Below are 123677 nucleotides of genomic sequence, written 5' to 3'. Positions count from 1 at the left end.
ACAGTTCCAAAGCAGTAGCACTATGAGTCAGCAACAGAAAGCACGCCAAGATGATCCTTTTTTAAACGACTGGAAATTCTTTACATTTTAATGTTATTATTTAGCTGTAATGAGTGGCTCATGAGTTGGACCAAAAATACAGTCGTTCCGATTTGGGGGCCTGTTCTAAAACTAGTTAATACCCGGCTACTGGGAATGGCCTCATTCCCATCCACCAAGACTATGGGATCAGCCCAGGCCTCTGCAGCTGTTTATAACCCTTAAGTCATGACTCTTCCACCTGTCTGGGTAAATCTATCCCAGCAACAAATGCAGGCACACTTGGAGAACTCAGGAATGACTGTTTACAAGATCATAATAGAAAAGTCTTGAGTAAAGGAGTGCAGGCATTTGATGGAGAGCCCCTTCTCATGTCATGCATATTTCCTCAAGGCAGATGACTTTTCCTAGCCTATTTCCACACAAATTGAACTACATTTCTCTTTGTGTGGCCCTCTTCCAGACAGTTGACAGTCTCTTTCTCAGCAAACTTGGTTAACAAACCCCACCCCCCAGCAGGCTTTCATGAAGAACCAGAGGTTCCCCTTCTCCAGAAAGCATGATCATGCATTTATGGGCTCACCACAACACTATGAAGCACACCACTTGTTTGGGTTAGAATCTTCCCATTCTTAAAGGTTGAGCCTAAATTTCCAAAACCTTAAAAAAAAAAAAAAAACACCCCATCAAACCAATCTGGTAAGTCTGGCCTCCTCAGAATTCACGTTAATTATCCACCAGGTCAAATACTGTATGGTAGTTGACAGTGGGTTGTCATGGGAGAAATCAGTTTGAATCTTTTACCCTTTCCGAGCACTAGTTTCATTTATAAAATAAGGTTAAAATAGTACCTAGGGGATTTTTTTGCATTTGTGTTTTCTTTTTTTGTTGTTGTTTTTTCTTTTGTTGGTGGCACTGGAGGTTGAACGCTGGAGCACTCTATCACCAGTCCTTTTTATTTTTTATTTAGAAACAAGGCCTCACTAAATTGCCCAGGCTGACCCTAAACCTGTAGTCTTCCTGCTTCACCCTCCAGAGTAGCTAGGAATACTGGTCTCCAAAGTGTTTAATTTTGTGGTTTTTGTGGTGCTGGGAATCAAACCCAGGACCTCATGAATGCTGGGCAAGCACTCCATCACTGAGCCACATTGTCACCACCTCCACAGTGTTTGCTTTTTTTGTTGTTGTTGTTTTGGTTTTTTTTTTTTTTTTTTTTTTGAGTACTGGGGATTGAACTTGAGCACTCGACCACTGAGTCATATCCCCAACCCTATTTAGTATTTAATTTAGAGACAGGGTCTCACTAAATTGCTCAGCACCTCGTTTTGCTGAGGCTGACTTTGAACTAGTGATCCTCCTGTCTCAGCCTCCGGACCTCTCCATAGTGTTTTAAATGAGGTACCCTCAGAGAAACAGGATTACCTTTCTTCCCCATTTCAGTCCCAGTTATCTGTCCTTGAGCCCACAGTCACCACAGAAATGGGATGGCAGAAGATCTAAGAAATGATTGTCTCGGGGCTGGGGTTGTGACTCAGTGGTAGAGCACTTGCCTAGCATGTGCGAGGCCCTGGGTTCAATCCTCAACACCACATATAAATAAGTTATTGAAATAAAGATCTATTAACATCTAAAAATATTTAAAAAAAAAAAAATGTCTCCCAAATGAACAAGAAAATTACAACCCACCCTACACGGAACACCTAGAATGTAGACTTTGAATCACCTCTCTAAAAATTTGCTGTTCCCCCGTCATGGGCAAAATCCCAGCCTCTGGAACAGGAGTCCCTCCCTATATTACTCCTTTGCTCAGAAAACAATAAAACTATTTTACCTTTTCTTAAAAAAAAAAATACATATATAAAGTGCTTGTCCCAACATATAAGTCATTAAAACAATAGCCATTTTTATTAGACATATTTGAAAAATAATCATTATTTTTTTGTACTGGTGATTGAACCCACAGGCACTCTAACACTGAATTACATCCTCACCCCTTTTTATTTTTCAAGACATGGTCTCACTACATTGGGGAGTCTGGTCTCTAATTTGTGATCATCCTGAGTCAGCCTCCTGAGTCATTAGGATTACAGGTGTGGTGGTGTAGCCCTTTTTTATGTTAATTGAGCAGTATGAACAAGATTCTTAGGGTTCCTTCTGGCCTAAATTTAGAATTTGTATTTGATTTGTCTTATTTTATAAAAAATACTGGTACAGGGCTGGGGATATAGCTCAGTTGGTAGAGTGCTTTGGTAGAGTGCTTGCCTTGCAAGCACAAGGCCCTGGGTTCAATCCCCAGCACCGCAAAAAAAAAAAAAAAAAAAAAAAAAAAAAATGGTACAAACAATATAATTTGGTCAATTTTGTTCCCCAGTATTGATTTGTCTTTGTTTTTTATAGTCTCGTAGAAGACGTTTAGCACAATACAGCAATACTAGAAGTGAAAGACCTAGGTTCTGGTTTTACCCTTTTCCAATGTAATATACTGTGGGGCACCAGTGCCCTAAAGCCTTGTTATTTAATCTGCAAAATGAAGAGTTACTCTCAATTGTATGGATAGGAATGAGATAAATTTAAGAATGTTGCATTTCCTAGAGTAAAACTTTCTATTAGAGGTACCCCACACTGGCTGCACGTGAGAACTACCCATATGCTTCTAAGGAATACAAATGAATGCCAAGTTCCACCTGAGATCTGCTAAATTCAATCACTGGGACCAGAGACCAGTCACAGATATTTTTTGAGAAATCAAACTGGGGCCAGTGGCACTTGCCTGTAATCCCAGTGGCTCTGGAGCCTGAGACAGGGATAGTAAATTCAAAGCAGCCTCAACAATTTAAAGAGGCCCTGAGCAACTTAGCAAGACCCTGTCTCAAAATTTCTAAAAAGTGGGGCTGGGGAGATAGCTCAGTCGGTAGAGTGCTCAAGCATAAGGCCCTGGGTTTGATCCCCAGCACCGCAAAAAAAAAAAAAAAAATTCTAAAAAGTGAGCTGGGGATATGGCTCAGTGGTTAAGCACCACTGGGTTTAAACCCTGGTAACCAAAAAAAAAAGAAACGGGCCAGAGCCTAGTGCCACATGCCTGTAAATCCAGAGTCTCAAAAGCTGAGGCAGAAAGATCCCAAGTTGGAGGCCAATAAGACCCTAAATAATTTAGCGAGACCCTGTCTCAAAATAAAAAATACAAAAATTTTTAAAAGGGGCTGGGGAAAAAAAAAAAAAAAGGGGGGGCTGGGGAAGTGGTTCAGTGGTTAAGCACCCCCAGTTCAATCACTGGTACAAAAAAAAAAAAAAAAGGAAAAGAGAAAGGGGGGAGAAGAGGAGAGAGAGGAGAGGAGAGAAAGGGAAAGGAAAAGGAAAGGAAAGGAAAGGAAAAATAAAAGAAACAGGTAATTCTCAATTATATCTTGTGAAAACCTTTACTGAAAAGGCAAGAAATCAGTCACAGGAAAACCCTTTCAATCTAATATGATTTATGAATTAGAGCAAATTTATGTAAAACAGGCACTGGATTAAGAATGTGGACTGCAGCCAGGTGTGGTGACACAACCCTGCAATCTCAGTGATTCTGGAGGCTGAGGGAAGAGGATCACAAGTTTTAGGCCAGCATCCACAAATTTAAGGCCAGCCTATGCAACTTAGCAAGTGATTAAGCACCACTGAGGTCATAATCCATACCAAAAAAAAGGGTACCCAGAAAAATGCAGAGAAATTCTTTCCTAGCTATTCCAAATTCTATAAATTGTGACCAAATTAGCTATAAAATATGCCTTTAAAATATGAATTATAGCTGGGCACAGTGGTGCATGCCTGTAATCCCAGCAGTTTGGGAGACTGAGGTAGAATTACAAGTTCAAAGCCAGCCTCAGCTCAGTGGTAGAGCACTTGTCTAGCATGTGCAAGCTCTGGGTTCAATCCAAAATCATCAAAAAAAAAAAAAAATTAAAAAGACCAGTCTTATTATAGCACATGTGTATCTCTTACAGATACAGAACCTTCAAATCATCACCTAGGTAATCAGAACACTTAAAGCATTTTTTGCTTCTTAAGGTATCAGAGAACCATCACAATCCTGACAAACGTTCTTCCTTACCTTAAAGTCTAAGGCATAACTTAGTATTATTAGAAAATGTAACTAAGAAAAATATTTTAAAGAGTGTTTAAAATGAATAGAAAACTCTTGGCCTGGTGTCTGGTTTCTCGTTTGCATGGAGTATAGATCATCAGTTGACTGTGGTGTATAGCTGAAGAACCTTTCTGCCTTAGAGGATTGCTTCATACTGAAAACATTCACAAGGCACCCTGCAAGGCATTTAAAACATACATTACCTCATTTAAGCTCCACAATAAGGTGCTTAACTCAGGGTGGTGAGGATGACTCTCAGGTTGCTTGTCAATTCCTTATGGCTCTGAAGATACATGTCTGGGGGTAAGGTCCAGGTAGTGGCATTTTTAAAAAAGACTGCCAGGGGATTCTGATGCAAAACCACCAACCAGAATCAGTCATATTTAAAAGCAGTATCATCCTAACTCAAAAATAACCCCCAGCTGCACAGCTGGCCCTTTCAAATGCACCAGAGCCTCATAGGGACCTTGAAAAAAAACTTCCCAACAGGCCTTCTCAAATTCTGGGTTTTACTGAGCTCATAGTACCTCAGTCTCCCTCACAACTGCATGCTTTGGCCTAAGCCTTCAACTTCTCCAACAGGATTTGCTCCTTCTTATCTTCTGCTCAATCTCATTTCCTTTAGATAAAATGCAATCTGATCAACAAATTCCCATGCAAACATGAGCAAGAAAAAACGCTGAGCCAAACAACTTGATAATGTCTGAAAAGCTGCTACTGCCTTGTTTTGGCTTCATTCGGCTTGTATGCAACTGTTACCTTCCTGTGGAAAACTGCTTAGATACAACAGGTCATTCCTAGGAAACAACACATAGGATTTTTTTTTTTTTTTGTACTGAAACTGAACCCAGGAGTGCTCAACCACTGAGCCACATTCCACCTCTTTTTAATTTTTATATTGAGGCAGGACCTCACTAAATTGCTTAGTTCTGACTAAATTGCTGATGATGGGCTGGAGTTGTAGCTCAGTGGCAGAGTGCTTGCCTAGCATGTGTGAGGCACTGGGTTCAATTCTCAGCACCACATATAAATAAATAAACAAAATAAAGGTCCTTCAACAACTAAAAAAAAAAAATCATTTTATAAATAAATAAATAGGGGCTGGGGAGATAGCTCAGTTGGTAGAGTGCTTGCCTTGCAAGCACAAGGCCCTGGGTTCGATCCCCAGCACCCAAAAAATAAAAAATAAATAAATAAATAAATTGCTGAGGCTGGCCACCAACTTGTGATCCTTCTGCTGCAGCATCCCATCACTGAGGTAACAGGTGTGTGCCACCAGGCCTGGCCAACATGTAGGACTTAATGAGGGCAGCAGTAAGAGTCTAGCTAAGTAGTAGGAAGTTAGCCAAAAAGGCAGTGTAACTGCCATCATCTCAACCTTTTCTCCTAAGTGAAATAAAAAGGCAAAGATTACTGATTTTCTACAATTTTAATATTCAAGGTTACTATTTTTAGTGTCAAAACGTATTTGTCTTCTCAGTAGCTACTTATATGAAATAAGGAGAGAATAACCCATTACTCCCAGACTGATGAAAACTGGCCTAAAACTTGGAGACCAAAGTCAAGGAAGTAAATGGCCAAGGAAAAACTTGCCAACATTTGGCCCTTGCCCTCTAAGGTCTGCTAGGACCCAGGGAATGACAGGATCTAAGGGTCCTACAAATCTGGTGAGTCACCTCATCTCTTGATCAGGGGGAATCAAGAGATCAGAAAACCAACCACTGCACATTCTTCAAGGAGAGGGAAACATCACTGATGCTTCAAAAGGAAACCATGTGGGCTGGGGCTGGGGCTCAGTAGTACAGCACTTGCCTAGCATGTGTGAGGCACTGGGTTCAATTCTCAGCACCGCATATAAATAAATAAAAGTCCATCAACATCTAAAACAAATATATATACATAAAGATAAAAGGAAACCATGTATGGTCAGCATCCTGGCAGATGGCAAGACCGGTAGAGGAAGGAGAAAAGAACCAAAGCCTCCTCACAGGTTCCCAAAAATGATCTCTGAGGAATCTCAACTGACCCGAAGAGTAGATAAGAATAAGGCCAAATTTGATCAAGTTGGTCTTAAACTCTGGCAGTAGAGTATAACAAAAGCACAATCACACATGGACATTTCAGAGAAAAGACAATGGTTGAGGTTTTTTTAAATACACTTTAAGATATACATTCTGTCAGCCCTACCAAAAGCAAAAGCTAGAGGCAATAAAGGGTTCTTGCATGAGAATGCCTAATAACAACTATCACAAAGGACTCTAGATTCACAAGGTTGTCCTGAGTTTCAGTGGCTGAAACACTGCTTTTGTGCTAATTGTTTACAAAAAAGGATTGCTTTACCATCTTGTTTATTGCTGTCCTAGCATGATTCCCTGCCCCATGTATGCCTGGTCCAGTCAACTGCCAACTGCTACAGACAGCCCTGATGTTAGATACCTTGAACTATGCACACCTCCCCTGATGGAGAACAAGGCCTTTGGTCACTTCCCAACTTTGCCCTCTCTCAGTAAGAAGCAGCTTGGAGATACTGTTGCCCACTTTTCCAAGGAAATGTAATGTAGAAATTGACGGTGGGAAATTTAACAGTGGCTCATTTCCTACTTTTGAATACAACTCTTGCTGTTCTAAAACAGATGTATTTTTCTCTCCTCCCCAATCTTCCCCTCCCTAATTGCAAGGAAAACAGGATTCCTTTGGATCATCTCTTTAAAAACTCTGTTTCCCCTAATGGGGAGAATCGAGACGCTGGGACAGGAATCACCTTGTTTAGTTCTCCTTTGTGGAAAATCAATAAAACGTTTTTCCTTCTAAATAAATAAGAAAGAGAGCAACATTTAATAAATATGCAGAAATAAGGTAAAAAAGTAACAGTCCCAAGTATCATTATCATCAAAAAATGGCTTTTCCATGCATTTCCCTTTACCTTATAATTTTTTTTTTACTTAATTCTCCCAAAAGTTTTTCTATGGAAGAATTTAGATTATCTTCCTTGGGCTGGAGATATAGCTCACTTATAGATCACATGCATTACATGTGCAAGGGCCTGAGTTCTATCCCCAGCACTGCAAAAACATAATAATCATTTCTCAAAAGCTCAGACACAACAATTCGGTAAATTCCAATCTTGTATTATTCTAGTTGTGTTCTGTGGAATATACCTGTAATCCCACCTACTTGGAAGGCAGACAAGATCACCATGCTGTTAGAGGCCAGCCTGGGCAATTTAGTGTCTCAATATAAAACTTAAATAAGGGCAGTAGCTGAAGGTCAGTGGTATATGCTTGCCTCCCATGTACAAGACCCTGGGTTCCATACCCAGCACCATAAAATATACAGACCCATGCAAGGGACTGGGGTTGTAGCTTAATGGTAGAGCCTTGCACGTGTGAGGCACCGGGTTCAATCCTCAGCACCACATAAACATAAATAAAAAAGGCACTGACTGAGTCCATCTACAACTAAAAAAGATCCATGAAAAGGAAAGAAAAAAACTTTCCTTTTTTTGCAGTACTGGGGATTGAACCCAGGAGCAGTGTACCACTCTCCAGTCCTTTTTTTAAAAAAAATTTTAGTTGCAGATGGACATACCTTTTATTTTTATGTGGTGCTGAGGAATGAACCTAGTGACTCATTCATGTGAGGCAAGCACCCTACCACTGAGCCACAACCCTAGTCCCTTTTATTTTTTGAGACAGAATCTCACTAAATTGCCAAAGGTGGCTTGAAATTTTGAGATTCTTCTACCTCATTATCGTAAGTCATACCAATTAGTGGTGTGCCACTATGCCCAGTCATCTAATTTTAAGGACACCACAAATTCCAATATTTAATAGTACTCTAGAGCACCAAGTATAGAAAACTATCCTTACCTGATCTCCTCTAACCAAGAACTTTTTTTTTCAACAGAGTATGGAACCCAGGCAAGTCTCTACCAAGTTACAACTCCAATTTTTTGGGGGACAGGGTCTTACTGAGTTGCCCAAGTTAATCTGGATACTCCTGTCCCACCCACTAGTAGCTGAGATTATGTGTTCAATCATACTAGGTGTCTCAAACTGAGAATTCTTGTGTAAAAGAGTTTCCAACTTTACAGTACAAATTTTGAAAAAACAGGCTGATACCACTATACATGTAAGAAACTAAAGTTCACCAGGCAAGGTGGCACAGGCCTGTAATCCCAGGCTGAGGCAGGAGTTCAAAGCCAGCCTAAGCAAAAGCAAGGTCTTAAGCGAACTCAGTGAGACCCTGTCTCTAAGTAAAAATACAAAAAATAGGGCTGGGGGTGTAGCTTAGTGGTTGAGTACCACCCTCATCCCCTGAAAGAAACACTAAAATTCACTTTGATTCCAGACTCATACATATACAAAGCTAAAAACCCTACTGAATTCCCGTCTCTGGGGAAGGTCATTTACCACATAAATGGGAATGTAAATACCATACTGAAAAACAGAGTGAATTACAAGACATGACAGCACTTGGGGAATTGTCTGAAAAAGGTCTTATGTATAATCATTGAGGAAATGAAGAGAGGAACATCAGGAAACACAATCTCAAGTTCTGGTTTTGCTTTTTTTTTTTTTTTTTAAGCAACACCAAGGATTGGCCCCAGGGTCTACATAAGTTGCTTAGGTCTTGACAAATTGCTGACACTGGTTTTGAACTTGTGATCCTCCTACCTCAGTCTCCTATCAATGGGATTATAGGTGTGCACCACTAGGTCTGGCTCAAATATTTCTTTTTTTTTTTTTTTTTTTTGCGATGCCGGGGATTGAACCCAGGGCCTTATGCTTGCAAGGCAAGCATTCTACCAACTGAGCTATATCCCCAGCCCGCTGGCTCAAATATTTCTAAGACAGGGTCTTGCTAAATTGGCCATGCTGCCTTCCAATTTGCAATCCTCCTGTCTCAGCCTCAGGAGTAACTGGAATACAATAGTGCATTACCATACCCAGCCCCAAGTCCCAGTTTTAATGAATAACCATGTGACAAAAACCCTTCTGGGAATGTGGTGGAGTGTTCCTGTAATCCCAGTGACTCTGAAGGCCAAGGCAGGACTGCCAATCTCCAGGCCAACCTGAACAACTTAGTGAGATCTCTTCTCAAACTTTAAAAAAACAAAACAAAAAAGACCTAAGGATATAACTAAGTGGTGAGTGCTCTTGGATTCAATCCCTAGTATTGGGAATTTAATTGGGGCAGCGGGGGATTTTTTTTCACAAGTTCAGGACCAGCAATTTAGTGGGGATGAAGCAATGTACCAAGACCTTGCCTCAACATAAAACATAAAAAGGGCTGGGGCTGGGGGTCGTTGGTTAAAGCATCCCTGGGATCAATCCCCAGTACCCACTCCCCGCCCCCAAAAAAAGTTAAAATTGGATAAACTATGTTTATAAAGCTATAATCTTTCTCCATACATTCTTAAAAATGAAGTATCCTGCAGTATTTAAGCTCTAAGAGTAGATTTTCTGTCCCTCAGCACCTCTAAATGAGGAACAAAAACTTTGTTACATTAGGGACATTTTACTCAAACTGTGAGGTGACTTACCAGCTGAGAAAGCAAAATTAGAATCTTTTTGTAATACAGGAACTGTCCTATTCTGCCTTGGGTAGTGGTTACAGAAGAGAATATTCTTAGTGAATGTCACAACGTTATGACCCAAATACTTTGCTACTAAAGTTGCATTTGTTGGAACTGGACTTAACAAAGTTTTTTCTTTCTTTTTTGTTTTTGACAGCAGGAATTGAACCCAGAAGGACTGAACACTTTGTCACATCCCCAGCCCTTTCAGAGACAGGGTCTCACTAAGTTGCTAAGGGCCTTTGCTGAGGCTGGCTTTGAACTTGAGATCTGATCCTCCTGCCTCAGCCTCCTGAGCTGCTAGGATAACAGGTGTACCAAGCCTGGCACCAGAGCTTTTTTTGAAGAGGCTGAAAATTCCAATGCTAATCATTTATACAACTTTGCTATTCCTTGTTTTGTATCAAGTCTCTCAGAAATGCTTAGCACCTTCATTTCTTTCCTAAAATGTTACTTCCAACAGGCCCATTCATATCATGTTTTCATTCTAGGCTTCAGCTTTCTATTTAATACTCCTCAATAAAGAAAACAGCTCATTTTAAACAAGAAGTTTATTTAAACAACAAGACGCTTGACTTGAAGGGAAAACTATCTAGGAATCTTTTTTTTTAAGAGTAATTTACCCCTACTTAAAGACAGATTGCCCTACATGTAACAGCTACGTACAAAAAAGTTATAAAATTGTCCTTGGTTTTACAATGATAAATGAAAAACATTAAAATTCTCCAATCGAACAAGGTATGCAAGGATTTTTATGTTGTTCAGGTTTTTTTTTTTTTGTTTTTTGTTTTTTGTTAAAACAGTGAGAGCAAAATAACTTACTGGAATATAAAGATAAGAGCTGAATGAGCATGCCACTAATGGAGAAAGGGGATAATTTCACAGAACCAGTATTTTTCCCCATCCCATCTCCATTTGATGTCAATCAAAACATATCATTGGCCATTTAGTTAAAAAAAAAAAAAAATGCAATATGCTTGTGCACATACACCAGTTACTTTATGTACAATAAAGGAATGGGGAAGGGGAAAATGAAAGAATAGAGAAAACTATACTGTAGTAGTCAGGATGTGGTGGAACCAAATTGCAGTTTTCTAATTAAGAATGTATTCTTGGTCTGTAGGAACAGAGTTCTGAAGTAAAGTAGCAGGTTCCCTTTTTAGTAGACACCTCCTGTCTGCTGCTGGAACACATCAATTGTATCTTCATCCTCCATTTCCAACTAGTATAAAAAAAATAAAAAAAATAAAAAAACAAATTTAAGACCACTGATTATCTTAGATATCATAGCTTAATTAGGCATCGAATTCTAATTAAGTCATTTTTCACTTGGCTTCTTTTTTAAATGAATGCTACAGAAATCTTATTTTTTAAGTTAAAAAGCTAAACATGTCCATGAATATCCATTGGACCTCACTGCAATATTTAGATCAGAAAAAGATGGGGAATAACTTCAAAGTCAATAAAAACCTAAAGAAATAAAATATAATAGTTATATCCCAAAGGTACAGTATTAGGCTAAAAACCAAAAGTAAAAACTAAGCAGATTAATAGCTTATGGTATGATTAGATTTGTTTTTGTTTTTTACAATTCTATGAAAATGTCGACAGGTTGTGTGTGGGTGTGTGTATGTGTGCACAGTATCCACACACACAATCCTTATGCAAAATAGAGGATCAAGGGCATCAAGAATGGAGAGGCATGAAGATGGCATCAAGGGTGGAGATAATTGGCAATAAGAGTTTTGAATTGCTTCATCATGGATATTTATTTATATAAAAAATATTCAAAATTCTAAATGCTATTAAAAAAAATGTAGTTGATAAGATTTACTGTCCACACACTATATGTAAAACAACAATGGTAATAGTAAGGTCTTAGCACACATGGAAACACTATAAAGTCAATCAGCTTCATAATTGTTTCCTATGCTACAAATTAACTTTTAAACCATTCCTTCTAAAAACTGATCACCCTGTCTCTCAGAACAGAGGACTAAAACCAGGGGTGGTCTATCACTGAGCTACATTCCCAGCTCTTTTTAAATTTTTATTTTGAGGGAGGGTCTCACAAAATTGTTCAATTTGGCCTGGAACTTGCAATCCTCCTGCCTCAGCCTTAAGAGTTTCTGGGATTATAGCTAAAAAGTGATTTTTCTGAAGATAAAAATAGTTTCCTTGGATATCTAAGGAAAAGAAAGGAAACTCTAAGGAAGTACAAATATACTTAAAGTAGGGATAATATTAAATACTAAAATATTCTTAACTCTAGCTAATTATAGCAATTTGCCTATAATCCCAAGGATTGTACTGGATAGGCAGAGGCAGGAGGTAAAAGGAAAACAAATTCAAGGACTGCCTTAACAATTTAGGCAGACCTGCCTCAAAAAAAAAAAAAAAAAAAAAAAAAAAAAAGGCTGTGGATGTATTGCTCAGTGATAAAGTACCCCAGGTTCAATTCCCAGAACCTACTAAAATGAATTCATGACTCTCATTCCCCAGTTCTGTAAAATGAACTAAAATGAACTATCACTAAGCCATTAAGCAGAATGCGGGGCACATACTAACTGCTTTTTTTTTTTTTTTAACAGACTGCATTTTGATTCAATGTACACAAATGGGGTAGAACTTTTCATTTCTATGGTTGTACACAATGTAGAGTCACACCATTCATGTAATCATACATGTATATAGGGTAATGATGTCTGTCTCAGTCTATTACTTTCCTTCCCCCACCTCCTCCCACCCCATTTTGCACTACACCATCCAAAGTTCCTCCATTCTTCTCTTGTCACACCCCTAACTGCGCTCTTAAAAAGAATATACATAAAAAAAGCTGTTAAACTCTGATTTACCACAATTATGTAATTTGACAAATACTGTGAGAACTCTAAAATGAACCAAATAATTCCAAGTTGTATTTAAATATTTTATAATCCATCAAGGTCAGTTTTTTTCTCCACCACCAACCCTGTACTGGGGATTGAACTTAGTGGCTTTATCACTAAGCCACATCCCCAGATCTTTATATTTTTTGAGACAGGATCTTGCAAAATTGCAAAGGCTAACCCTAAACTTGCAATCCTGCCTCAGCCTCCCAAATTGCTGGGATTACAGATGTGCACCACCAAGCCCACCTCAAGATCAAATGCTCTTTCATTAAGTTTTACCATTTGCATACTGAAATGTAAGGTGTTATTTATTTATTTATTTATTGCGGTACTGGGGATTGAACTCAGGGCCTTGTGATTGCAAGGCAAGCACTCTACCAGCTGAGCTATCTCCCCAGCCAGAAATGTAACTTTAAATGCCTTCAAAAGAGACCATTTCCCCCTCATTTATAGAGACTACAGCACCTCCTAGCGGCTATAATACATAATTGTTCCATGGAGACTCACCAATGGAAATTTCTTCAAAATATTCTTTGCTGGAGAACTCAAGACATGTCAATTTTTTGAAGATTATCAACAAAACCATATCTGGATGTGCTACTTCACTCATGCCACATTTATCTGTTCCTAGCTTTTATTGGGCAACGAATTTGAAATTCAAAAGTATAAATGATGCAATTTAAATTTCTGCTATGAAGTAAATTATTTGTTTCTAGGACTAAAGCCTTAAATTGAGATGGTAAAGAGGAAGTGTTTCCGGCTGGGGTTGTGGCTCAGTGGAAATAACACTTGCCTAGCATATGTGAGGCACTGGGTTCGATCCACAGCACCATATAAATAAATAAAATAAACATTCATCAGCAACTAAAAAAAATGTGTTAAGGAAGAGTTTCTGCTGTAGGAGATAGAACAGCCAATCCCATACAAGTCACAGAACAAACTGATATGAAAAAAAGATTAAGGGATCAGAGAGACCATCACCTTTCATAGAAAAGTGTTCGTGGAAAAATCTCTTATTACCAAGAGTTCTTCCTGTCAAACTGAGGTATCAAGAGACTTGGCAGTGGGGCTAGGGATATAGCTCAGTTGGTAGAATATTTGCCTAGCATGTGGGTTCAATCCCCAGCACCACCAAAAAAAAAAAAAAAGAGAGAGAGAGAGAAAAGAGAGAGAAACTTGGCACTTAGAGCCATTAGTTCCAGAGAATAGATAAAAGCAAAAATCACTGTAGCAAAAGGAGCTAAATGGGCAGAATCGATAGTTAACCAATTACCTGTGGAGAACCTTGGGCATGATCAAGGGCTGCAGCAAAAAAACCAAATGAAACATATTTTTGAAGAAAGAGACAACAGTTTTAATCCTTTTCTCCAAATACTGCTGACAATAGGGGAAAAATGGGATTTATTAAGTAATTAAATAACCCTTTATTGAGTAGTAACTGAGTAATTAAAAACCACTGGCATTTCCTCAATCTAGTCCAATTTTTTTCCTTTCTGTTCTCCTTTAGACATATTTCACATACCTTTAAACTGTGCAAGAATTACATTCCAAAGTCAAAAATTTCACAAATTAATACACAAAGCTGTTTAAAAAAAAAAAAAAACACACACACAATGTTTCCAAATAGCAGAGGTTTTTTTTACCTGTGCAGGTGTGTCTGTTTCATTAATTGGCTGCCCATCAAATCGGAATCTGATCTGCCTCATCGACAAACCCTGAACAAGAGTTCAAAAGAAGCAGCATGTAAAGAAAAAACTCCACACATATTTAATCATGAATATTAAAAGACACATCTAAATAAATAACCATCAATAAGTTAGCATGTGTGAGGCACTGTGTTCAATACTCAGAACCACATAAAAATAAAATAAAGGTATTGTGTCCATCTACAATTAAAATATATATATATTTTTTAAATAAAAATAAAATGCAGCATGTTTGATTTTTTTGAAAAGAATAAATTGAGCTGGGGAGCCAGGTGCAGTGGCACACACCTGTAATCCTGGCAACTCCAGAGACTGAGACAGGGATCATAAACCCAAGGTCAGCCTCAGCAACTTAGCCAGGCCCTGTCTCAAAATAAAAAGGGTTAGGGATATAGTTCAGTGGTGAAGCACCCCTGGGTTCAAAGCCCAGTATAACCCCCAAAAAGGGGTGGGATGTGGGACTCAGGATATAGTTCAGTGGACAGATGCTCACCCAGTATGTGCAAGGTCTGGGTTCTATATCACAGCACCACCAAAAAAATAAATGGGAAAAAACCAGTACTTCATTTTTTAAAGCTGTTTTATTCTTTTGAGATTACAGCTACTCTAAAGTTGAACACAGCATGCCTTGAGACAAATATTGCATTTGTGAGTCACAAAGACACTGGGAAGGAAATCTGAAGCAACAAACACACATTAAAAGTTCTCTAGGAAGGGCTGGGAATACAGCTTAGTTGGTAGAGTGCTGGCTTTGCATGCACAAGGCCCTGAGTTCAAATCCTGACACCCATCCCCCCAAAAAAAGTTCCCCAGGGCTGAGGATATAACTCAAGGTACAGTGCTTGCCTCGGAAGCACAAGGACCAGGGTTCAGCAACCCCCACCCCCCAAAAAGAAATTCTCCAAAAAGCTGGGTACTATGTCACACAGCAGTAATCCCAGTCATTTAGGAGGCCAAAGCAGGAGAACTGCAAGTCTGAAGCCAGCCTGAGCAACTTAGTGAGACCCTATATCTCAAAATTGAGGGGGAAATTAATTTTTAATAATAATAAAAAGGTGAACAAAGAAAAAAAAAATAATAATAATATAAAGGGCTGGGGATGTGGTTAGTGGTTAAGCACCTCTCGGGTTCAATCTCTGGTACCCCCTGCCCCACCAAAAATTGAGTTTGGCTTCAAGATATATTTAAATTCATGTAAACATGCCCCTTCTACAAAACTGATTCCAAGCTGGGCACAGTGGTGCATGTCTGTAATTCCAGTGACTCCAGATGCTGAGGCAGGAGGATTGTAAGTTCAAATTCAGCCTCAACAATTTAGTGAGGCCCTAGCAACTCAGTGAGACCCTGACATAAAAAAATAATGGGGATGGGACTCAGTGATTAAACACCCCTGGCTTTAATCCCAGGTACCAACACAACAAAAATCAAACAAACAAACAAAAAACAAAAAAAAAAAAAAAAAAAAAAAATTGATCCCAGTGTTTTACTTGAGAAGCATTACTTACCTGGTAAAGAGGTGGCAAGTGGGGGTAGGGGTAGGGAAAAGCAGCGAAGCTGTTGGGAATGACAGCCAAATGACAACATGACAGGAAAATAACTTATAGACACTCCTGTATCATGTTCAATTTCAAACTTATTACAATTTGTTACATAAACTCCCTTAAATATCAATTCCTTCAGAGACAATTAAACCAAGTACTCAAAATATTGAAACAAAGTAACAAAACATATGCTAACACCTGCATTCCCTTATTTAACAAGTCACCAAATCTGTGTGTAAATATATCCATAAATATGAAGATCATAATGATTTCCTTTAAAATCCTAATCAAGTGTTTGATGTCTTGCTTAAGAAAATATAAGTAATCTCCCACCAGGCAGGTGACATCCATACTGTAATTCACATTTCAAAATGACAAACTTATTTTGTATTTACACAAAGGAAGAATTCAAAAATAAAAATAAATTTAAAAAAAGGAAGAATTCAATGTCAAGCCATTAACTGCTCAGTATTTTGTATTTACCAATGCTCCATTGAAGAAATTCCTTGTTTCAATAAAGTATCAATAAAATACTAAGCACCTTCTGTATTCTGGGATCCTTGTTTCACTACATCCACTAGTAAGGTCAATGGTGTGGCCACTCAAAAGAGAGAAAAAAGGGCCAAAACTAGAGAACATAAGCAAATTGCATCCCTTATTTTAGAGCATTAAAAATGTACACAGAATAACTAAAAGAGCTATGCTGAGATTTTGTGTTTATGTTCATGAGAAATACTGGGGGATTAAACAAAAGGGCATTTTAGCACTGTGCTATATCCCTAGACCTTTTTATTTAAGACAAGGTCTCACTAATTTGCTGAGGCTGGCCTCGAAACTGTGATCTTCCTACCTCAGCCTTCTGAGTAGCTGGATTAGGACAAGCACCACCACACATGGCTAAACTGAAAATTTTGGAAGCCCAAACATGAAATATATTTCAATTAAGTTACTTGTAGTCACTGATCTCCTATAGCTATTTTCTTAGATAATTTAACTCCTGCTTTTTATGCTTTTCCTCCTCAATAAAAGTTCTAAGTCCAAAGGAGATGTTCCTTTAAGATTCTGCAAACCAGAATTTGAGTTCCTCTTCTGTATCAACATCATTCCTGAGCTAGTTATGACATGAGAGTTGAGATTTCTTTGGGACCCTGTTTCTTCATTTCACAAAAATGAACTGGACTAAATCAGTGATTCTGTGTTCTCTGAAACCACCAAGACACTCCATGATATAATCAAAATAAATCTATATTAAAATGAAACAGTATGCTTCTCAGATGAAGCCTATGTGGTTGACATACAGTGGGCACATTCTTCATATAATTAAAAAACATACAAACTAACTACTGGAGTTATTAATTTGAATGTACTCTACCATTTCAGAAGCATTTTTTGAGCTTGTTCTAACGATTGAGTACTGATTTAGAACAAGAAGTCACTACTGGGCTGGATGAGGCTCAGTGGTACAGAGCTCGCCTAGTATTCATGAGGCCCTGGGTTTGATACCCAGCACCAGGAGGTGTATTAAAATAAATAAATAAATAAAAGTCTCTATTCTCATAGAGCTTACATCTTAGTGGATACAGTTAAAGCTCTGTGGAAGTAACTAATCAAGACCAAAATAAAATGGCTTCAAGCCATGTGATTGTCTACCTCATCTATTCATTAAAACGTTAGCTACATAGCTGGGTGCAGTGGCACAATCCTGTAATCAGGAGGCTGAAGCCCTAGGTTCAACAAGGCACCAGGGTGAACACCTGCAATCCCAGTCACTTGGGAGGTTGAGGCAGGAGGATTGCAGGTTCCAGGCCAGCCTCAGCAACATAGCCAAGCCCTAACAACTCAGCAAAACACTGTCTCCGAAAGAAAAGAAAAGAGAAAAAAAAGAAAAGAAAAAAGAGCTGGGGATGTTGCTCAGTGGTTAAACCATGGGTTCAATCCTCAGCATCACAAAAAACAAATGTATCAAATAATAAAAAGGGCTAGGGGCATAGCACAGTGATAGACTGCACCTAGGTTCAATCCCAGTACCACAAACATGCACACACACAAAAAAATATCATTTTAACATCAATCAACATTTAAAAATTGAGATATTTCCTTTTTTAATACTAAGGTTTCAAAATTTCATTGTATAACTTCACATTTTAAAGCACATCTTAATACTAGCAATATTCCAAGTGGTCAATAGTGACATGGCTTCTGGCTACTGTAATACACAGCACAGATAAAAGAACAAATTGCTGGAGGATTTCATGAGTTACGATAGCATCATCAAGGATGACTCCAAGGTTTTTTGGGGGGTTTTCTTGGTACAAGGGATTGAACCCAGGGGCACTTCACCACTAAGTTACATCCCCAGACTGTTTTTTAGTTTGAGACAGGGTCTCACTAAGTTGTTGAATTTGTGGTCTTCCTGCCTCAGCCTCCCAAGCCACAGTGATTACAGGCCTGCACCACCACACCTGGTTTACTCCAAGGTCTAGACTTCAACTGAGTGAGGATACCAAAGAAAAAGCTGATTTCTAGGGGTAAAACACAGAATTCCCCATTACATGTCCAGTTGAAGATGCCCATCAGACAAACACTAGAACTCCTCTACAGATAAGATGTAACAGAAGTTCCTTAGATCATAAATACATTCAGAGTGCCCTATTAAGAAATCCTTGGTCAAAGCTGAGTGAGGTGACACATGCCTGTAAACCCAGAGACTCCAGAAGCCGAGGTAGGAGGATTACAAATTTAAGGCCAACTTCAACAACAAAGCAAGATCCTGACTTAAAATTAAAAAAGAAAAGGACCGGGCATATAGCTCAATAGTAGAGTGCCTGGATTCCCCAGTTAAGACAAACACAAATCCTTGGTTAGGAATTCACAACTGCCAAAAAACTTAAGCTATGCAAATTGGATAGGATAAAGTCTTTTGATAGCCTGAACCTACTCTTTAAGAAGCAGGGTAATCAGGTCAATTGAGACATTTTAACTCTTTCTTAGAAAAGGGAAAACAAATTCACAACAGGTAAATTATGGAATCAGCACAGGAGCCCATCAATAGATGAATGGATTAATAAATTGTGCTACATACACAGACACACACAGACACACACACACACACACACACACACACACACACAATGGAGTTCTACTCTGCCATAAAAAATCATAAAATTATGTCATTTGCTGGTAAATTGATGGAAATGGAGAATATCAAGCTTGCTATGTGAAATAAGCCAGGGCTGAGGTTGTGGCTCAGTGGTAGAATGCTTGCCTGGTACCTGTGAGGCACTGAATTAGATCCTCACCACCACATAAAAACAAATATGGTGCATGCCTGTAATCCCAGCGGCTCAGGAGGCTGAGGCAGGAGGATCACAGCCAGCCTCCGCAAATTAGTGAGGCCCTAAAGAGTTCAGTGAGACCCTGTTTCAAAATTTAAAGGAAAAAAAAAAAGGCGGGGCAGGCGGGGCTAGGGATGTGGCTCAGTGGTTAAGTGCCCCTGGGTTCAATCTCAGGTACCCCCCCCCAAAAAAAAAACACCTAAAGATGTCATTCCCAACTTAAGAGGAAATAGGAATAAATATCTTTCAGAGTTCCTTCTGGATCAGATCTTAGCTCCGATCAATGAGCCCAACCCCAGTCCTTTTTATTTTTTGAGAAGGGGTCTCACTAAGTTGCTGAGGTTAGCTTACTTGCAATCCTCCTGTGAGCCTCCAGAACCACTGGGATTATAGTCATGTGCCACACCACACTTAGCTAGAAGTTTATTTTTATGGACAAACAGTGTTTATGTCCTCTACCACAAATGAGTGACTAACAAATTTAGTCAAATATAACCCAACCTTAGCATTAGTCCTAATAACCAGAAAAATTCAAGGAAAACTTTACTTACACTGTGAAATATACTAAAATTGATTTTAAAAGCAGGAAAACAAAAATTATGAATTGACCTAATTAAATCTTGGTCTCAGAACAATCTCCTATGAGAACAATCTTGAGTACACAGGGTATGTTATGCTTTCGTTTTTCTGGCACCTAGTTTGATGTCATTACCACCTAGTAGGTATTTAGTAAATGGCAGATGAGTAAAAAGCACTGCTATAATAAAATGTGAATGGATGAACTAGGTGATGGTGAATCTTCATAAAATTCTTTCGATTTCACTCTCTAAAGTATTAAACAAAGACAATTTAAAACCTAAAACTTTGTAATAATTTTGAAAAATATGAAGACAATATTTCCAAAAGAAATCAAAGCCTAAGTTTATTTTGTATTTCTTTTTTTGCAGTATTTGGGATTGAATCCACTCTACCACTGAGCTACATCCCCAAACTTTTTATTTTTTATTCTGTCAATAAACTGTAGAGGCTGGCCTCAAATTTGCAATCCTCCTGTTTCAGCCTCCAGAGTCACTGGGATTACATTCTGGTGCCACTGAGCCCTTCACTTTCTGAAAGTGTTTTTTATTTGTACTTATCCCTTTTGCATAAGGTTTCAATATTTAAGTTCCACAAAAAGATCACCCTTTAAAATTTCCCCATATCCTAAGAAGCACTAGTGTTCTAATATGGAAGATGACCAGTGCATAAGTATTGCAGCACAAAAAGTACATGTTTGGGCAGGGGGGTAGCTCAGTGGTAGATCCCTAGTACCACCACCACAAAAAAAAAAAAAAAAAAAAAAAAAAAAAAAAAAAAAAAAAAAAGCATATGCTTAATAATTTGGGGGGATTTCACCAAAATTCCTCAAATGAGAATATGTTGAAGATCTTCAAAAAGAACTGCAAATTTATTCTGGGCGTGGTGCTACGCATCTATAATCCCAACAACTCAGGAAGCTGAGGTAGAATGCCAAGTTCGAGGCCCAGCCTCAGCAATTTAGCAGGATCCTGTATTAATAAAGACTGATGATATAGTTCAGTGGTGAAAAGCACTGCTAGGTTCAATTCCCAGTACCAAAAGAAAGTGTAAATTTATATATGAAAACAAAGAATGAGCAAAAAATAGGAAGGGTGGCACAGTATGTAACTCCAGCAATTCTGGATGAGGCAAAAGAATGGCAAATTCCAGGGCAGCCTTGGCAACTGAATGAGACCATTTCAAAATAAAAAATGATGGGAGCTGGGCACGGTGGCACACACCTGTAATCCCAGCGATCCGGGAGGTTGAGGTAGGAGGATCACCAGTTCAAACCCAGGCTCAGCAACTTAGAGAGTCCCTGAGCAACTCAGTAAGACCCTGTCTCTAAGAAAATATAAAAAAGGGCTGGGGATGTGGCTAGGTGGTTAAGCCCCCCTGGGTTCAATCCTTGGTGGTGGTAATGGTGGTAATAATAATAATAATAATAATAATGGGAATATAGTTCAATGGCATAGTATCCTTGGGTTCAATCCCCAGTACCAAAAAGCAAGCAAACAAAAAGCAAAATTATGAACACAGTGCCAGATATGATGGCTCAGCTTGTAATCCTAGTGATTTGGAAGGTTGAAGCAGGAGGATCACAAGTTTGAGGCCAGACTTGGCAATTTAGCATGGCTTTAAACTTAGTAAGACACTGAGTCAAAAGAAAAAAAAAAAAAATTTAAAAAAGGGGCTAGGGATGCAGCTCAGTGGTAAAGCATCCCTGCATTCAATTCTCAGTATAAACAAACAAACATTGAGCAGAGCGTTCTCCTACTACATTATAAATAAAACACTTATAAATTAAAGCTTGGAACTTCACCATTTCCTACAAATATCCTTAGGTGTCACAGATTTAAGCCCAAGCATTAGCTCAAGCTCTATCTGGGGGCTTGTTATTTTTGTTGTTTTAGGATCTCATTATGTAGATAAATTATTCCAGTCTTAAAAAAAAATGATTTTCTCACCTTTTATATATTCAAGAAAACAAAAAACAAACCACTTCTGCTGACAGGTTGAATGAACAAATCTAGGATTCGGAGTTTTGGTTAAACTTGCAAAAGCCACCTTTAAGCCTGGAGGGGTGGCACACTCCTGTAATCCCAGTGGCTAGAGAGGCTGAGGTAGGAGGATCACCAGTTTAAAGCCAGCCTCAGCAAAACTGAGGTGCTAAGCAACTCAGTGTGACCCATGGGGCTGGGGATACAGCTCAGTGGTCGAGTGCCCCTGAGTTCAATAGTTCAAACCACCCCGCCAAAAAAAATCCTATTTACTATCCAGCATATGTTCAAAGATACCACTACTTCCTTTTCTTGGTATCCACATACTGTTTTCCTAAATAAAATGCAAATGTCCCTATAATGAATTTAAGCTTGGTTCAGCAGGATTAAAAATTTCCTGACCTCTAGGGTTAAGGATGTAATTAAGTGGTATATATAGTCTCTATTATTAATGCTTTGTCCTTAAAACCACATTTCTTTCCAGAGCAGTTAAAATATTTAAAATGTCCCAACAAAAAAAAATTTTTAATGGATTTAAAACGAGAACCTGATAAGAAATTTTACCAAGTTCACTCATTTTCTTATTAAAAATTACATTCCCTCAGGAATTAGCCAAGTGAATATAATTTGATGTATTTCTGGTTTAATATTAGAATCATAACACTAACCAAAGCATCTTAAGGGTTTTCATGAGTAATCAATATACCAAGGGCATAATAAAACTGATATGCCAAATATATACATGTATATTCATCCTACAAAAGTCTTGTAATAGTATGCCAGTCTACATTCTAGTCTCCAGAAACGTTTATTTTTCAAGAAAAATGCATTAAGGGTAAGTGCGAATATCAATTCCTCACCTGTCGTTCACAATAGGCTTTCATTAGTTTACTAAGTGGTGTATGCCTCTTAATCTTAAACTGCACCACAGAACCATCCTGCCCCGCCACCTTCAAGTTAATATGATCGTTGTTCTCAGTCTTGACTCCTTCCTGTTGAAAAAATAATAAAGTATTATTTGGAAAATGTGAAAAACAGTAGCAACAACAGCAGCACAAGTTGCTTCAAAAAATCAACAGGTTTCTCATTAGGTATGATCAAGCAGCATACTGCTACTTTCAGACCCCAAAATTAATATGAAATACTCGAAATTCTGCAGCTTCAGATAGCTGTCTGGGAAACAAAAACCTACATGAAACGCTATCAGTGACAACAATACATTTTAAAAATTGGGTCCCGTTCAATTTAGTACAACGTTCTCTTCGGGATGAATTGTCTAAAACGGCATATTCTGTCACTGCCAAAATATCCCCCCACACACACACACCAAAAAAAAAAAGATAAAAATTAGTGTCCTTTCTCTTCGCAAAGTGCTTTAAGTATAATTGCTGAAACAGTGCAGGGAGAGAAATCGCAATTCAAAACTCCATTCTCTTGTTAAAAAGTTACCAAACTCTAATAACTTAGATCCAACGTCTACGTTGGGACACGGGGTGAGGCCAGCCCTCCGCTCCCTCCGAGCATCCGCACTAGCTCGGCCGCGCAACCTGGGGCACCAGCAGCATCACTCTGTTTGTTTTCTGTTAGGGGCTTTTCCTCCCTCCCCTTTGTTGTCATGGGCCACACACACAGTTTCCTGCCCCGTCTTCCGTGCAGACGTCGCCCCAACCCCAAGTCCACCAGGATCAAGTGTGGAAAGAACTCTGCAGCCCCCAAATCACTCCAAAAGCAGTGCCGAGGGAGGGGAGCGTGTCAAACCACCCCAAGTGGCAGGTCCCCTGTGGCCCGGAGAAGCGCGTCCCTGGTCCTCAAGGGAAGCCTCCGGGGCCTCCGCGCCGCGCTCCTCTCCGAAGTTCAGCCCCACTCGGACCTCGGCCTCCAACTTCGAGAAGCCACATGGCCCCCGCGGCTCGGGGGCAGCTGGCACCGGACCGGGCCGCCGCCCCTCCCCCTCGGGCCCCGAGGCCATGGAGGTGGGAGCCTCTCCCCGGGAACCCCCGGCCGCCGGCATCCGGCTCTCGGCGCGCCCGCGCTCCATTGATTCTCCCGAGTCGCCGGCCGCCGCGGCCCCGGGCAAGGGTCCCGCACGGCCGCCGCCCCCACCCCGAGTGGCGGGCCGGGAGTCTCGCCGCCGGCGGGCGGCACGGCACGGTCGCGGGGTCCGCGGAGGCTGAGCACCGCGCGCCCAACGTCCTCCTCACGCGCAGGCGGCCGGCCGAGCAGCCCGCGCGGGGCCGGGACCCGCGGGCGCCCGCGATTCGTCGCCCGCCTCGCGCCGCGCGCGCGCGGAGGCCCCGGGGGCGGGGGAGGGCGGCGGGCCTCCTCCGGCGCGGGAGGGAGGAAGGGAGGGAGGAAGGGAGGGAGGGAGGAAAATGGCGCGGAGCGCCCGGGCCTGAGCCGCGGCCGGCCTTGTGGGGGGCCCGGGAGGCGCTGGGAGCCCGCCGCGGGCTCGGGCCGGCCCCGGGCCGCCGGCGTCCCCCGGCCGCGCGACGAGGCGAGGCGGCCGGCGCCAAGCTCACCTTGGGCTTTTCGTCGGCCATGGCGAGCGCCGGAGTCTCCTCACTGCCGCTTCACAAAAGAGGTACCAGGTCCGCACCGAACGAGCACACAAGCAGCTCCAGGAGCGGCAGAAGAAGGAGGCGGCAGCGGTGGACGAGGGAGAGGGCGCGCGCACGTCGTGCGCTCCCTCCCCCCACCCTGCGTGCGCGAGCACGAGCCGCCGGGGTCTCCTATTGGCTGCAGCCTCACGGGAGCGCGCAACGCTTACATAACCACCCCCCCCCCCCGCCCTGCGCCGCCGCCGCCTGGGCCCGGCGCCCGCCAGGCCGTCGGGAAGAGGCGCGGACACGCGCACCCGGGCCGCCGCGGGGGCGCGCCTGGCTCTGGGCGGGGCTGTATTGTCCTCCTTCTGTGGTGGAGCATAATCAAAATGGCTTCCAGCTGGTCCTCGGCGAGGACGGGAGAGGCTCGAGGCCTTCGACGTGAACCTGGGGCCGGGGAAGGCGGCCCGACTAGACGTGGAAGGGGGAGCCTAAATCAAGCCCAGCATGAGGCTCCGAGATACACTCTTGTTCCGCGGGGCAGGCGCAGCCTCCGCGGCTTGGGGCGGCATCACACTTCCTCTCGGCCAACCCCAAGGGTGTTGAAGCTGCACCCTCAACAGGCTGCCACCGGCTCTCGCCTCGACTGCGAAGACCGCCTCCGCGCCGCTGGGAGCCCTGGGCTTGGCCTCCCTGTCACTCACGGACCTCCTGGCCTGGCCCGGCGTCCGGCCCCGCAGGAACCTCCATCGGGAGGACACCCAGACGAAGCTCGCGCGACGCGCGTGCCCGGTGGCCCGCGGCCTCGCAGCCGCCCTCTCTGTTTCTGAGACCTGTGTGTGTTTTCCTCTCAGAACAGGGGGAACTGACTCGACGCTGTCACTTTATCGCCGGAGCGCTCTTCGTTCTTGATCACACAGCTTGAAAGGCTGTCCATGCCAGCCGTCGCCACCCCCTCACTCCCACTCACTCCTCGGTCCTCTGCAATCTGGTGCTGTCCGCATAGCGCCACTAAAAGTCACCTTTGCCGAATCCACTCTGCGTCCCATTCAGTCCCATTCGTCATCCCTTCTGTTGAATTCCTTGAAACTTTGCAGGAAGTAGGTTTTCCTCTCATCTCTGGCCTGTCCTTTAACACTCTTCGCAATTTATTTTTCTTCCTCAACCCTTCCCTTAACTTCCTTGGGTTTTGTTCCAATCCCTTTTCTCTTACTGTATTCCCTCTCCTGGGACAGTTCTACCCACTTCCAATACCATGTATTTCCTAGTGAGTCTCAAACGGAAGTGGGTAGAACTGTATTTCTAGTCCAGATCTTTCTTTAAACTTCATACTTCTGAACATCTCCACTTGGATGTCTCAAACAAACTCAGCAGATATCAACTAAAACTCATTTTACCTTTAGGGACCCGTCCTCTTCCATACCCACGCCCTAAGACCAAATTGCATATCATTACAACAGCTTCACATCAAAGAGCCTGAGGTCATTCTTATCTTCCCTTGTCCTTCCATATAAACTCCCCATCCAAGCAATCTCTGATTCTTTCTTAGTCCACCTTCTAAATATTTACCAAATCTGTCTACTTCCTTTTAGCCTTTGGCTTAGGATGAAACTGCATTTGATGGGCCCTTTCTACTCCTTGGGAAGGAAGAGGATGAAGGACCTAGATGTGAGATAAGCCAAGGCAGGCAGGTTGATCAGAGAAGGCAGGGAACTCAGATTCCCCTGGTCCAGAGTCCCTCTCCCCAGAGCTACTGCACTGCCCTCCTAAGTGGTATTCTTGGTTTTTTGTTTGTTTGTTTTAAACTGGTCTTGTTTTATTCAACTCCCATGGTACCTGGATATTTAAATGAGTCATAATCGCTTACAGTGTTGGTTTAAATAAGAATCTCGAGGTCCTTTGCAGTGCAGCTCTGAAATATGCCTTTTAATAGGCTTCTCTGATGATTCTTCTTCTTCTTCTTCTTCTTCTTTTTTTAAGCTTAAAACAAAGAAATTCTCTCATTTCCAGAGGCCAGAAGTCTAAACTGAAGGTACCAGCAGGTTCCTGTAAGGCTCCAACTTCGGATGGTTCTAGGCCTTCTTAACTTGTTGGCTTCATCACTTCAGTCTCTGCCTCCACCATCCTGTGGTCTCCTCTGTATGTCTCTGGAGATTGTTAAGCACACTAAAATTTGAAAACCACAAACCCTTTTAAAATAAAAATGAAGAAGTCTCTGACACTCTCTGGTTCTGTGGCAATTCTCTGCCTTACAAGATAAACTCCAAAATTCATGTAAGATGTACAAAACCCTTTGAGAGTTAATCCAAACCAACCACTCTAGCCTCTTTTCTCATCATTTCCTCCTTGAATTCTGCTTTGGTCATAATCAATTATTTGGGGTTCTTGAATGTGCCTGTACTTTCTCAATGCTAAGCTTTTGTCCATTGTAGATGCTCAAAGAATGAGTCAATAAATTAAAACTATGACTGTGTGTAACGTCCTGTAGCACTGGGGATACAAAAAAGGGCAAAGTCTGATTCTGCTGGGCATGGTAGCACACGCCTGCAAGCACAGTGACTGAGGCAGGAGGATCACAAATTCACAACCTGCCCCAGCGATTTAGTGAGGACCTAAGCAACTTGGTGAGAACATGTCTCAAAAAAGGGGGTGGGGGCTGGGGATGTACTCAGTGGTAAAGTGCCCCTGGGTTCAATCCCAGAACTAAAAAAAAAAAGAAAAATCTTTGATTGGAATAACATAATTGAGGAGGAAGAGGAAATACCCAAGAAATGAAAAGAAAAGAGAACTAACAATTCTCGGACACCTGTGCCAAGCAGGGCTTTACTAATGTTAGCTCGTTTTCTCCTCATGCAAACACCAGAGCATGTCCTATTTATTTGCTAACAGATCTTGAAAGAGTTAAATACTTTGCCCAATATCACACAGCTCAAAAATAGTGTTGATTGAGCTCCTGCTGTATGCCAAGGAAGGAACATCCTGGGTGCCCTGACAGGTCCTGGGGAAAGAGAGAAAGAGATGCTATCCCTGTCCAGAAGGCTATCCTGAGTCGAGGTTTTCTGTTGCCACAATACATCTTCCAACCTTGTAGAACTGTAGAACCTATCAAAGAGTAGTATGTTACATAAAACTTACTCTCATTAACACGTGGGGCCTCCAATAATGGAATGATCATTCAGTCATTGACTCCTGGGTGTCCTGTGGGCCTTTGCAATACCCCCTCCAAAGTTATGTAACAGAATCACCTTTACACAAAGGAGGGTTCTGTATACAATGTATATTTAAATGTGTGTGCAATATGTATTCCAATGGCAGACTGGAATGATGTAACCTGGGCCTGAGAAATCTACTGATGTCATATACTGAAGATCTTTTTCCAATCTCCAGGAAACGTATTACTGTGAAAATATGAAATTTTCCCAACAGTGGCACATATTTATAATCCCAACTACTTGGGAGTCTGAGGCAGAAGGATCACATATTCAAGACCAGTCTGAACAACTTAGTAAACCCTGTCTCAAAATAAAAATAAATAAATAAAAAGGGCTGAGTAAATGAGGATGTAGCTCAGTGGCATGTAGAAAGTCTTAGGTTCAACCAGTACTACAGGGGCAGGGGGAAGAAAAAGAAGAAGAAGAAAACAAGAAAATTAATTTTCCAATATTAATTTTCTTCATCATTTTCTTTGGGGTGGGAAAGGCAGGTAGTTGTGCACTGAAAAAAGATGTTTTAGAAAAAGAAACGGCTGCTGGGGATAGTGGTGCATACCTGTAAAACAGCTACTGGGGAGACTGAGGCAGAGGGATGACAAATTTGAGATCAGGCTCATCAATTTAGTGAGACCCTGTCTCCAAATTTAAAGAGTGCAAGAAGTCTACACAGAAAAGAATAGCAATAGCATACATTAACTCATTAACTGAGTATTATGTGAAGAGTCTGTGCTCACAAGGCCTCTAATAACTACCTTCTCTTTTTTTTCTTTAATATTTTTGTGATATTCCAGATTGAATCCAGGGTCTTACACATCCTAGACAAGTGTGCTACACTTGAGCTACATCCCTAGCCCTGTAAAAATACTCTATTTGAGATAGGGTCGAGCTAAGTTGCCTAGCCTGGCTTCGAGCCTTCAATCGTCCTGCCTCAGCTTCCCAAATAGCTTCCCAATTATCTTCATTTTACAGAAGAAGAAAATGAGACAGGGAGGTTGGACCAATAGGTCACCCAGCTAGAAGTATATGAGCCACTATGAATCTCAGGACTTTGACTCAGAACCCAGAGCTTAATTAACACAGAGGCTATAGCAGAAGGTCACAGACAGGCTATATATATATATGGCAGAAGCTCACAGACTCTCTCTCTCTCTCTCTCTCTCTATATATATATATACATATTATATATATATATAATTATATATATATAATTATATATATATATACGTATATATACATATACATATACATATATATATATATACATATTATATATATATATATATATATATATAATTTTTTTTTTAAGAGGAAAGGGAAAAACGTCCTAGAACATCCTGGTGAACACCATTTTGACCTGAATTTTTATTTATGTTTCCCAGTAAGATGGAAATTCCATGAAAGCAAAATATATGTCATGTTCACAGATTTTTGGGTCTTTGGGGTTTTTGTTGTTGTTGTTGTTTGTTTGTTTGTTTGTTTTTAGTACTGGGGATTAAACTTTACCTCTGAGCTATACCTCCAGCTCTTCTTATTTCTTGAGACAGGGTCTTGCTAAACTTCCCAGCCTGGCTTCAGACTTGTAATCCCCTCACATCAGCCTCTGGAGTAGCTGAGATTATAGACTTGCATCACTGCACCCAGCTGGTTCACAGTTTTATTCCCAAAACTTAGTACAGTTCTTGGATTATATAAAGGAATGAATAAGGAATGAGTGGGTAATGAAAACTTTTCACCATTAAGGACTTCGCTAGAGACTTGTATAAGAAAAGTCTAATTCTCTTGGAATCTAATTAAATATTAACAATTGGCATTATTGATATCAGAAATAGAAGTAAAAGTAGTGAATCAGCCAGAACATACAACCCAAATCCAGATGCCAAGAAAAAAAAAATCATATCCAAAAGGAGCAGGGGAACAAGAATTATACGATCTGTTTATAGAGTTTTAAATCCTTGCCAAACTAGGCGCGATAACACATGCCCGTAATCCCAGCTACTTGGGAGTCTGAGGTGGGAGTATCGCAAACTCAAGGCCAACCTCAACAGTTTATTGTGATTGTGTCTCAAAATGAGAAATAAAAGGGTTGAAATGTAGCACCAGAGTTGGAGTGCTTGCCTAATGTGCACAGTTGTAGGATCAAACCCTAGCACCACACACACACAAAAAAAAAAATTTAATAAAATAAATCCTTGCTGAAATGCATTAGAAGCATGTAAGTGAATTTATGATATAGTTGACTAAACTGTGCATACTTAAACATCATTTCCTTCTTGCTCTAACAGTTTAGTTAAGTCCTTGTTGTCTCTGTGAATACTGCAGAATACAGAATACTGAATTCCTCAAATCTACAGGAAGTCTGGAGACAGAATGGTAAAATTATAGAAACCTTTCAACTTTCTAGCTTGGATCACAGAAAGGAGACTGGACCCACAATTCGATCAGCAGTTAATGCCAGGAACCTAGATATACCTCTTTAAATGGACCACCTGAAAAGCCAGGTATGGTGGCACATGCCTGTAATCTCAGCTCCATGGCAGGCTGAGGCAGGTGGATTGAAAGTTCAAAGTCAGTCTGAGCAATTTAGGGAGACTCTCCTCTCAAAATAAAAAAATGAAAGTGCTGGGGATATAGCTGAGTGGTAGAGTATCCCAGATTCAATCCCCAGTACTGCCTAAATAAATAAATGGATCAATTGGAATATAGAATACAGGAAAATATTGTCCCGGTTCACAATATCATACATTCACTGATTTTGTGTGTGTTTGTGGTGTTGGGGGTTGAATTCAGGGCCTCACACGTGCTAGTTCTACCACTGAGCTAGATCCCCAGTCCCCATTCACTGAATATTAATATATACATTGGTAATATATTTAATATTACCTGACCATTGCTATATATATTGAACAAACATAACTTAAGAAAATAGTATCCCAGTGGCTCAGCAGGGCTGAGCTAGTGCTTTTTTTTTTTTTTTTTGCGGTACTGGGGAATCGAACCCAGGGTCTTGTGCTTGCAAGGCAAGCACTCTACCAACTGAGCTATCTCCCCAGCCCTCTTTTAGTACTTTTAATGAAAATATCAAAAAAGTCTAAGTAAGGGTTCCCAAATGCCTTTCAGTTATGCAGCTTCTCCATTGGTATGACAATTTCAAGCTATTCTTACTCTATTAATGTCCCAGTCCTACTTTTCTGTCCTCTACTGGATTCTAGCAGGGCACTGGGACTGAGCTAAGCGACTTGAAACAGTTTGTTTCATAAAATGAACAGAAACAGTCAGGTTTGTATCACATGCCTGAAATCCCCACTACTAAGGAGTCTGAGGCAAGAGGACAGTAAGTTCAAGGCCAACCTGTAAATTTACTGAAAACTCTATCCCAAAATAAAATAGAAAGGAACCAGGCATGGTGGCACATTGCTGTAATCCCAGAAGTTCGGGAAGCTGGGACAGGAGAATCCCAAGTTTAAAGCCAGTCTTAGCAATTTAGCAAGGCACTTGTCAACTCGATGAGACCCTGTCTCTAATAAAATATAAAAAAGGGGCTGAGGATATGACTCAGTGGTTAAGCGCCCTTGGGTTCAATCCCTGGTACCAAACAAACAAACAAACAATAAATAAATAAATAGGGCTAGGATGTAACTTAGTGGTAAACTATGTATATATGTGAAATCCGGCTTCGATCCCCAGCATCTCAAACAAAACAAGCCCCCCCCCAAAACACCCAGAAACAAAATGGACACTGCTATAGTTTGTATTATAGATATTATCTGTACTCTCAAGTTCCTCTTTGTTATTGATTATTTTCACTCTGAGTTGGGGAAGATGGAATTGAAAAGATGGTTCTCAAAGGGTGGTCCCCCAAAGGACAAAGATTTCACTTAGGGACTTAAGAGAATTGCAAATACAAGGCCCCACCCAGACCTACTGAATGAGAAGCCCTAGGGACTGGGCTCAGGAATCAGTGGTATAAAAAGCTCTCTAGATAATTCAGAAGTTGACAAAGGTTTGAAAACCACAGGGTTTGCCTGGAGCCATGGCACACACCCATAATCCCAGTGACTCAGGAGGAGGGCAACTTCAGGACCAGTCTCCACAGTTTAGTGAAAACCCATCTCAAAGTAAAGTAAAGTAAATGGCTGGGGGTGTAGCTTGGTAGCTTTGGGTTCAATCCCCTGTACTATATTAAATAGTAAAAAAAAAAAAAAAAAAAAAAATCCTCAGGTGGTGGTGTAACTTTTGTCACTAAAATAATAAATTTGTCACATTTATTAATTTAAAACATTTTGGTACTGAGGATTGAACCATGAGTGCTTTGCCACTGAGCTACATCCCAAGTCCTTTTGCTTTTTCATTTTGAGATAAGGTTTCACTACATTGCCTAGACTGGTCTCGAACTTGGCTATCCTGCCTCAGTCTCCTAAGTCCCTGGGAGTTGCTGTAATTATGAGTGTGTACCACAATGCCCAGCGTTGTTGTGTTTTTTTATTATTATTACTTTTAATATTTTTAGTTGTAGATGGACACGATACCCTTATTTTATTTATTTATTTTATGTGGTGCTGAGGATCGAATCCAGGGCCTCACAGGTATTAGGCCAGTGCTCTACCACTGAGCTATAACTCCTACCCATTTTTTGTGTTTTTTAAATTATTGGAGATAACTTTTTAAGACAGGACTTTCTGGATCAAAGTATATAAATATTTGCATGCCTCCTGTTAATAGATTTCTACCTTGTTTTCCAAAATAATTATCATTTTTTCCTTTTTTCTATTTAAAGTTTTTTTTTTTTTTTTTTTTTTTTGGTACTGGAGATTTAACTCAGGGGTGCTTTACCACTGAACTACATCCCTAGTGGGGGGCCCCCCATTTTAAAAAATTTTTTTAGTTGTAGATAGATACAATACCTTTATTTTAATTATTTCTTTATTTTGAGGGAGGGTACCAGGAATTTAATCTGGGGCATTCAACTATTGAGCCATACCCCAAGGCCTATTTTGTATTTTACTTAGAGACAGGGTCTCATTGAGTTGCTTAGTGCTTCACTAAATTGCTGAGGCTGGCTTTTTTTTTTTTTTTTTTTTTTTTTCTTTTTTTTGGGTGCTGGGGATCGAACCCAGGGCTTTGTGCTTACAAGGCAAGCACTCTACTGACTGAGCTACCTCCCCAGCCCCTGAGGCTGGCTTTTGTGATTACAGGTGTGAGCTACTGCGCCTGGCTATTTATTAATTTTTAATATTTATAGTTGTAGATGGACACAATACCTTTAATTAATTAATTAATTAATTAATTAATTTTTATGTGGTGCTGAGGATCAAACCCAGTGCCTCACACATGCTAGGCAACTGCTCTACCACTGAGCTACAACCATAGCCCATAATTTTTATTGCAACAGGGTCTCACTAAATTGCTTAGGGCCTTTCTGAGTTGTCAAGGCTGGCCTTGAACTTGAGATCCTCCTGTCTAAGTCTTCCAAGAAGATGAGATTACAGGCCTGCATCACCACACCCAGCTTAAATTATCTCTTGAAATGGTTATGTATTTATTACCTTTTTTTTTTTTTTTTTTGGTGCTAGGGATTGAACCCAGGGCCTTTTGCTTGGAAGGCAAGCACTCTACCAACTGAGCTATGTCCCTAGCCCTATGTATTTCTTTCTATGCAAATTAGGAAACATTACTTTTATTAGGATTTATTAAAATATATACCTATTTAGCACTTTATACAGGCTACATCTTGCACAGTTAATATGGTTTGATCTGAGGCAGATTCTAAGCTTGGAATGACTTAAAAATGATTTCTGGTTTGATGCTTGTGCAATTTATAGTGTTTTAAATTATTTTTATTTGGCTCCAGAAATATTTTTCTCTTTTTGTGCTACTAAGATTCTATATACCTCAATTGGCATGTTGCCTGCATAAATGAAGACTGTTCCAAATAAGATATAATCCAAGAATTAAACCAACCATTCCAGAGAGAGAAGGGGGAAAGGAGAGGGAAAAGAGTCACTGGTAGAGTAAAAGAAGAGAAAACTGATTTTTGTAGTAATTGTTTATTATCTCAATGGTATTCCTTTAGGATTATCTAAAAAAGTATACATAAACTACTTCATGAAACCCCATTCTTGCTGGGCATGCACCTATAATCCAAGCTACTGTGGAAGCTGAGGCAGGAGAATCTCAAATTCGAGGTCAGCATCCAAAAAGGGAGACCCTGTCTCAAAAGCAAAAAAAAGAAAAACAAAGAAAACCACACACACACAGAAAAACAAATAAGCACACACGAAAAACCCCAAAGGGCTGGGGATGTAGTTCAATGGTAGAGAGCAGCCCTGGGTTCAGTCCCCATTCCTACAAAATAAGAAAAAGAAACCCCATTCCATTCTTGAAACCCTATAGAGAGGGTAGAGCAGAGAAAGGTCTACATATAAAGCAGTATATATAGTCAATTAGTCAATACACAGAACCAGCCTGGAAGGTGTGGTGGTGGGTATCTGTAAGCTTGCTACCAGGGAGTCTGAGTCAGGAGGCTCACAAGTTACATGCCACTTAATGAAACACTGTCTGAAAATAAAATAAAAGTGCAGGGCTGGGATGGTGGTACACACCTGTAATCCCAGCAACTGGGGAGTCTGAGGCAAGAAGATAGTTCAGGGCCGGCCTCAGCAACTTAGTGAAAATTAAAATAATGTCTCAAAATACAAAATAAAAAGGGCTGGGAATGTGGCTCGGGGGTTAAACACTCTGGCTTCAATCTCCCTATCCTAAACAGACAAAAAACAAATGTTGGGGTATAGCTCAGTAGTAGAGCATTTATCTAGCATGTGTGAGGTTCAGGCCCCAATAAAAGACACACACACACACACACACACACACACACACACCAAGGAATGGAAGCAACAAGACTTTCCAAGTTCTTTTTCAGTGTGTGGTGCTGGGGTTGATCCCAGGGCCTCACACATTAGGCAAGCACTCTACCACTGAGTGCCATAGCCAGTCTACTCTTGTTTTCATTTGTGTAGAATTATTTTTTATCAAGTTGTTTTGGGAAGAGTAGTTTTCTTTTTTGGTTTTTCATCCTGTTATCTTTCCACTCTCAACCTGTTCTAGAACATAGTATTCTCTAAGAGAAATTAGTAATGATTTCTTTCTTTTCTGTTTTCTTTGATACTGGGGATTCAATGCAGGGGCACTCTACAACTGAGGCAAATCCTCACCCCTTTTCATTTTTTTATTTTTAGGCAGGGTCTCTTAACTCCTTTAAGTGTTTTGGAACTTTTGAATTTTCCACAATTAGTCAGGGATTCCCTGATTTGATGGCTTTGTTCTGCTTTTCTAAATTGCCTTGGTTGTCCTCAATCTCCTGATTGTCCTGCCTTAGGCCCCTGAGTGGTTGGGATTACAGGCGTGAGAAGTTGTGCCTGGCTTTATTTATTTATGTAGTGGGTACTGGGGATTGAACCCCAAGGGCATAAGCAAGCTTGGCAAGTGCTCGGTCACTGAGGTATAGCCCTGACAATTTTTTTTTTTTTTTTTTTTTTTTTTTTTGCGGTGCTGGGGATTGAACCCAGGGCCTTGTGCTTGCAAGGCAAGCACTCTACCGACTGAGCTATATCCCCAGCCCACCTGACAATTTGTTTTAAAAGAACAAATTCTTGACGGGAAGGGTCACGCATGCCTGTAATCCCAGGAGCTCAGGAGGCTGAAGCAGGAGGATCTCCAGTTCAAAGAGAGCCTCAGCAATTTAAAGAGACACTAAGCAACTAGGTGAGACCGTCTCTAACTAAAATACAAAATAGGGCTTGGGGTATGGCTCAGTGTTTGAATGCCCTGGAGTTCAATCCTGGGTACCAAATTATTTTATTTTAAATTTTTGCTACTGGGGATTGAACCAACAAACCACATCCCCAGCCCTTTTTATTTTGAAACAGTGTCTCACTAAATTGTTGAGGCTGGCCTCAAACTTGTAATCCTTGTCTCAGCCTCCCAAATCTTTGGGATTACAGGTGTGAGCCACTGTAAACAACTAAAAGAACAAATTCTTTTTTTTTTTTTTTGCGGTACTGGGGATCAAACTCAGGGCCTTGAGCTTGTGAGGCAAGCACTTTTACCATCTGAGCTATCTCCCCAGCCCAACAAATTCTTTATAGAATGACAGGATTTTCCTAATCCATTCCGAGTCATTTCCGACTCATTTCATTTTCATCGATTCATACAGGTTATTTAGACAAATCTCAGGGAAAGACAAGGTTACCACAGGTAAAACATTGATACATTTGTCTTGTTTTCAGGTCAAATTTTGTTCCGAAATAAAAGCTGTTACATTTTCTGGTATTGTTTCTTTAGAATCACTTTTAAATTACTTTAAAAAGTGATTCTAAACTAAAAATTACTTTTAAATTAGTTGGTCCTTTGGAAATGTAGAATCAGAACTACTCTTACTGGATGTGTTATATGCTTTTCAAAAAATACTCTAACTCCTTGCAGTTTTTCGGAACTTCTGACTTTTCCATACTGTCAGGGATTCCCTGATGTGACGGCTCTGTCCTGCTTTCCTCGGAGACTACAAAGCCGGTATTGGTGTGTAATTAAGCAAGCCGGCTGTCTCGACTGCACGGTGTCCCAGCTGCGGCGACCTGGCCGCCTGCGTCGCGCCCTGGGCTGGGAGTGGCGGCGGCCGCTTTCGAACACACACACGTTCCACGACCCGAGCCTGGAGGGGCGGCTGCGACGAGACGAAAGCCCTGAGCGGGACCGAGCGAGAACAGGCAGCCGCGGGCCCACCGCGGACCCCGGCCAGCCGCGCCCGCAGCCCGGCGGCACCTGCGCCCGCACGCGCGGCCGCGCCCCGCCGCCCCGCCGCCCCGCCGCCCCGCCGCCCCGGGGCCTTCCCCCTGCTCGGCGCGGGGCTGCCCGCGGCGCCGCCTGATCTGCCGAGAACGCTCCCGTGAGGACGGGCTGTCCCTGGCGTTGCTTTCCTGGGCGAGCTGTCGAGACGAGGGACGAAGGGCGTATGGAGAGCCGCTGAGGACTGGGTCGTGGCTGAGACGAAGGGCCTCTGCGGCTCTGGCGCGTTGGGCCTGCAGGCGCCGCGGGAAGCGCCCGGGCGGGGTCCTCTGTCGCGGCGGGCTCTGAGCGGGAGTCCTGAGCGGGAGCGCTGGCCGCTCGGCGAGGTCCAGGTGGCACCATGGAGGAGCTGGACGGCGAGCCGACAGTCACTGTAAGGACGCGCGGCCCGGGCTCGCTTGCCTCGCGGCCCGAGGACTGCGTCTGCGTCGTCACTTCAGGATCGCCTACCTTCCTGCCAGGCGCTTGCCCCCTCCCTGGACTCCCTTGTCCTGGTCGGAGGTGGCTTGCGTTGATCCGGGAATGGGGTCGGGTGGTAGTGGTCACTGCCTTTCTGCGCCTTTGTATACTCACGAGCCTCGACCTGGAGGCCTCGCTCTTCCCGGTTCCTTTCCTTGTCTTTCCGACCTGTTGCCCTCGTGTCCTCTTGGGCTTTACAGTGGGCTTTACAGATCAAGCAGAGGAACTGGGGCTTTTAAATTTCCATCCAAACAAAGCTCCGCATCACAGCACCATGAACTTGTCTTCTACCTGTCGTGCTGTGCGGGCTCTGCGGTTCTGAAACGTATTTATTCTCTCGCAAGACTGTTTTTATTAAATTCTGTTTGAACTCTCAAGAGAATATATCAAGTGTGTATGATCTGTAGTAAAGAAATTCCTGAGCTTTAGGTAGGAGATGCCTTCCATTTCCGACGCCAGCAGTGCTAGTCTCTTCCCTGCTTTATTTGCTGCTCATTTTTCAAATGTAAATTCTGGCCGCCTTCCTCAACCTCCATGCCTAGGAACAAATATCTGCCCTTTGTAGTCGCTCTTTTTTTATTTTTTGGTACCAGCCATTGAACCCAGGGGCGCTAAACTTCTGAGCCACCTCCCCAGCTCTTTTTTAATATTTTATTTTAAGACAGGGTCTCGCTGAGTTGCATAGGGCCTGGCTGAATTGCAGAGGCTGGTCTTGAACTTGTGATCGTCCTGCAGCCTCAGAGGCCACTGGGATTACAGGCATGCGCCACCACACCCACAATCTTTCAGAGTTCTGCATCTTTTAGCTCTTGGTAATTCCTAAGACTCACTAAATTGTAAGTTACCTGACTTTGTATTTTGGATTTTAGAAAATTGACTTTCAGTTTGCAGTTAGAGTTATCCAATTGTAAACCACTCAATGACAAAACCAAAAATTGAAAATAGGAGTCATTTCAGCCATCAGCACTGGGTGTATTCCTGTAATCCCAGTGACTCAGGAGACTGAGGCAGGAGTATCAACAGTTTAAAGCCAGTCTCAGCAAAAGCAAGGTGCTAAAGCAATTCAGTGAGACTCTATCTCTAAATAAAATACAAAACAAATCTGGGATATGGCTCAGTGGTCAAGTACCCCTGAGTTCAATCCCTGGTACCCCCCCCCCAAAAAAAAAAAAAAAAAAAAGGACTGTGTATGCTTAACAAGGGATCTACTACTCAGCTACATCTCCAACCCTTGTAACAAATCATTTTATTTATTATTTGCAATGCAGGGAATTGAACCCAGTGGTTCTGTACTCCTGAGCTACATCCCAAACACTTTTTATTTTTTATTATGTTTATTTTTTTTGGTACTGGGGATTGAACCTAAGGACACTTAACTACTGAGCCATATTCCCAGCCCTTTTTATTCATTTTTATTAATTAATTTATTTTTTGGTACTGGGGAGTGAATCCATGGGCACTTGGCCACTGAGCCACATTCCTGGCCCTGTTTTTTTGTATTTTATTTAGAGACAGTGTCTCACTGAGTATTTAAGGCCTTACTAAGTTGCTGAGGCTGGCTTTGAACTCATGATCCTCCTGCCTCAACCTCCCAAGCTGCTGGGATGCCACCTTGCCTGGGCATTTTTTATTGAGACAAGGATTTCACTAAGTTGTCCAAATAGGCCTCAGAATTGAAATTCTGCCTCAATCTCCTGAGTGACTGGGTTTACATGCGTGTACCACTGTGCTCAATTGTATCAATTGTGTGTTTGTGTTTTTGAGAAAAATAATTAGAATTTTTACTAAATTACTGGAACTTTATTGAATAGTTTTATCTTGCCTTTTTCTCCACCACTTGTGTTAGAACTTTGGATGGGAAAACTTTTTATTATCCTGTCCAATGCCAAAGATCCCTACTTTGATACTGAGCCATGTTTACCAAGGGGATAAGGGTGCTCTAAGCTGCTGCTTCCGCCCAGTGTGATGTGCTGTGATAACACAGCTCTACATTCTTCTTAGGGAGACCACCTAGCAAACTGGTTGCCATTTTGAGCAGACCCTCATAGAAGAGCATTATCTTGGAAAACCTCCATAGTCAAGAATCTCAACTCTGCAGGTTCAAACTTAGTTTTGTGCTGGATGCAGTGGTGCATGTCTGTAATCACAGCAACTTGGGACACTGAGGCAGGCAGATTACAAGTTTGAGGCCAGCCTCAGCAATTTACTGAAGCCATGAGCAATTTAGGAAGACCCTGTCTCAAAAAGAGATGGGGCTGTAGCTTAGTGGTAAAGCATCCTTGGGTTCAGTCCCCAGTACCATAATAATAATAATAATAATCCCCCCAAAACAAACTCAGTCTTATCTGAGTTTGGGTCTACTCAGTGGGTTTACTCTAATCATCTCCAGAAACTGATGAATAATCCTGGATACTATTACTTTATCCTTTTTAATATATATTTTTTGTTGTTGATGGACCTTTATTCATTTACTTATGTGGTGCTGAGAATCAAATCCAGTGTCTCACACCTGCTTGGCAAGTGCTCTAACACTGAGCCACAACCCAAGCCCTGTTTTGTATTTTATTTAAAGACAGGGTCTCACTGAGTTGCTTAGTACCTCTCTTTTGCTGAGGCTGGCTTTGAACTTGTCCTTCTGACTCAGCTTCCTGAGCTGCTGGGATTATAGGTGTGTGACACCTTGCCGGACCTAATTTGTCCTTTAAAATTTTTTTTTTGTGGTACCGGAGATTGAACCCAGGGGTACTCTTATCACTGAGCCACATCCCCAGGCTTTTTTGATTTTGAGACAGGATTTCACTAAGTTGCTGAGTCTGGCCTGGAGCTTAACCTTCTATCTCCTTTGTTGCTAGGATTATAGGCCTGTGCCATTGTGCCTGGCTTTATATATTTTTATTTTTTGAGACAGGGTCTTGCGAAGTTGCCAAGTGGTCTTGAACTTTAATTCTCCTGCCTCAGCCTCTCAAGTAGCTGGAATTATAAGAGTGTGCTCCTGTGCCTGGCCTTTAAGTTTTTTAGATATTGCTGTACATTGTGCCTAAAATTAATTTTTTGTTAATTTCTATTTTGGTGCTGGGGAATTGAACCCAGGACCTTGTGCATACAAAGCAAGCATTCTGTCACGGAGCTAGACCCCCAGGCTTTAGGCCTTAGTTCATTTTTGTGTATATTTTGAATATATTGTGAAGTTCTTTTTTTTTTTTTTTTTTTTGGCACTGGGGATTAAACCCAGCTATGCTTTACCCCACTGAGCCATATTTTTATTTTGATTTGGTCTTGCCAAGTCACTGATGGTCTCATTAGGCTACTGAGACTAAGCAACTCAAACTTGTGATCCTCTTGCCTCAGCCTCCCAAGTTGGGCTGCGCCACTGCTCCCAGCCTCTTTTGCTTCATGTTTGGCTGCATTAGGCCTTCCTGAGAACTGAATATATTTGTGTCAAGACCAGACTATTGGCAGTCAAGATCACTGTCAAAAATATTCATGATGTGCCAGCTGTACCAGAGTGTCTTTTAGGCTGTGAATGAGAATCCTAGAGTCCCCCACTCTTGTGAGCTTTTGTCTACTTCAGGACAGATAATAATCATGTAAGAGAGTCATTTGGGTGATGAGAGAGATTGCAGCAGTTCATAGGAGAGTTCTCGAGATCTTGGGTTACACAGGTAGAGGTGGTAAGTGGTTAGAGTTAGGGTTCTTAGTAGAACAGGAGTCACTGGTGAATTGGATTAAAGTGCTGAGGGAAAGAGAACAATCAGATTCTAACTACAAGGAAGGCTTTGTTCATGTGTGAGTATGGAATGAGGTTCTGGGATAAGGATGGGCATTAAGGGATCCTTTTTGATCTGGGCATGGTGGCACATACCTGTGATTCCAGCTGTTTGAGAGACTGAGGTTGAAGAATAGCTTGAGTCCAGGAGTTTGAGACTAGTCTGGGCAACAGTGAGACTCCCATCTCAGAAATATTTACTTTTGGGACTGGGGTTGTAGCTCAGTGGTAGAGCGCTTGTCTAGCATGTGTGAGGCACTGGGTTTGTTCCTCAGCACCATGTAGAAATAAATAAATAAAATAAACGTATTGTGTCCATCTATAATTTTAAAAATATTTTAAAATATTTGCTTTTTAGTTCTTGGTTATGGATATAACTCTATAGATCAATCTATGAATTAGGAAGCTGGATGTGTGAAGCTGACACTCAAAGGGATTGACCTGAGTCAGAAAAATTCATAATCCCCATTAGAGAGATGGCACAGAAGCTATGGGATTGGAAGTTTCTGTCTTTTTTAATAGTTTATTTTTCATTTTTGATATTTTTGTACTATTAGGGATTGAAACCAGGGCCTTGCACATGCTAGGTAAGTGCTGTACCACTGATGTATACCCCTGGCCCCATCCAACCCTTCAAATAATTTTTATTTGAGGACTGAGGATATAGCTTAATGGTTAAGTGCTTGCCTAGCATGTATGAGGCTCTGGGTTCAATTCCTAGTACCCCCCCCCAAACCCTTCATTTTTAAAACATTTGAGACAGGGTCTCACTGAGTTGCCCAGGGCCTCTGACTTTCCATCCTCCTACCTCAGCCTCCTGAGTACATGGGATTATAGGCATTTGCCACAGCTTCTAATCTTTTTTAAGTTTTTTTTTTTTTTTTCTCTCTTTTTTTTTTTTTGGGGGGTGCTGGGGATTGAACCCAGGGCTTTGTGCTTACAAGGCAAGCACTCTACCGACTGAGCTATCTCCCCAGCCCCTTTTTTAAATTTTTTGAACTCCCTTTTTCCAAACTACAGATTGCTAAATTACAGTGTAAGAGTTGATTAGGGTGAGCTGGACACTGGTGCAGGCCTGTATTCCCAGCTACTGAAGAGGCTGAGTGAGGCAGGAGAATGGCAGGTTTGAGGTCAGTCTGGGCAACTTCTTGTCTCAAATTAAAAAGAGCAGGTGATATAGTTTAGTGGTAGCACAAACATCACTGGATTGGATCTCCAGTACTGAGGAAAAAAAAAAAGAAAGTTAGTGTGTAGCTTGGCAGGCAGAGTTGAGGTGTCCAGCGAGGTTGACTTAGTGGTCCCTGAAGTTGGGCATGTGGATTAGCACTTCATAATTTTCATGACTGCTGACTTCTGGGATTGTACTTACAAGTCAATTGAAAAGCAAAGCCTTCAGTGAGAATAACATTTCCTGTCCTTATTTTTCACTAGTTAATTCCAGGTGTGAATTCCAAGAAGAAGCAAATGTGTTTTGACTGGGGACCTGGGGAGATGCTGGTGTGTGAAACTTCCTTCAACAAAAAAGGTAGTCATTTTTTTCCCCATATATATATATATATATATATATATATATATATATTTTTTTTTTTTTTTTTTTTTTTTTTTTTTTCCAGTATTGGGTGCACATAATACCTTTATTTTGTTTTTATGTGGTGCTGAGGATTGAACCCAGGGCCTCACACGTGCCAGGCAAGCACAGTGCCACTGAGCCACAACCCCAGCCCGGTAGCCATTTTTTTCTTTCACATTATCTTGGCACATTTGGTTGCTTTTCTTTCATATTTGACTAGCAGAGACATGAAAATGATTGCACTCTTTTTGCACCATTTTCAGTTTTTAAACTAATTTTTTAAAAATTGGGAATCTAATTGTTTTAGATTTGCATTGTTTTATGAGACCTGGAAGATGTTAAGTCCAGGAAAAAGTCTTCTGTTTTAGGAAAGGATTTCTTTATGTTTTAATACCTCAAGTGTTCTTTCCCCTTTTTTCTTTTCTTTTTTCTCTATCTTGTGCTGGGGGTCAAACCCAGGCCTTCCATATACTAGAGTCGGCCCCCTTGTTGTGAAACTTAGATCCTGTGGCCATCACTTTTGCATTCACAGTGTGACTTGAATGATGGTTTTGTAGACTCAGTTGATCCACAGCAGAAGGGGTGCAGATGGCTTGTCCTTGGCTTGGATTTCCTAATTTCCATCAGTGACTAGACATGGATTTTTTTCTGATAGGCTTTTCTTTTTTTTTTCTTTTTGCGATGCTGAGAATTGAACCCAGGTCCTTCCACACGCTAGGCAAGCACTCTACCACTGAGCTATATCCCCAGCCCTTCTGATAGACATTTTTGTGGTACTGGGATTTGAACCCAGGGCCTTATGCATGGTAGACAAGCGCTGTACCACTGAGCTATATCCCAACCCTATATATGATTGTATGTGTGAATGATTGATAAATGGTAATCCATATTACTTTATTCATTTGTTTATTTTGCTTGATTTGGTTGTTCTGCAATGTTGGTGGTTGAACCCACCTTCTCACACATACTAGGCAAGCATTCTACCACTGAGCTACACACCAAGTCTCACTTTTTTTTTTTTTTTTAATATTTTTTGGTTGTAGATGGACACAATATCTCTATTTTATTTATTTATTTTTATGTGGTGCTGAGGATTGAACCCAGTGCCTCACACGTGCCAGGCAAGCGCTCTACCACTGAGCCAGAATCCCAGCCCCTCACTTTAGTTTTCATAAATGAAATCAGTAACACAGAAGCTATAGCTTTTATAATTAAATACTCAATTCAAATTTTTAGGATGGATTCTCCTTTAGAGGTGGTAACAATGTTAATTTTTTTTCCTGTTTTGTTTCAGAAAAATCAGAGACAGCCCCAAACTGTCCCTTTATCTATATCATCTGGAAAGATGTAGATGTTTACTCTCACATTTTGAGAAAACTCTTTAATGAATCCCATGGAATCTTTGTGGGCCTCCAGAGAATTGAAGAAGAATTGACTGGAAAGTCCAGAAAAGCTCAGTAAGTAGGCTGCTGGTAGATGCTGAGTTTATAATGTAATTGTGAAAAGCCATGTGAAATGCATACTTGTCCTGAGTGATGAAAGGGATACCTGGATACCTGGAAAAAGGATGGACTCCTGATTCTGGTGTGTGGTATCCCCAGGGATTAGAGGTCTTAGAGGAAATGTTCATATGCTGTTTATTGAATCTCTGACTTGCTACACTTTTGCTGTTTGTGTTCCTACTTCATTTACCCTCCAAAGAAGGCAGCTGGGCCAAACAGGCACTTGAGAATTATTGAATGAGGTCCCATTATTGGGAGATTTGTCATCCAAATGACAGGGTTGGTTTTTTCTGCATTACTGGGGGTTGAACCAAGGGTTACATGTGATAGGTTACATGTGATAGGCAAGTACTCTACCACTGAGCTATGTCCCCAGCCATTTTTCTTTTGAGACAGGGTCTCACTAAGTTTTCCAGACTGACCTTGTAATCCTCCTGCCTCAGCCTTCCAAGCGATGCTGGAATTATAGGTGTGTACCATCCATCATACCCACCTTGTTTTGACTTTAAAGAATTACTTTTGAGACTTTTTTTTTTTTTTTTTTTTTTGGTACTGGGGATTGAGCCCAGGGCCTTGTGCTTACAAGGCAAGCCCTCTACCGACTGAGCTATCTCCCCAGCCCTTGAGACTTCTTAAGAGAGAAGAAAACTGTTGTTTTCTAAGATTAAGAATTTTTGAACATATTGCAAGGCTTAGCTCTATTTTTTTTTTTTTTTTTTGGGGTGTTGGGGATCGAACCCAGGGCCTTGTGCTTGCAAGGCAAGCACTCTACCGACTGAGCTATCTCCCAGTCCCAAGGCTTAGCTCTATTAATATCAGGGTATAACTTGTTAACTGCAAACCTCTGGGTCCCACAAAGATCATCAAAATAAAAGTCTTTAGGGTTGGGTCCTAAAATCTCCAGGTGATTCTTAAGCACACTGGAGTTGGAGAACTCCTATGTTAGATTTTTATTATATCTGGTCATATGCTTAGGGCATGGGCAATGTTGGTCTATTTCTTCCATGGTAAACTTTTCACAAGTCATTCTGGGCAATACCCTTATCTGTTCTGTATGTGTATGTGTGAGAGAGAGAAAAAATATCACTGATTTTAAAAGGCTCTGGTACAGAATATGATGACTCACAGAAATCTGTTAACCACTTCTAGGAAGGCAGGGGACCCTGTTTTGAACTCTTATTCCCTCATCTACCAGGGTATCAGTACAGTAGGTGCTTTGTGTAGTATGTTGAATAAATGCGTATACATGTGAATGTTCTAAAAGTGAGAAGCTAGTTTTGTTCACAGGGTTTTGCCCATTACCTTGTTGTGTGGCTAGGTAAGTTAGTCTTATCTGAGCCTTTAATGAGTCTTTCTGCCCTCCCTCCTTGCCCCTCTCTCTCTCTGCCTACCCCCCACTCCACGCCTCTCTTTCTCTTTCTTTCCTGGAGATGAAACCCAGTGCCTTGTGTATGCTAAGCAAGCTCTGTACCGCAAGCTCCATCCCCTGAGTCTTTTTTTATTTATTTTAAAAATATTTTTAAAATTGTAGATGGACACAGTGCCTTTATTTTATTTGTTTATTTTTATGTGGTGCTGGGATCAAACCCAGGGCCTCACTTGTGCTAGGCAAGTGCTCTACCACTGAGCCACAACCCCATCCACCCTGAGTCTTATACTCTTGACTATAACATGAGCAATAGTGAGGCTTGGGAAAATAATTAGGAAATTGTTTTACTCTGTATTAGATTATTTGCAGAATATAGATTCTAAATTTATTTTTTGTGTGGGTGGTACTGATTATTGAACCCAGGACCTCACACATGTTAGGCTAGTACTCTAACACTGAGTTACATACCCAACCCTTTTAAAAGTTTTATTCTTTTTTTTTTTTTTTTTTCCGGTGCTGGGGATTTGAACCCAGGGCCTTGTGCTTGTGAGGTAAGCACTCTATCTACCAACTGAGTTATATCCCCAGCCCCCAAGTTTTATTCTTTATTATTATTTCTTGGGGACACTGGGGATTGAACGGTAGGGTGTTTTACCACTGAGGTGTATCCTTAGACCTTTTATTTGTTTTTTTATTTTACTTTTTAAATTTTTTATAATTGTTGGTGAACCTTTATTTTATTGATTGATTGATTTATATGTGGTGCTGAGAATTGAACCCAGGGCCTCACATATGCTAGGCAAGTACTCTACCACTGAGCCACAACCCCAACCCCTTAGACCTTTTAAAAACAAACTTTTAAAATTTTGAGACAGAGTCTTGCTAAGTTGCTGAGGTCTGCCTTAGCCTCTTGAGTTCTGACATTACAGGCATGTGTCACTGTACCTGACTCCCCAGCCCTTTTTTCTCGAGTCTAGTCATATATCCAGCGTAGACAAGGGAAAAGGTTTCTATTGGAGGGATGGGCCAGCTGTAAGTTAATCCCTAAGAAACTTATTTAATAGAAAAACTGTAGGAGACAATTATATCTTCTGAATCAGGGGGCGTGACAGATTGAGCCATGCTAAGATCTGGCTTTAACAAAGATGAAAGAGCCCACCTTTCCTTTAGTTATAGTGATACAGGTAAAAAGGGGGACCAAAGAGGAGCTTATTCTGTGAGAAACAGGATGGGGTGGAGTTAAGGAAGCCATTTGCTCTAGTGGAACATCCCAGCAGGACCTGCAAATTCCAGTGGTGAGCTACTGCAGGGATACCACATACTCCAGGCGATCTGGAACAATTTCTTAATGATTGCCAGTTCTGGGAGTCAGATTTCTGTGTCTGACAACTCACTAAGCCTGGTTTTACTTGCTGGCCAAGGATGACTCCCCACACTTTTAAAATTTTGTTTTGAGATAGGGTCCCACTAAGTTACCCAGGCTGGCCTGCAAATTGTGATCCTCATGCCTTGGCGTCCTCATTAGCTAGAATTACAGACTTGTACCATCATGCACCATGCCAGGGTTGCAACTGTTCATTTTAAAATAGAGTTGGTGGCCTTCAGGTTTTTTCCTCTAGAAAAAAAGATTTTCTTGCTCTAACATCTTGGCAAATGACAAGTAGTTGTTTTCTTGTGAATGTATGTTTTGTTCTTTTCCTTTCTTTTAAACTTTTTATTTTGAATGAGTTTTACACTTTAAAAAAGTTATAAAATTAGAGTTTTCATGTATTCTTCATCCAGCTTGCCCAATGTTAAGATCTTATATAACTACCTGGTTATTTAAAATCAGGAAACAAACTTTGATACAGTATAATTAACTAAAGACCTATTTACCGATTTTCTCCCTAATGACCTATTTTGAATTTTACATATTTTCTCCCTAATGACCTTTCTCTCTTTTGGAATTAAATGAGGTTATAATTTTGCCTCTGTGTGTGTGTATTTCTCTTAGTCTGTTTCTTGACCTTTGTACTTCTTCTTTTTTTTTTTTTTTTTTTTTTTTTTTTTTTTTTTTAAAAATTTTTTAGTTGTGGATGGACACAATACCTTTATTTTTTTTGTGGTGCTGAGGTTCGAACCCAGTGCCTTACACATGCTAGGCGAGCATGCTACTACTGAGCCACAACCGGAGCCCCGACCTTTGTACTTCTGAAGAATGTTGATGACTGTTTTGTAGAATACCTCTCAGTTTGGGTTTATCAGATGTTTTCTCCTAATTGGACAAAGCATGTGTATAACATTCGTTACCAAGACAATCACGGAAGTGGAGATGTGTGTTCAGTGCATCATATCACACACAGGCTCATGATACTGATATTCATTACTGAGGATGCTGACCTTGATTATGTGGTTTCTGTTGGGCTTCTCTGCTGTCATTTTTCCCTGACTGCTCACCTATATATTAAGGGGGAAATTTTGGGACTGTACAAATCCTATTTCTCCTCAGATTTTTCACCCACTAATTTTAGTGTCCACCAGCCTGTCTCAGCTGTAGTAGTAATACAGCCAGGCGCAGTGGTGCACTCCTGTAACCCCAGCAACTTGGAGGCTGAGGCAGGAGAATTCCAGTTCCAGGTCAACCTCAGTAATTTAAGGAGACCCTAAGAAACTTAGCAAGACTGTCTCAAAATAAAAGAACAAAAGGGCTGAGGATGAGGCTTAGTGGTAAAGCACCCCTGTGTTTAATCCCTAGTACAAAAACAAAAACAAGGGCTGGGGCTGTAGCTCAGTGGTAGAGCACTTGCCTTGCATGTGTATTCAATCCTCAGCACCATATAAAAAAATATTATTGTGTCCATTTACAAACTAAAAAAAAAAAAAAACAAACAAACCCCAAAACAACCCCCCTCCAAATCATCTGGGATGATAAACATTAGTGTAAACTCATGTTTCTTTTATCCTATGATTATATCACAATTATTTATTTTGTCGTTCAGATTGCTCCAGCTTTGGAGTATGTGAATCTTTTTCAGGTTGGCTGCTGCTTTTTTTTTTGACGGGGGTGGGGGGTCGGGGGGCAGGGGTACCGGGGATTGAACTCAGGAACACTCAACCACTGAGCCACAACCCCAGTCCTGTTTTATTTAGAGTCAGGATCTCATGGAATTGTTTAGTGCCTCGCCATTGCTGAGGCTGGCTTTGAACTCAAGCTCCTCCTGCCTCTGCCCCCCAAACCGCTGGGATTATAGGCGTGGGCCACCATGCCTGGCTGCCTTTTTTTCTTTTTTTTCCAGTAAACTCCTTTGTGATTTGAGTGCTCCCTTGCTTTCTGGTACTGCAAGATGTTCCAAGCTCATCTTGTATATGTCATTTTATTTTTTGTAGATTGGTTCGAGTGAGTAAAAACTATCGATCAGTCATAAGAGCCTGTATGGAGGAAATGCACCAGTTTGCAAGTAAGAATTTTGTTGTGTGTGTGTGTGGTCATATTCACAGTACTAACTGGCTGTAAATACTACAAATTAAAGTCTGACATTCCAGTTTTTTTTTTTTTTTTTTTTTTTTAGTACCAGGGATCAAACCCAGGGGCACTTAACCACTGAACCACATCCCTAACCCTTTTTTGTGTTCTGTTTATCTCACTGAATTGCTTAAGACCTTGCTAAATTGTTGAGACTGCTTTGAATGTGGGATCCTTCTGCCTCAGTCTCCTGACAATCCCTAATATTTTGATAACAGTCTAAAGGATGTTTTTCAAATTAAAACATATTGAGAGTTGAATGACTTATTGGCAGGTGGAAGGCTAATGAGCTAAATTAACCTCTCTGAAAATTACACTCCCATTCTCTGACCTTGTTGAATTTTTTTTTCTTCTTTCCTGGCGGTGCTGGGGATTGAACCGAGGGCCTTGTGCTTGCAAAGCAAGCACTCTACCTACTAAGCTATATCCCCAGCCCGACCTTGTTGATTTAAGGTCACCATAGCCATGATAGTTACCTGATTTGTTAGTACCCAGATGAGCCTTTTTTTTTTTTTTTTGGGTGCTGGGGGTCGAACCCAGGGCCTTGTGCTTATAAGGCAAGCACTCTACCGACTGAGCTATCTCCCCAGCCCCAGATGAGTCTTTATTTATTCATTTATTTTGGTACTTGGATTGAACCCAGAGGTGCCTAACCACTGAGCCACATCCCCAGGCCTCTTTAAAAATTTAATTATTTATTTATTTATTTTTCCCTCTTCAAGAAACACAATGTTGTCACACAAGTTGGTAGCACAACTTTCATGGTAATACTCAAGGAAAAATGTTTGAGACCGAACATCTCTGTCTTATCACGGAATGGACTAGACAGAGATAGTAATAGTTCAAATGTTTTAAGCAGGAGGAACTACTATAAAACACTTGAGTTATATTGTAACGTTACCTGCATTTTAGTTTTTATTTTGAGACAGGGTCTTGCTAAATTGCTGCGGCTGGCCTGGAACTTGCAGTCCTCCTCCATCATACTCCCAAGATGCTGAGATTATAGTCTTTAGAGCTTTATGTAACATGAAGTCTCTTTAGTCAACTTTTCACTGCTGTGACTAAAAGACCCAAACAGAACATTTGTAAAGGAGGAAAGGTTTGAGGGCTCATGGTTTCAGAGGTCTGTTTGTTTGTTTATTGTTTGGGTGCTGGGGATTGAACTCAGGGGCATTCAACCACTGAGCCACACCCCCAGCCCTATTTAGTATATTATTTAGAGACAGGGTCTCACTGAGTTGCTTAGTGCCTTGCTTTTGCCGAGGCTGGCTCTGAACTTGCGATCCTCCTGCCTCAGCCTCCAGAGCCTCTGGGATTACAGGCGTGCTCCACCGTGATAACCAGAGGTCTAAGTTTATTGATAGTTGGCTCTATTCCTCAGGACTTGAGGTGAGGCAGAACAACATGGTGTAAGAGTGTGGTGGAGGGAAACAACTCAAATGATGATCAGGAAGCTGAGAGACATCTCCACTTGCCAGATACTAATATATATCCAAAAGACACACCCCCAATGCCCTACCTCCTCCAGCCACATCCCATCTGCCTCCAGGTACCATTCAATTAATCCCATAAGGTGATTAGTTCACTGACTGGGTTAAGGGTTAAGGCTGTGGTAACCCAGTCATTTCTCCTCTTAACCTTCTTGCATTGTCTCACATGTGAGCTTTGGGGGACACCTCACATCCAAATGGTATCATAGAGGTTTTTTTTTTTTGGTTTTTTGTTTTTGTTTTTTTTTGGTGGTGCCAGGGATGGAACCCAGGGCCTCGTACATGCTAGGCAAGTACTCTGTCACTGAGCTATATCCCCAGCCCTTTTTTATTTTGGACATAGGGTCTGCCTCAGCCTCCTAAGTAGCTGGGATTATAGTGTGTGCCACCAAACCTGGAATCAGAAGCATTTAAGGTGGCTGCATTATAGTTGAAAATACTGTTTATAGCCTGAGGGGTTTTGTTTGAGAGTCAGTGAAGTATAACAAAGGGATACGGGGCCTCAAAAAACATGTAGAGAGCTGGGGATGTAGCTCAGTTGAACTTGCCTTGCAAGTATAAGCACAAGACCCTGGGGGGTTCAATGCCCAGTACCACACACACACACAAAAAAAAACAACAAAAAAAAACCAGATAGAGCAGGGCACAGTGGCATACACTTATAATCCCAGCCACCTGGAAGACCGAGGCAAGAGAATCCTAGGTTCCAGGCCAGCCTCATTAATTTAGCAGGGCCCTAAGCAACTTAGTGAGATCCTCTCTCAAAATAAAAGATAAACAAGAGCTGGGGATGTAGCTCAGTTGTAAAGCACCCCTGGGTTCAATTTCTAGTACCAAACAATATCTAGAAAATGGTGGACATTAAAAGAAACACAGGCACAAGCTATAGAACCTGATGGATGAAGTTAGAACAGTGGGAATAAGAGTTTCATTTCCATCGCTCACTTAAAATGTTTTGTGTTTTATTAGTTGCTGCCAAAGATCCAGCCAGTGGTCGCCAGTTCAGCAGCCAGGTAAGGGGGAACTGCCTATCATATTGGTACCACTGTGTCTGTCCTCAGGACCCATGTATGATTGTTCTGTAGTCACTGTTACGGCAGAAGCCTTTCTTTTTTCCAGGTCTGTGGGCAACCACTTGGGGTGACAGGGATCCTGCTAGACATCCTTCAGGGTCTAGCACATTGGAACACAAGGATTTCCTTGATAAATACTGTATGAGTTTTCAGTTCTTAGGAAAAATATAAATCCTAACCACACGGTATTGATGAGTTGTCACTTGAGACGGAGAGTTGTGCTTTCAGAACCAGTGCTTATTATAAACACAATTCATGAACTCAGAACTTTTGCTGAGTGGCAAATGGTTATGCTTTAGTTAGAGCTGGAAGATGACTTGTAGAAATTTTCTTTCTTTGGTAGACTCTTAATGTTTTTCATACTCATTAGGGAATAGTGTCCTGTCTCTGGTCTGTGAAGTGTTTATTTTCCCCTTAAGAAAAAGGGATCATGGTGTCTGAATAGAAGAGTGGTAGAGAAGAGGAGCCTGTGTATATTTTTGGGTGGAGTAACGAGGGATTGAACTCAGGGGCATTCAACCTCTAGGCCACATCCCCCCAGCCCTATTTTGTATTTTTTTATTTAGAGACAGGGTCTCACTGAGTTGCTTATTAGCACCTTGTTTTCACTTAGGTTGGCTTTGAACTCAGGATCCCCCTACCTTAGGCCTCCTGAGCTGCTGGGATTACTGGGGAGCCTGTGTATTCTTTTTTTTTTTTTTTTTAATATATATATTTTTAGTTGCAGATAGACATGATATCTTTATTTTATTTGTTTTTTATGTGGTGCTGAGTATTGAACCCAGTGCCTCACATATGCTAGGCAAGTGCTCTACCACTGAGCCACAACCCCAGTCCCAAATCTGTGTTTTGTTTTGTTTTGTTTTGTTTTTGTTTTTGTTTTGCGGTGCTGGGGATCGAACCCAGGGCCTTGTGCTTGTGAGGCGAGCACTCTACCAACTGAGCTATCTCCCCAGCCCTCAAATCTGTGTGTTCTTAAGGGCATGGTCCAGGTCTGGTTTATTTTTAGGTATTATATGGGGCTTTGCCTTTTTTAAATTCAAAAATTTTTTTTTTTTTTTTTTTTTTTTTTGGTACTAGGGTGCTTTACCACTGATCTGCAAGCTACATCACCTACTCTTATTTTTTGTTCTGAGACAGGGTTTCACTGAGCTGCCCATTTTAGCCTCCAACTTTTGATCCTCCTGTCTTAGCTTCCAAGTAGCTGGGATTACAGGTGTGCACCACCACACCCCACTGCCCTTTCTGTGTGTGTGTGGTTTTGGGGATTCAACTCAGAGCCTTGTACATGCTCAGCACATGCTATACTTCTGAGCTGTACCCTAGCCTAAGCTTTGCCTTTAGTACACTATTTCTTAAACTTGAGTCCTTGAAATACCAGTTTCACAGTTTTTGCTTTATGTATGTTTTTATCATTTATTCAGTCTTTATCTAAATATCGTCTCTTCCTTTTACTCAAATAATGCCACTTCCTAAGCCACAATTCAATAGTATCAGTATGATGTGCTGGTTCTATTTTTCTAATGAACATTAAAATAAAAATAACAACCATTAAAATAGTGCTTGTCTCCAACTCACCACCTAAAATTTTTATATGGAATGCCCTGTGGAAATACTGCCATAGGCATGCCAGTTAGTTGTTAAGTAGTGAGTGACTGTCGTGGGATTCAAGCCCTTCTTTGTTCTAAGAACAAACCTCAGAAATATCATCAGTTAAAACCTGTTTCTCTTTCTTCCTAAGGTCTCCATTTTGTCAGCGATGGAGCTTATTTGGAACCTGTGTGAGATTCTTTTTATTGAAGTGGCCCCAGGTGAGCCTGGAATAATCCTGTCACATCAGAGAGCTCCCTACCCTCCAGCTCATCTGTCCTGTGCATCATTGTGTTTTGCTGCTAGGAATATTTTTTCCAGTTTTTCATAATAGCTGTTATAAATCATTATAAGACACTTCAAGAAATGTGACATTTTGTTAGATGTACAAAAAAAATCATATGGAGTGCCTTCCCTAAAATAGGACACAGTGGTGTACACCTGTGATCCCAGCCACTTCAGAGGCTGAGGCAGCAGGACTGCAATTTTGAGGCCAGCCTAGGTATCTTAGTGAGACCTGGACTCAAAATAAAAGCAAAAAGGACTGGAGATGTAGTTCAGTGGTAGAGCATCCCTGGGTTCAGTCCCTGGTGCACCCCCCCATGTACTTTATAAACAGATTTTCAAATTGTGCATTAAAGGGGTGGTTAGTATTTGTTATGGACAGGTCAAGCTTAGTTTTAAAGATATGAAGAGGGGTTAAGTGGTGACAGTCAAAGTTGCTTTGAGAATTTGACAACTAACGATAGGGTCAGGGCAACCCCGTATCTGATCCATCTCTATTTGGGATTATTCTTTTTTCTTTTTTGTGTGCTAGAAGTTGAACCCAGAGCCTCACATGATAGACAAGTGTTCTACCACTAAGCTATGCCCCTAGCCCTATTGTGTTGATCTTGAATTATGTTGTGTAGTGTCCTGGCTTGAATGTGCACTCTGGAGGTGTGGCAGGCTGGTTTCATTTCTTGTAATGGTTTCTGTTTGCTAGATTCATATATGAGTATTAACCTCTGTGCAGTGTAGCATTTCATTCATTCTGCTGCTGACACACTGAGCAACCTGAAATTTAAATCAGTTGTTCAGATACCTACTTTCTAGTAGGTTTTGAGGAAACTATGGTTTTACAACATTGCAGGTAACATCTAGTCAGTACTGGTCCCTAAATGGCCATTAACTAGGTAGCCATTAGATTTTTTTTTTTTTTTTTTTTTTTTTTTTGGTGGTGCTGGGGATTGAACCCAGGGCCTTGTGCATGTTAGGCAAGCACTCTACCAACTGAGCCATATCCCCAGCCCTCGCCATTAGATTTTTGTGAAGAATCTGGCTGTGCGGTGATGAGGTCTGTATCCCAGCTTCAACCCTTTCCAGGATTCAGTGAAGGATGAAGCTGCCTGGCACAGGGAGGATTTTGTAAAAGTCTCACTTAATTTTTCTGAGCACAGCACTTGATGTGGGGCCACGTGTGCCTGCTTAGGAAGGATAAGTCCCTCCTAGAACATCATCTTGTCCGCTTTCATATTCTCCCTACTTCGGGTAAAATAGAACTTGCTGCAGACAACTGAGGTTTTTGTGTGTGATGAGACTCTCTCCTCCCAGCTGGCCCTCTCCTCCTCCATCTCCTCGACTGGGTTCGACTCCACGTGTGCGAGGTGGACAGTTTGTCAGCAGATGTTCTGGGCAGTGAGAACCCAAGTAAACACGAGAGCTTCTGGAACTTGGTAAGGACCTTGTACGGGTCTCCCCTTCCTCTCTGCTTGCATGCTGCTGCCCCAGGGTTAGGGTTAGTGATTCTGAGGTTACCCCCAGGCTCCGGGAGCCTGGTTCCTCAGGTCTGATCATGGAGACACATATCTTTTCTTCCCTACTCTAAGACAACACTTAAAACAAAACTTTATAGACATTTTAGTGGAAAAGGCCTTATATTTCTTTGTGGATCTAAGGTAGAGAAGACAGGAAGATCAGACAAAACCAGCTGATATCCCCAGCTCCTTTTATTTTTTGTTTTGAGACAGGGTCTTATTAAGTTGCTGAGGCTAGCTTTGAACTTATGATCCTTGTGCCTCAGCCTCGTGAGTCACTGGGATTATAGGCGTGCGCCACTGTGCTCAACCGCACTTGGGTTTTGAATGGTGGGGAAAGTGCCTGAGTATTGATTTGGGGGCTGTAAGTAAATTTTAATGAGACGGTAAATTCACAAGTAGGGAATCTGGATAATGAGGACCTGCTATATTTATTCCAAGTATGTGTATGTACATAAATGTACTTGAATTGAAATTTCTTTCTTTTTTTGGTGGTGCTAGGGACTGAACCTGTAGTCTTGCACATGCTAGTTAAGTGCTATACCACTGAGCTACCTCCCCAGCCCTATTTTTTATTCTGGTTTGCCCAGGTTGGCCTTGAACCTGAGATCCTCCTGCCTCAGACTCCAGGGTAGCTGGGATTATAGGTGTGCACCACCAAGCCTGGCTTTGAGGTGAAATTTTTATAAATCAATATTTTATTTGATTTACATTTTCTGTTATTTTTTAAATGTTGCTCAGAACCTATAATGGGCTATAACTGGCAGTTTGATAAACATGGTCAGGCGTAAAACTATGAGACTGGTGTGATAAATGGCTTCTGAAGAGCCATCCATGGAACTGGGTGCAGTGACGCACACCTGTAATCTCAGCAGCTCAGGAAGCTGAGATAGGCGGATCCCATGTTTGAGGCCAACCTCAGTAACTTAGGGATAGCCTGTCTCAAAATTAAAAAAAAAAAAGGGGCGGGGATGTGGCTCAGGGGTGGAGCATCCCTGAGATTAGTCTCCTTAATACCCTGCCCCTCCACCCCCCAATCTCCCCAAAAGGAATAAAGAAAAGGAAAAGAAAGAAGTCATCTGTGGAGCAGAGAACTGCCTGAGGAGTCATAAAACCTCACAGGATCAGACCTGGGCCATTACTCATGGTCCTGCATCTCCTTGCAGGTGACCGTCTTGGTGCTGCAGGGGCGGCTAGATGAGGCCCGACAGATGCTGTCCAAGGAGGCGGATGCCAGCCCCTCCTCTGCAGGCATGTGTCGCATCCTGGGGGACCTGATGAGGACAATGCCTATTCTCAGTGTATGTGGACTCACCTCGCTTGCTGGGTCACAGGAGCTCTGGGTGGTTCTCGAAACAAAGGGTCGGTGGCTTAGCGTCTCATGCTGGTCTTCCCCTTAGCCCGGCAACAGCCAGACGCTGGCTGAGCTGGAGCTGAAGTGGCAGCGCTGGCGCGAGGAGTGTGAGCGGCACCTGCAGGATGGCACGTTTGCCTCCAGCCCCCGCCTGGAGTCGCTCTGCAAGGTCTGGGGGAAGCAGTTGGGTTGGGTCCTGATGGCCTTCCCTGGGGCTTGGCATCCCTTAGAGCCACAGCAGAAGCTGGCTTCTTGGACAGGGCTGTTGCTCGCTGTGCTGGGAGAGAAGGAACTTTTGGCTTCTAGTTGAAAGCTTGGGGCCCAGCTGAGATGAGCAAATCCATTGAGAAGCTGCCTCAAGGGAGGCTGAGCTCAGGGGATTTTTCTCCTCAGATCATGTTGGGGGATGAGGCCGCCTTGTTAGAGCAGAAGGAACTTCTGAGTAACTGGTACCATTTCCTAGTGACTCGGCTTCTGTACTCTCATCCCACAGTAAAACCCATTGACCTGCACTTCTATGCCCAGGTGAGTGAGCTTTTCATGGAGAGGCAGCAGTCCTGGGGTCTCCTTGTGCATCTTTGTGTTGAACTTCCCCAGGAATAGGAAGGCTCTTTCAGTCTTTTTGAAGGAACCCATCATCCCCCTCCAGGGGTCTCTCTGTATAGCAGTTCTGACTGTTCCCCTAAATCTCTGCTTCCATGCGGGGATTGAGTGGGTCATCACCTTTCCACAGTCCAGCCTAGACATGTTTCTGGGAGGTGAGAGCAGCCCAGAGCCCCTGGACAACATCTTGATGGCAGCCTTTGAGTTTGACATCCACCAAGTGATCAAGGAATGCAGGTAGGACCCTCCACTCCCGCCACTTTAACTTTGTTTTTCTTTTTTTGGGGTGGCACTGGGACTTGGACTCAGGAGTGCTGTACCACAAGGTACATGCCCAGCACTTTTATTGTTTTGTATTGGGGATTGTATTTTTGTATTGGGGGTTAGGAGAGCCTAACTGCCGAGTCTCACATCCCCAGCCCTTTTTTTTTTTTTTTTCCTTTGAGACAGGGTCTCACTGAGTTGCTTATGGCCTTGCTAAGTTGTTAAGGCTGACCTTGAACTTGTGATCCTCCTGCCTCTGCCTCCTGAGTTGCTGGGATTACAGGCATGCCCCACCACATGCAGCTTTTTCTTTAAATTTTATTTTGAGAGATGATCTAGCTAAGTTGCTGAGACTGTCCTCAAACTTGGGCTCCCACTGCCTCATCTTCTGTTGCTAGGATTACAGGTGTGTGCCACCACAGGGCTTAAACTTGAGATCCTCCTGCCTCAGCCTTCCAAGTAGCTAGGATTTGAGGCATGCACCACCACAGACGGTCATTTTAACCATTTTTAGGTATGCAATTCAGTGGTATTATGTGTATTAATAGTACTGTATTCTGTCGCCACCAGCCATCTCTAGAGCATTCTGTTTCTTCTTTACTCTTCCTTCTAGAGAACAGCTGCCTTAGTTTGTGCTGCTATAACAGAATACCTGAGAGTGGGTAATTTATACAGAAGAGAAATTATTTTCTCACAATTTTGGAGACTGGGAAGTCTAAAATAAAGATACTGGCAGATTTGATGTCTTATGAGGCTTGCTCTCTGCGCAGTGGCACCTTGAATGCTGTGGACAGAGAAGCATTGTGTTCCCACATGGTAGAAAGTGGAAGGGAATAAACCTCCTTCAGCAAGCCCCTTTGTAAGCTCATGGCCTAACCACCTATTGAGGCCCCACCATTTTTTTTTTGATACTGGGGATTGAATTTAGAAGTACCCTCTGAACTATGTATCCTTTTTTTTTTTTTTTTGAGACAAGGTCTTTTTGAGTTGCCCCAATTGGCCTCAAACCTGTGATCCTCCTGCCTTAGCCTCCAGAGTTGTTGGGATTACAGGTGTGTGCCTTAATAAGACTCTTACATTAGCAGTGCCTGAAATTTGGAAGAGACACATGTCTCAGCTCCCTTTTTTGACCAAATGCAGGTAGATAATAGCTTCTCTCTGGATGAATTTGGGGACTTCCCTAAGGCTTGAGGGCTATAGTGTTTGTTACTATTTCCATTTCTGGAATGTTAATTTAAAATAACATTATAGGTAATGATTTTGATATTTAAAATCTAGATAAAACAAGCCTGGTTCTTGGCATCTACTGAGCATACAACCCCATTGCAGGAGAGCATTTTCCAACAGTCTCATTCTAGTTAGGGGTATTAAACTAATAGGGCTCAGGGCTGAGATTTCCAGTCTTTTCCCCAAAATAGTGTCCCATCACCATTTTGCCTCTAGTGAGACAGAAAAGAGAGGGTCAAACATAATGAATTGAAGGAAGACTTTCCAGAAGTCTCATATATAGTAAGTCAGTAAGATTCTACCCTTCCTGGAGGGTGGGTGTTGCACTGAAGCTTTCTGGGAAGGGAAGAAGCTGGAAGTGGTATCAGTAGGCCTTGTTCAGTACCAAGCTCACTGACCTCAACTGATTTGTTTTAGTAGATGTGGACAGTGGGAAGGGTTTCCCTCTGCCACATGCTTTTCTTGTTTTGGCCAAAAAAAAGCCAGGGCTTCACAAAAATGATACGAGATTTGAGAAAAGAGTTTTGTGTCAGTATTGTTTTCATAGGTGATGCTGGTGTGGGGAGTGTGTATGCAGTCATTTTAACTTCAGAAGACACACATGTATTCACACAGGCACACACCTCCTTATCTGTCCTCACTGGTGTCTGTTCCAGCAGTTCTAAGCCATAGGTCTTACCACATCTGCTCTCTCTTTCAGCAGTGAGTCCCACCAGGGCTTCCTTCATAAGCCAGATCTGGAATTTTAGGAACAAAACAGATTTGAGCAGACCAAGGGTCTTAGATGCAGGGACTGTAGATAGGGAGAACACCCTACTTCCTAGTGACAGAAGAAAGAGGGAAGTGGAAGGGAGAGCAGTGGATTTTCTGAATCACCTAGTCATGGCAGTTGGTGGTGTTAAGCTTGCAGCCCTATCAGGGTGCCTCTGCCTCACAAGTGCCACAGGATCCAAGGTCTCTGGCCGTACATCTCAGTGTTTGCCTGTGTCCGAGCAGGAAGCTAACTCGTGTTCACTATTCTTGGCACAAGAACAGTGAATTGAAAAGAACTCCTCAGACCTTGCAGGACGTAGTGTCTTCAGACAGGTGGAGTTTTAGAAAGACGCCTCCTGGATGGGCAATGATTGAGTTAGGTCCTGTGAACACTCAGTTTCCCATGGGCTCACTTGGTCAGACCCAGGAGCAGTTTCGCAGAAAGTGTCTTTATGGAATGGGTTGGTGGTCTGGGAAGCCTTGCTGCTTGGGGTACTATGTCAGCTGGTTCATGACTGCTCCATGATAGGCAGATGAGGGGAATCCTTTTTAAAAGTGCTAGAAGGGAGGTTTCCTAATGGGCATCTGGTTACCCCATGTCAACTGCTAGACCCTCGGGGACAGAATGGGTAGTGAGAGGTCCTGAATCAGAGGCCTTGGTTTCTCAGGCCCTGCTGAGGGCCATGGGTTTGTTATCAGCACCTGTGTAGCCGCGCTTGCCTGTTAACCCAGAGGCGGAAGGCCATGTCAGGTGACCTCTGAAGTTTAGCTTCCTCCCTGCCTGCCTACAGCCTGGGGAGATGTGCCAGTTCCGTGCTTTCTGGTAAAAGGAAGTGGAACTGGCACACACTTAAATGAGTTAGCCCAGATGTTTGTAGCTTCTTGCTGCCCTTCAGGTTCTCCAGAAATATTCAACCAAGAGGCAATGGGACTTCTTTCAAAAAGCAAGATGTGCAGCAAAAAACCAATGTCTGCTGAATCTGGATTCTGGATTTGTTTTGGCACAGCTTGTAACCTTGGATGTAGGGTGCATCAGTAATTCAGACCTCACACCCATTTCCAGAAGAGCAGGTCTGCAGGGCTGGGTCAGGCAGAGGGAGTGACAGCCATGGATATTATACAGCCACCAGAAAGCAAGACGAGTTAGAGCCAGGTGGCAGTGGCCTCATTGTGGGTCACACTGTCCACTGAGGTTACAGTTGCCTCCTCAGGATCCTCATCTTCACTGCAGGTGTTCTTCCTGCCTCTGTTCTGTTTCCAGCAGGTGTTCTGGTGCTTTTCCTTAAGTATCGCCCATCTGGACACTAGGCCATCCACCTGCCCTGCACAGAAGCTGCTGTCTTAAGAGATATCCAGTATGTGTGTGCGGAGGTCTCAGCTGTAGCTGTGTCACTGTCTGGCTCTTCATGGAGATGGGATGGCCTCAGTGAACACTTTGTTTGGAATTGGTTACTTTAGCCCTGCTGTTAGTTTGCCTGAGGCCTTCAGTAGTTGCTGACCTGCCGTGGTGGCTGCTGTGAAACTTAAAGGAAATATCATGTAGCCTTTTGTTCTGTTTTTAGGTGGCATTTGAGCAGACTGGAGCATGTCTTGGCTTCTCAGCTCTGTGGTCTCCCATAGCCTCCTGCTGGCCTCTGGACGTAATTGTCAACTAGCAGTCTGGGAGGCAGCTGCTGTTCCCGGAGGCTAGGGGATCTTTCCCCTTGCTGCCCAGTTACCTCCACTCCCCTCCCCACTTTTTAAAATTTGGTGTTGGGGGAACCCAGGACCACTAAATCGACCACTGAACTACACCCGCAACCTGCTTTTTTTTTTTTTTTTTTTTTTGGTTTGCTTTTTTGAGAACAGGTCTTGCTGTGTTGCCCAAGCTGGTCTCAAATTCATAGTCTTCCTGCCTCAGCCTCCTGAGCTTGCATCTGCATTTTAACAAACATGCAATCCCCAGTATATCCAAGTGTGAGAAATACTGGTTGAACATATCTTTAGAATTAAGATTATTATGCTGGGCATGGTGGCATACAGGGAGGCTGAGGCAGGAATATCGCCAAGTTTGAGGCCCTAAACAACTTAGTGAGACCTTGTCTCAAAATATCAATTGGGCTAGGGATGTGGCTCAGTAGTTAAGTGCCCCTGGGTTAAATCCACAGTACAAAAAAAAAAAAAAAAAAAAAGGAATTTGTGTATGTGTGGTGCTGGGGATGAACCCAGTGCCTCACACATGCTAGGTAAGTGCTCTACTGCCAGGCTACATTGTTAGTCCTTTTGATTTTGAGGCAGGTTCTTGCTAAGTTGCCCAGAGTAGTCTTGGACTGAAGATCCTGCCTCCGCCTGCCAAGCAGCTGGGATTATAGGTTTGCCCTACCACCACAAAAGGCCAAACATGGTTTTTGTTTTGTTTTTTTATAATGCTGTGGATCCAACCTAAGGCCTTTCACACGCTAGGCCAGTGCTCTACCACTGGGTTACATCCCCAGGCTTGAGACATGATGTTTTGATCTTCATGGACATTTGTAATGTGCAGTGTTTATGGCAGTCAAATTAATTAGCATATCTATCACCTCATATAGTTGCCCTTTAGGTATGTGTGTGTGATAAGACAACTTGAGATCTCTCAACAGATTTTATATTTATTTATTTATTTACTTACTTACCTATTTATTTATTTATTTATTTGGGGGTACTGAGGATTGAACCCAGGGGTGCTTTACCATTGAGCCACATCCATAGCCCGTTAATATTTTAATCTCAAGACAGGGTCTCACTAAGTTGTTGAGGCTGTCTTTGAACTTGCTATCCTCCTGCCTCAGGTTCCTGAGCTGCTGTGATTATAGGCATTGCCATGTGCCTGATCAACAGCTTATTTGTGGGGGTTGGGTACCAGAGATTGAACTCGGGCACTCAACCACTGAGCCACATCTCCAGCCCTATTTTGTATTTTATTTAGAGACAGGGTCTCACTGAGTTGCTTAGTGCTTCGCCTTTGATGAGGCTGGCTTTGAACTCACAATTCTCCTGCCTCAGCCTTCTGAGTTGCTGGGATTACAGGCGTGCACCACTATTGGTATTTTAACAAAGTTAAAATATTCATCTTTTTTTTTTTTTTTTTTTTTTTTGGGTGTTGGGGATCGAACCCAGGGCCTTGTGCTTACAAGGCAAGCACTCTACCGACTGAGCTATCTCCCCAGCCCCAAAATATTCATCTTTTAACAAAATAAAATATTCATCTTTTAACAAAGTTTGACCAACATCTCCACATTTCCCACATCCTCTAGAACCCTTGGCAGTCCATTCTATTCTGTCTTTCTGTGATGTTTTTAGATTGTACATATAAGTGAAATCATGCAGTGTTTGTCTTTCTATGTCTGGCTTATTTCACTTAGCTCAATGTCCTTCAGGTTCATCCATGTTGTCACAAGTGACAGAAGTTCCTTCTTTTTTTAAGGCTAAATAATATTTGTATGTACATATGTGGAAACCTGTCTATCAGTCAAACTCTTTCTTATATCTCCTTTATCCATTCATCCATCAGTGGATGTGTTTGTGTGTCTTGACTATTGAGAATAAGGCCAAAATGTGGATGGGAGTGCAAATACCTGTTTTGAGGTAGTGAGTTTCTTTGGATATATTTCCAGAAATGGAATTTGGTAGTTTATTTTTGTTTTGTTACCAGGGATTGAACCCAGGGGTGCTTAACCACTGAGCCATGTCATCTGGTCGTTTTATTAATTTTTTGAGGAACCTCTGTAATGTCTTTCATAAAGGCTGTACCAATTTCCACTTCTAGCAGTAATGTGCAAGGATTCCCTTTTCTCAGTTCCTACTGGGGATGAGCTCAGGTTGCTCTACCATTGAGCTACATACCCAGTTCTTTTTATTTTGAGATGTTTCCCTAAGTTGCTGAAACTGGCCTCAAATTCATGATCCTCCTGCCTCAGCCTCTACAATTGCTGGGATAAGAGGCTGGTGCCATTGCACCCGCTCTATCTTTTGCCTTTTTTTTTTTTTTTTTGCAGTGCTGGGGATTGAACCCAGGGCCTTGTGCATGCGAGGCAAATATTCTACCAACTGAGCTACATCCCCAGCCCTCTTCTGACTTTTTGATAATAGCCATCCCAACAGATGGGAGGTGACATCCCCTCATCCTTTTGAAGCACAGGATGTGTGGGGCTCCTGCTCACACTCAACTCATGTGGGTCGTGGCCTCTCCCTGACATCTTGCCTTGGTGTCTAAATCTGCAGCATTGCCTTGAGCAACTGGTGGTTTGTGGCCCACCTGACAGACCTGCTGGATCACTGCAGGCTTCTCCAGGCGCATAACCTCTAGTAAGTAAGCTTAACACTGCAAACCTTTTCTTGCCACAACCAGGTTTTCAAGGGTAGTACAGACTGAATGCCTGGAAGGGAGGTTGGGGTCCAAGTGGAGCAGGCTTGGAGTATGGTCTTGTGTTATGTCTTATTCCAGTTTTGGCTCCAACATGAGAGAATTCCTCCTGCTAGAATATGCCTCGGGACTGTTTGCTCATCACAGGTAAGGCCTCGCAGGGATGTGCTGTCCAGCACGTCAGTGACAGTGGCTCTCGGATTCTTCTTTGACTCCCTGGGGGTTGCAGAGGACTGGGGAGATGAGCCTTCACCTCCAGACACCAGATCTACAGGGCAGCCCCTGGACTCACCAGATTCTCTCCTTGGGCCTTTGCAGTCTTTGGCAGCTAGGGGTGGATTACTTTGACTATTGCCCTGAACTGGGCCGAGTTTCCTTGGAGCTGCACATTGAGCGAATCCCTCTCAACACAGAGCAGAAAGCCCTCAAGGTACTGCGGATTTGTGAGCAGAGGCAGATGACCGAACAGGGTGAGTTGGCCATGCTCCCAACTTAACCCTCGGGGATGTTTGGCACCCTGAGGCCAAACTCTGCTGATGTCACACCAGCTTCCTCATCAGTCACATGGGAGAGAGGTAGGGGGGCAGTAGGTGGCAAGACACAGTACTATTATTAGGGAGAGACAGAAGGGCTAGGGGGGCCCCTGGGACCTGAAGAAAGCTAGCACTTAGCCTTTAATAAAGACCCTGGCCCACTTCTCAGACTCTAGGAGCTCAGACCTAGGGTCAGCACTATCTCCTGTCCAGGCTGCTTCCAGCTAGGCCAGGGTCAGCTGGAAAAGGGCCCAGTGGGGAAGTGGTAGTGGTACAGAAGCCTTTCACAGCTCAGCAGGAGCACAGGGAGAGGGTTGAATGTGAGCATATCTGCCCTCTTCCCCCACCTGAGTGATAAAAACCTGCCTTACTCCTCTTCCCAGAGGAACCTGTACATTTATGACCATCTCTGAAAGCACATGTTGTTCAAGACCCAAAGGAAGATAGGTTTTTAGGCATCTGGATAGATAATGGAGGGGCTGGCATGTGGCAAGGAACAAATATCTTTTTGCCACCCCTGTAAACATGGCCACACATAAAGCAAATCCCATAGTGTGTCTGTTAACAAAGCAAGGACATCACTAATAAACACAAGAGCATTTTGTTGTTATGACCTGCCTATGTTTGGGACTCAGAGGCTTTGGGTTGCAGTGATGCTGTGGGAAAACCTGGTGCTGTAGAGCTCCAGAATGGATAACGGGGTGCAAGTCTTCACTTTTGTCTTCCCCTGCAAAGTCCGCAGCATCTGTAAGATCTTAGCTATGAAGGCTGTCCGCAACAACCGCCTAGGCTCTGCCCTCTCTTGGAGCATCCGTGCCAAAGATGCTGCCTTTGCCACCCTTGTGTCAGACAGGTGGGTGCAGCTGGTGCTGGCTCCCAGGAATTGTTTGGGAGGCTGAAGTTTGAGCGGGGGCGGGACTGGAACTGCTGCTCTGATCTCTGGTTGGTGTTGCAGGTTCCTCAGGGACTACTGTGAGCGAGGTTGCTTTTCTGACTTGGACCTCATTGACAATCTGGGGCCAGCTATGATGCTCAGTGATCGACTGACATTTCTGGGTGAGTCTCTTGGGTTCTGTCCCCTGGGTAAAAGTGGACATCTGTGCAGATTGGAGGGATTATTTCAGATTACTCCAGGGGTTTCTCTCTTGGTAAGCCCATACAGCAAACCACACAGACCTCTATGTGCTAGATTCTGCAGAGTTTTTAGTTATTTTATTTTCTAGCAATTTCAAACAAGTTTTAAAAGTTGCAAAAGTAGTATGAGGAATGAGGCCCTTCCATGTACACATCTTCTAGATTCAGCAATTATCTTTTTATCATTCTTTCTTGCTTGATCAATTCTTTCAGGACCAGTTCGAGAGTAAGCTGGAAATACTGTTCCCCTTTCTCCATAAATACTTCAGTGTGTAAGAATAATAGTTATCAAAAACAGGAAACCTGGGGCATGGTGATATGTGCCTGTAATCTAGCTCCTTAAGATGCTGAGGCAGGAAGATGGCAAGTTTGAGGCCAGCTTGGGCAGTTTAGTCACAGCCTATCTCAAAATAAAAAATAAAAAGGGATGTGGCTCAGTGGTAAAGCACCCCTGTACTCCAGTACCATTAAAGGCGGGGCAGGTAGGCTGGAGATATAGCTCAGTTTGTAGAGTTCTTGCCTCACATGCACAAGGCCCTGAGTTCAATCCCCAGCACCACAAAAAGGGGTTGGGGAGGAGATCCATTCTTGATACAGTATTCTGATCTAATCAACAATCCACATTCTGATTGCATTCAGTTGTCCCATTAATGTGCTTAGTTGTATTCAGGTTCATGAAATTTAACTGCCATGTTTCTTTAGTGCCCCCCCTTTTTTTTAAGCAGAGGGGATTGAACCTCGAGTGACATGCATACTGAGCAGGCACTTTAACACCAAATAACACTCCAAACCCTTAGTGCTTCTCTCTTTTTTGGTAAGATACGGGTCTTGCTATTTTGTTCAGGCTGGCCCAAAAACTCCTGGGCTCAAGTGACTCTTCTGTCTTAGCCTGAGTAGCTGGGATTACAGGTGTGCTCCGTCATGCCCCATCTCTATGTGCTTTTATGTGTGTGGTATTTGGGGATTGAACTCAGGTCCTTGCACATGCTAGACCAGTGCTATATCACTGAGCTATATCCCCATATTTTTTTGGTACTCGGGATTGAACCCAGAGGCACTTAACCACTAAGCCACATCCTGATCCCTTTTAATTTTTTGAGACAGGGTCTCACTAAGCTGCCCAGGCCAGCCTTGAACTTCTGATCTGCGTCCCAAGTCTCTGGGATTACAGACATGTGCCACCCAGCTTCTTTGTGCTTCTTCATCTTCATCTTTTTTTTTTTGGTGTGTGGGGGGCCACTGGGTATTGAATCCAGGAGCACTTAACACTGAACTACATTCCCAGTCCTTTAAAAAATTTCTTTTTGTGATAGGGTCTTGCTGGGTTGCTGGGGCTGACCTCTGACTTATGATTCTGCTGTGTCAACCTTCTGAGTTACTGGGACTACAGGAGTGCCTCACTATGCCCAGCTTCATCTTAATAGTTTTGAAGGCTCAGGCCCACCCCTTGTATAATGTCCTCAGTTTGGGTTTATCAGATTTTTCCTCATGATTAGATTCAATGGTGTTTGAGGCAGGAATGCCACTGAGATATTGTAAATGGTGTCAGTTCCCTTACTGTTGGTGGTGTTCTGAGCATGTGGCTAAAGTAGAGTTGGCTGGGTGGCTCCTGTGACACACACTTCCCCTTTTGAGTTAGTGATTGGTGGGGAGATGCTTTGGGTGATTTGAATATCCTTCTCCTCACCACGCTCTGTCTTCAGAGATTGTTGCTCCTGTGAATTAGCTGGTGTCTTACTGTAAGGAAGTGTTCCCTCCTGTTTATTCTTTAACCTGTAGGACTGCGGATTTGTGGAGTGTTTATCTGTTGTAATCCAGGACTCTTGACTTATTTTGATACCTGACAGTTTCCCACATTTGGCTCTTGGAAACTCTTCAAAGCCTGTGTTTTAGAACTTCTGGGTTTATCATTGGTCTGTGAGCTTAGAGACAGCTCTGGAAACTTCTCCCTACTCTGTGGAGTGGTCCCTCTCCTTTGAGGCCAGGGTGATCTACATATGTGTCACCTGGGTGCTAACTAGGGGAGCTTGCTGGTGACCTGGTGCTCCCTCCTCCCTACAGGAAAATACCGAGAGTTCCACCGACTATATGGGGAGAAGCGCTTTGGAGATGCCGCATCTCTCCTGCTGTCTCTGATGACTTCCCAGATCGCGCCCCGATCTTTCTGGATGACTCTGCTCACAGATGCCCTCCCACTTTTGGAACAGAAACAGGTAAGGCTTGAGCTCCTGGGGATTTTTCTCTTCTGCCTTTTGTAATTCCTGACAGCTTAGTTCTGTAGTCATTGCCCATACTCATGCTTCTCCAAAGTAGTTGTTTGCCTGTGTATTCTCCCCAAGCACCCATGCTACAAATACAATATTCACTCCAGAAAAAACTATTTTGAGATGACTACAGCTGTTCACTAACAGTCCTCTGCCCAGGGCTTGACTAGAGGGCTTAGAGGGCTGAAAATCTGACTCGGAAGCTGCTGCGTCCTCCCAGGCTCCACATCCAAAGCACTTCTCTCAAAGTCATGGAGGGTGAACTTCCTCTGGCCTTGGCTGGAGAGCAGCTAAGTGAAGCATCTTCTCTCTCCCAGGTGATTTTCTCAGCTGAACAAACATATGAGCTGATGCGATGCCTAGAGGACTTGACCTCAGGGAAGCCAGAGCGTGCAGACCCTGATGCCCAGCGACTACAGGTCAGTTTAGCTTCCAGGTTGATGGTTCCACAGTGAAGATGGGAAATAGCTGCCTGGCTTTCCCCACCCTGCCCTCCCAAAACACTGGTCTAATGCATGTGCCTCTTGGTTTTTGCTTAACTTATAACTGGTGTGCCAATTTTTAGGAGGTAATGGTCCGTGTGTTTTCCCTGTTGATCAACTGCATTGTGGCCCTCTGCACACTGCTCTTACTCTGTGCATCTCTGGGACGATTGAGAAAGGCATTCTGTGCCTCATAGTGCCTCTCTGCTTTTCAGGACGACGATATAGAGACCACTAAGGTGGAAATGCTGAGACTTGCTCTGGCACGGAATCTTGCTCGGGCGATTATAAGAGAAGGCTCGCTGGAAGGTTCTTGAGGTCAGCTGAGACCAGCAGCATGGTTAACTTTATATGGCAATGTATATAGATTTTAAGAAATAATTAAATGTTCTCTTTTGCAAATATAAGGCATGTTCTTATGATGCAGCCAGGGAATTTCTGTCTATTCTGAACCTGAGGTAACAAATATGAAGAAAATGCTTGTTTTATGTTCTTTCATTCTTGAGGTTGGTCTTGCTATGTTGCTCAGACTGGCCCTAAATTCCTTGGCTCAAAGGATTCCTGCCTTACCCTCCCAAGTAGTTGGGACCAGGTGCATGCCATTGTGCCTGGCTTGTGTTCTCTGTGACACAGAACTGTCTTCCCTCATTTCCTTCAAGAGGCCACCCCAGGTTAGGAACAGTGAGTGTGGTGTCCTTCTGCCTGTAACTGGAAATTCAAACAAGATCCCTTGGTGTTTCACTTGTGCTTCTGAGATTTTGCCTTACTTCAGATCATCTGGAAAACTCCATCATCCAACTTTGTGGGTTTTTTTTTTAACACAGACAATTCCAACATAGCCTATGCACCTACCTATGTTTGGGATTCATTATTGGGACTTTCCCGTCAGGGTTTTGGTGTCTGTATTAGAAGGATTCCAGGTAGGGTGAAAATGGTTTTATTCAACATGCAGCAAAACAAGGGCAGTGGAGTTGGTACATCCAGTAGAGCTTTTTTGCCATGAAGTAGTGACCTCAATAGTAATGAGTAACACTCATAATTTTAATGTCTAAAGCATATTATAAATGTACATGTCCACAGAATGATCCCATGGACATTCCCAGGGCTGTAGCAGCCAGTCTTTGAAAAGCTCTTGGATTTATTCCTTAAGTGGTGAAAAGGAATTATTTTGACCTGTCCTGAAGAAGCAGTGGAACCTGCCTGCTACAGTCAGGGGAGGAACAGGTGAGATGACCTCTGGATACACAGCAAGGAAGCTTGGTGCGCGGGGCAAAGGGACCAGGGATGCAGCTCCTGCCACCTTCCATTCCCCACAGATGCTGGATAGCTGAGCCTGTCCAACTGAGCTGTTTGACCTTTCCCAGCTTCTGTGGCAGCTGGTGGCAGTTTCCTGTTGCCTTGTGAGGCTTAATGTCCCTGGCCCAGGAGCAGCTGGGACTGAGCACTGTTGAAGCAATAGGGTCTGGTGACTTGGTTCAAGCATGGCTCTCATCTCATCACCTCCAGACCCAACATTTTGCTGACAGTATCCCTTCACAGCTGGGGGACATTGGGGGCTTCTGTGCAGCACACAAGGACATAAATCTAGTGCAATGTGCCTGACCCTGAGGCCTCTTGGGTCCACCCATGGGTGCCACACCACACACCATCTAGTGGAAAGAGGGGAAGGCCAAAGCAGGACAACGCAGAGGGTGTGTGTGTGGGGGAGTTGTCCTCCCCTTCAGAGATTCTAAGGGAAGGACAGCAGTTTATTTCATGCCAAGCAAGAGGTAGTGAGTAGGATGGCCTGTCTGCATGGCAGGAGATACACTCTTCCCAGAAAGCTCCAGTACCTGCTTTTGAAGGGGAAACACTGGTTCTCTTCAATTTTCCTTCCTATCCCTAGTTGAGGCTGTGACGAGGCCAAGTTGTTTCTGCTAGGCTGGGTTCCACGTCCTGCTGAGATGTTCACAGGACAATCTGCCACTGCCAGGGATGAGCATACAACTCATTCAGTGGCCACTGCAGGTTCCTGCTGCCCACCTGGAGTGCTATAGCTCCTCACTGGGCCACTGGCCTTGCCCACCTCATTGAGGGTGGCAACAGAGCCTGCCAGCAGGGGAAGCAGAAGTTAGCAGCCTCTCAAATCATCCTCTGCAGAGTGAGGACCTGATTCTTGAGGCGGCCCAGACACCTCTCTTTAGAACCCACCCCCAGGCATCAGGGAATGCCAGTAAAAACAGGGAAAACCTACTCCAGGCCTGGAGCCCATGTTCCCAGGATAGCAGTGAAGCCAGGGGCCACTCCCCACCCCTGACAGTATATGGCCACTTCAAGTCACACAGGTATATAAAAACAGGTCCTTTTAGGGGCCCAAGAAGGAGATTATCACAGCTGCAGCTTGGGTCCCAGCAGAATCGCCCCTGTTCCATGTCAAAGCTACAAGCATTGCCGTCAGTAAGTGGACTGGAGCCCTCTCCGTCTCAGAGCAGCCTGCCTGGCTTCATAGTAGAGATCACAGCGTCCTCTGGGGTCATAGGCTCCCCCACTGCTCCACAGGAGGGAACTGGTCCACCTCGCCCACCTCTGTGCTGAGCTGCTCCCCCAGGGCGAAGGTCAGCCTATACCGAAGCCGCACCTTCTCCTGTGACAGAGGGCAGCAGGTGAGATCCAGGCCAGGGAGCCCCTTGGCAGGATGCCTTCTTCCCTGCTACCCTCTCATGGTCCTCTATGCTAGAGGGTTAGTTCCTGTTCCCACCATGTCCACCCATACTCAGACACTTATCCTGCAGCAAAGGGAGGGGTTAATGCTGTAGGTGACACGCTGCAGGTTGGGAGGTTGCCTCAAGGTCCTAATTTGGGGCAGCTGAGACCCTTGGGTTCTCCCCTACTCACCTTCATTGGATTGGCTAGCAGCATGACCTGGGTGATGGCTGCAGGTGGTTGGATGGGACTAAATGGAGAGAGTTCTGTCCCAGAGGGTGGCTGCAACTTCACTTTCATTGACTGAAAATGAAGAGAAGCTTCTCTGAAGAAAGTTCACAGGAGCCCAAGACAGAACCCAGTTTGGTCCCCGTGGATACACACATACTGCCATCTACTGGCTACCAAGAGGCCCTCAAGGTACAGCTGAGTTCAAGACAAGCGATTTTGACCTCTGAAGACACAAGGGTCCAGGTGTACCTTGGGTACTGCAGCCTGCAACACAATGCTCTTGACTGGCAAGGGAGCTGTATTCAGCATGGACACCACCACCACCAGCACATCAGGTCGTCCAGGCGGGCACTCCTTGGCAAAGTGGAAGAGGATGCGGAAGCCATTTTTATCATAGGCTGTTACAGGAAGGGCACTGCCTGCAAGAAGATGGCATGTGAGTGTGATGAGAGAAAGGCCCTGTTGAGTGGGGCCTGGGGTCACACAGTTGCAACAAACAAGCCAAGAAATAGGAGGAAAGCAGACACTTGGCTCCAAGGAGTTTTGAGCGAGCGCGCGCGCACACACACACACACACACACACACACACACCCACCACGCTCTCTAGCACCATGGCTGTGAGCCCCACCTCCCATTTCCAACACCTACTAGGCTTGATGGATTCCAGGGGCACGTGGACACTGGTCAGGGAGAGCTCAGGCCCTTTCATGGGGCTGCCCTGGGACTGGAAGGCTGGTGGCTGGAAGAGAGGGCTGCCTGGCCCAGGTGAGAAGGTCAGAAGAGGCTTGGCTGGGGTGGAGGTGGGGAGCAGTGGAGAAACAGTGTTTCCAGAGGAAAAGCAGGAGGAGGCAGGTTTCACTAAGCCTGAGGTCCTGGGAAGCAGGAAAGAAAGTAAATCAGCATGGGCCAGAGCTGCTGGGCCAACCCCTCACTAAGGACCTCCAGGACAGCAATGGCTAGCCACCTGACACCTAAGTATCCAGCCCTGACTGATGGAACCCAAAAGGACCCCAGTCCCTCTGAGGTTACTACTGGCTGTGTACACTAGGCCCAACCCTCAGCCATCCCACCTCTTTTCCCACTCATTACACTTTGGCCTCTTCCAGAAGCTGATCGAGGGCATCCAGGTGGTGCAGGGTGCTGTCACCCAGTGCTGAGCCATGGCTTTCGGGGGCCACAGGTTCAGCCTTTGGAGTCAAAGCGAGGGTGAGTCCAGAAGAGAACATGAAGGAGCCTGCACTGGGGGCAGGTACACTGGCAGGGACCATGGGAGATGGGAAGGGAGGTGGCAGTGGAGCTTGGGAGGTGCTCGAGGCAGGGGCTGAGGACAGGAGCAGGGTCCCATCTGAGGAGCAACAGACAGCAGGCCCCGGTCTGGGGCAGAAGAAGTCCAGGTTGGGTTGTTCATTCTGTGCAAAAGAAATGATGGGTGAGCAAAGGGCTGGGAGGGCCTGCTGCTAGTGGCAGGGACACCTTACCCCACACCCTATCACAGCCTGCTGGACCTGGTGCCCTCCAAGGACAGGGTCAGAGGTAAGTACTTGGAAAAAACATGTTTCCAGCTGCAGAGGGCAGTGCTCTGGAGGGTTAGGACAGCCAGGCTCCAGCTAAGTACAACAGAGCACAGGTTGGGATAGAGAATACTGATAAGGGAGTGTCCCTTAGCACTTCAGTGATGTCACCAGGAATATGCCCCTACCTGGAACAAATGCCACTGGCTGTTTCCAGTTGATTCTTTGAGGGGAGCCGTAGGGGCTGGGTCAGTGAGGCCTGAGAATATAAAGAACAGGGGATGAGAAGAGGCTCTGGGCCCAAGTACCAGCTCTAGAGGAAAGATGAGAGGAAGGGATCCCTTTCCTTTCTTGCGTGTAGATATGAAAGGTCTCCTAGGAAGAGAATAGAAGAGCAAGATCCAAGTGCGCCATGTCCACTCCAGAATTCACTGGGGAGATAGCCCTGGTGGCCTCCAGGGACACTGAACTCAACTGATACACACCAGAGACTCTGGGCCTCTTGATTGCATATGCCTTTTTTTAAGGGTCCACCAGGCAAAGTCTCATATAGCAGCCATCCAGAACATACCCAAGCAAAGCAGCTCCTCATCTAGCAAGGAAAGGGTGTTGCTTGTGCTGTTGGGCCCTGGGGGAGCTTCGGCCTGGCTAGCTGAGCGACTTCGAGAAGTTCCAGAGGTCTGAGGGGGTGGAGGAAGGACAGGAATGCCTGAGGGTGGCGGGGCAGGTGCTGGGGCCAACACTGGGGATGAATTGTTGGGTGTATCCAACTCAGCTAGGTCGATGAGAGTGCCTTGGTTACTGCAGTGGCTGTTTCCTGGATGGGTCAACAGGAGGGAAATAAGAATAATCAAATCCTCTAATGGCTGTGCAGCAGGAGCAGGACCCTGGGTGTAACAGCTGACACTCTAGCCTCTGGTCTAAGTCAATGGCACTTCTTCCAGGGAACACACTGGTAAGGTAGATAGGGAATCCCCACTCAACTCCCCAGACCTCTGGGAGGCCCACTTGGAGGGGCTTAGAATCCCCTCAAGTGCTGTGGGTTGCATGTGGTCAACCTGTACCCAAGGGTTCCCTGGGATTATCAGGAGAGTGCCCAGAATGGGGAACCATAACATTTTACCTTCAGAGTCAGGCATCGTTGAGGTGGTCACCTCACCATTGATGACCTGCCCTTCGATAATTGTTTTATAAGAGTTGATAACTCGGGAGAGGTTGTCACTGGCCTGCAGGATGTCCCCTAGAGCAGAAGAGAGAAACTCTTCACTCCTGGTTAGTTACTCAAATTCCTGGTTCATCATTGCTAAATTACTTTCCTTTTCACTCACCCAAACTATTGTCGTTGTCCTCTGTCTCACTGGCTAGTTTAAATAATGTCCGTCTCTTGTTCTCACACCGATCAAACAGCTCCTAGAGAGATTTGGACAAAGTTACAACGATAGTAGCCCTTAGGAATCCTCTGCTTCAGAGGCTGTACCCAGAATATAGGGTTCCCCAAAGTGCTAGGGACAGTTACGAGCAGGGACCAAAATGCACGTCCTTCTGCAGCTAGCCTCCACTGGCTACTGAAACAAGCCCTTCCTGCCTTCCAGCCTGAGATATGTCCTCAGAATTCACAATGTCTACCCAGCCTCAACTTGGGCCACAACATTAGCATTAGCATCCCAAGCATCCTCTATCCAAATGTCCCCAAGACAGTAAGGAAAAAAGAGTGCAGGGCTGAGCACCCAGGCTGCTGTCTCCAGAGGTAGACTCAGGTCACTTCCAGCTTTTCCACCTAGTGCACATTAGCTGATGTCATGTGTAAAGCAGGGACTCCACCCTCCACTTCCCTGCTGTCACACAGATAAACAGGCCCATGAATGGCAAGTGTGCCCTTGACAGGACAGCCCCAGGGGATGGTGGCCTACCTTCATGAGTTCTCTGTCTGCCTCCGATGAGTGCTCCTGGCTATAGTGCAGCAGCATCTCATGGAGCAGCTTCACGCTGTTGTGGACCTCCTCCAGGGTGTGCAGGCGCTTGGTCACCTTCTGGATGCGAGCCTCATCCTGCCTCAACCAAGAGGGTCCAGGAGAGAACAGGCTCACACAGCCCGTCTTCCCACTGTCAAGAGGACAGCCTAACAGTCTACCCCATGGCGCATAGAGGCCATGCCCAGTGCATGGTTCCTGGGACCACAAGCCTCAGAACCCACCCCATAGTCACACTTTTACAGTGACAAACCCACTCCCAGCATCCCCACCCACTTGTCTTTCTTCTCTACTCCTTCTAGTCGCTCCAGGTGAGGGCTGCTGGCAGAGGGAAAATGGCCTAATTGTCCCAGGGAAGATTTCTGCTCTGTGGCCACCGCTCCTCCACCCCACACCCAGAGGACCAGGGACCACTCACTTCCTTCACCATGGATTTGATGAGCTTATTGGCCTCCTGCAGGTCATCTGGGTTTTTGCTTTTCAGCAGTTTAGCTAAAAGCTGGAAGAGAAGGATAATGAACATGAAGGCAAAATCAGCACTGTATCCGCTGTGGATCAGGGAGAACCCAGAGCTCCCCACAGCACCAAGGCAAAAGTTTCCACCTGCTACCACTGCTGAGAGCCCAACGTCCAGAATGTTCATTACCTTGGATTTCTCCTCATCATCAAAAACGGGATTTTTGGGACGAGGTGGTGGAGAAGGGATCAGCGTCCTGTCCATGGGGATTGATGGGTCAGACTGTACAATGCCTGAAAGGGGACACAAGCAGCAGAGCATGTACTAAGATGCAGTCACATTATCCCCACCGCTCCTCACATATCAAGGCCACATCAAAATGATTAAGACCTATAAGGTGAGCAGGAGATAGGGCGGCTTCTCACACCTTAGCTCACCATAACCCCAGATGACCCCTGCTCTGGCAACAAATGCCCCACTCTCTTTGGAAGGGGGAAGACAATGAGTTTGGGGACCTCAAACATTCCTTTCTCGTCGTCGTCATCTTCCCAGTCTTCCAGGGTCACCTTGAGTCTGAGGGAAGGTAGATACATACCCTGTCTCTTCAACATATGGTAGGCATCTTTGATCTTTGCTTCTTCCGGCAGGGCCATTGTCCAGCTGTAAAGCAACTCGATGACCTTGGTCTTCACTTTTTCAGACACCCTGTCCCCCAGGTACTAGGAGGCAAAAGGAAATGGGAGAACCTAGTAATTACAATTTGGAGGCAAAGAGTTAGGCTCTCTTCACAGCAACAACATGGTCACTCATTAGTTATAGTCCCCAAGCCTACTCAAACCCAGCAGGTGTGAAAATGTGTGACAAAACAGGGAAGGGGAGGGACCTCCCTATGGCATGGCTCTGTCCATCTGGGCAATCTGTAGCTAGTTGGGGAGCCAGGAGCTTGTCACTGTAGTCCCACATACAAGCTACCTGAAACACTGCATTTTATCTTTTTTTCTGCAGTACTGGGGATTGAACCCAGGGTTGTTTTACCACTGAGTTCTACCCCTAGCCCCTTCTATTTTTAATTTTGAGACAGGATCTCTCTAAGCTGCTGAGGTTGGCCTGGAAATTGCAATTCTCCTGCCTCAGCCTCCCTAGTTACTGGGATTGTAGGCATGCACCACCATACCTAGCAAATTGCACTTCATCTTGAAGGACTTCACAAGAATGTTATTGCATGAAAAATCATTCCCTCTGCTTTTTACCTCGAAGGACTTCACAAGAATGCCATTGTATGAAAAATCATTCCCTCTGCTCTTTTATCTCAAAGGACTTCACAAGAATGCCATTGCATGAAAAACCATTCCCTCTGCTTTAAGTGGGAGGTAGGCAATCGAATCTGGTCAGTTGAGCAATGAGGGCAGTCAGCTCCTCATACCCCTATAAGACAAGAGGAGCCACAACTGTTGTGTGTTCAGAATATGCAGTTCCTCAATGCCAGGGCCATCTTCTTGGGCATACGCACAACTGCTGCCACACCACCTGCTGCATTTAGACTGGGAGCATGTCAGAAGAGGCTGTCAGCCATGTGCCTGTTGGATCATCCTGATAACTACAGGGCCTACCTCTACAAGGACAGGACATGGAGGATTAGCCCCATGGAGATGTTTGCTGAGCAGAGAAAGTAAGATGGAAGATGGGGAGAAAGAGAAAAGAAGTCCTGAGAAGGGAGGAAACTACCATCAACTGACCTTTGGAGAGACGACTTTGATTAACTCATTTAAAAACCGGAACTTTCCTACTTCGTTATGAAATCTCCTCCCACAGTTCTTCATACACGCCTCCAATACCTGTAGCCACAAAGAGGAGAGGCACTTGGTGATGGTGGCTCTGGGCTCAGGCACCACCTGGACTGCTGTCACCCAAATGGTGCTGAGGAAATACTCCCAGGTGAAGGAGCTCTTCTTAAGAAGTGGGCACTCTGCCCTGGGGAACAGTGCAGGTCAAGCCCCAGGATCACTTACCAGCAATGCGGCCCTCAAATAGCAGCTGTGCTCGGGCAGCTACACAGGGGCTACAGTAAGAAACACTGAGCCCCAGACACCAAGACAGCCTGGCTGCCAGACCTGGAAGGTGCCTTCCTCAAACACACTCCTTGTGGGTTAAAGACGAGGAAAACAGGTTCAGGGACATTTAAGTTTAGCTCAGTGTCCAAAATCCTTTCCACAAGCTAACATTTTTTGGGGGGGTCAAAGATAATGTTTAAATCCTGCTATCTCCAATTAAGATGACAAAATGTTTTCCCTTCCCCCACCTTCCATTTATGAATTCCTGTGCTGCCCATGGCCACCAGTACTTGCTGTTACATGGAGGAGTGTACCCCTGCAGCCTGGGGCTTCTTTTTTTGGCTGTTTCTTGAAAGCAGGATTTCTCAAGTGTAGTCTGGTTGACATTTTGGACTGGTCACTGCTGTACAGACTGTCCTGTGCATTCTAGGATGTTTAGCAGCACTCCTTACCTGCTAGATGCCAGCAGCATCCCCAAACCCCTAACAACTAAAAACATCTCTAGATCCTGCCAAAGGTTTCTTTGGCTGGGGGGAGGGGGTGGGGGTGGGGGGAGTACCCACCTTGCAAATCACTTTTTTTTTTTTGGTACTGAATATTGAACCTGGGGGCAATTAACCACTGAGCCACAGGGTCTTGCTTGGTTGCTTAGGATCTCACTAAGTTGGTGATGCTGGCCTCAAATTTGCAATCCTTCTGCTTCAGCCTCCTGAATTGCTAGGACTATAGGCATGTGTACAGTACAGGATGTGTACCACATCCAGCAAAAAATCACTATTTTAAGTGACTATGATAGACAGGTGTACGTGGGCCTCCAAGCATCCTCTGAAGCATCTGCCTCTTCAGGATCTGAATGAAGTTGGGGGGGGATCCTGGGTTCCTCTGAATTCACTGCTTTCTGGTTTAGGGAGTGAGAGGTACTGGAGTGATATGCAGTGCACCTTGTCCTAAATTTCTCCATAGTCTCAATAAACACTGAGATCAGCTAGAGGCTGCACCTGCCAAGGTGACACCTCCAAAGGTACAGGCATAATTTTCAGCTGCAGAACACACTATGCTCACCTCATTTTTCTTCAGCTGGGCAACTCTTAACTGTCAAGACTTCCAGAAGACTTTCTGAGTCCCGTGCTGGATTCAAGGCCCTGGCTCTGGGTTCCCTCCCTTGGTAGCTCTACCTCTCACACTAACTGTGTGGCTATGCTGCTAGGGGTGGCACCTCAGTCATCTTTAAAGCCACAGGGCTTGGTCCAGTGGCATGCACACTTGTGGACTGGCTGCCTGAACATGTTCTAGATATATCTAGTCTGTATCAACGATTTTCTGCTGGCCTTTGGGCATGAGCCCTGAGGACAACCAGAGAGGGCCCAATGGGTACATCAGGAAAGAAAGGTTCATGCAGTGCAGGCCATGTAGCCCATCTCTTAGAATGCCTGACTCTCATGCTGGAGGCCCGGGTTCGAGTCCCTGGCAGTCTGGGATTATGGAAATAACAAGCAAATGAAACCAAGAAAGGTTCATGCAAGTGAGGAGCCTCTGCTGTCAACTCGGAGTGAAGACCTACCGTCAGGGCCTGCACAGCCTCCCATTCCTGTGGAGACTGGATCTTGTGGGCTAGCAGTCGGACAGCAATCTGGGGCCTGGGGAACAAGCAGACCATAGTCAGTGCACTAACACAGGCACACCTGGCCAGCTTTTCCTGTCAGCTTTCTCACCTGTCCCTAACAGTGCTGAGACTCACCCTTCAAGCTCTTTGTTGATCTGATCACAGAAGCCAATTATGTATTCCCAGTCTTCCTGGCGGTTAGAAGGATTAGTAGCTTTATCTTGGGACAGAACAAAAGGTAACAGTTAAGAGGAGCAAGGAGGAAATGACAGATTTTCTTCACAATTTTTAGGCACCAAGAAGAGTTTGCTTCCAAATTTATTGTCTCATAGAGAAGCCTCAATAGTTCAGTCAAGCAGCAAATACAAATCCTGTTCTCTGCCCAGTATTTTGGAAGTCACACTTGAAAGAGAAAAAAAATCCTCAAGGGCTGGGGAGATAGCTCAGCTGGTAGAGTGCTTGCCTTGCAAGCACAAGGCCCTGAGTTCGATCCCCAGTACCGCAAAAAAAAAAAAAAAAAATCCTCAACTGAATGGAGCTTATTGGGATCCAAAGGATAAACACAAATGATTAAAATATTCAAAAATAAATAATACCTTTACAAAATAGGCAAATATAACACATACAGACAAGTCCAGCTACATAAAAATGAACTAAGTGTTCAGTAAGTAGGGATGCCAATAAGTGTTTCCTGGAGAAACTAAAGTCGGACTGGACTAGACTAAAAAAAATGTGAGTTTTTTGTTTTTGGTACTGGGAATTGAACCCAAGGGCACTTTACCACTTTACCCTGGCCTTTTTAAATTTTGAAGCAGGGTCTCTCTAAGTTGCTTATAGTCTTGTTAAACTGATGAGGCTGGCTTCAAACTTGACTTGTAATCTTCCTGCCTCAGCCTCCCCAGCTACTGAGATTACAGGCACGCGCAACTGCACCCCACTTAAAATATATTTTCTACAGATCCTTCAAAAACACTTTTGAAGCCACATCTCAGACTTCAATCCCTGGTACTACCCACCCGCACCCCACCGCCCAGAGGGAAAAAAAAAATTTTTTTTTTCAAAACTAACCTTACTTAATACTTTAAACTTTTGGGTAGGAGGCAGTACTGAGGATCAAACCCAGAGCCTCAAGCATGCTAGGCAAACACTTTACCACTGAGCTACATCCCTAGCCCAGTTTAAATGTTTTTTACATTGCACACAATATTCATTACTGTCAGGCCAACAATACTTAATGAGCCTCTAGTAAGTACCAGCCACTGTGTAGTCTCTCCCTGGGACCACACAAACAGAATCTTAGCTTGAGTATTCAGCGCACTCAGGTTTAAATGGCCTGTCAGGATAATATGCAAAGACAAATGCTAGAGAGTTATCTGAGGCGAGGTCATTGAGGGTTGAAAATCCCAGTGCTAAGTACAAAATTCAGTAATATTTGGTTTGGGTCCTCCTCCTTAGCCTTGGGATCCATGCTTATAGAGGATGGCCCAGTTGAGGGTGCTTAAATGGATTCCTATCTCTGACTCAGATCTGGAGTCTGCCTTTTACAGAAAGAATTCTCAAGCTGTTTGCTAAATTTAGGACTCCAGGCTCAGAAGACAAATGTAAGACTGAGAGGTACAAGCTCTTAGAACATCCTTATTCCTCCTGTACCAAGTGACACTCCTCCCAATAAGGGATGCTATTAAAAATGTCTGCATTCTGATTTCTCATGACTACAGTCTTCATTGTTTTTATTTGTTTTGTTTTTTCCATATTAGGGACTGGACCACAGAGGTGCATCCCTGCCCTTGCTAAATTATGTAGGCTGGCCACAATTTTGTGATCCTCCTGCCTCCTCTCCTCAGTAGCTGGGATTACCATGCCAGTTTGTGGGTGTTTTCTTAGTTTGAAAATCCCCAGCTGAGTCAAGAGGATTCCCAAGTTGGAGGTCAGCTTGGGCAACTTATTGGGTCCTGTCTCAAAGTTTTTTAAAAAAAAGAAAGAAAGAAAAGGGGGTGGGAAAAGACTAGAGGCCCTGGATTCAAACTTCAGTACTATAAATTAATAAAATAAAGTTTGTGTTTAGAGGAAAAGAAGGTGGTTTGCTCTCGAAAGAAAAGTAGAAGCCCTTCAAAATGTCAAGGAAAGGAATTTTTTTTTTGGGGGGGGTACTGGGATTGAACCTAGGGGTGCGCTCCACTGAGCCACATCCCTAGTCCTTTTTATTTTTTGGTACCAGCTATTAAACCCAAAGACTTAATCATGGAGTCACATCGCCAGCCCTTTATTTTGAGACAGGGTCTCAGTAAGTTGCTAAGGCTGGCTTTGAACTGGCAATCCTCCTGCTTCAGCCTCTGGAGCCGCTGGATTACAGGTATGCACCACCTCGCCTGGCCAGTCCTTTTTATTTTGAGACAGGGTCTGGCTAAATTGCTTAGGGCCTTACTAAGTTGCTGAGGCTGACCTGGATCTTGCCATCCTCTTGCCTCAGCCTCCAGAGTCACTGAATTACAGGCATACACCAAGGATCACATCCAGCTGAAGGAATATTAATTTAATCGAGGGTAGTCATTTGGAAAGAAAAGCCTAGCAATCCTGCACAGGCTGCCACAGCCAACCTCTAGCTATCACCTTCCCAAGAAAGCCTGACTCCCCGCCTCTTGTCTGACATCTTCTCAAGTGTTAGTGTGACTTGCTTCTTAATCCCTACATCTCAGATCCTTTCAAGTTTTCGCATAACACCAAGAAGCTGGAGGATTTAAAAATAAGATGGTCTGAGGAGTCGACTCCCCTCCCCCCCACACTTTTATCATTTTGATAAGAGTCACAAACCTGATGGTAAAAGATCAGCCCACCTGCTTGCACTGTTCACAAAGGGAAAAGTGTCTTCCAAACAGTAAAATGTGGTCTCCATCCCATAAACAATGGGTAATCACCAAAGGACCACACACTTTCCAGGCCTGCTCCATTCCCTAGAGCCTTGCTGCCTCCTGAAACACTCCTGCCTACTTTTCACTGTGTTCACTCCTCTAAGAATCTCCCTTCCCTTAAGACATTCCTACTGGGAATCTTCAGGGAACACTCTGCCTGCACATGCTGCAAAAACCCCTGGTTGGAGCCATGGTCAGTGCCACTTTCCAGTGTCTGCTACAGCTCCCCAGTACCTCAGATGGTACACCTGTCACCACAGAAGCTGGGAGAAACAGCTGGGGATGACGCTGGGTGACTCCAGCTCTCCATGTTCCCACTGCTCCTCCAGCAGAGGGACAAGCCCTTCCACCCATTTAGCATTTTCTTTCATCTGGCAAGGGTGACAGTGAAGACTTCGATGCAGACCCTGCCTTCCAGAGCCGCCCTTCTGAGGCTCTGTTCTGACTCATGGTTTCTATTTTCAGGTCTCTGGTGAAGGCCTGTCTCATTCTCTTTTGTCTCTGTGCCTTTAGATTTCCTGCTCTCATTTTCACCTTAATTCCATTGTTAGTCTTGACTCTCTTGGGAATTCAAAAGGTCACTTAAGGATGGAGACAGGAGCGCAGAGTACCCCATCCCAACATGGCTCAGATAATCCAGGAAAGCCAAGTTCCATACAGCAATGACTTAGAAATAAGTGAGACTGGAAAGGGATCAAGAATGAACTGCAGGGTTAGGGTTGTGGCTCAGTGGTGGAACGCTCGCCTAGCATGTGTGAGACACTGGGTTTGAATCTCAGCATCACATAAAAATAAATAAATAAGATAAAGGCATTCTGTCCATCTACAACTACAAAAGTTAAAAAAAAAAAAAAAAAAGATGAACTGCAGTGTTGGGTCTTGAAACATAGCAGAAACTCTTGTGTTTTAGATACCCAAAGAAAATGAATAAATAGTATAGTAGACACGGAAGGACTACAGAAGTACAAGACACAGAGCTACGCTTGAGGAAGTTGTGCTCTTTGGACTTAATATATGAGAAAAAGGAAAATCTGACAAGACAGTAAATAATTACAAGTGCCAATTTGGTACAAAGATGAGTCGAAAAGCAAACTCATTCCTTCTGACTTATTTTTTCTAACTGGTGCCACTATTCAAAAGCTTGTTTGTTGACATATGCCTATACTCTCAGCTACTCAGGGGACAGATGGGAGAATAGAATGTTCCAGGCCAGTCTTGGCAATTTAGTCACAACCTGTCTCAAAATTAAAAAAAAAAAAAACTTTTAAAATAAGGACTGGGAATGTAGCTCAGTGATAGAGCACCCCCCTGGGTTCAATCCCCAGTTCCATCATTAGGGGGAAAAAAAAAAAAAAAAAAAAAAAAAAAAGCAGCAGGGAGCCCAGGGGCATAGCTCAGTAGTAGACTGCTTGACTAGCATGTGAGGCCCTGGGTTCAAACATCAGTACTGGGGGTGGGGATAAGTTTGGCCCCTACTCCCTCACACCCAGGCTTCAAACCCTATTGTTGATTCCTTGCCTTTCCTCATCCATCCCCACCAGTCTTGGGGTCCTTTCTTTCTCAACATCATTTTTTTGTGGTACTGGGGATTGAATCCAGGTGCTCTACCACTGAGCTACATCCACAGTCCTTTTTATTTTTTGAGACAGGTCCAGCTAAATTGCTGAGTCTGCCCTCAAACTTGCAACCCACCTGCCTCAGTCTTCCGAGTTGCTGGGATTTCAGGTGGCACCACCATACGTGGCCTAATGTCTTTTAAAACTTTATTCTTATCCCTGACACTAGCCTACCTTCTTAATTCTTACTTGTTTTTTGAACTTCTGTTCTAACACATCCTATGTAAAGCTCCTATATCAATTGTCCTAACACACTGATGTCATTAGGTACCAGAGGAGTAAGGGACCTGATAACTTCTTGGTCTGAAATGCCCAATCTCCCAGAATCTGGTCCTAATTTCCCAGCTTGATCTCTCACCATATCCCTCTAACAGCTTATTGCCTGAGCCAGTCAAACACCTACACTACTAAGTCCCCCAAACAGGCTGGCTCCCTCTATCACCATGCCGTTCCACCCCCCACTTTTTCTTTTTTTGGTACTGGAGATAGAACCTAGAAATGCTCTACCACTGAGCTACATCTCCAGTTTTGTTTTGTTAATTTTTTATATACAGACAGGGTCTAAGTTGCTTAGGGGCTTCTCACAAAGTTGCTGAAGCTAGTCTCAGACTTGCAATTCTCCTGCCTAAGCGTCCTAAATTGCTGGGATTAAAAGCATGTGCCACCATACCCAGTTTTTTTGAGACAGGGTCTTCCTAAGTAGTTCAGGTTGGCTTCAAACTTGTGATCCTCCTGCCTCAGCCTCCTGAATTACTGAGGTTATAGATGTGCACCATGCACCCAGAATCATTCAGTGCTTTCTTAGCCAATTTTTTCCATTCTTTAAGGCTTAGCTTAAATTCCGTCTCCTTGTTGGATCATTTTTCCATTCAAATTCCCAGTATCCCTCCTCTCCAAATCTGAATCAAACCAATTCCACTGTGAAATCCTGTAGTATGATTCTAGGCAGGTAGTTTGGAGTCAGGGTGTTCTCTTTTTGAGAAACTCTGACAGCAGAATCTGTTTTGCTGGGATACCTGTAAACAATTTCAATGAATATCTATACAGCACTTTGAGCTCCATCGAGTTCCACATATACTGAAGGCTTTGTGACCTGCCTTCAACAGCAGGCTTTGCAAATGTAATTTTACTTTTCTCCCTTTTGGAATGTGCTTCTGTTAAAGCCTAGGTTCTACCTCTTGAAATGGGTTTCTTAATAAGGGTCAGGCAGGGGCTGGGGTTGTGGCTCAGTGGTAGAGCACTTGCCTGGCATGTGTGAGGCCCTGGGTTCTATTGTCAGCACCGCATACAAATAAATATATAAATAAAACTAAAGGCACATCAACAACAACAAAAAATATTTTTTAAAAAAGAAGAAAGGTCAGGCAATTCGAGGCAACAGCCATCACCCTCAAGGATTTAGAGACTACTCAGTAAGGCACACTGCACAGGCAGTATATCAGCATGTTCCTGTCTTATCCTGTTCGATATCTGTTCTACTCAGAGACCCCCAGAGGGTCTAGCTCTTAGGAAAGTTCACTTGTTAACCCTTCAGCAGAACACTGCCTGCTAAGAAGGTTAACCCTGATTCCTTCAGAGCAATATGAATTAGCAATTACAGCAATTCATCACTTTGGCTACATGCTTCTCCGCTTTACTCAAGAGTGTGTTAAGATCAAGCGTGTGCGTGTAAGGGGATCCCAACGTCGGTTTAACAAACCATGCTGTCTATCGTCGCTCTCTTTGGAAAATCACTCCCACTTCAAGCATTCTGCCTGAGCCAAGCTGTCAGTTCTCCACGGTCAAGATTTTGAGGTTGCCAGGCTGTGTACCGCCGGCAGCACCCATCACTCCCTGGAGCTTCAGCTCAAATCCGCAGCTTTTCCCTTCCTCCGGGACTGGAGCGCAAGAACCCCAGAGTCACACTCGCGAGCGGGCCCACCACCAGCTCCAAAGCGCCAAGGACTGTCAAACCCGAGAACTTGCTTGCCACTCTCCCCAGGCAGGGCCCAAAGCTGCCGCCGCCGCCGCCGCGCGCCGGAGCTGGAAGACGCGCTGCAGGGAAGGGCCCCCTGCTCGCGAAGGGGCGTGATCGCCGGACGCTCGCTAAGGGGTCGACCGGGCGCGAGCTGCCAGGTGGCGCCGCCGTGGAGCCCGGGGAGGGGACGTGGGGTGAGAAGAGGGACCGCTCGGCGGCTCGAGGACAGGCAGAAGCGACCGCGGTTACTCACTCAGCCAGGACTCCAGGCTCTCCCCTTCCGCCTCCGCCATATTGCAGCCGCCCGGGTCGACCCCGCGGCCTCAAACCTCGCGAGAGTCTGTACGGGCTGAACCGGGGCGGGGCCTGCATGGGGGCCTGAGAGGAGGGAGCGCTGTTACTGAGGGTCGCGCCAGACTGCGACGAGTATTGGGACCACGAGTATGTCTTTGGTTCTTCTTTTTGGCCCTTGGGGTGAAAGACTCTTGTGCGCAGATCAGTGGGATGAAATGCAGTTTTAGGACCCTCTGGCGTCTTTTTCCCTTCTTCCGTCAGTAGCTCAGGCGCGCCGAGGACAGTCCTCGTGAGGTCCTCGTAGCCGGGCAAGATGGCTGCCCCCGCACTGAAGGCTCTGCGAGGCAGGTCGGGCTGGGCGCCGGGCGTGCTGCGTGCTGTCTGTCCGCTTCTAGGGTAAGAGGGCTGCGGGCAGCTGGGAGCACCGCTTGGGTCTTCACGAAGGAACCTGCGGGGAAAGAAGGGAACCACGGGCAGACCAGGCTGGGCTCTGGAGAGAGCGCTGCTCCAAGATCAAGCCTCTTAACCTGCTGCGTAACCTTGGGCCAATCTGAAGACTTAGTGACTGCCCCTTGCCTGAGAGGTCGGGCTATGGAAGGTTGTAACGCGGAGATGGAAGTGCAGCCCTTTTCAAAGAGTTTAGAGCTGAGCTGCGGGGAGAGATGAATTGGTGGGAGCCTGTTTGTACTGTTAGCATTTGATAGCTTTCCTGATCTGTTTGGGGGAGGTCCTCCTACCTTCTGGGACAAGAGCCAAAATTATTACTTTCAGGTATAGCTTGCGGCTTCCGTGCTGCTCAGCCTCGTTGGCGGGTTGGCACACATGCCTATTGTTAAGTCAAGCTTATTCACTTGTGGAGTCAGCTTGTGCCTGCCTCCACTGCTTTCCGCTCCCAGGCAAATCCAGGTGAGGTGGAGCCGCTATGGTCCTGAATTCAGGGATCCCCTAATTGACAAGGAACATTACCGCAAGCCTGTGGCTGAGCTCACCGAGGAGGAGAAATACGACCAGGAGCTCAAGAAAACTCAGCTCATCAAAGCTGCCCCAGCGACGAAAACAAGCTCTGTGTTTGCAGACCCGGTGATCAGGTTAGATAGAAACTCTTGTTCCACAGACTGGGCCTATCCCAGGGAGGGCCTCCAGCAAGGATTCCATGATACAGCCTTAGAAAACTAAACTTGTTGCTTTTCTCCTTGAAGTAAATTCACCAACATGATGATGAAAGGAGGAAACAAAGTACTGGCCAGGTCTCTCATGAACCAGGTAAATAGTTCCTCCTCTGTTATTTTTCTCCTCAAGTTTTGTATTGTGCTTGGTTCTTTTAGTTTAAAAATTGAAGAATGGGCCAGGTATGGTGTCACATGCGTTTAACCCCAGTGAATCAGGAGGAGGGTTGGAGACCCGAAGCAACTTAGTGAGACCGTATCTCAAAATAAAACATTTTAAAAAGTGGTGGGGGGTGGAGATGTGCCTCACTGATTAAGCACTCCTGGGTTCAATCGCTGGTACTCAAAAACAATAAAGAATGGATTCATATGCCTTTTGTTAAAATTAACTCCCCTGTAATGTATGTGGGTTGGGGCTTCGAGGAAGTCCTGCAGGAGTCAACAACTGCCATTCCCTGCCACATCACAAATCTCAGCCCACTTTCTGTTCTAGTCTAGCAAAAGAAGGAGGCACTTAAGAACTTTGTGTTGGATATGATGAGGGAGGAGCTGCACTGACATAAAACTGAGTGATGGAGTAAGGGGCAAGGTACTAGCTGAGCTGGGCCAACTCTGGAGGAAGCCTGGGGCAACCTCTTCCACTCCTTTTGCAGACTTTGGAATATGTGAAAAGGAAGCAGTTTGAGAAGTACCATGCTGCTTCTGGAGAGGAACAGGCTACCATTGAACGCAATCCCTATACCATCTTCCACCAGGCACTGAAAAACTGTGAGCCTGTAATTGGGCTGGTACCCATCCTCAGGGGTGGCCATTTCTACCAGGTGAGTCGTCTGGCAAAAAGCAGGGCAGCCCACTTGGGAAACAGTGGGGGTGAAGGGCTGGGACTATAGCTCAGTGGAAGAGTGCTTGTTTATTAGCATTCATGAGACCCTGGGTTCCATACCCAGTAACACCCCCCACCCCAGCAAAAAAAAAAAAAAAAAATGATGGGGGGAGGGCCCAAAGTTGGGCCAAGATTGATAGCTCTCTAGACTGGAGACCATCAGAACCTACTTGCTTTACTTCTGTAAGTAGAAGATGGAAAAGGAAGAGAAAAGTAGCTAAATAACATCTTCTGGGAGCCCATCCCTCCTGCCTCCTTTCCGGCATTCTATATGTCCTAAATCGTATATTTCTCTTGGTGAGGGACTATATTTATATTGCAGAGTTATACACCAGTATCTAACATAGTGCATGATTCATAACTAATGGTTCATCACTGTTAGTTGGACTGAACTAGGCATCTTGAGCATAGGATTTAGTAATCTTCAGTTGGTATTTGAAGGATTTCTTGTCTTAGCCTTTTTCAGTATAAACTCCATAAGGAAGTTTCTCTTTGCACCTTTACTCTCTGGCACATAGAGCTTGGCAAATGATTCTGTACACAGTACCTACTCTTGGTCTGACGTGGCTACATTACCCAGCAAACAGGGCACTTTCCCATTGGTGCTTGTATCAACTTGGCAAAGAGCTTCCGTTTAGGAGGGGGAAAGGCCAATATTTGGTGAGGTTGGCTGAGCCCCTCATGTCTGCTACCCTGCAGTCATCCAAAGATGAGGGAAGCTCAAAGGAACCTTACTGTGCTAGTCTAGAGAAAACACAGAGCCATTCCTTAGGGCTTTGAGAGGCAGGAGTCCCCAGCCATGGCAAGCCCTTGGACCAGCTCACCTGTGTCCTGTCTCCTCACACAGGTCCCTGTGCCCCTAGCTGACCGACGTCGCCGCTTCCTAGCCATGAAGTGGATGATCACTGAATGCCGAAAGAATAAGCACCGGCGGACGTTGATGCCAGAGAAGCTGTCACATGAGCTGCTGCAAGCCTTTCACAACCAGGGCCCCGTGATCAAGAGGAAACACGACATGCACAAGATGGCCGAGGCGAACCGAGCCCTGGCCCACTACCGTTGGTGGTAGAGGGAGAGGAAAGGTTCCCAGTGGAGCCCAGGGCCTCTGCCACAAAAAACCTCATGAGCCACTGTTCTGTTGAAGAGTAGCTATGGTTAAGGATGTAGTTCCTTTATGAAGCAGGACTTTCGTTGCCTACTGATCATCTCTTTTGGGGACTAGAACTGGCTCTCCCTGCCCCATCTCTTTGTAAAGAGGGAACATGTCAACTTAGGGATTTTCTCCAAGAAACTCAGGCCCTAGTCTTCTCTTCTTTCATCTTGGAGCAGGCCTTTAGATGCTATGAAAGGAAGCAATTTTTGCGTCAGAAACTATTAGAAAATCTTTAATCTTAACTAGTGTAACACATTATATAAGAACTACCATTCATTAAAACTGATTGGAGGATATAGGCTTGTTTCCACAGTGGTTTTTATACAACAATGTATAAAAAGCAGTTTCTGCAGTGAGTTGTGCTCTGTGCTCCTCAACATCCCAAAGCATCCTACTGATGTCTGTGATTACCCATTTTACAGATGGGGAAACTGAGCACAAAGGTACTGTTGCGCCAGTTATCGTAGGGTACAATAATTAGGAGTCACCCTTCTGTGACTGACCCAGGTGGAAGATGATAGGAGAGAAGCTGGTTGAGCTGTGGGGAAAGGGAGTCAGTCTTGAGCAGGGAGAGCAGATCCATTTGGTGTCCCCCCAACCTCTGCGTGGGGGAAGGGAATGGGAGGACCATGGCATAAGCAGGGAGATGTGGAAGTCTACAAAGGGAAAGCCTTTGGAAGAGGCAGCTATCTTACCATCTTGGGAGGAGGGTGGAGTAAAGGCCGGTGCTGCAGTGAGCAAGCACGGAGCCAAACCTAGTCAGAAACTTCACTGTAGTAATACTTGTGGGCAGCCGGCGTGGTCTTCCAGCCAGCTGCCCGGAACTCAATGATCTCTAGCAGCAGCAGCTGGGCCAGGGAGCTGAGGCCTGTTGGGAGCAGGAAGCCATCCCGGATCAGGACAAAGAGCTCATCCATGCGCTGTCCATTCATCTTCTCCAGCTGCTCCCCAACCCGGTGCAGCTGCAGCACCAAGCAGTCCACCTGCAGAGGTAGCAGGAAATCCCTAGTGAGCCTGGGCAGGGCCTGTCTTGTACTGGAGTGGCATTGCTTGCTGACTGTCAAGCCCCCATGCCTGGTCCCTCATTCTAGTTCTTCATCTTCACACCTCCCAGCATATTGCCCACAAGTTACATAAAAGGAAACAGATGGCCAGGCGCACACCTGTGATCCCAGTGGCTCAGGAGGCGGAGACAGGAGGACCAAGCCAGCCTCAGCAGCAGCAAGGCACTAAGCAACTCATGAGACCCTGACTCTAAAAACACAAAATAGAGCTGGTGATGTGGCTCAGTGGGTGCCACTGGGTTCAATCCCTGGTTCCCCCCAAAAAGGAAGCAAGTTCAGAGCCTTTCCTAGAACATCTGGCCAGGTAGCTCACCTGTTCTCCAAACTGCTGCTTAACTCCACTTCTCTTGCTTCCCCCGACTGCCTGACCTGCTTTTGTTTCTAGGCCATCTGTACCCTCAGCTAGCTGTGGCTGTCACCATTCCTATCATAGCTTGGCTTTCCTACTGGGGAGAAGCTGCTGAGCCAGTCAGTTTTGGCTGCTGTCTGTTCTGGATAAATTCCAGACCCAGCAGCTTGTCATGTAACTAAACCAGGCCTTAATTGCCCCCACCAGGCTCCTGCCCAGAAGTGATGCCCTTCAAGCCTTCCCTGCCAAGGCTACCCACCTCCTCCTCCCTGCTCAGACTGTCGGGCTGGGCCAACCGGAAGAGGCAATCATAGACGGGGTTCACCAGGGCCATCATGGGCATGTTGTTCACCTGTGGAGGGAGAGGAGGTGACAGAGTGGCAGCATTAGTGACCATGGGGAGCAATTCAAACTTGGGAGCAGGTCATCTCTGCCTCACAGGGTGGCTGGGGCCTCACCCTCAGGTAGTCAAAGATGTTGCAGATAAAGGTGACAAAGCAGACCCAGCCCTGCAGGGAGCGTGCCCTCAGCTGCTCCCGGGCTTGGTACTCCTGCTGCAGCCGGTTGAGGAGTCCACGGCGGAAGACACTTTGGCCTGCTTGTTTACTCTCTGCCTGTGAGCCAGGGAGAGGGTGGTGAGGGGCAGGGGCAGTGCTGCGGTCACCCCACCTATCCTACAGCTCTCTCTGCCCTTGAGCTAATGCTCTTTGTATCTCTGTCCTGCTGGCAGCCTCTTCCCACTACTGAGGAGCCTTCCTCAAAGTGGCTCCCTTTCCTCTGCCAACCCCCCAACCTGAATGATGGCGTAGCACATGCGTCCTGCTTCCTTGCTGAACACACAGTCCTGCAGAGAATGGTCCACAATCACATTGGCCACTTTCTCCAAGTCCACAGCGCCTGGATCTAGGTAAAGATAGGAGGGGAGTCTAGAGCTGCCTGCTGATCACATTTGCCTCCATCTGCTCCCAAGAGGGATTTGAGATGTTTACAGTAGGGCATTGACATTGTATGATAAAATTTAGAGAGATGATGGAGAGGCTGAGGGGAAGCTCTGCCATACAGAACTTGCCTAGCATGCAGAAGGCCTCAGCTTTGATCCCTAGCACCACAAAGGAGAACACCTACAGAGGGGGGTAAGTAGCCACTCATAGGAGCAGCTCTAGCCGTAAGACCCGATTGCCCAAAAAGAGAAAACTGGGAGAGTTATGTGGCTGGCAGAGACCTATCAAAGCAAAAACTTCTTGGGACACATTTTTTCCTGGTACTAGATTGAGAAAGGAATACTGAACACTAAGCTGTCTACAGCAATTTCACAGAAGAAAGTTTTCTTTTAGCCAGGTGCAACAGTGGTGCACACCTGTAATCCCAACTACTCGGAGATAAGGCAGAAGGATCATAAGTTTGAGGCCAGCCTGGGCAACTTAGCACCTGTCTTAAAATCTAAGGAAAGGGCTGGGGATGAACTTCAGTGGTAAAACACCCTTGGGTTAATCAGCTGCAAAAAAAAAAAAGGAGAGAATTCTTAGGATTCACACACAGCCCCTGACAAGTGGGTATGCAGGGCCTTTCCACAGGCTTTGCCTGGCCATGTGATGGGTACAGTTAATTGTAAGTTGGGTCACACTTCTGTCTTGAAGGCTATAGAAGGAAAGTTTCTGGACACAGTGATTATGTATCTCCTCTGCCAAGCAATGTTTTCTATCCTCTAATCCAAGTCAGGCAGCCCCATATACCAAAAGAGCTGGCTGCAGCAATGCAGAACCCAGCAAATCAAATACAAATGATTAAAAGGCAGGAACTGCTCTCCTCTTTCATTGGTACTTCAAAATAAATAAATAAATAAAGCTTTACAGTCTGAGAGAGGACTCTGAATCATTTTCCCAAATATTAGCTTTAATGTCGCTTATCTTCCAGGTCGAGAGTTAGATTGTGACTCCTCAGAGAGTGAAGGGAGAGGGATGGACATTCCCTGGCCCTAGGGCTCAGCCCCTTCTCTGCAGCTCCCGCCCCAGCTCAGGTGGAATCTCCTGCTCACCTTTGAGTGCTGTCTTCAGCAGCTGCTGGGTCTCTGCATCAAAAGATTGGATTTTATACTCCTCTCTACTGGTCTCCCCCATGACCATTCAGCCCCAGTAGCTCTTGAATGGCCTGGGATTAATGACAGCACCTAAGAAGAGGCAAAGGGAGAGGACTCAGGTGCGGAGCACAGGGCCCAGGGTTCCTGGTCCTTCCGGCCCAGGGCGGGTCAGCCAGTGCTTGGGACAGGTGCAACTGAGTGGTCCATGGCATTCAGTGGTTGGCTGAGAGCCCACCAAGCCTGCTTCTGGCGGAGACTGGGCACCAGCCAGGCACCTGCTGCTCAGTTTGGGAAACCCTAGGCTTCTGGGATTACCCAAGAGGAGAGATGAAGGGTGAACGCACGTACCCGCCAGTGCCAGCAGGAGGCTGGTTGTTCTCGGTCGATAGTAAGGAAGATTAGGGGGAAGCGTTCGTGAGCTGGGGGTGTGGGTAAGTGAATGCTAGACTTGCCCATATAAACCGACCTTGCGAGCGAGTGACCAGAATGAGAGCTCAGAGCTGCGGACGGCTCTAGGGCAGCGGGGTCCGAGCTCTCTCCCAACCTTCTCCCTCAGCTTTCGCCAGAGTCGTCCTCAAACCTCAAAACTCACCCCGCAGGTGTCGGCCGCCCCTGCCACTTGGAGCCCGAGCTCCCACTGTCCCGACCAGCTTCCGCCCGGAACCGACTGGTTAAACTGGCCTCCCGAGTGGCAGAAACCTGGCCCTACCCAGTCCCCCATCGGGACTCCTATGTCCGTGCGCATTCCGATCCTTTCTCATAAACCGGGAGCGGAATGAGGCATCCCCTCTCTGGACTCAGTGCCTCCCCTCTGGCCAGAGAAGGGACCTTAGGGGTCTCCAGACGTCGCCAGCCTCCCCCAACCCGGAGCGCCTTTTCCCGCTACGCAGGGCGAGCGGCGGAGCCCGCCCTGTGGTGTCCCGCCCGCGCGAGAGGCGACTCGACCTGGGGACCCACCTGCCGGGCCGGCACCGCGCCCGCGTGCCCGAGGACTCCGGCGGCCACGGAGCGCGCTCCCGTCCCAAGCGCTGCGCGGCCGCCGCTGAGCTCATCTCCCGGCGCGACGCGGGGCGGCTCGCCAGCGCCCCCTGCCGGCCCCCGCACCACGCTCCCGCGCCGGCCGCTTCCCCGCGTGGGGCCGAGCGGGACGCCTGCCAAACTGCCACCATCGCGCCAGGAGAGCTCCCCCTGCCCCGCCCCTCCTCCCCGCCGCGCTCCGGCCCCGTTCGGGATCGCAGCGCTTGTGCGCGCTTGGCCTGACCCGCTCCTCCGTCCGCACGAAGTCGTCGGTCTTGGGTGGTGGCATCCCCCACCCCAACCTTGTCCTTCGGACCCTCGTGGGACTCGGGAGAACTGGGTCGGAGAGACTCCGCCAGGCTGTGCGGTGGGAGGAGCCCGTGGAGGGCGTGGCTTGGTCCCGGGGCCGCGGGCTGCCGAGCAGCATCTTCCAGGGCCATGCAGTGTCTGTCCCCTTTCCCACCCACCAAGGTAGAGATAGAGGACGGGTGTAAGGACTGGGTCAAACCCCATCAACTCCCTCTCCTGCTCCAACGACGCCGGCAAAATAAGTTTCAAATCAAGGCACCAGCACAAGGACAGTCGAAGAGAAGGGTCCCAATTGGCAACATGCTGCCCATTTGCAGTGCCCTTGACCTTTCTTGGCCAGGGCTGGGTGAGCTTCGTCGTCATTGCCTCCCCCACCCACCCACCCACCCACTCAGCAGACAAGAGTGTTGATGGTGGCTCCATGTGGCCAAAGATCCCTTCTGTTATTCTGTTAAAGAGCTGCCAAAGCTCTTTGGAAATGGAGAATTCTCAGCGGCAGCAAAAGAAACCAGTGAGCAGGAGAGATGAGCATAATTCCACTTTACTCCAGTGGAATCTCATTAAAAATACAATGACACATGATGCAGCTGCCTGGGAGGGATCTGTAGCCTGGACCTTCAGCATCAGCAGAGGGTCTGACAGACCACAAAGAGCCAGGTCCAAGGAGAGGAGCAGGACGGTGAGAAGGAACCCAGGAATCCCAAGGGACCAGTGGGGGCCCCAGCACCCTCACACTGGGACCACTCCCAGCAGGTGTGTCTCCAAGTTGGTGCAGGGGCTGGAGCATCATAGCCTGAGTCCAAAGTGAGGCCAAGGTGAAGGAAGGTGCTGCTCCTCCCTCCTGAGAGCCGAAGCCCACAGCACAGCTGGCAGGACGAAAGGGCGGCAGTTGTCTTTTCTTCTCTCATATCCTGTAACTGAAGTTCTTCCTCTGCATCTAGACACATCTCTGTGGACACCTGGGCTCTGGTAACTCCAGAGTGCCACTGTGCCCTCACCAGATTGTCTGCCCAGGTTCCTTCCCCCTCTGCATCACTGGGCAGCTGTGAGGCCATGACCTTTCTGGGGTTCCAGAGGACGCACACAGTGCTGTGCTGAGCTGAGAAGGAACACACTGAGCAGGCCTAGCGTAAGCTCCTCACCCCAGCAAGGCTGACCCGGGAGTGAAAGGGGAGCCATCCAAGGTAGGCGGGGCTACCTTTACCAGTTGCACCTTTACCAGTTCCTGCATCAGCACATCCCCTCCACCTCCTGCAGCATCACTGGCACTTCTTCCCTGGAAGCCAGTGCTGTGCTGGGAAAGCAGGGCCTGGTGCTGGTGCCTTCACAGACGTGAAGTCTAGGTCCGGGGGTTCAAAAATGACTGACTCAGCTGGGACTTCATCCCTAGGTTTATTAGGAGCAGTTGCAACTAAGAAAGTGGAATTTGAGGAAGTCAGGGTCCCTTCCCTCATCCTCGGTGAGCAAGGGAAGGAATGTGCTTTTTTGCTTTAATGTCTATTAAATAAGTTGTTGGGGAAAACAGCCCAAGGGTGGGGACCAAACTCCAGCGAACAGCCCACTCCTGGCCCTCTGCACTGAAACTGCAGCCCCTCCCAGAAGCAGGAGTTCCTGTCTAGATGCAGTGGATGCAACTGCGAGGTGGAAGGTGGCATCTGATTCCCTTGTATCTGAGCTGCACTGAGAAGAACAAGTGGGAGCTCCTTCTCACTGGGGTCGCTTGTCCCACAGCTCCACGCCTACATCCTGTCATGGAGAAAGTCCTGGCCCTTCTGATGGTGTCCCATCTGGTGGGTCAGGGCTGCCACCCTGCTCCCAGTGACTGTTCGTGCTTGAGAAGGCTGACCTGGAGCACACGCCAGAGAAGAGTCTTCGGTGCCACACGAGATCAGGCTTTGCTTCTTTCAGAAGGTGATCTCCAGTAAAGACCTCAGTCTCTTCCTGCCCCAAAGCTAGCTGTCTGTCCTTTTCAGGCAGTGGAAGAAGTTACAGACAAGCTCATACCAAAAGAACACAAAGCCCGTGGAGAGGGCAGCCTTCAGCAGACTGGGGGACAGGCCCTTGAAGAAGCCCTGGGCACCTTCCTCTTGCAGCACCTGCTTGGTGCAATCCAGGAGGCCCCTGTATCTCCGCACCTGGGGAGAGGAAGGTTGGGGTTGAGCAGGGATGAAACGAGCAAAAGAGATGCACCTAGGACATCACAGCTCCCACAGATGCTTGTGCAATGAAGGAAGGAAAGTGAATACAGCAAGTAAGCTGCTTTCATTCTTCCCGTCCAGGTAGGCTCAGGTGACTTCACAGGAAGTGCCTGAAGCCAGAGCTGGACAGAGCTGCTTCCTGCCGAGGAGGCACCGGCTGACTGTGGCAACTCTGGACCCTCTCCTGAGAGGTGTCTCAGATCCTCCACCCCATCCCACCTGCTTCTCCTGGGGCTACAGATCTAAATCTGGCCCTTGCTAGCTCCTAGCCTAACCAGTGCCACCCCTCCAGCCTGACCTCCTTGTCTCTAGTTGACACCACACACTGCTGCTAGACCTGTGTGCCCAAGGCAGGACAGCCCTCCCTTTCTAAAGTTCCACGTCATGAAGAGTCAGGTCCAAGCTCTGAAGCCTGGCTTCCCTCTCTGGCCTTGGTTCCCACTGGTCCTCCCATGAGCCATCTCCCACCTACGGCCAAAACAGAACAGAGTCTCTGTTAGGAGCAGGACCGTCGTCCTCTGTCCTGGGCTCTTACCACCTCTCCCATTCCAAATTCAAACTGTCTCCACAGGACAAGTTTGTTCATGGAAACAGGAGGTTACAAAACCTTACATGCAGTGTATAACCTCATGTTTGTTGAAAAGTATATGTGTGTTTATTTATGCAAAGAAATTGAACTATAGGCTGGGGGTATCAGGAACAGTGCTGCCCAGTGGGCAGGAGCTGAATGCTGGCTCCTCCGTGTGAATGCTAGGGGCAGAGCTATTTGTACAGGGACAGCTCACCTGTCCAAAGGCAGCTCGGGCCTGCTCAAACCCTCCAACCTGCAGCCGTTTCTTGAAGAGGTCCAGGGGATACGTGAGGGTCTTGCTGATGACTCCAGCCCCACAGCCACAAAGCAGGTTTTTGATGTTCTCTGTGCCAGAGAAATGAGACTGAGGGAAGGGAGGAGGAGAAGTGCAATCCTGATGGACAACTTAAATGCCATCAGGTCTAATCTCCACACAAGCCCAGGCCCCACAAGCATCCTTGGATACCAAAGGGAATTTAATGTAGGAGCCAGAGCCAGAGAGAGTCACTCTCTGTAAGAATGATATCAGACTGCAGGTTGGACAGCAGGCCAGCAGGGTGTGAGCCTTTATGCAGCAGTCTCCCACTGGAGGCCATAAGGGACAGTAGGCTAGGCAATGGGACTTGGTTCCAGGCTGGAGAGAGAACAGGATGTCCCTTCCCAGCTAACAACCACTACCACCACAACAACAAAACAACCAAAAAAAGTGAATTTGCAACTTGGATTCAAAACAAAATTAATCCCAGCAGCTCAGGAAGCTGAGGCAGGAGGATCACAAGTTTGAGGTCAGCCTCAGCAACTCAGTGAGACCTTCAGAAACTTAGTGAGACCCCAAATTAAATCCCCAAATTAAAAAAATAAAAAAGGACTGGGGAGGTTTGTAAAACACCGCTGGGTACAAAAAAAGAAAAAGAAAACCAGGACCAATCACTGGAAATAAATCTCATTGATGCCAATGATGGGCATGGCAAGAGATAGACAAAATAATTTATTTCTAAGCTGCTGGGCTTACTTGTTTTGTTGGCTACACTATAAAGCCAGGTACAGAAAACCAGGGGCACCTTAGCTTCTGATAAGAAAACTCTTTCCTTCTTGATTTGGAAAGAGACTCATGGCATGGGCTGGGCAGGGCTGGGGGGACTCATTTGTGGAACGTCTCACCGCTGTGCTTTCTATTGGCCGGCATGACCCACTCATAGACATGCTTCAAGGAGTTGTAACAGGAGAACTGCAGCCCAGCATATGGGAAGATGGCGATCAAGGTGGGGGTCAAGCCTTTGTAGAAGACCAAGGGTCCCTCAGTTCTATACATGGTCACCACAGCATCTTGCAGAGTCTTGTAGACCTGAACAGCACACATGCAACCTGAGCAAGCTCAGCGAGTTAGTTTTCGCCCTAGAACCCAGCCCATCATCCCTCTCTCCCTTATTCTAGAGATCATGCCCCCAGGAGCATAATTTTTCCTGTCAAGAGGACAGTCCAGGAACACTCTGGAGGAAAGGTGGTTTAGTGTGTGTGTGGGGAGCGGGGTACTAGGAATTGAACTCAGGGCCTCATGCATGCTAGGCAAGTACTGTATCACTGAGCTACATCCCCAGCCCAAGTCCAGGAAAACTCTGGACTTGGAAAACTCAGAGTTTTCTAGCAATTCCCCTTCTAAAAATTTATATGACTGTTATATCCACATGTGCACAAAAGCACTAGTCCAAAAAGCCACACCGCAGCACACTGCAGAACAGCAAAAAGTGGTGTTCATCTGTGGGTAACGATCACATAAACGATGATCCACTGGCCCTAGAGGACACAGTGCAGCTGTTAGAACAATGACGAGCTGGGCACGATGGCACAAGCCCATAATCCCCGTGACTTGGGAAGCTCAGGCATGAGGATCCCAAGTTTGAAGCCAGCCTCAGTAATTAAGCAGGGTTTTAAGCAACTTAGCAAGACCCTGTCTCAAAATTTTAAAAAGGGGTTGTCTATGTGGATCAAGGGAAAAGCATCCCTGGGTTCCATCCCCAACACCCAAACAAGAGGAGGATGAGGAGATCCGCATGACTGATGTGGAATAACCTCCCCAACAGATAAATGAACACAGCAGGGTATACAAGCAAGGGGCAGAGTTTGTGGGGAAACAAACTGTACATAGAGACTATGCCACCCCGCCCAAGGATACCCAAAAACCAGAATAGCAACTGCTTCCATGGGGAGAAGGGAGCCATGGAGTGTTTCTAGGGCGCAGGGGAAGAGGGACACTTCCCCAATACCGTTTTATGCTGTTTAGAGTTTTGCCACTGGTAAAGTGTGTCCATTCTAGCTGGATGTGGTGGCTCACACCTGTGATCCCAATAAGGGAGTAAACTCGGGAGGCTGAGGGAGGAGGACCACAGGTTCAAAGTCAGCCTCAGCAACTTAGCAAGACCCTGTCTCAAAATAAAAAAAAAGGGGCTGGGGGGCTGGGGATGTGGCTCAGTGGTTAAGCACCTCTGGGTTCAATCCCTGGTACTCCCCCCACCAAAAAAAGACATATCTGAAGTGGCCTGAGGGGCTCTGACTCAGCCGGGCTGAGGTACGGCATGGCATCTTGCTCAAAGTGGGGGCTGAGGGAAGATCTGCCCCCTCACTGAGTGGTTCCCGGAATGTGGTGGGCATGCTGAAGGAGTCCACCCGGGGACCTCTGGAAGTGTCAGGCTCTAAGGGAAGCCCACCAGCAACTGCAAGGATCTTGTCTGGAGTTCCCACTCTGATTTTCTGAAGAAAGCAGAAACAAAAATCAAAATGGATGGGTCATTTCAAAGAACTTTCCTTGTAAGGTGGGGACAGGGAGACAGAACAACAGAAAAATAACATGTCACTTTACATTAACTTTCTCATAAAAAAATTAGGAAGAGGGAAGGAACTTCATTGCCCCGCCAACCGAAGCTGGCCTGTTTGACGTTTGCTGTTCTAATCCTGATTTCTTGGAAGGTCAATAGCATGCTTAATTTTAGCTTCATGACTTGGAACTTCAATGTGAGTGACTCCACTTTTTTAGTCTGGTCTATGGGGGCCCATAGCAGGAACTTAATCCCAAACAACGGCCTCCTGAAATTTTTATTTAGAGGTAATATGCTATTCTCTTAATACTCTCTCCACTTTTCCCTTCTCATAGACTATGTGTGTGTGTAGAGTACTGGGGAATGAACCCAAGTGTTACATCCCCAGCCCGTTTTAGTCTTTATTTTGAAATGGGGTCTTGCTGAGTTGAAGCTAACCTCAAAACTGCAATCCCCCTGCCTCAGCCTTCCGAGTCACTGGAATTACAGGTATGTGCCACAGCACCCAGCACCATGGACTTTTACAAAAAATCAGTAAGAGGAGAAAACTGGGCACTATCACTAGCTATCTTTCCTTCAACCCCTCAGTGGTACCCTGAAGCAGAAGGGAGACAGTTGGAAAATTCTTTGCTGAGAACCACACACACACACACACAGAGCTATTCTTTTTTTTTTTTTGGCAGTTTGGCGGTACTGGGGATCGAACTCAGGGCCTTGTGCTTGCGAGGCAAACACTCTACCAGCTGAGCTATCTCCCCAGCCTGAGCTATTCTTAAATATGACCAAGAAACAGACATTATGCTAGAGTTTATTTCAGGCTTAATTCCCTCTCAGTAAGTCCTTCTTTGAGTCTGACTCAACTATCCCATTTCCTCCAACCCATTCTTTGTGGAAACCAAGGACACCCTCATAACAGAGGCAGAAGTTTTCAAGTCTTACTTTTCCAGATGCCTATCTTCATCCAACCCACTACTGGGCACTTATTTATTCTGTTTCACACCCCAAGGTTCTGTCTGCCCAGGGAAGCCAGGAGTTCCTTCAAGCGAGGACATGGAGCACTGGCATGGTGCGGACCAGTTACGGGCCTGACAAACTGGCTGCTGCTCTGAGAATCCAGGTTTCCCCCAGTTTGCCCTCCTCCAAGGACAAAACCCCCAACTTCCGCATCACCTTCCTTATCCAGGCTGCCTGTGCCTGGCCCTGACCACTCACTCACCCTGGGCTCACCCTGAGCTGCAAAGCGGGTGCGCAGAACATCCACAGGGTGCACCGCGAGGGTGGCTGCGCAGGCAGACAGACCGCCACACACAAAGTGCACCGAGAATTCACGGGTATTGTACAGGTTGGCTCTGTGGACCAGCTCCGTCAGCAGTTCAAAGGACAAAAACTGCAAGAGAGAGTGAAAGTCACTGGTGGCCCAAAGGATGAGTGAGGGCACAGACCAACTGCTTCCCAAGACACTGCCTGCCACCCAGTGGGGCCAGGACAGGGAGGGGGAGAGGCTGAGGAGATACTCTCCCTGAGCAGTGACTGGACACAAGAAATACCTTTTTTTTTTTTTTTTTTTTTTTTTTAAGTTTTTAGATGTTGATAGACCTTTATTTTATTCATTTATTTTTACGTGATGCTGAGAATCGAACCCAGTGCCTTACACATGCTAGGCAGGTGCTTTATCACTGAGCCACAACCCCAGTCCAAGAAATACTTTTCTAGGGCTGGGGAGATAGCTCAGTTGGTAGAGTGCTTGCCTTGCAAGCACGAGGCTCTGGGTTCGATCCCCAGTACCGCAAACAAAAAAAAAAAGAAATACTTTCCTATTTAAATAAAACTCAAATGCCTGCCATCTCTAAGCACAGTGCACGAAAAAAAGAAAAGAAAAACACTCAGAAGCCATTTACAACTTTTATTTGAACAGAGGCAAACACCAAAGAATTAAGAACGTAGACGGAGCGGGCTGGGGTGGAGCTCAGCACTACAGCCTTGCCTTCCAGACGTGAGGCCCGGGGCTCCATCCCCAGCAACTAACTAACTCTCACCCTCTCAAACGCACACACACACACACACTCACAAGAAAGTACAGGGAGAAAATTTTATATCAGAAAACTCCACTTGTGGGCTGGGGTTCTGCCTCAGTGGTAGTGCACTTGCCTAGCATACGTGAGGCCCTGGGTTCCATCCTCAGCACCACATAAAAATAAAGGTGTCCACCTACAACTAAAAAATTTATATATTTAAAAAAAAAAAAATGAAAGAAAAAGAAAACACCACTTGTTCACTTAATTTTCTGACAACTGGGAAAGATGGCGATCACGTGCTTCTTGGCAGAGGAGCACCTAACAGCTGGTGCCAGCAAAGTTTGAGAACCACTCTCCTCAGCAGCAGACTGTACGGGAGAGTGCTCCACGGGGCGACCCCCGACACTCAGATCTTCCCCCAGCCACTCAGCTTCCCTATGCCGCCAGGCTGCAGCCTTTATCCAGCACACTGCAAGGTCTCCTTGTGTGCCAGCTGGGGAGATGGAATGGCGGGGCATGCCAACCCAGTAAGCACCAGACTCGAGCTATGGCTGTGATGTCATTCGAAGAGGAGGCAGGGATTACGCTGGCACTGGCTGCCTGGGTCAGGATTCTGTTCAGCCACTTATTTTTTTGTTTTGTTTTGTTTTCGGTACCAGGGATTGAACTCGGGGCACTTGACCACTGAGCCACATCCCCAGCCCTATTTTGTATTTTATTTAGAGACAGCTGAAGCTGGCTTTGAACTAGTGATCCCCCTGCCTCAGTCTCCTGAGCCACTGGGATTACGGGCATGTGCCACCATGCCCAAAACTGTATTTTTTTGGTGTGTTAGGGATTGAACCCAGGGCCTCACACATGCTATAAGGTCCTGCACTACCACTGAGCTTCATCCCAGCCCCTCTGCCACTTTCTCACTAGTGACTTGGGTTGGATGATTATGGAAGCTCTGTCTCAGTCTTCTCATATGAAAAATAGGAGTGCCAACAGAACCTGTCTCCCAGGACAGCCATGAGACAGCGTATGTAGAATGCTCGGAACAGAGGCCATGCCCACCACCACCACCACGCGGGGGCATGCTGCATGCCAGCACACACACTGGCACTCAGCTGAAGGAAGGAATGAGCAGAGGTCAAGAAGCCTGGGTTCTAGTCCTAGCCCACCATGGGCAGGCCATGGGGCCTCACTAGCTCACATAAGCTGTGGTCCACACCACACCTGCTCTACCTTCCTCTCCCTGCCACTGTGGAGTTCAAATGAAGCACATGGATGATGATGCCTTTTTTTTTTTTTTTTTTTTCAGTGCTGGGGATTGAACCCAGGGCCTTGTGCTTGCCAGGCAAGCACTCTGCCAACTGAGCTATCTCCCCAGCCCAATGATGCCATTTTGAAAACCGAAGGGCATTAGTGTGGGAAGCCATTCTTATCTAGCAAAATCTGACAGTTCCCTGTCTAGTTCCCCTGAGAGAATGGTGCCCCCTAACTCCACCCCATCCTGTCCATCACAGAAGCAGCTCCTCCTGGCCCTGGCCCCCTTCACCTGTATGACTATAAATAAAGGTGTGTTGGCTCCTCCATGTTGTCAGAGCCAGAGCTGTCACACCCCCTCTCATTTAAAGAGTACTGGCTCTTGTGTGTTTATTGGGTAGATAAGTTTTTGTGTAATAGATTGAAAAACTGCCAACATCATCCTTGGCAGTTAACCCTTTTCTCATCTACATGGGACGTGGTTGAGAGACCCCCACACATTACTATCACCCTCTGAAAGCTGTCTGGGGGCAGAGTGTCAGTCTCCTAGGTACAACACCTGTCACTGGGATGGACGTGGGGGATGTGGAGAAGGGAGTGCCCAGGTATGGTTCAGTCTGATGCTGTCTTCATCAGTAAGTGAGCAGCACGGAGCTGCCTCTCCTCACCCTCTGCTCCTCAACTAAGCAACGTGACCCCAGGGGCCTGGTTAGGTCCTGCCACCTACTTGGACAGTTCCATAGCCAATGGACAGAAGTTGGGCCGGGATGTGTCCTTTCCAGAATGCTGTTGGGCCCTCTTCCTGCAAAATCTGCCTCCCAGCCTGTAGGATCCCATGGTATTTTGCGTTGGGGTCACTGCGAGACAGGCGCTCAACCTGAAGCTGGGGATGAAAATTGAACAGGTCAGGAGAGTGGCGGAGTGGGCAGGGTGAGATGGGGAAGTTTGAGAAAAATTTGAGGGCAACAAATCACTTCATCTTGACGAGATTGTTTCAGTAACTGCTTTTGCAAGAAAAACTGAACTTGTCCTCCAGCCCATCACAAGGCAAAAGGGGGACAGTGTACCTGGAAACGGATCTTGATGACATCCAAGGGGCTGATCAGCGCCCGAGTGATAAGTCCAGACACAGACCCCGCCACTGCCACCTCAAACTTGGAGTTAATTCTACCATCTTCTTTGGGGTCATAGCCGACCATCCCTGCTTCTGGCCCATCCAACGTCCATCAGTATCCAGCTGTATGCAAGAAACAAGGAGTAAACATGAAGGGAAATTTCTTAAGGTCTCTGCTCCAACATCACCTCCCTCAGCAGCCCTCCCCGCCCAACCCACTGAAAACAACACCAGCCTTCTTCTTTGTAGCCTTATTATATGAGATATTGATGCTGTATACTTATTTCTTGTCCCCATCTCCTAGTAGAATGCAAACCCATGAAAACATGGCCTGGATCTCATCTGTTCACCCCTGCCCTTCCAGCACTGGAACAGAGCCCGTCATAGTAAGTGCTCCATATTTGGGGACTGAATGAACAGGCTTCACAGGAAATCATTCACTTCCAGAGATCAAGTGGTTTTCCAAAGACCTCTGACAATTTTATGGTAAACCCTGCCTAAGATAATGTGTGGGCCCACTGAGGGAGGCTGTCAGTCATATGGTGTCAGAGAACAGGGGTTGGGATTCTTACAAGCACCCCACTATCCAAAGAAGAGCCAAGTGGCCCCTGAGCCCCTTAGCATTTCGTGTCCCCATTTTTCTTCTTCTTTTTTTTTGCAATTTTTTCAATACTAGGGATTGAACCCAGGGTTACATATACTAGAAAAGTGCTCTACCACTGAGCCAAACCACTAGCTCTGCTTCCCATTCTTTACCCACGCCTTAGACCACCCTGACACGGTGGAGCAGGCTTATGCTGTGAAACAATGCCCCGAGCCCCACCCGAGCCAGACCTACCAACCCCCTCAGTCTCACGCTGGACCATTTTTCCCATTCCCTACCTAACCAGGGAGGCTTCGGTGCTTCTGACCGTTCCTACAAAACGCTGCAGGCAGGTACGCCTAACTCCCAGCCTCACCTCTTGGCACAGCTCCCCGTGTGGAATCGCAGCCCCGCTCCCACCCCATGTTCCTCTTCCCTCGGCTGGCTCCTCTGTCCACCAGGTCTCAGCCAGAGCATCTCCAGGAGGGGAGCTGTTTCCTCCAGCTTCCCAGCAATTGCTCATGTGTTCTCCACCCTCTGCCCATAGGAAGGAGGCTCCCCACGGGCAGGACCCAGCCACCAACCTGCACCTGAATCCCAAGGCCAGCACGACACCTGGCACAGAGCAAAGGCTTAGAAAACTGCCAATGAATAAATGATTAAAAACCAAAGAACTTCTACTGCTTGCTTCAGCAGCATATACACTAAAATTGGAACGATAGAGATTAGCATGGCTTGAGAAAAAAACAAAACCCAAAGAACTTGTAGATTATGGAAGTAATAACTTCACAGAACGTTTAAAAGAGAGAAAGGAGGGCTGGGGAAATAGCTCAGCTGGTAGAGTGCTTGCCTCGAAAGCACAAGGCCCTGAGTTCGATCCCCAGTACCGCAAAAAAAAAAAAAAGAGAGAGAAAGGAAAAAGAACCCACCATCTTAATATTTTTCACTTCATATATTCCTTCTTGGGGTTTTCACCATATATTCTGGTTTATAGAATGTAAAATGTCATAAGCGTATTTTCACGTTGTTATAAGAATTTCACCAAACCAGGTGTGGTGGTGCATGCCTGTAATCCCAGTGACTCAGGACGCTAAGACATGAGAACGGTAAGTTCCAAGTCAGCTGTTAGCGAGGCCCAAAGCAAATGAGCAAGTCCCTGTCTCAAAATAAAAAATTAAAAGGGCTGGGAAGGGCTGGGGTTGGGGTTCAGTGATAGAGCAAATGCCTAGCACATGTGAGGTACTGGGTTCGAACCTCAGCACTACATAAAAATAAATAAATAATATAAAGGTATTAAAAAACAGTGGGGGCTGGGGATGTGGCTCAGTGGTTAGGCACCCCTAGGTTCAATTCCCAGTACTGAAAATTTTTAAATAAATAAATAAAACAAAATATATACATTTATTTTAAAAAATCTAACTCCATGCTGGGGATATAACTCAGTTGGTAGAGCGCTTGCCTTACAACAAGCACAAGGCCCTGGATTCAATCCCCAGCACTGGAAAAAAAAAAAAAAAAAAAAATCTAACTCCAGAGTCAGGAGTGGCTCAGGGATTAAACACTTGCCTGGCACATGTGAGGCCCTGAGTTTGATTCAAAGTACTGAGGAAAAAGGAAGAAAAAAATCTAAATCTGTGGTACATATACACAATGGAATATTACTCAGCCATAAAGAATGAAATTATGGTATTTGCCAGTAAATTGATGGAAATAGAGACTATCATGCTTAGTGAAAGCAACCAATCCCCAAAAAACAAACTCCAAATATTCTCTGTTATGTGGATGCTGACTCACAATAAGTAGCGGGGAGGGAGGAGTGTAGGTTCATTGAATTGAACAAGAGGGAACTAGGGGAAGGGAGAGGGATTGGGAATGGGAAAAACAGTAAAATGAATTGGATATAACTTTTCTATGTTCATATATGAATATGAGACCACTGTAACTTCACATCATATACAACCACAATAATGGGAAGTTGTACTCCATGTATGTATGATATGTCAAAATACGTTCTACTGGGCTGGGGTTGTGGCTCAGTGGCAGAGCACTTACCTAGCAGGTGTGAGGCACTGGGTTCGATTCTCAGCACCACATATAAATAGATGAAATAAAGGTTCATTTACAACTAAAAAAATATTTAAAAAATATATTCTACTATCATGCATAACTAAAAAGAATTTTACAAAAGTCAAAAAAAAACTAACTCCATTTGTTTTCTAGCACAAGGTTTCTCAACTTCAGCATTATCAACATTTTAGAATGCATACTTCTTGGTTGTTGCCCTGTGATATTTAGCAGTGCCCCTGACCTCTACTATCACACTCCAATTGTGAAAATACAAAGGCTCCAGACATCACCAAAATTGCTGATTGAGAATCCCTGATCTGGGAAAATATTCTCATGGTGTGTGAAATGTTTATGATGCATTATTGCAAACATGGATATAACTCAAATGTTCACAAAAAGGGATGGAGGGAGCTGGGGAGGTATGTGGTTCAGTGGTAAAATGCTTGTCTAACACACCTGGAGCCTTGGGCTGCATCCCCAGAACCAAAATCAAAACAAAACAGGTTTCAGGACAGTATGCCTGAAATAGGCCTTTTTATGAAAGAAAAACAGCAAGATCTATATGTGCTCCCTAGAGTTACATAAAGTATAGAAACAAAGTCTATAACAACACACACATAGGGCAGGTAGTTTGTAAATTAGCCCTGGAGGAAGGGAAGGGCAGAGGGAAGGTGCATCTCTATATGATTCTATATTGTTTTGTTATTAAAACAAAACTAAACTAAAACTAAATATGAAATGATTTGAGAATGGACCTCAGAATTAACCTCGTTCTTGAATACTTGTAATAATGGAAAGTCACTGCCTATACAATGATGATCCACTCCCCCAACCCATCATTGATTTTTTTTTTTCTCCTTTCACCCACCCTGGACCCCCTCCCAGACACCTGTGAGAGGCAAGTGATCTAGTGACTAAACCTCTCCCAGTATTACCCTGGGATTTCTCAGGTCACACGAACAGTATCAGTTTCCTGCATTCCTGAAGAGAACCAGGGTTAAGCCCAAGTGGCAGGTGTTCTGGCTCAGTCTCAGGAGTCACCAAGGAGATCAGGCTCTTTCCTCTGGAAGCTCAGACTATAACTGCAAGATTCACAAGCACAGTGAAAGGTGGTGGGAAGGCTAGGATGTGTGGAGTGGAGATTTTTATGAATAAGCAGCTCTGCATTGCTGAATATAACGCAAACCTCTAGCTGGGCGAGGTGGTGCATACGTGTAATCCCAGTAACTCAGGAGGCTGAGGCAAGAGGATTGCAAATTCCAGGACAGCCTGGGCAATTTAGTGAGATCCTGTCTCAAAAAATAAAAAGGCCTGGGGAATGTAGCTCAGCGGTAAAGTGCACCTGGGTTAAATGCCCAGTATCAAAAAAACAATAACGAAAACATGATTAATATGCATGATACAAGCTGGCACCCGGAGACCGGCGACTGGTATGAGCGGCGGGGGGGGAGGGTGCTAGTGTGACAGTTTGCCTTCTCCACCCTGCTTCTCTTCCACAGAGGACCCTATTATTCCAGTACACAGGTGAGCGTGGTGAGTGCCCGGGCGCTCATGGGCTCAGCTGCGGGGCTTCTGCAGATGTCCCCACGTGGGTACAAAGTGTCCAGGTGTGCCTCAAGATGTCTTTAATCCCCAAGTCAGAGAGCTCGGCCGCGAGGTGGGATCCCGCGTGCGAAGGTGCCGGGGTAGAAGGGGTATGGAGTTTTGCCGCCTGCGTCCCTGAAGACGCCTCTAGGGTCAGGTGTGCCCTTGAGTACAGACTCCACCCCCGCGTGAGTACCTACTAGTGTGTGCTCCCCGCGGTCCGCCCCGGACGGCGAGTGTGTAGGTCCCCGTCAGGACCGCGAGGAGGGCGGTGGTAGAGGTCACTCACCTACTCTGCACGCGCTGCCAAGATCCGCTCCCAGCACACCGCTTTACAGTCCTGCTCACGCCTGTAACAGCAAAACTCTAAAGCGCTGGGTACAAACTGACGGGCCTCTAGGCCAATCACCGCGCAGCGCCCGACAGAGGCTGGACCAATGGTTGTTCGTTTGAGACTCAGCCTGCGCCTCCCGCAAAGTATCACTGGGTAATGTAGTCTTCCGCTCTCAAGGGCTTCGTACCGGGCCCGCCAGGCGCAGAGCCTCCTGGGAGATGTAGTCCCGCAGCGCGTGCGCGCGCAGGATCCTGACTCACCGGAAGGAGGCGGGTCACGAAGCCAGACTGCGACTTTAGAGGTGGCCGGGATCTGTGAAGTTTGGGTGGGAAGGTTAGGGCGCGCTGAACTTGACCCGCTTTCCTCAAAACCCTCTTTCTATCAGAATCCAGATCGTCTAACCTTGGAAAAGATGGCGGAAAGCCTAGCAGAACCTCGGCGGAGAGGGGGAGACCATAGTTGGGTTCCTAAGCTCAGAACGTGTACATGGGGGTTTTATTCCTAAAGTTTGTGTGCATGTCTTTTTTTTTGAGATAGGGTCTAAATTGTCCTGGCTGGCCTTGAACTTTGGATCCTCCTGCCTCAGCCTCCATCTGACAGAGATTACAGGTGTGCTCCCCTGTACCAGGCAAAAGACATTTTTTATTTTAAAGTAGTCCAGTTTTATTGATGTTTTTTTCTTCTGTGGATCATACTTTGGGTATCATACCTAAGAAATCTTTGCCTTGCAAAAGGTCATAAAGATTTACTTCTATATTTTACACCATGGATTCTGATCCATTTGAGTTAATTTTTGTGTTTGGTGTGAGATATGGATTGAAGTTCTTTTTTTCTCCCTGCATGTAGATATTAATTGTCGCAGCATATAAAACACTGTTTTTGCTGAAAAGTTTATTTTACCCCCTTGGGTACTGGGAATTGAACCCAGGGGTGCTTTACCAGTGAACCATATCCCCAGACCCTTTTTTTTTTTTTTTTTTTTTTTTTTTAATTTGAGATAGGGTCTTGCTAAATTGCTGAGGCTGGCTTTAAACTTACAATCCACCTGACTTAGCCTCCTGAGTTCTTGGAATTACAGGCATACCCAATTTGGGTTTTGTTTGTTTGTTTGTTTGTTTTGTTTTGTTTTTTGAGACAGGGTCTCACTAAATTGTTGAGGGTATCACTAAGTTGCCCTAGTTGGCTTCAAACTTGTGATCTTCCTGCCTCAGCCTCCCTAGTTGCTGGGATTCCAGGCATGTGCTACTACTCTCGGCCAAGCTCACATTTTAAAATAGACTTCCCTAGTGGCCATTCAACAGAAAAATCATTAAAGACTTTGTCCACAGACTAATTGTAAACTGAACTGGACTTGGGGAACCACAGATCATCAGAACTGGAAAGGTTCAGAGTCACTTGGTCCAGTTGGAGCCCCGAGAGGCTGGGTGATGTACCCAAGGTCAGTCATAGTCAGATGTCAAATTTGTGGTTGAGTTGGGATGAGATTAGAAGTAGATACCAGTTTTCCTGGGTTTATGCCCTGGTTCTAGTTTTTGACCTTTAAATCTGGTCATTTAATTTTAAGTTACATATATTTAGTAAATCATGTCATGTGAAAAGAGAAACCGGAAAATAATGGTTCCCGTAGTCAGTTTGGGGAAGTGAATCCTTCTGTGACTTCATCAACATTTACCCTAAACAGACCTACTAAAAGCTCTTTTGGACTTCCCCCGCCTCCTCCTCAGAGGGAGGAAATATCTCCTTGGCCTTGACTAAATAGTGTTGGTATTTAACAGCTGCTGGGGTTGATGTGGAGGGGAATGAGCCTCATTGTTGAAGTAAGCTGGTTAGCTCTGCTGTCTGTCCATAAAATCAGAGAGTTGGAGGCAACTTGCTATGTGTCTTTGGCAAATCACTTTTCTTCTTTGGGCTGCAGTTTCTCCATCTATAAAGATGAGGAAGTTGGACTTCAGGGTGTCCAAACCTTGCTGCCCTTGTACCACCCCAGGTATAAAAAACAAATCTGCATTTTTAGTAGGCACCCCAAGTGGTCCTCAACTTCAGCTGATACAAAAACCATCTGGGAGGGACTGGGACCTAACTCAGGGGTAGAGCCCTTAGTACAAATCCCCAGCACCACAAAAAAAAAAAAAAAAAAAAAAAAAAAAAAAAAAAAAAAGGAGAGGGAGGGGGAGGGGGAAAGAGAGAGAGGGAGAAGAAAAGAGAAAAAATAAAAACAAATCATGAAGGAAGCTTACTTTAAAATGCAGATGAGTTCTTCCTCAGGACACTCATCTTAAGCAGTACAAGCATGAGCCTGGGAATGAGCATTCTGGCTGGTGGTCCACACCAAACTGGAGATCCACGCCCCAGCTGATGTCCAAGGCTGCCCTGGTTTCTTTCTGCTTTTTCATGACTTAGAATGAGATGAAGCACCTCTTTTCTTTTTTCTTTTATTCACCAAACATCTACTGAGGATCTGCTTTGGCCAGACCCTGCTTCAGGTGCTGGGGACACGTATGAACAACTGGGACTCCTGCCCACTGGAGTTTGCTTCCTTTCACTTGCCAGTGACTTCTAAGGCTCTTCCATGTCTTGTGCCAAATAAGTTTCCGTTGCATGTGGCTGGGGGTGGAGCTGAGTGGCTCTGAGTGGCTGGGGGTGGAGCAGGTATGAGGCTCTGAGTTTGATCCCCAGCACCAAAAAAGAAAAAAGAAAAGCCCCCCACATCTGGATGCAGCAGTTTTTTGGTCCACTTGCCTATCGAAGGGCATCTTGGTTGCTTCCAAGTTTTAGCATTTATAAATGAAGTTGCTAATAAACTGCATGTGCAGGTTTTCTCGTGACTGTAAGTTTCCATCATTTTAATTATTATTTTGTTTTAAACTTTAGGGCTATAATGCTGAGAAAATAATGAAAAAACAACTACTGTTGGAAGATTTTAGAGGAAGTTCCTACAGGCTACAGGGGCCAAAAATAAGGGTGTTTCTGATAGTTCCTTTTTTTTTGGGGGGGGTATCTTTCAGATTCACTCAGCAAATGACTCAAACACCAGTAAACGAACCAAGAAAAGAAAGAAAGGATTCACTGTCCAGTGACTTTCAAGGGCTGATTTCTTTAGCATGTCAGCTTCTGTTGCTCTTAGCAGACCACAGTTTCAGGAGGTTGTGGGGACTGCAGATGTCAACCCAAGGGGAGGCTTCCTAAGATTGCTGGTGAGGCTCAAGTTTTCTAGTTTTCAGCATTTGGTTATCTCTGACCAGATTATCAGCACACTACTCTTCACCCATTTCTGAGGTTCCCTGAGAAGGTACTTTCTGCTCTGTGGGAAGCCCGTCTCCACCCTGCACCCAGTTTCACAGAGGAAGAGAGTGGGTGCAACCCTGTCTTCAAGGTAGAGGTGTCTGTGCATGGCAGAAGGGTTGACGTGTCCAGGTCAACCACAAACTGTCTTCTTCCACAGGCCCACAGCTTCTGCTTCTGCCTGACTCAGGGTATTTCTGGGAGTCCCAAGTCTAAGAAGCAGGTTCTCTGCCATCCGCGGTTTCAGACATCTGCCAAGGCTCCTGGAATGTGTCTGTGGCTCAGGGGCATTCCTGGACTTAGAGAAACGAGCCTGGGGGCTCCTCGAACCCACAGCAGGTCAGGGTGGTCATTTCATTACTCCCAGGACACAGGGATTTCTTCCTGGAGAGGTCCTTCCCTTACCGCTCACTGGCACGCTGCCCTCATGCCCATCTGAAAGGCCACCTTCCCAGGTGTCAGACCCTCCCCAGCTCTAACCTCTGGGAGGGGCTGCAGCCTCTTTCGGCTTCCCAATTGTCTACGCACACCTTATTAGAACACTTAGGCCCTTGTGCCAGTGAGCACGAGTTACCCGGTTCTTAGCAGCCTGGGAGCTCCTGAAAAGAGCGAGGACCACATCTCCCGCCTCTCTGGTAGGATCTGGTAAAGACACTCAGGAAGTTTCATTGGATAAATGGAGGCACAGTCAGACTCTGAAATAAGCAGCCAAGCCTCCTTCACTTGTGATTTAAGGTGATAATTCTCAGCTCGATCCATTTGGATTTTGGCCGTTAGGTTTTTTGTTCTTGTTTTTGTTTTTTGGCAGTATTGGGGATTGTACCCAGGACCTCATGCTAGGCAAGTGCTCTACTACTGAATTGCATTCCTTGTCCTTTTTAAATTTTTTTTTTTTTTATTTTGAGGCAGGGTCTCACTAAATTGCTGAGGCTAGCCTTGAACTTGTGATCCTTCTGCCTCAGCCTCCTGAGTTACAAGGATTACAAACTTGAGCCAGCATACCTACCTCGTTTTTCCAGTCATTGAAACAACTTGTTTTCATTTTAAGGCTCTCATTGTGGAAACTTGGAGGATAAAGATTTTTAATGAGGCACCTTAAGTTAACATTTTTCATTAATTCTTTTTTTTTTTTTTCAGATTTTTGAGGAATTTTAATTTTAAAAAATTTATTATGAAAGTAACACAAGCACTGGGCACAGAGGCACATGCCTGTAATCCCAGCAGCTGGGGAAGGTGAGGCAGGAGAATCACAAGTTCAAAGACTCAGCAATTAAGCAAGGCCCTAAGCAACTTAGCAAGACAGTGTCTCAAATAAAAAATAGAAAAGGCTGGGGATGTGGTTCAGTGGGTTCAATCCCTGGTACCAAAAAAAAAAAAAAAAAAAAAAAAAAAAAAAAAAAAATTAACACAAGTAAAACCTGAAATATTGAGGAAAGATAAAGTCATTCATTTATTGTCCTGTCATCTTACTATAGCCACAGTTAGTAATTTGATTTACTTTGTCTTTTTTTTTTTTTAAACCAGGGATGGGGATTGAGCCCAGGGCGCTTAACCATTGAGCCACATTCCAGCCCTATTTTGTACTTTATTTAGAGACAGGATCTCACTGAGTTACTTAGGGCCTCGCTATGTTGCTTGAGGCTGGCTTTGAACTCTGATCCTCCTGCCTCAGCCTCCCAAACTGCTGGGATTACAAGCATGAGCCACTATGCCCAGCTTCTTTGTCAACTTTTTATTATACACTTGGTGTGTTATTTGCAGCCATGATCACATTCATTCATACAATTTTGCATCTCACAATTTTTTGCTACTATACCACTTTCTCATGTTTTTTTTCTAATTTTTTTTTTTTAGTTGTAGATGGACACAATCTCTTTATTTTGTTTATTTTATTTTTATGTGGTGCTGAGGCTGGAACCCAGTGCATCACACGTGCTAGGCGAGCGCTCTGCCACTGAGCCCCAGCCCCAGTCCAACACTTTCTCATGTTTTTCACAATACTGATTACAAATTTTTAATGAGTGTGTAATGTACTCTTTTGTGTGTGTGTGTGTGTGTGTGTGTGTATGTGCGTGTGTGTGTGGTGCTGGGGATTGAACCCAGGGCCTTGTGCTTGCAAGGCTAGCACCCTACCAACTGAATTATCTCCCCAGCCCTGTAATGTACTCTTCATCAATCTGTTTATTGACTATTTACTGAGACCAGAGTATTTGTACCTAAAGTTTTATTGGATCATAGCCATACCCATTTGCTTACATATTGTCTGTGGCTGCTTTCATGGAACAGAACATCAGTGTTGAGCAGCTGTGACAAGCAGCATGGCCTGCAAAGCCTGAAGAATTTACTTTCTGGCCCTTTACTTTCTGTGTGACTGACCTCTGCCCTATACTTTAAGTGGTTCATGATTTGGACTATAAAAGCAATACCATTTGAACTGGGCACCATGGTGTACGCCGGTAATCTCAGCAGCTCAGGAGGCTAAGGCAGGAGGATTGTGACTTCAAAGCCAATTTCAGCAACTTAGCAAGACCCTGTCTCAAAATTAAATAATATAAAAGGCTGGAGCTGGGGCTCAGTGGGTAAGCACCCCTGGGTTCAATCCCCGATACAAGAAAAAAAAAGGGGGGAATAAAAGGAATACCACTTGGAAAATCTTTGTACATATAATTTTTCATATTTTGGACAACTTACTTGGGGGATATTAACAAAAATGGAATAACTGGGTCTAATTAATAATAAAGACATTTTTAGGGCCAATACTGCCCCCACTCTCTCTTACATTATCCTAACTATGATATAATAAGGGTGGTGGTGATAACAATAGAAAGGAAGTCCCAGAACTCTTACAGGTAGCATTTCTCTGGTTCCTGTTAATCCAGACGTAAATTTACCCCCTTTTTTTCTTTGTCAGTGTGGTTGGGTACCAGGGATTGAACCCAGGTTTCAACACCAGGGACTGAGCCACATTCCTAGCCCTTTTTAATTTTTTTAAATTTTGAGATCGGGTCTCACTGAGTTATCTTGAGTCTTGCTAAATTGCTGAGGCTGGCTTTGAACTCACTATCCTCCTACCTCACTCTCTCAAACCACTGGACTTCCAGGTGCACAACACCACACCTGGCTCAGTTTGCATTCTTGGTAAGCATGTGTTTTAGGTTTTTTTGTTTGTTTGTTTGTTTGTTTTTTGTAGTTGTAGATGGACCGAATGCCTTTACTTTATTTGTGTGTGTGTTTTTTTTTTTTTTTTTTTTTTTTTTTATGTGGTACTAAGGATCAAACCCAGTGCCTCACCCATGCTAGGCAAGTGCTCTACCACTGAGCCCCAGCCCCAGCCCTGTGTTTTAGTTTTGATTTAAAGTCAACCAAAGAGGAAAATAACTGTAAATGGAGCCAGAAAGTAAACCAATTCAAAGAAATCATTTGCTTCCTCCTGGAAATAAAAAGCAGGCAGAAAAACTCTTCGGGTGCCACAGTGCATATGAGGTGTCATCCCAAGCTAGCCACAAAGGCCAGAAGTCCTGGGGAGAGCTAAGTAAGGGAAGGAGCTGCAGCAGCAGCCGTGAGTGTGGGTGGCAGAGAGGCATAGGGGCTCCAGCCCTGAGCACGTCCTCAGCATAAAACCTGCCTACAACTGTAATTAAACTGTTTCCAACAAGAAAATTCTAGGGCAATTACTCTGTAGTTTTTTGTTTTATTGGTTTTTGCTTTGTTCTGTTTTGTTTCTTGGTATCGGGTTGGGGGTTGAATCCAAGGGTGCTTTACCACATCTCTAGCTCTCCTGCCTCAGCCCCCTGAGCCTCCTGAGTAGGCCTGCACCACCACGTCCAGCCTACTCTATAGTTTTGAGCAGCTCAAATTCTTCTATCTGGGAAAGTTTTATTCTTCAGAAAGAAACCTTAGAGAATGGGACCAGCTAAATCAACTCTATCTCAAGATAAAAGATGAAGCAGATGGAGGGATCTCAAATCCAATCTTTGTGATCCTTCTGCCTTGGCCTCCTGGGTCACTGGGATTAGAAGCATGTGCCACCACGCCCACCCTAGCAAAAATATTGAGCAACTATCAATGGGAGTATAATATGACACAGTTTGGGGAAAGATCAGTCAGTTTCTTATGCAGTTAATAATATGTACATCTATGACCCAATAATTCTACTTCTAGGTATTTATCCAAGAGAGATGAAAACATCTCTACAAAAATATTTGTATAGCCAGGTGCAATGTCACACGCCTATAATTCCAGTAGCTCGGGAGGCTGATGCAGGAGGATCTCCAGTTCCAAACCTAGCTTCAGCAAAAGTGAGGCACGAAGCAACTCAGTGAGATCCTGTCTCTAAAGAAATACAAAATTGGGCTGGGGATGTGGCTCAGTGATCTAGTGCCCCTGAGTTCAATCCTGGTACCCCAAAACAACAACAAAAGAATAGCCATATAGCCAGGCGCCTAGGCTTAGGAGTCTGAGGCAGGAGGATTAGGAGTTCAAAGTCAGCCTCAGCAGTTTAGTGAGGCCCTAAGCAATTTAGTGAGACCCTGTCTCTAATAAAATATAAAAAAGACTAGGAATGTTGCTAAGTGGTTAGCAACCTTGGCTTCAATCCCTGACACACAAAAATTGTATACACTGGATGTGGTGGTGCAGATCTGTGATACTATTGACTTGGAAGGCTGGGTAGGAGGAGCACAAACTTGAGACCAGCCTCAGCAATTTAGCAAGATCCTTAGCAATTTAGTGAGACCCTGTCTCAAAATTAAAAAAAAAAAAAAAAAAAAGGGCTAGGGATTTAGCTCAGTGGTAAAGTGCTCTGGGATTTAATCTTAGTACCAAAACACACATACACATAAATAAATAAATAAATAAATAAATAAATAAATAAAAATATTTTGTGAAAAGGGCTGCAGATGTGGGGATATATAGCTCAGTGGGAAATATAATACCACAGAATAATACAACAAAATAAATCAATGAAATCAAAACTACATTCCAGTGGCATTCATTCCATTCACCATGGTGCACAATCACCACTATTTTTTTAAGCTACTATCTATTAGAGTTTTTCATCAACCCAGATAGAAACTACCCATTAATAACTTCCCATTCTCTCCTTCCTCCAGTCTCTCCTAACTTCTGACCAACTTTCTTGCTCTCTACAGATTCACCTATTTTAGATGTTTCATGTAAATTGAATCATACAACGTTTATCCCTTTTTTCTTTCTTTCTTTTTTCTTTGCAGTACAGGGAATTGAACCCAGAGTCTTGTGCATGCTAGTCAAGTGCTCTACCAATGAGCTACATCCCCAGTCTTTTTTGTTTTGTTTTGTTTTGTTTTGTTTTGTTTTGAGATAGGGGGTCTGGCTACGTTATCGAAGCTCTCAACAAGTTGCCCAGACTGGCCTGCAATTTTCCAGGCAATTGCTCTACCACTGAGACACATTTCCAGTTCCCTGTGTCCTCAAATTTACAATCCTCATCCCTTGGCCTACTGAGGAGTTGGGATTATGGATGTGCACAACCACACCCAGCTTGAGTCCCTGTTTTCAGTTATTTCAGGTAGATATTGAGGGCGAAATTGTTGGGTTATGTGGGGATTCTGTGCTTAGCACGCTGAGGAATCACCAAACTGTTCCCCACAGCAGCAGCAGCACTTCACACTCCCACCAGCACCGCACAGGGTTCCGATTCCTGCATGTGTTTGTCAACATGCATCATTTTCCATTTTTTGGATGCCCATGTACTTTGCATGCACCACTTTACCTTCTTTCTTAGCACCTTAGCTCTGGAGTCACCCTTTCTTTGAAACCTCTCCTGACCAAGGAGAGGTCCAAGGATGAGGACCTGCTCACCATGACCCACCCGTGTCAGGGGAGTTCCCTGAAGTTTTGTGTTTTGTAACTTTCTTATTAATCTTTCTGTCTCCAGCACGGGAGGCAGGCAGTACTCAAATGTCCAGCAGACACTTGGAATGCATGGATAGGTGACACAGTACCCAACATGGCTCAGAGTGACATGACTTTCTTTTCTGCCCTTGGAGTTATTTATAGGCAGGGGAACGTGGGAGTAGAAAGAATCCTGTGCATAGGAGCGTTGAACAGAGAAAGACTGGGGGCACCTGTGCATGTTTTCCTTTGCTCGCCTTTGAGGTGGGCACATACCTGCTTGAGAGGCCCCTTGGATTTCAGGGAAAAGGTAATGTTAGGGAATGTGAGTATTGACCCCTTGGTGGACAGGCTCAAATGATGGCATATCAGGATCAGTTTCAGCTGCCAAGTAGCAGAGTTCCAGAGTAATAGTGGTTTAGATTCATCCACTTCCAGACATGGCAGGCACAGTGGGGCGCCTATTATCTCAGCAACTCAGGAAACTGAGGCAGGAAGATCGTAAGTTTGAGGTCGGCCTCAGCCACTTAGTGAGACCCTAAGCAATTAAGCAAGACCTTGTCTCAAAATAAAAAATAAAAAGGGCTGGGGATGGGACTCAGTGTTAAGCGCCCCTGGGTTAAATCCCCAGTACCCCAGTACCCCCCCAACACCAAAAAAGAAACAAAACAAAAAACCTCCAAGTTCTGAGTTGTTATCTGACCAAAGCAGGAGGGGCTCCAGACAGAGGAAGAGTGGAAATGTGACCGGACAGAGGTCTGAGGAAGACAAGAGAAGGACCTCAGCCCAGGCAGGCCCAGGAGGTTCTTGACTTAAGCCACAGAAAGAAATTTCAGGACACGTTGAAAGAGGCACAAAGATTTATTCGAGAAAGCAAAGCAGTTTATTCAGGAAGGCAAACAATAGAGCAGGACGTGCCCTTCAAGGGAGAAGGAGTTCAGGGGCTAGAGAACGGTGTGCTTGCGGGGTCTCAGATTCTTCTTCATGTATCTGTTGTGCTATCGGGGATGAGGCCCGGGGCGCTTAACCACTGAGCCGCATCCTCAGTTCTTTTTATTTCTTATTTTGAGACAGGGTCCCCCTAAGTTGCGTAGGGCCTCGCTAAACTGCTGAGGCTGGCCTGGACTTAGCAACCCTGCCACAGCCCCACAAGTGACTGGGATTACAGGCACGCACTACCATGCCCAGCCAGACTCTTGTTTTAAAGAAAACTTGGTAAATAGGGAACATGAGAAGTGGGGAGGAGGGTGACATCAACCTGGTGAACTCAGTTTCCTTGGTCACGGAGCTTAGGGTGGGTCACAATGACCTGGCTGTCTTTCTGATCTCTAGGTTGATGTTATCCAGTCGATGGATAAATTTGGAATATGCTCATCAATATCTAACAGTATTTTCCCCTTGACTTTTTTAGTCTAAAGGAAATATGTTGTGTAAGCCAGAAATGTATGCAGGCATTAATCATCTAGATGCACAAGACTCTAAGATTCAAGGGCTCTTTAAAGACTTTCTATGTCTGGAGGAAAACAGGTCTGGGGAGTAAAGGTAAAGGTGCTCATGGAGTTTCTTAGATTTTCAGTTACAGTTTCTTTTCCCTTCCTATTAGTCTCCTTCCTACCCATCCTTATTTCTTCTATCCTATCTCTTTTCAGGAAAAGGAATGGGTGGGGGGTGTTTATCCAGAGCTGCCACATAAGATTGATTGATTGACACAGATTGATGTAGTGGTAGTGGGGATTGAACCCAGGAACACTCTCCCAAAGAGCAACATCCCCAGCTCTTGATTTTTTTTGTTTCCTTTTTAATTTTATTTTGATACAGGGTCTTGCTAAATTGCCAAACTGACCTTGAATTTATGTGGTGAAGCATGACTGTAATCCCAGTGACTCAGGAGTCTGAGGCTGGAGGATGGCAAATTTGAGGCTAGTTTCAGCAACTTAGCAAGGCCCTCAGCAACTTAGTGAAGCTCTGTCTCAAAGTTAAAAATAAAAGACCAGGATGTAGCCCAGTGGTAAAGCACCCTTGGGTTCAATCCCCAGTAGCAAAAAAAAAAAAAATTTTTAATGTTGAAGCCTGGGACCTTTGGGTGGTAAATAGGTTTAGAGGAGCTCATGAAGGTGGGGACCTCATAATGAGATAAGTGCCCTTATTAGAAGAGGAAGAGTGCCATCCTTTCCCTCTCCCTGTCCTTCACCCCGACTCTCTTATCGCAAGAAAGCAGCCATGTGCAAGCCGGGAAGAGAGCCCTCACCAAGAACTGAGTCTTGCTGGGCAAAATGGTGCACACCTGTAATTCCAGGGACTTGGAGGCTGAGAGAGAAGGATCACAAATTCAAGGTTAACCTCAGCAACTTAGCAAGGCTGTAAGGTCATAGCACAACCCTGAATTCAATCCCTGGTACCCCGCCCCCCCCCCCAAAAAAAAAAAAAAAGTAAAGAAAAAGAAAAATAATTCAGTCTACTGGCACCTTGACTTTGGACTTCCCAGCCTCCAGAACTGAGAAGAATAAACATCTGTTAGAGGGTATTGGCAAAAGGACTCACAGCCCTTCCTCAAAAAAAAAAAAGGGGAGGGGTTTGTTTTATGTGTACTGTGGCTTGAACCCAAGGGTGCTCTGTCACTAAGACACATCCCTAGTTCTTTAATTTTTTATTTTGAGACAGGGCACTAAGTTGCTGAGGCTAGCCTTTAACTTGCAATCCTCCTGTCTCAGCCTCCTGAGTTGCTGGGATTTTAGTCGTGCACCACTGTGTCAGGGTAAAAAAGTGTTTTAAATTTTGTTCAAGTAAGATTTCCTTATAGGAATGAGCAGTCATGCACACTGAGACAAAGTGCTGTCTCTTATCAGCAGTCATCTGCTCCCTTAATGACATCTCTCCTGCACTGTGCCAGTACAAGGAGGGCTACAAGCAGTAGAGGAACCTTCCAGGTGCTCATCTGGCTTAAACATGACCTTTAGAGAGAATTTTGTCTGTATGAGATCAACCACCAAAGCAGTACAGTCAGATAATTTAGCAGAGGAGTGAGAAATCAATACCTTTCCACAGCCAGACAACAGGATGCAAGAGAAGTTCTGATTTAAAACATCAACAAAGCAGACTACATATCTGGGAATGAACATCACAAGAAAGTCAAAGCTTTGTGAGGAAGACTTTGAGACATTCCCGAAGGACAGGAGACTGGGAAGACCTGCTGGGTTCCTGCACAGGGAGACTCAACATCATATGGACGTCACTTCTTTTGAAGGGAGTTTACAAAGTGAATGGGTGCCAAACCAAAACACCAAGTTTTTTTTTTTTTTTTTCTGGAACAAGACAAAGTTTACATTGAAAATATAAACAAGCAAGAAGAGCCAGGAAAACTCTGAGAAGGAGGAAGAAGGAGGAAAGAATGGGAGAATCTGATATCCAAACCTGCTGCCTTGGGAATTAGCATAGCTGCCCAGCACCGGCCGGAACAGAGGGAGTGGCAGAACAGAAGGCCCTGGATCAGGACCCTGGCATATGAGGCTTGGCGTGTGCCTTGCATCCTCTCATATCAGCGTGTGGGCACTGGACTTTTTTTTTTTTCCTGGTGCTGGGGATGGAACCCAGGACCTCATGCATGCTAGGCAAATGCTCTGTCACTGAGCCACACTCTCCACCCTGGTCCTTACACTAATACAATGTGCATAGCTGTGCAGCCATCTGGACAAGAGAGCTAGATCCATCCCTCACACAGGCCAACAGGAGAACTCTCACACGGATGGAAGTTTTAAATAACAAATAAATACGTACAAATGAAAATGGAGTGAGCACAGGGCTGAGCCAGTCGGCTGATGGCAGAATGGTTTTCCAGGAGGGGAGCCAGCATTGAGGAGCCCTCCTCCTGCTAGTGACTTCACAGGCGTCACCCTGTGTCAGCTTCTCAGCCACACTCAGTTTCTCTTATCAGTGTGAGGTTTCTTTACCTGAGCCTTAAAAAGGGTGCTTGTTCAAGGTTATCTACCCAGTTGCTCTGAGTGCATAGGAAGCCACCCTAGAGTCCAGGGTCCTGATCACCCCCCTATTGCTCCTGGCTAGAGATGAAGATCAACTGCCGCCAGCACCATAATAACAAGGAAGGAGGGCAGGAAGATGCAGGACAGGTTGGAGAACAGCTCCTCAGTGAGCAGACACGGGACATGAAGGAGGGGCGTGCGCCTGGGCTCTGAGGCTGCAGAGGAGTGGGCGCCACTGGAGGTTGCTGGGGATTGTTCAGAAGAGAGGGGTTTGTGGATTCGGCTCTTTCTCTCTCTCTCCCCCCCCCACCCCCTCTCTGCGGTACGGGGTATGGATCCCAGGGCCTTGTGCATGCTGAGTGAGCACTCAATCCCTGAGTTACCTCTCCAGCCTGAGTCAGGTTTCTTGACAGGTGAGGGATAAGTAGACAAGCAGAGAGGACAGGGCAGAGAATTAGAGAGGACACTCTGGGGCAGGAAGAGGAGTCAGGAGAGGCCTTAGCCTAGGATCTGAGAGAAAAGCAGATGCTGTCTAAAACCAAGGGCTCAGAAGGGACTGGGCCTGCTAGAGTTGGAGAATTGGACTGGGACTGGGTGCACACTGAATGCCAAGGTCAGAGTCAGCACCTGCATTGCACTCATGTTGGACCCTCGGACCCACCTGGCAACAGTTGGTTTGTTCTTTCTCTTTTTGGAGGTGCTGGGGATGGATGCCAGGGCCTCATGTCTCCTTCATGCTAGGCAAGCAATCTACCACTGAGCAACACGCCTAGGCCTGGTTTAATTTTTAAACCAATGAAGGCAGGGGATGGAAGGTTAAGGGCCCTGGTCACACAGCCAAGAATAAAGCCCTAGGTCTCAGGCCTCCACTCTCCTGCTCCTGTGGGCCAGGAGTCTGGACTTTGTCCTCTCCACTCTCTGGGGAAGACACAGGGTGGAGGGTGGAGACAGGAAGAGGCTCTTGCCTGGGCAATGAAGGCACCAGCGTGTTTCCTGGAGCCTGAGCTTCTGGGTACTGCCTGTTCCTGGTTTGCCTCCTGCCCTGCCTCTTTGTCTCCAGCTCCTTTGTGACTTCCTGCTTCCTCTTGACTGGTCCTCAGGAGGTGCTTCCTCACTGACTGGGGAGCATGAGGCCTTGGCCTGGCCTTGACTTCAGGACTACAGACATGCCGACCAGCCCTGAGCTGAGCCCCTGCTCAGCTTTCTCCTGGGCTCCAGGTGAATGCACCTCGCTGCTTCCCAGACACATCCTCAGGCACAAGTTCAGCCTCTTCCACCTTTCTCCTCCTCCTGCCCCCACCCTCCTCCTGGGGTCCCCCAGGTCTAAAACAGCAGCCACAGAGAGAGCCACTGCCCAAGCAAGGATCCTACTGGTCATTGTGACCAGCCTCTCCCACCAGGACAACTGCATTGCCCTTTCCCCACTGTTTGCTGGACAGAACCCTGTCCACTCCTCTGCTTAGAACTCTTCCAGGACGTGTCCACGTAAAGCCTTCTGTGGAGGTGTCACCACACACTACTCACGGTAACCAGAGTGGAAACAACTTAGATGTCCATCAAGTGGTGAACAGAGAGACAAACTGTAGCACGTCCATACAGTGGACTCTTATTCTGTCATAAAAGGGAATAAAGTATGGACACATGCAACTGCATGGATGAATGTCAAAAACATATGCTCAAAGAAGCGTGACACCCAAGGCCACAGAGGGTACAGTCCCACCACACGAAGTGTCCACACAGGTGAAGTCACAGGCCCAGAAAGTACAGTGGTGATTGTCAAGGGCGGGAGGGGTTGTGGAAAAATGGGAAGTGACTGCTAAGGGGTTTCTTTAGGATGACGACAATGTTCTAAGACGATTGTGGTGATGATTTCATAACTGTATAAAATACTAAGAACCACTGAATGGTTCACTTTGAACGGGTGACTTGTGCGATATGTTAATTGTATCTGAATAAAGCTGTTCTATTTTTTTTTGTTGTTGTTGTTCCAGGGGCTGAACCCAGGGACGCTTAGCCACTGAGCCACATCCTCAGCCCTATTTATGTTTTATTTTGAGACAGGGTCTCACTAAGCTACTTAGGACCTTGCTAGATTGCTGAGGATGGCTTTGAACTCATGATCCTCCTGCCTTAGCCTCCTGTGTCGCTGGGATTAGAGTCACGTGACATCATGCTGGGCTAAAGCTTTTTATTTTTTTTTCCCTCCCATCTTTCTGCAAATCCAAGTTTATAAGAAAACTTGTACATAGAATACACAGAGGGTAAAATTACATAAAGCCGCAACTGTGTCCTAATTAAAAGTGAAGTTTACAACATGTTCTGAGATGGGAGGAAATATATAATGAGACTAGAAAATAAATAAAAACTGTGAAGAATTTCCCAACATTTATTGTAAAATTTTACCATAAGACTTTCATGTTCCACCCTGATCTTAAAACTTTCCAACACATAAAGGTCCTACCCTGTTCATTATTTTCTGGAATCATGTTATTTTGTTATGGATTGCCATGCTAAAACAACGGAGACTACATTGAAGCAGTAAGAAAGGACTCTAGCCCAGCTCGGTGGCACACACCTGTTATCCCAGCAGCTTGGGAGGCTGAGGCAGGAGGATCCTAAGTTCAAAGCCAGCCTCAGCAACAGCAAGGTGCTAAGCAACTCAGTGAGACCCTGTCTCTAAATAAAATACTAGGGCTGGGAATGTGACTCAGTGGTCAAGTGCCCCTGAGTTCAATCCCTAGTACCCAAAACAACAACAAAAAACAGAAAACACCCTAAGACCACAGTGAAAATAGAAATGGTTCATTGTTAGGTGTCAAAAAATACAAAGACCCAGAGGTCAATATAAACCACAGGATGTAACTATGCAGGTAACTTCCAAACAGAGTTCATGATAACTTATTGTGCATCTAAAATGTGATACAGGATTGAAGAGAAATTGCACGAGTAGATAGCAAAGCAAGGAGTTTGTAAGCAAGGGTGGCAATTCCAGAGCTATAAATACTGTGTTTAAGAAGAAAAAGTGGGAAGAAGTTAAAAAGCAAGCATAGAAGTAAATTCCAAGATATCTCTCCTGCTTATATGCCCATGCTGTATGCTTACAATGAGGTCATAAACAAAATCCATGACCAAGCCAGCCCAACATCAGCAGGTAAGAGAGAGAAGCCCATGACTGCAGTTTAAGGCTAGGCACTTGATGGTCTTTCTATGTTGAGACAGCATTAGGAGGCTATGCGAATTTGCTG

At 45.1% G+C, this 123677-nt stretch overlaps 6 protein-coding genes and 1 non-coding gene across 21 annotated transcripts; 2 read left to right on the top strand and 5 right to left on the bottom strand.

Moving 5' to 3' along the window:
* Positions 1-10273: 10273 nt before the first annotated feature.
* Positions 10274-24467, bottom strand: Sumo2 (small ubiquitin like modifier 2). The gene is made up of 4 exons (XM_047546720.1): positions 24291-24467; positions 22632-22763; positions 14275-14346; positions 10274-10962 (listed from the first exon to the last, which is right to left on the bottom strand). Exons 1-4 carry the CDS (start codon positions 24309-24311, stop codon positions 10900-10902), a joined length of 288 nt encoding a protein of 95 aa, XP_047402676.1. The 5' UTR covers positions 24312-24467; the 3' UTR covers positions 10274-10899.
* Positions 24468-36323: 11856 nt separating this feature from the next.
* On the top strand, positions 36324-67971 carry Nup85 (nucleoporin 85). 2 transcript variants are annotated; one of them, XM_047545753.1, is made up of 19 exons: positions 36324-36734; positions 42018-42111; positions 43451-43613; positions 48394-48464; positions 50989-51032; positions 52834-52903; positions 54276-54397; positions 55645-55779; positions 55879-56001; positions 56226-56357; positions 56566-56672; positions 62919-63002; positions 63142-63207; positions 63379-63530; positions 64329-64446; positions 64549-64649; positions 66789-66940; positions 67309-67410; positions 67689-67971. In XM_047545753.1, exons 1-19 carry the CDS (start codon positions 36702-36704, stop codon positions 67788-67790), a joined length of 1971 nt encoding a protein of 656 aa, XP_047401709.1. In that variant the 5' UTR covers positions 36324-36701; the 3' UTR covers positions 67791-67971. The 2 variants fall into 2 exon arrangements, with proteins under 2 accessions (XP_047401709.1, XP_047401710.1); XM_047545754.1 differs by lacking the exon at positions 36324-36734 and adding an exon at positions 38822-38918.
* Trnav-aac (transfer RNA valine (anticodon AAC)) lies at positions 53897-53969 on the bottom strand. Its single transcript has one exon. It is a non-coding gene; the product is annotated as a tRNA-Val (tRNA).
* On the bottom strand, positions 67491-84789 carry Gga3 (golgi associated, gamma adaptin ear containing, ARF binding protein 3). 3 transcript variants are annotated; one of them, XR_007107782.1, is made up of 18 exons: positions 84714-84789; positions 78114-78198; positions 77937-78012; positions 76061-76159; positions 74920-75043; positions 74514-74617; positions 74286-74366; positions 73808-73945; positions 73226-73307; positions 73021-73137; positions 72469-72714; positions 72086-72156; positions 71476-71795; positions 71035-71258; positions 70636-70805; positions 70348-70458; positions 69306-69438; positions 67491-68917 (listed from the first exon to the last, which is right to left on the bottom strand). XR_007107782.1 is itself a non-coding variant. In XM_047545752.1 (17 exons), exons 1-17 carry the CDS (start codon positions 84751-84753, stop codon positions 69421-69423), a joined length of 2106 nt encoding a protein of 701 aa, XP_047401708.1. In that variant the 5' UTR covers positions 84754-84789; the 3' UTR covers positions 67493-69420. The 3 variants fall into 3 exon arrangements, 2 of the variants coding, with proteins under 2 accessions (XP_047401708.1, XP_047401707.1); XM_047545752.1 differs by having other exon boundaries at positions 67493-69438; XM_047545751.1 differs by having other exon boundaries at positions 67494-70096; positions 84714-84788.
* A 25-nt stretch (positions 84790-84814) lies between these two features.
* Mrps7 (mitochondrial ribosomal protein S7) lies at positions 84815-88252 on the top strand. 5 transcript variants are annotated; one of them, XM_047545755.1, is made up of 6 exons: positions 84821-84901; positions 85016-85150; positions 85618-85842; positions 85954-86017; positions 86574-86741; positions 87651-88252. In XM_047545755.1, the coding sequence occupies exons 2-6, from the start codon at positions 85068-85070 to the stop codon at positions 87870-87872; spliced, it is 762 nt and encodes a 253-aa protein (XP_047401711.1). In that variant the 5' UTR covers positions 84821-84901; positions 85016-85067; the 3' UTR covers positions 87873-88252. The 5 variants fall into 5 exon arrangements, with proteins under 5 accessions (XP_047401716.1, XP_047401711.1, XP_047401714.1 ...); XM_047545759.1 differs by having other exon boundaries at positions 84829-84901; positions 85016-85102; positions 85651-85842; XM_047545757.1 differs by having other exon boundaries at positions 84847-84901; positions 85019-85150.
* Mif4gd (MIF4G domain containing) lies at positions 88168-92796 on the bottom strand. Of its 4 annotated transcripts, none has more exons than XM_047545764.1 (6): positions 92708-92796; positions 91405-91536; positions 90163-90272; positions 89828-89983; positions 89629-89721; positions 88168-88939 (listed from the first exon to the last, which is right to left on the bottom strand). In XM_047545764.1, exons 2-6 carry the CDS (start codon positions 91490-91492, stop codon positions 88712-88714), a joined length of 675 nt encoding a protein of 224 aa, XP_047401720.1. In that variant the 5' UTR covers positions 91493-91536; positions 92708-92796; the 3' UTR covers positions 88168-88711. The 4 variants fall into 4 exon arrangements, with proteins under 4 accessions (XP_047401720.1, XP_047401718.1, XP_047401717.1 ...); XM_047545762.1 differs by lacking the exon at positions 92708-92796 and adding an exon at positions 92404-92534; XM_047545761.1 differs by lacking the exon at positions 92708-92796 and adding an exon at positions 92039-92318.
* Positions 92797-93303: 507 nt separating this feature from the next.
* Positions 93304-107351, bottom strand: Slc25a19 (solute carrier family 25 member 19). Of its 5 annotated transcripts, none has more exons than XM_047547523.1 (8): positions 107255-107330; positions 106317-106463; positions 102685-102854; positions 102345-102500; positions 99571-99741; positions 96703-96886; positions 95756-95886; positions 93304-94907 (listed from the first exon to the last, which is right to left on the bottom strand). In XM_047547523.1, the coding sequence occupies exons 3-8, from the start codon at positions 102814-102816 to the stop codon at positions 94725-94727; spliced, it is 957 nt and encodes a 318-aa protein (XP_047403479.1). In that variant the 5' UTR covers positions 102817-102854; positions 106317-106463; positions 107255-107330; the 3' UTR covers positions 93304-94724. The 5 variants fall into 5 exon arrangements, with proteins under 5 accessions (XP_047403479.1, XP_047403477.1, XP_047403478.1 ...); XM_047547521.1 differs by having other exon boundaries at positions 96703-96906; positions 99582-99741; XM_047547522.1 differs by lacking the exon at positions 106317-106463 and having other exon boundaries at positions 96703-96906; positions 99582-99741; positions 107255-107351.
* Positions 107352-123677: the final 16326 nt, after the last annotated feature.

Source organism: Sciurus carolinensis, chromosome 3 (genome assembly GCF_902686445.1).
Source record: "Sciurus carolinensis chromosome 3, mSciCar1.2, whole genome shotgun sequence".
Classification (NCBI taxonomy): domain Eukaryota; kingdom Metazoa; phylum Chordata; class Mammalia; order Rodentia; family Sciuridae; genus Sciurus; species Sciurus carolinensis.
Note: the sequence above shows the minus strand (reverse complement) of the source record. Positions and strands in the feature narration are given on the sequence as shown.

Coding starts and splice junctions, on each gene's coding strand:
- Sumo2 (XM_047546720.1), bottom strand. CDS start 24,311: ATGGCCGACGAAAAGCCCAAG. Junction 14,347..22,631: donor AAGCCTATTGTGAACGACAG/GTGAGGAATTGA, acceptor ACTCTTGTTCAG/GGTTTGTCGATGAGGCAGAT. Junction 10,963..14,274: donor AAACAGACACACCTGCACAG/GTAAAAAAAACC, acceptor TTTTTATACTAG/TTGGAAATGGAGGATGAAGA.
- Nup85 (XM_047545753.1), top strand. CDS start 36,702: ATGGAGGAGCTGGACGGCGAGCCGACAGTCACT. Junction 54,398..55,644: donor ACGAGAGCTTCTGGAACTTG/GTAAGGACCTTG, acceptor ATCTCCTTGCAG/GTGACCGTCTTGGTGCTGCA. Junction 56,002..56,225: donor GCCTGGAGTCGCTCTGCAAG/GTCTGGGGGAAG, acceptor TTTTCTCCTCAG/ATCATGTTGGGGGATGAGGC.
- Gga3 (XM_047545751.1), bottom strand. CDS start 84,753: ATGGCGGAGGCGGAAGGGGAGAGCCTGGAGTCCTGGCTGA. Junction 75,044..76,060: donor TCAAAGTCGTCTCTCCAAAG/GTCAGTTGATGG, acceptor TTTGCCTCCTAG/TACCTGGGGGACAGGGTGTC. Junction 74,618..74,919: donor CCATATGTTGAAGAGACAGG/GTATGTATCTAC, acceptor GTCCCCTTTCAG/GCATTGTACAGTCTGACCCA.
- Mrps7 (XM_047545755.1), top strand. CDS start 85,068: ATGGCTGCCCCCGCACTGAAGGCTCTGCGAGGCAGGTCGGGCTGGGCG. Junction 86,018..86,573: donor CCAGGTCTCTCATGAACCAG/GTAAATAGTTCC, acceptor CTCCTTTTGCAG/ACTTTGGAATATGTGAAAAG. Junction 86,742..87,650: donor GGGGTGGCCATTTCTACCAG/GTGAGTCGTCTG, acceptor CTCCTCACACAG/GTCCCTGTGCCCCTAGCTGA.
- Mif4gd (XM_047545764.1), bottom strand. CDS start 91,492: ATGGTCATGGGGGAGACCAGTAGAGAGGAGTATAAAATCCAATCTTTT. Junction 89,984..90,162: donor TGTGCTACGCCATCATTCAG/GTTGGGGGGTTG, acceptor CCTGGCTCACAG/GCAGAGAGTAAACAAGCAGG. Junction 88,940..89,628: donor GTCTGAGCAGGGAGGAGGAG/GTGGGTAGCCTT, acceptor CTACCTCTGCAG/GTGGACTGCTTGGTGCTGCA.
- Slc25a19 (XM_047547522.1), bottom strand. CDS start 102,816: ATGGTCGGCTATGACCCCAAAGAAGATGGTAGAATTAACTCCAAGTTT. Junction 95,887..96,702: donor GGCCAATAGAAAGCACAGCG/GTGAGACGTTCC, acceptor TCTCTGGCACAG/AGAACATCAAAAACCTGCTT. Junction 94,908..95,755: donor CCCGAGCTGCCTTTGGACAG/GTGAGCTGTCCC, acceptor TCCTCTCCCCAG/GTGCGGAGATACAGGGGCCT.